Below are 105,973 nucleotides of genomic sequence, written 5' to 3' on the forward strand. Positions count from 1 at the left end.
ACTGCACATGGGGACAAAGGTCGTTCTTTCTGGAGAATTGTCCTCTGGTCTGATGAAACAAAAATATAACTGTTTGGCCATAATGACCATTGTTATGTTTGGAGGAAGAAGGGGGAGGCTTGCAAGCCTAAGAACACCATCCCAACCGTGAAGCACGGGGTGGCAGCATCATGTAGTGGGGGTGTTTTGCTGCAGGAGGGACTGGTGCACTTCAAAAATTACATGGCAGCATGAGGTAGGAAAATTATGTGGATATATTGAAGCAACATCTCAAGACATCAGTCAGGAATTTAAAGCTTGGTTGCAAATGGGTTTTCCAAATGGACAATGACCCCAAGCACACTTCCAAAGTTGTGGTAAAATGGCTTAAGGACAACAAAGTCAATGTATTGAAGTGGCCATCACAACGCCCTGACCTCAATCATATAGAACATTTGTGGGCAGAACTGAAAAAGCGTGTGCGAGCAAGGAGGCCTACAAACCTGATTCAGTTACACCAGCTCTGTCAGGAGGAATGGGCCAAAATTCACCCAACTTATTGTTGGAAGCTTGTGGAAGGCTACTCGAAACGTTTGACCCAAGTAAAAAAATTACAGGCAATACAACCAAATACTAATTGAGTGTATGTAAACTTCTGACCCACTGGGAATGTGATGAAAGAAATAAAAGCTGAAATAAATAATTATCTCTACTATTATTCTGACATTTCACATTCTTAAAATAAAGTGGTGATCCTAACTGACCTAAAACAGGGAATTTTTACTGGGATTAAATGTCAGGAATTGTGAAAAACTGAGTTTAAATGTATTTGGCTAAGGTGTATGTAAACTTCCGACATAAACTGTGTTTCCTGATCAGGACATAGGCCCCCATCCTCTTACTCTGTCCTGATCGAGCATCTTAGGCCCCTATCCTCTTACTAAGATTCTTTGTAAGGTGATGGGAAGGGATGAACAAAGGGGTGATGAACCAGGCCTGGGAGATGATAACGCAAAGGGTGATGAACCAGGCCAAGGAGGCAATGAACAAGGAGGTGATGAACCAGGAGGTGATGAACCAGGCCAGGGAGATGATAAACCAGGAGGTGATGAACCAGGCCAGGGAGATGATAAACCAGGAGGTGATGAACCAGGAAATGATTAACCAGGAGATGATTAACCAGGAGGTGATGAACCAGGCCAGGTAGATGATAAACCAGGAGGTGATGAACCAGGCCAGGGAGATGATAAACCAGGAGGTGATGAACCAGGCCAGGGAGATGATAAACCAGGAGGTGATGAACCAGGAGATGATTAACCAGGAGGTGATGAACCAGGAGATGATTAACCAGGAGATGATTAACCAGGAGGTGATGAACCAGCAAATGATTAACCAGGAGGTGATGAACCAGGAAATGATTAACCAGGCTGGGGAGGTGATGAACCAGGAGGTGATGAACCAGGAGGTGATAAACCAGGAGGTGATGAACCAGGCCAGGGAGATGATAAACCAGGAGGTGATGAACCAGGCCAGGGAGATGATAAACCAGGAGGTGATGAACCAGGAGATGATTAACCAGGAGGTGATGAACCAGGAGATGATTAACCAGGAGATGATTAACCAGGAGGTGATGAACCAGCAAATGATTAACCAGGAGGTGATGAACCAGGAAATGATTAACCAGGCTGGGGAGGTGATGAACCAGGAGGTGATGAACCAGGAGGTGATGAACCAGGAGGTGATGAACCAGGAAATGATTAACCAGGCCGGGGAGGTGATGAACCAGGAGGTGATGAACCAGGAGGTAAGTTAGTAAAGTTAGTCTAGCTAGCTACATTTTCAGATGTTACACATTTCTAATTTTGAAATAAAGTATTTTCATTTCAAGTTAGTGTACTGTTAGCTAACGTTAGCTGGCTGCCTCGCTATCAGCCTCGCTATCAGCCATTTGCTTTGGCTAGTTATAGCCTAATTTTAGCTAGCTACCATTAAACCTGGTTGGGTAGGTACCTGTAGATTCATGCATATTTTTTTATTGTTTTTTATTTAACCTTTATTTAACTCGGCATGTCAGTTAAGAACAAATTCTTATTTACAATGAAGGCCTACCGGGGAACAGTGGGTTAACGTAGGCTAAGGCGATTAGCATGAGGTTGTAAGTAACAAGAACATTTCCCAGGACATAGACATATCTAATATTGGCAGAAAGCTTAACTTCTTGTTAATCTAACTGCACTGTGTAATTTACAGTAGCTATTACAGTGAAATAATACCATTCTATTGTTTGAGAGGAGTGCACAGTTTTGAATTTGAAAAATTATTAATAAATCAATTATGCACATTTGGGCAGTCTTGATACAACATTTTGAACAGAAATGCAATGGTTCATTTGATCAGTCTAAAACGTTGCACATGAACTGTTGCCATCTAGTGGCCAAAATCTAAATTGCACCTGGGCTGGAATAATACATTATGGCCTTTCTCTTGCATTTCAAAGATGATGGTACACAAAAATACAATAAAAACATTTTTTTTTTTTTTTTGTATTATCTTTAACCAAATCGAATGTGTTATATTCTCCTATGTTCCTTTCACATTTCCACAAACTTCAAAGTGTTTCCTTTCAAATGGTACCAGGAATATGCATATCCTTGCTTCAGTTCCTGAGCTACAAGCAGTTAGATTTTAGACAAAAATGGGGAAAAAAAGGGACAAATCCTTAAGAGGTTTTAATTGAAATGCATTCCACCTCATCAATCAAATCATATCAAATTGTATTTGCCACATACACATGGTTAGCAGATGTTAATGGTCACATACACATGGTTAGCAGATGTTAATGCAAGCGTAGCGAAATGCTTGTCCTTCTAGTTCCGAAGAAGCAGTAATATCTAACAAGTAATCTAACCTAACAATTTCACAACAACTACCTTATACACACAAGTGTAAAGCAATTAATGATAATATGAACCTAAAAATATATGAATGAGTGATGGTACAGAACGGCATAGGCAAGATGCAGTAGATGGTATAGAGTACAGTATACACATATGAGATGAGTAATGTAGGGTATGTAAACATTATATAAAGTGGCATTGTTTAAAGCGGCTAGTGACATTTATTATATACATTTTTTCATTATTAAAGTGGCTAGAGATGAGTCAGTATGTTGGCAGCAGCCACTCAATGTTAGTGATGGCTGTTTAACAGTCTGATGGCCTTGAGACAGAAGCTGTTTTTCAGTCTCTCGGTCCCTGCTTTGATGCACCTGTACTGACCTCGCCTTCTGGATGATAGCGGGGTGAACAGGCAGTGGCTTGGGTGGTTGTTGTCCTTGATGTCCTTGATGGGTGAGATAAAAAATATATATATTTAATCAATATTGAGTGCAGGCTGTAACTAAACAAAATATGGAATAAATCAAGGGGTATGAATGCTTTCTGAAGGCACTGTAGCTCTGCACAGATTCTGTCAGACTTGGGTCCTGACTCAAGACAAAAAATAATGGTGTCCTAAAAAGGTCCAGTAGCCAAGACAACAAATATAAACTCCACCTAGACACCGTTGCCCTAGAGCACACAAAAAATTACACCTACCTCGGCCTAAACATCAACACCACAGGTAACTTCCACAAGGATGTGAACAATCTGAGAGACAAGGCAAGAAGCGCCTTCTACACCATCAAAACTCAACAACCCAATTAGGATCTGACTAAAAACACCCATTGCCCTATGTGGTTGTGAGGTCTGGGATCATTAAATGTGTTTATTTACCTCCCCTTTATTTATTTACCTTTATCTACTATTTATGCTACAACTATTTGCACATTACTTACACACTAGACATAGTTGATTATATTTCACCGGAAATGTCTTTATCTTTTTGAGTGCAATATTTACTGTTTAATTCGAATCGGTTTTGTTGATGTGTCTTCTCACTTTTATTTCACTTTGCCAATGTAAACCCGTTTCCCATGACAATGAAGCACTTTGAATTGAATTTGAATTGATCCCATGGAGGCTGGCCAATAGGCGGACGAGTGGGCGATCCTGGGGCAGCAGTGGGCGGACCGGGAGCAGGGAGTGGGACCAGGGATGTGGTTGCAGTGCAGGGCAACAGGCAGCGGTGCAGGACGACAGGCATCCAGATTGACACATTGGTGGAGAGAAAGTAAGTGACTGATTTATTCTATTCTATTGACTGAAGGATCTATCCAACTCACTAATGTTGCGTTTGGTTAGGGTATCTGTTTGAAGGTGTAATCTGAGTTGCCAGCATTCATTCTCTCGATTTGCTTTCAAAGGTAGGCTAAACTAGACACGCAGTCTTCCATTACCCCGAATGTAGGCTAAAGAATACATATTGTTAAGGAAAATCCGAAGTTACACAAAATGAACCTTATTGTCCACTGTCCAGAACATCGCGTTATTACTTTGGTTTTTTAGTTTACAGTTTACCAGTGTAGCATATCAAGGTTAGGTTATTACAAATGAGGCGTGTGTGTGTTAACCTGTTGTGGACACAATTGTACCATCCAGTAGAAAGAATTGTTCCTTCCTGCTTCCCTAATCCTGGGATATTTTCCCATGGAACTAAGTGAATTGTCCTTGCACGGTTCTTATATCCCATCATAACTTTCATAAAACCGTGTGTTGTTTCATAAAACTGTGTGTTGTTTCATAAAACCGTGTGTTGTTTCATAAAACCGTGTGTTGTTTCATAAAACTGTGTGTTGTTTCATAAAACCGGGTGTTTCATAAAAACGTGTGATGTTTCACCAACAAAGGGCTAGATGATACACAACATTACATTAGACATAACAGCCGTAACAGCAGATGTTCAGTTGCTCGGCAGGCAGTGTATCAGTCTGTATTCTAGCCTACAGAGAGAGAAGGATATGATCCGTCTGCAGGACAGACAGACAGGGAGGACAGCGCGTGGTCAATGACAATGTGGGGAATGAATGACGTATTGTCTGTGGATGCTCTGCCATGAGGAGCAGTCATATGCTCCCCTACTCTCTCTGTTTCTCTCTGTCTCTGTCTCTCTCTTTCTCTCTCTCTCTCTCTCCATCTCTCCCTTACTCTCTCTCTCTCCCTTACTCTCTCTCTCTCTCCCTTGCTCTCTCTCTCTCCCTTACTCTGTCTGTCTCTCTCTCTCTCTCTCTCTCTCTTACTCTCTCTCTGTCTGTCTCATTCTGTCTCTCTCTCTCTCTCTCTCTCTCTCTTACTCTCTCTCTGTCTGTCTCATTCTGTCTCTCTCTCTCTCCGTCTCTCCCTTACTCTCTCTCTCTCCCCTACTCTCTCTCTCTCTCTCTCCTTTACTCTCTCTCTCTCCCTTACCCTGTCTGTCTCTCTCTCTCTCTCTTACTCTCTTACTCTCTCTCTCCCTTACTCTCTCTCTCTCTCTCTCTCTCTCTGTTTTATTTGTTATCATTAGTGCCCATTGTCCATTCTTTCCTGGTTAGTGAAATATAGCCTAAAGCCAAAACATTCCCAGTTTGGAAAACAATGATCAATGAGACACAGCCTACAGCTAAATGTATTTCTCTTGGCACCTTTCAGAGCGAGGGCATCTCCCTGGTAATCCATTCATTAGATGCATTACTATTATACATCACTTACACATTACATGAAAAGTAAAACACAATCATATGAAATGAAAACATTCTTCAGTAAAAAAGCCTGAATTTGGTTGTGATGCAACTCAACCCCTCTGGCTGCAACTTTGTTGTGTCTGTGTGTGGGTGTATGTGTGTGGATGTGTGTGAGTGTTCCCTCTAAGGGATCCAGGCTGCTACTACAGCTAGTGCTGCTCCTGAAACAGACAGCCGGTGAGTCAGCAGAACCAAGGACACATTCCTAACTGTAACCCTTCTCCGAGAGAACTTGACGTTCTAGGGGATGTTGGACTGCTGCCAATCTCTACACAGTTTTACACATTTTGCAGTGTTTCAAGGGATACTTCAGGATTTTGGCAATGAGTCCCTTTATCTACTTCCCCAGAGTCAAATGGACTTGTGGATAGAATTTGTATGTCTTTGTGTCCAGTTTGAAGGAATTTAGAGGTAATTTCAAAAGGACTGGAAGTCTATTGGTATCTGGTAGCATGCTAGTTTAAATGATGTCATGCTGCTTGCTTAGCGAGCATCACTTCCCCCTGGTTCAGCCCATACCTGGCGAGGCCTCGGGACCAGTGGTGGAAGAAGTACCCAACTGTCCTACTGTAGTAAAAGTAAAGATACCTTCATAGAAAATGACTCAAGTAAAAGTCACCCAGTGTAATACTACTTGAGTAAAAGTCTAAAAGTATTTGGTTTAAAATATTCTTAAGTATCAAAAGTAAAAGTATAAATAATATAAAAAAATCCCTATATTAAGCAAACCAGACAGCACCATTTTCTTGTTTTTTTACTTTACTGAAATCCAGGGACACTCCAACACTCCGACATCATTTACAAACAAATCATTTGTGTTTAGTGAGTCCTCCAGATCAGAGGCAGTAGGGATGACCAGGGATGTTCTCTGTTTAGTGAGTCCTCCAGATCAGAGGCAGTAGGGACGACCAGGGATGTTCTCTGTTTAGTGAGTCCTCCAGATCAGAGGCAGTAGGGATGACCAGGGATGTTCTCTGTTTAGTGAGTCCTCCAGATCAGAGGCAGTAGGGACGACCAGGGATGTTCTCTGTTTTGTGAGTCCTCCAGATTAGAGGCAGTAGGGATGACCAGGGATGTTCTCTGTTTAGTGAGTCCTCCAGATTAGAGGCAGTAGGGATGACCAGGGATGTTCTCTGTTTAGTGAGTCCTCCAGATCAGAGGCAGTAGGGATGACCAGGGATGTTCTCTGTTTAGTGAGTCCTCCAGATCAGAGGCAGTAGGGACGACCAGGGATGTTCTCTGTTTAGTGAGTCCTCCAGATCAGAGGCAGTAGGGACGACCAGGGATGTTCTCTGTTTAGTGAGTCCTCCAGATCAGAGGCAGTAGGGACGACCAGGGATGTTCTCTGTTTAGTGAGTCCTCCAGATCAGAGGCAGTAGGGATGACCAGGGATGTTCTCTGTTTAGTGAGTCCTCCAGATCAGAGGCAGTAGGGATGACCAGGGATGTTCTCTGTTTAGTGAGTCCTCCAGATCAGAGGCAGTAGGGATGACCAGGGATGTTCTCTGTTTAGTGAGTCCTCCAGATCAGAGGCAGTAGGGACGACCAGGGATCTTCTCTGTTTAGTGAGTCCTCCAGATCAGAGGCAGTAGGGATGACCAGGGATGTTCTCTGTTTAGTGAGTCCTCCAGATCAGATGCAGTAGGGACGACCAGGGATGTTCTCTGTTTTGTGAGTCCTCCAGATTAGAGGCAGTAGGGATGACCAGGGATGTTCTCTGTTTAGTGAGTCCTCCAGATCAGAGGCAGTAGGGATGACCAGGGATGTTCTCTGTTTAGTGAGTCCTCCAGATCAGAGGCAGTAGGGACGACCAGGGATGTTCTCTGTTTAGTGAGTCCTCCAGATCAGAGGCAATAGGGACGACCAGGGATGTTCTCTGTTTAGTGAGTCCTCCAGATCAGAGGCAGTAGGGACGACCAGGGATGTTCTCTGTTTAGTGAGTCCTCCAGATCAGAGGCAGTAGGGATGACCAGGGATGTTCTCTGTTTAGTGAGTCCTCCAGATCAGAGGCAGTAGGGATGACCAGGGATGTTCTCTGTTTAGTGAGTCCTCCAGATCAGAGGCAGTAGGGATGACCAGGGATGTTCTCTGTTTAGTGAGTCCTCCAGATCAGAGGCAGTAGGGATGACCAGGGATGTTCTCTGTTTAGTGAGTCCTCCAGATCAGAGGCAGTAGGGATGACCAGGGATGTTCTCTGTTTAGTGAGTCCTCCAGATCAGAGGCAGTAGGGATGACCAGGGATGTTCTCTGTTTAGTGAGTCCTCCAGATTAGATGCAGTAGGGATGACCAGGGATGTTCTCTGTTTAGTGAGTCCTCCAGATCAGATGCAGTAGGGATGACCAGGGATGTTCTCTGTTTAGTGAGTCCTCCAGATCAGAGACAGTAGGGATGACCAGGGATGTTCTCTGTTTAGTGAGTCCTCCAGATCAGAGGCAGCAGGGATGACCAGGGATGTTCTCTGTTTAGTGAGTCTGCCAGATCAGAGGCAGTAGGGATGACCAGGGATGTTCTCTGTTTAGTGAGTACTCCAGATCAGAGGCAGTAGGGATGACCAGGGATGTTCTCTGTTTATTGAGTCCTCCAGATCAGAGGCAGTAGGGATGACCAGGGATGTTCTCTGTTTAGTGAGTCCTCCAGATCAGAGGCAGTAGGGACGACCAGGGATGTTCTCTGTTTTGTGAGTCCTCCAGATTAGAGGCAGTAGGGATGACCAGGGATGTTCTCTGTTTAGTGAGTCCTCCAGATCAGAGGCAGTAGGGATGACCAGGGATGTTCTCTGTTTAGTGAGTCCTCCAGATCAGAGGCAGTAGGGACGACCAGGGATGTTCTCTGTTTAGTGAGTCCTCCAGATCAGAGGCAGTAGGGACGACCAGGGATGTTCTCTGTTTAGTGAGTCCTCCAGATCAGAGGCAGTAGGGACGACCAGGGATGTTCTCTGTTTAGTGAGTCCTCCAGATCAGAGGCAGTAGGGATGACCAGGGATGTTCTCTGTTTAGTGAGTCCTCCAGATCAGAGGCAGTAGGGATGACCAGGGATGTTCTCTGTTTAGTGAGTCCTCCAGATCAGAGGCAGTAGGGATGACCAGGGATGTTCTCTGTTTAGTGAGTCCTCCAGATCAGAGGCAGTAGGGACGACCAGGGATCTTCTCTGTTTAGTGAGTCCTCCAGATCAGAGGCAGTAGGGATGACCAGGGATGTTCTCTGTTTAGTGAGTCCTCCAGATCAGAGGCAGTAGGGACGACCAGGGATGTTCTCTGTTTTGTGAGTCCTCCAGATTAGAGGCAGTAGGGATGACCAGGGATGTTCTCTGTTTAGTGAGTCCTCCAGATCAGAGGCAGTAGGGATGACCAGGGATGTTCTCTGTTTAGTGAGTCCTCCAGATCAGAGGCAGTAGGGACGACCAGGGATGTTCTCTGTTTAGTGAGTCCTCCAGATCAGAGGCAGTAGGGACGACCAGGGATGTTCTCTGTTTAGTGAGTCCTCCAGATCAGAGGCAGTAGGGACGACCAGGGATGTTCTCTGTTTAGTGAGTCCTCCAGATCAGAGGCAGTAGGGATGACCAGGGATGTTCTCTGTTTAGTGAGTCCTCCAGATCAGAGGCAGTAGGGATGACCAGGGATGTTCTCTGTTTAGTGAGTCCTCCAGATCAGAGGCAGTAGGGATGACCAGGGATGTTCTCTGTTTAGTGAGTCCTCCAGATCAGAGGCAGTAGGGATGACCAGGGATGTTCTCTGTTTAGTGAGTCCTCCAGATCAGAGGCAGTAGGGATGACCAGGGATGTTCTCTGTTTAGTGAGTCCTCCAGATCAGAGGCAGTAGGGATGACCAGGGATGTTCTCTGTTTAGTGAGTCCTCCAGATTAGATGCAGTAGGGATGACCAGGGATGTTCTCTGTTTAGTGAGTCCTCCAGATCAGATGCAGTAGGGATGACCAGGGATGTTCTCTGTTTAGTGAGTCCTCCAGATCAGAGACAGTAGGGATGACCAGGGATGTTCTCTGTTTAGTGAGTCCTCCAGATCAGAGGCAGCAGGGATGACCAGGGATGTTCTCTGTTTAGTGAGTCTGCCAGATCAGAGGCAGTAGGGATGACCAGGGATGTTCTCTGTTTAGTGAGTACTCCAGATCAGAGGCAGTAGGGATGACCAGGGATGTTCTCTGTTTATTGAGTCCTCCAGATCAGAGGCAGTAGGGATGACCAGGGATGTTCTCTGTTTAGTGAGTCCTCCAGATCAGAGGCAGTAGGGACGACCAGGGATGTTCTCTGTTTTGTGAGTCCTCCAGATTAGAGGCAGTAGGGATGACCAGGGATGTTCTCTGTTTAGTGAGTCCTCCAGATCAGAGGCAGTAGGGATGACCAGGGATGTTCTCTGTTTAGTGAGTCCTCCAGATCAGAGGCAGTAGGGACGACCAGGGATGTTCTCTGTTTAGTGAGTCCTCCAGATCAGAGGCAGTAGGGACGACCAGGGATGTTCTCTGTTTAGTGAGTCCTCCAGATCAGAGGCAGTAGGGACGACCAGGGATGTTCTCTGTTTAGTGAGTCCTCCAGATCAGAGGCAGTAGGGATGACCAGGGATGTTCTCTGTTTAGTGAGTCCTCCAGATCAGAGGCAGTAGGGATGACCAGGGATGTTCTCTGTTTAGTGAGTCCTCCAGATCAGAGGCAGTAGGGATGACCAGGGATGTTCTCTGTTTAGTGAGTCCTCCAGATCAGAGGCAGTAGGGACGACCAGGGATCTTCTCTGTTTAGTGAGTCCTCCAGATCAGAGGCAGTAGGGATGACCAGGGATGTTCTCTGTTTAGTGAGTCCTCCAGATCAGAGGCAGTAGGGACGACCAGGGATGTTCTCTGTTTTGTGAGTCCTCCAGATTAGAGGCAGTAGGGATGACCAGGGATGTTCTCTGTTTAGTGAGTCCTCCAGATCAGAGGCAGTAGGGATGACCAGGGATGTTCTCTGTTTAGTGAGTCCTCCAGATCAGAGGCAGTAGGGACGACCAGGGATGTTCTCTGTTTAGTGAGTCCTCCAGATCAGAGGCAGTAGGGACGACCAGGGATGTTCTCTGTTTAGTGAGTCCTCCAGATCAGAGGCAGTAGGGACGACCAGGGATGTTCTCTGTTTAGTGAGTCCTCCAGATCAGAGGCAGTAGGGATGACCAGGGATGTTCTCTGTTTAGTGAGTCCTCCAGATCAGAGGCAGTAGGGATGACCAGGGATGTTCTCTGTTTAGTGAGTCCTCCAGATCAGAGGCAGTAGGGATGACCAGGGATGTTCTCTGTTTAGTGAGTCCTCCAGATCAGAGGCAGTAGGGATGACCAGGGATGTTCTCTGTTTAGTGAGTCCTCCAGATCAGAGGCAGTAGGGATGACCAGGGATGTTCTCTGTTTAGTGAGTCCTCCAGATCAGAGGCAGTAGGGATGACCAGGGATGTTCTCTGTTTAGTGAGTCCTCCAGATTAGATGCAGTAGGGATGACCAGGGATGTTCTCTGTTTAGTGAGTCCTCCAGATCAGATGCAGTAGGGATGACCAGGGATGTTCTCTGTTTAGTGAGTCCTCCAGATCAGAGACAGTAGGGATGACCAGGGATGTTCTCTGTTTAGTGAGTCCTCCAGACCAGAGGCAGCAGGGATGACCAGGGATGTTCTCTGTTTAGTGAGTCTGCCAGATCAGAGGCAGTAGGGATGACCAGGGATGTTCTCTGTTTAGTGAGTACTCCAGATCAGAGGCAGTAGGGATGACCAGGGATGTTCTCTGTTTATTGAGTCCTCCAGATCAGAGGCAGTAGGGATGACCAGGGATGTTCTCTGTTTAGTGAGTCCTCCAGATCAGAGGCAGTAGGGATGACCAGGGATGTTCTCTGTTTATTGAGTCCTCCAGATCAGAGGCAGTAGGGATGACCAGGGATTTTCTCTGTTTAGTGAGTCCTCCAGATCAGAGGCAGTAGGGATGACCAGGGATGTTCTCTGTTTATTGAGTCCTCCAGATCAGAGGCAGTAGGGATGACCAGGGATGTTCTCTGTTTAGTGAGTCCTCCAGATCAGAGGCAGTAGGGATGACCAGGGATGTTCTCTGTTTAGTGAGTCCTCCAGATCAGAGGCAGTAGGGATGACCAGGGATGTTCTCTTGATAAGTGAATTTGACAATTTTCCTGTCCTGCTAAGCATTCAAAATGTAACAGGTACATTTGGGTGTCAGGGACAATTTTCTTCAGGAATGTAGTGAAGGTAAAGTAGAAGTTGTCAAAAATATAAATAGTAAAGGCCAGATACCCAGAAAAATGACGTAGTTCTTTAAAGTATTTTTACTGAAGTACTTAATACTATAATACTTAATACTATAATCCTATAATATTTTAATACTATAATACTATAATACTTAATACTATAATAATTGATACTATAATACTATAATACTTAATACTATAATACATAATACTATAATACTCAATACTTAATACTATAATACTTTGATACTATCATACTATAATACTATAATACTTTAATACTATAATACATTAATACGTTAATACTTAATAATATAATACTTTAATACTATACTATTATAATATGTTAATACTATAATACTCTAATATGTTCATACTATAATACTATAATATTGTAATTCTATAATACTATAATAGTTTAATACTATAATATTATAATACTTAATACTATAATACTATAATATTTTAATACTATAATACTTAATACTATAATACTATAATATTTTAATACTGTAATACTATAATACTTAATACTAAAATATTGTAATACTATAATATTTTAATACCATTATACTTAATACTAGAATACTATAATATTTTAATACTATAATACTTAATACTATAATACGTAATACTATAATATTGTAATACTATAATACGTAATACTATAATATTTTAATACTATAATACTATAATCCTAAAATATTTTAATACTATAATACTATACTATTTTAATACTATAATACTATAATAATTAATACTATAATACTATACTACTTAATACTATAATACTTAATACTATAATACTATAATATTTTAATACTATAATATTTTATTACCATAATACTATAATACTTAATACTATAATACTATAATATTTTAATACTACAATACTATAATACTTAATACTATAATATTTTAATACTGTAATACTATAATACTTAATACTATAATATTTTAATACTTTAATACTTAATACTATAATACTTAATACTATAATCCTATAATATTTTACTACTATAATACTATAATCCTAAAATATTTTGATACTATAATATTTGAATACTATAATACTATAATACCTAATACTATAATAATTGATACTATAATACTAGAATACTTAATACTATAATACTTAATACTATAATATTTTAATACTATAATACTATAATACTTAATACTATAATACTATAATATTTTAATACTATAATACTTAATACTATAATATTTTAATACTATAATACTTAATACTATAATACTTAAAACTATAATACTACACATGGCCACACTCTACAGAGTGTATAAAGTAGTTGATTATATTGTTACATTTTGAGTGTTAAAGTACCACTACATTACACTTGCCTGTAACAGTGTTCTTTCGATCCACACTTTAAAAAAGAACATCTATTTGTTTCAACTAAATATGATTCAGTAACTGGTTCCACAAACTTTTTTGTTGTTTTTCTCAACTTTTTTAGTTGGTCAACATTTAGCTCCAATGTTTGAAGAAATTCAGTCAACTTAAAGGATGTGTTTGCTCAAATTGTCTCATATGTTCATTCAACTAGAAATTATTGTAACTTACTTTTTAAAAAAGGCTCTGGAATTAGTTACAAACACAGTGCTTTTAGCATCTAATATTTTTAACCGACAGTACATATTTAACACACGTTGACATTGTGCATGTTCATTTACACAGCAATTAATATTCAACATGTCCTCACGTGGGACGTGGGATTTGAACTCACAACCTGTTGGTTCACAGCATTCGAATCTTCCTGCTATCCTCTATGTCTGGATCGGTGACTGATTTTTGCACTTCAAAGTAAATCTCTTTTAAAAGTACACTCAAGAAAACCATTTTATTTATCATAGTGATTAAGAAGTAACATGCCTCACCAATATTAGATAACTACAATGAAAAATCTCAAATTGCTAAAATAAGTAAATTAAATCAATGATGAGAGAATAGTCTGATGAACTGGTAATTGACACAGACATGGAATGCAATGAGCCAAGAACTTGTTGAAATCCCATTGGAGGATATGTTCAAATCAGATGTTATTGGTCATATACACATGGTTATCAGATGTTATTGGTCACATGGTTAGCAGATGTTAATGGTCACATACACATGGTTAGCAGATGTTATTGGTCACATGGTTAGCAGATGTTAATGGTCACATTCACATGGTTATCAGATGTTATTGGTCACATGGTTAGCAGATGTTATTGGTCACATACACATGGTTAGCAGATGTTAATGGTCACATACACATGGTTAGCAGATGTTAATGGTCACATACACATGGTTAGCAGATGTTAATGCGAGTGTAGCGAAATCCTTGTGCTTCTAGTTCCGACAGTGCAGTAATATCTAACAAGTAATCTAACAATTCCCCAACAACTACCTAATACACACAAATCTAAGTAAAATAATGGAATAAGAATATATAAATATAAATAAATGGGTGAGCGATGTGGGGTAGCCCAGTGGTTAGAGCATTAGGCCAGTAACTGAAAGGTTGCTGGATCAAATCCCCGAACTGACAAGGTAAATATCTGTTCTTCTGCCCCTGAACAAGGCTGTTAACCCACTGTTCCTCGGTAGGTTGTCATTGTAAAATAAGAATTTGTTCTTTACTGACGTGCTTAACTAAAAATGTCGGAGTGACATAGTTTAAGATGAAATAGATAGTATAGAATACATATGAGATGAGTAATGCAGGATAAATATTATTAAAGTGACTAGTGTTCCATTTATTAAAGTGGCCAATGATTTAAAGTCTGTATGTATGGCAGCAGCCTCTCTGAGTTAGTGATGGTTATTTAACAGTCTGATGGCCTTGAAGATGTTTTTCAGTTTTTACTACTGTGTAGTTGAACATGCTAAATGTAATCGTGTGTGTCAAGTATGTTGAAAACATAAAGGCCGTGGAAGGGGTTAATGCAGTGCAACACTAGTTTTGGTCTAGAGTTAACTCCTATTAGTGTTAAACACATACACTGTACAGGAAGTCATTTGGTGTGTAGTTTTAACACTGTGATGCCATATTTCCATTTCTTTTCAAGTGAATTGTAGAGTCACCATCCATGACTGTATTTGTTAGTGACAGAGACATGGTTGTTGAATTCTTTCATTTTTAAAGGCCTGTGGCGTTTACCAAATTATTATATGGTTGAATGCTATCATTAAAATGTAACTTTATGAAAATAATTTACATATACTGAACAAAAATATAAACTCAACATGTAAAGTGTTGGTCCCATGTTGCATGAGCTGAAATAAAAGATCCCAGAAATGTTCCATACGAACAAAAGTTTTATATCTCTCACATTTGTTTACCTCGGTGTTAGTGAGCATTTCTCCTTTGCCAATATCATCCAGCCACCTGTCAGGTGTGACATATCAAGAGGCTGATTAAACAGCAAGATCATTACACAGGTGCACCTTGTGCTGGGGGCAATAAAAGGCCACTCTAAAATGTGCAGTTTTGTCACAACACAATGCCACAGATGTCTCAAGTTTTGCGCGAACGTACAATTGACATGCTGACTGCAGTAATGTCCACCAGAGCTGTTGAATGTTCATTTCTCTACCAAAAGCCGCCTCCAACGTAGTTTTAGAGAATTTGGCAGTACGTCCAACCAACCTCATAACCACAGTTACTCTGAAAAATGAACACTGGACAATGTGCTGTGTTCCCAGCTGTATGAGGTGAAAGTTAACACATGTGTTTCTCCTTAGGACAGCCCCCTTCTCTCATCTCAGAAAAGTTTCTATGAATCTAAATCGAAGCTGCTTGTTCTCATGTCTGTTCTGCTGTAACCCCTACCCCCCTCTAATGACTGATTCTGCAGGTGATCTGGTGTTTTGGTTTGTAACCCGAGACCCAGGAATCTCTACATCTCACCCAGCACAGCCCTGAGCTCTGAAACAGGCAGTAGAGATATGCTGAGTTCCAAATCAACCCCTAATTCCTACAATATAGGCACTATACCCTATTTCCTGCCACTACACCCTATTTCCTAGCCACTACACCCTATTTCCTAGCCACTACATCCTATTTCCTAGCGACTGCACCCTATTTCCTAGCCACTACACCCTATTTCCTAGCGACTGCACCCTATTTCCTAGCCACTACACCCTATTTCCTAGCGACTGCACCCTATTTCCTAGCCACTACATCCTATTTCCTAGCCACTACATCCTATTTCCTAGCCACTACACCTTAAACCACAGGTCCTCCAAGCAGACTTCGCTCCACCCTAACCTCCTGTCTCAGTAAGATGTCAGAGTGAAGGAACAGTCAGAACGAACGTTCCCCAAAAGTTCTCATTAAGTTTCTAGGTAATGTAATTACACAATCTACAAGTAATGTTTTCCCAGGAAGTTCCCAGAACATGTGTTAGGTAGTGGTAAATGTTCTCCTAACACGTACAGAACATGTGTTAGGTAGTGGTAAATGTTCTCCTAACACGTACAGAACATGTGTTAGGTAGTGGTAAATGTTCTCCTAACACGTACAGAACATGTGTTAGGTAGTGGTAAATGTTCTCCTAACACGTACAGAACATGTGTTAGGTAGTGGTAAATGTTCTCCTAACACGTACAAAACATGTGTTAGGTAGTGGTAAATGTTCTCCTAACACGTACAGAACATGTGTTAGGTAGTGGTAAATGTTCTCCTAACACGTACAGAACATGTGTTAGGTAGTGGTAAATGTTCTCCTAACACGTACAGAACATGTGTTAGGTAGTGGTAAATGTTCTCCTAACACGTACAGAACATGTGTTAGGTAGTGGTAAATGTTGTCCTAACACGTACAGAACATGTGTTAGGTAGTGGTAAATGTTCTCCTAACACGTACAGAACATGTGTTAGGTAGTGGTAAATGTTCTCCTAACACGTACAGAACATGTGTTAGGTAGTGGTAAATGTTCTCCTAACACGTACAGAACATGTGTTAGGTTATCCTAACACGTACAGAACATGTGTTAGGTTCTCCTAACACGTACAGAACATTCGGCGGATGCTGCAAGAACGTTCCTACAACACATTTAATCTGTTCTTTAAAGGTTCCCAGATGTTTCATTAGGTTGTAGGGAGCATTTTGGTGAGAACATTGTGAGGCCATCACAGAAGATATGTTCCCAAAATACAAAAACGGCCCAGTTTTGATTCTACACTGAACAAAAATACTAAAGCAGCATGTGCCGTGTTTTATGAGCTGAAATAAAAGATCCCCGAAATGTTCTATACGCACAAAAATGTCTCTCATATTCTGTACACAAATGTAGTAAACATTACGCTCACAAAAGCTCCAAAAGAATAAAGACATTTCAAATGTAACTATATATGTACACAGTGTTGTAATGATGTGCAAATAGTTACAATTACAAAAGGGAAAATAAATCAACATAAATATAGGTTTACACTTTTCTTGTGGCAACAGGTCACAAATCTTGCTGTAATGATTGCACACTGTGGTATTTCACCAAATAGATATGTGAGTTTATCTTTTAATTGTTTGTGGATCTGGGTAATCTGAGGGAAATATGTCTCTCTAATATGGTCATACATCTGGCAGGAGGTTAGGAAGTGCAGCTCAGTTTCCACCTCATTTTGTGGGCAGTGAGCACATAGCCTGTCTTCTCTTGAGAGCCATGTCTGCCTACGGCGGCTTTTCTCAATAGCAAGGCTATGCTCACTGAGTCTGTATATAGTCAAAGCTTTCCTTAAGTTTGGGTCAGTCACCGTGGTCAGGTATTCTGCCACGGTGTACTCTCTGTTTAGGGCCAAATAGCATTCTAGTTTACTCAGTTTTTTTGTTAATTAAGGTTTGGGAATCGCTTTCCTTTAGGTGGTTTCAGAATTGAACGTCTCTTTTCTGGATGTTGATAATTAGCGGGTATCGGCCTAATTCTGCTCTGCATGCATTATATGGTGCTTTACATTGTTCACTCGCTCTCTTTTCCTTTCATCATCCCCCACGCTCTATAACCCCCCTCTCTCTTCTCTCATTTTCTCTCTCCCTCTCTCCTGCTCTCCAGACTCAGTGTGATCAGAGGAGATAGTGTTTCTCTGGTAGAAACTAAAGATGGCGGGAAAGATACCTAAAGATGAGATGGAGGAGCTCAGAGAGGCCTTCCAGAAAGTTGGTGAGTGCATTCAATACACTACATGACCGAAAGTATGTGGACACCTGTTTGTCGAACATCTCATTCCAATATCATGGCCATTAAAATGGAGTTGGTCCCCCCCCTTTGCTGCTATAGCCGCCTCCACTCTTCTGGAAAGGCTTTCCACTAGATGTTGGAACATTGCTGCTATAACAGCCTCCACTCTTCTGGGAAGGCTTTCCACTAGATGTTGGAACATTGCTGCTATAACAGCCTCCACTCTTCTGGGAAGGCTTTCCACTAGATGTTGGAACATTCCTGCTATAACAGCCTCCACTCTTCTGGGAAGGCTTTCCACTAGATGTTGGAACATTGCTGCTATAACAGCCTCCACTCTTCTGGAAAGGCTTTCCACTAGATGTTGGAACATTGCTGCTATAACAGCCTCCACTCTTCTGGAAAGGCTTTCCACTAGATGTTGGAACATTGCTGCAGTGACTTGATTCCATTCAGCCACAAGAGCATTAGTGAGGTCGGGCACTGATGTTGAGGGTGATTAGGTCTGGCTCGCAGTCGGCGTTCCAATTCATTCCAAAGGTGTTTGATGGTGTTGAGGTCAGGGCTCTGTGCAGGCCAGTCAAGTTCTTCCACACCGATCTTGACAAACCATTTCTGTATGGACCTGGCTTTGTGCACGGCATTGTCATGTTGAAACAGGAAAAGGCCTTCCTCAAACTGTGGCCACAAAGTTGGAAGCACAGAATCGTCTAGAATGTCATTGTATGCTGTCGCGTTAAGATTTCCCTTCACTGGAACAAAGGGGCCCGAAACATGAAAAACAGCCTCAGACCATTATGTCTCCTCCACCAAACTTTACAGTTGGCACTATGCATTGGGGCAGGTAGCGTTCCCCTGGCATCTGCTAAACCCAGATTCGTCTGTCAAACTGCCAGATGGTGAAGTGTGATTCGTCACTCCAGAGAACGCGTTTCCACTGCTCTAGAGTCCAATGGCGGCGAGCTTTACACCACTCCAGCCGACGCTTGACATTGGGCATGGTGATCTTAGGCTTGTGTGCGGCTGCTCAGCCATGGAAACCCATTTCATGAAGCTCCCGACGAACAGTTCCTCTGCTGACTTTGCCTCCAGAGGCAGGTTGGAACCCGGGAGTGAGTGTTGACAGATTATTTTTATGCGCTACTCGCTTCAGCACTCGGTGGTCCCGTTCTGTGAGCTTGTGTGGCCTACCACTTTGCGGCTGAGCCGTTGTTGCTCCTAGACGTTTCTACTTTACAATAACAGCACTTACAGTTGACCGGGGAAGCTGTAGTAGGGAAGAAATTATACGAACTGACTTGTTGCAAAGGTGGCATCCAACAACGGTGCCACGTTGAAAGCCACAGAGCTTTTCAGTAAGGAGATTCTACTGCCAATCTTTGTCTATGGAGATTGCATGGCTGTGTGTTCGATTTTATACACCTGTCAGCAACGGTTGTGGCTGAAATAGCCAAATCCACTAATTTGAAGGGGTGTCATACCTTTGTATAGATAGTGTATAATGTATATGTGCATATACAGTGTATTCAGTGTGAGGTGTTTTCCTCATGGAAACAGACTGCAAGTGATCCAGTCTGTGATTGTAGTAAATCACAAGATTGTCAAATCTTCCCTCTGATCACAATGTTATATAAAGTTGAAGTCAGAAGTTTACATACATTAACCAAATACATTTAAACTCAGTTTTTCACAATTACTGACATTTAATCCCAGTAAAAATTATATGTTTTAGGTCAGTTAGGATCACCACTTTATTTTAAGAATGTGAAATGTCAGAATAATAGTAGAGAGAATGATTAATTTCAGATTTTATTTCATTCATCACATTCCGAGTGGATCAGAAGTTTTCATACACTCAATTAGTATTTGGTAGCATTGCCTTTAACTTGTTTAACTTGGGTCAAACATTTCGGGTAGCCTTCCACAAGCTTCCCACAATAAATTGGGTGAATCTTGGCCCATTCCTCCTGACAGAGCTGGTGTAACTGAGTCAGGTTTGTAGGCCTCCTTGCTCGCACACGCTTTTTCAGTTCTGCCCACAAACTTTCTAGAGGGTTGAGGTCAGGGCTTTGTGATGGCCACTCAATACCTTGACTTTGTTGTCCTTAAGCCATTTTGCCACAACTTTGGAAGTATGCTTGGGGTCATTGTCCATTTGGAAGACCCATTTGCGACCAAGCTTTAACTTCTTGACTGATGTCTTGAGATGTTGCTTCAATATATCCACATAATTTTCCTACCTCATGCTGCCATCTATTTTGTGAAGTGCACCAGTCCATCCTGCAGCTGAGCACCCCACAACATGATGCTGCCACCCCTGTGCTTCACGGTTGGGATGGTGTTCTTCGGCTTGCAAGCCTCCCCATTTTCCTCCAAACATAACGATGGTCATCATGGCCAAACAGTTATATATTTTTTTCATCAGACCAGAGGACATTTCTCCAAAAAGAACGATCTTTGTCCCCATGTGCAGTTGCAAACCGCAGTCTGGCTTTTTTTATAGCGGTTTTGGAACAGTGGCTTCTTCCTTGCTGAGCTGAGCGGCCTTTCAGGTTCTGTCGATATAAGACTCGTTTTACTGTGGATATAGATACTTTTGTACATGTTTCCTCCAGCATCTTCACAGGGTCTTTGGCTGTTCTTCTGGGACTGATTTGCACTTTTCGCACGAAAATACGTTCATCTCTAGGAGACAGAATGCGTCTCCTTCTTGAGCGGTATGATGGCTGCGTGGTCCCATGGTGTTTATACTTGCATACTATTGTTTGTACAGATGAACGTGGTACCTTCAGGCATTTGGAAATTGCTCCCAAGGATGAACCAGACTTGTGGAGGTCTACAATTTTTTTTCTAATGTCTTGGCTGATTTCTTTTGATTTTCCCATGATGTCAAGCAAGGAGGCACTGAGTTTGAAGGTAGGCCTTGACATTTATCCACAGGTACACCTCCAATTGACTAAAATGATGTCAATTAGCCTATCAGAATCTTCTAAAGCCGTAAAGCTGTTTAAATGCACAGTCAACTTAGTGTATGTAATCTTCTGACCCACTGGAATTGTGATACAGTGGATTATAAGTGAAATAATCTGTTACTTGTGTCATGCACAAAGTAGATGTCCTAACAGACATGCCGAAGCTATAGTTTGTTAACAAGACATTTGTGGAGTGGTTGAAAAACAAGTTTTAATGACTCCAACATAAGTGTATGTAAACTTCTGACTTCAACTGTACATAACAACACAACTGCTCATTGCTTTCTCTCTTTCTCCACACATTTCTCCCCTGTCTCCCTTTCTCCCTCTCTCCCTCCCCACTTTCTCCCTTTCTCCCTTTCTCCCTTTCTCCCTTTCTCCCTTTCTCCCTTTCTCCCTCCCTCCCTCCCTCCCTCCCTCCCTCCCTCCCTCCCTCCCTCCCTCCCTCCCTCCCTCCCTCTCCCCCTCTCCCCGCTTTCCCTCTCTCCTTTTCTCCCTCTCTCCCTCTTCTCTCTCTCCTTCTCTGTCTCCCCCCCCTCTCTGTCTCTCCCTCCCTCTCTCCCTCTCTCCCCCTCTCTCTCCCTCCTCCTCTCCCTCTCTCCCCCCTCTCTCCCTCTCTCCCTCTCTCCTATCTTTCTCCCTCCCTCTCTTCTCTTCTCCCTCCCTATCTCCCCTCTCTCTAGATACTAACAGTAATGGTTTTATCTGTGACTTGGAGCTGACTGACCTGTTTAAAGAAGCTAACCTACCGTTGCCGGGATACAAGGTCAGAGAGATCATTAAAAAACTGGACCGCAACAAAGACAACCAGATCAGCTTCGACGAGTTCCTCTCGGTGAGTCCACACACACACACACACACACACACACACACACACACACACACACACACACACACACACACACACACACACACTATCACCTCAGCTTTGAAGAGTTGGAAAAGGCTAGAGGCTTAGGGCTAGGGCAATAGGAAGGGGAAAGGGAGAAGTGCCCCGGGGCTACGGTCTGGGGGTTGTTTATGGATGGGACCCTAAGTCTGCATAGGGCTTAGTAAAAGGTTGTCTCTGAGTCTGCACTCTAAACAGCTTCCATTCTGTTGGTCATGATGAGTCACTAAACAGCTTCCATTCTGTTGGGCATGATGAGTCACTAAACAGCTTCCATTCTGTTGGGCATGATGAGTCACTAAACAGCTTCCATTCTATTGGGCATGATGAGTCACTGAACAGCTTCCATTCTGTTGGGCATGATGAGTCACTAAACAGCTTCCATTCTGTTGGGCATGATGAGTCACTAAACAGCTTCCATTCTGTTGGTCATGATGAGTCACTAAACAGCTTCCATTCTGTTGGGCATGATGAGTCACTAAACAGCTTCCATTCTGTTGGGCATGATGAGTCACTAAACAGCTTCCATTCTGTTGGGCATGATGAGTCACTAAACAGCTTCCATTATGTTGGTCATGATGAGTCACTAAACAGCTTCCATTCTGTTGGTCATGATGAGTCACTAAACAGCTTCCATTCTGTTGGTCATGATGAGTCACTAAACAGCTTCCATTCTGTTGGTCATGATGAGTCACTAAACAGCTTCCATTCTGTTGGTCATGATGAGTCACTAAACAGCTTCCATTCTGTTGGTCATGATGAGTCACTAAACAGCTTCCATTCTGTTGGGCATGATGAGTCACTAAACAGCTTCCATTCTGTTGGTCATGATGAGTCACTAAACAGCTTCCATTCTGTTGGGCATGATGAGTCACTAAACAGCTTCCATTCTGTTGGTCATGATGAGTCACTAAACAGCTTCCATTCTGTTGGGCATGATGAGTCACTAAACAGCTTCCATTATGTTGGTCATGATGAGTCACTAAACAGCTTCCATTCTGTTGGTCATGATGAGTCACTAAACAGCTTCCATTCTGTTGGTCATGATGAGTCACTAAACAGCTTCCATTCTGTTGGTCATGATGAGTCACTAAACAGCTTCCATTCTGTTGGTCATGATGAGTCACTAAACAGCTTCCATTCTGTTGGTCATGATGAGTCACTAAACAGCTTCCATTCTGTTGGGCATGATGAGTCACTAAACAGCTTCCATTCTGTTGGTCATGATGAGTCACTAAACAGCTTCCATTCTGTTGGGCATGATGAGTCACTAAACAGCTTCCATTCTGTTGGTCATGATGAGTCACTAAACAGCTTCCATTCTGTTGGGCATGATGAGTCACTAAACAGCTTCCATTCTGTTGGTCATGATGAGTCACTAAACAGCTTCCATTCTGTTGGTCATGATGAGTCACTAAACAGCTTCCATTCTGTTGGTCATGATGAGTCACTAAACAGCTTCCATTCTGTTGGGCATGATGAGTCACTAAACAGCTTCCATTCTGTTGATCATGATGAGTCACTAAACAGCTTCCATTCTGTTGGGCATGATGAGTCAGGATCTGATGTCTGGCAGGCTGCCATCTTGGACTTACATCGCACCACTTAATATGATTACCTCCAAACACACAGACACACACACACACACACACACACACACACACACACACACACACACACACACACACACACACACACACACACACACACACACACACACACACACACACACACACACACACACACACACACACACGTGTTATAGGCTGTCAGTGTTGCAAGCAGCCAGGGTTCATGGGAAGGACTTATAGTAATTTGTTTTGTATTTGCATTCGTTTTTTGAGAGTGGCTTCCGATCCAACATTTCTGGATCCCTGTTCCGGACAGCTAAGGTCCTGAAGCCTCTTCGGTCTCTGTTCTACTCTGGTGAATGGGGCTGGTTTAATCCAATTAGATCATAGCTGAAATATTTGATGATATTATTGAAAATAACAGAACTGAATATACACAGAATAACTCAAGAAGATCCCCGTCAAACTGATGAAATCAAATGGTTGGTATGCAGATGGAATATTAAACTTTAAAGCTGGAAGAATTATGATTCACGATTGACAGTGAGAAATGTGAAGAGAGTGTGACCACAGAAATGTCAAATCAAATCAAATCAAATTTTATTTGTCACATACACATGGTTAGCAGATGTTAATGCGAGTGTAGCGAAATGCTTGTGCTTCTAGTTCCGACAATGCAGTAATAACCAACAAGTAATCTAACTAACAATTCCAAAACTACTGTCTTGTACACAGTGTAAGGGGATAAAGAATATGTACATAAGGATATATGAATGAGTGATGGTACAGAGCAGCATAGGCAAGATACAGTAGATGGTATCGAGTACAGTATGTACAAATGAGATGAGTATGTAAACAAAGTGGCATAGTTTAAAGTGGCTAGTGATACATGTATTACATAAGGATACAGTCGATGATATAGAGTACAGTATATACGTATGCATATGAGATGAATAATGTAGGGTAAGTAACATTATATAAGGTAGCATTGTTTAAAGTGGCTAGTGATATATTTACATCATTTCCCATCAATTCCCATTATTAAAGTGGCTGGAGTTGAGTCAGTGTCAGTGTGTTGGCAGCAGCCACTCAATGTTAGTGGTGGCTGTTTAACAGTCTGATGGCCTTGAGATAGAAGCTGTTTTTCAGTCTCTCGGTCCCAGCTTTGATGCACCTGTACTGACCTCGCCTTCTGGATGATAGCGGGGTGAACAGGCAGTGGCTCGGGTGGTTGATGTCCTTGATGATCTTTATGGCCTTCCTGTGACATCGGGTGGTGTAGGTGTCCTGGAGGGCAGGTAGTTTGCCCCCGGTGATGCGTTGTGCAGACCTCACCACCCTCTGGAGAGCCTTACGGTTGAGGGCGGAGCAGTTGCCGTACCAGGCGGTGATACAGCCCGCCAGGATGCTCTCGATTGTGCATAGAAGTTTGAAGAGTGCGTAGAAGTTTGTGAGTGCTTTTGGTGACAAGCCGAATTTCTTCAGCCTCCTGAGGTTGAAGAGGCGCTGCTGCGCCTTCTTCACAATGCTGTCTGTGTGAGTGGACCAATTCAGTTTGTCTGTGATGTGTATGCCGAGGAACTTAAAACTTGCTACCCTCTCCACTACTGTTCCATCGATGTGGATAGGGGGGTGTTCCCTCTGCTGTTTCCTGAAGTCCACAATCATCTCCTTAGTTTTGTTGACGTTGAGTGTGAGGTTATTTTCCTGACACCACACTCCGAGGGCCCTCACCTCCTCCCTGTAGGCCGTCTCGTCGTTGTTGGTAATCAAGCCTACCACTGTTGTGTCGTCCGCAAACTTGATGATTGAGTTGGAGGCGTGCGTGGCCACGCAGTCGTGGGTGAACAGGGAGTACAGGAGAGGGCTCAGAACGCACCCTTGTGGGGCCCCAGTGTTGAGGATCAGCGGGGAGGAGATGTTGTTGCCTACCCTCACCACCTGGGGGCGGCCCGTCAGGAAGTCCAGTACCCAGTTGCACAGGGCGGGGTCGAGACCCAGGGTCTCGAGCTTGATGACGAGCTTGGAGGGTACTATGGTGTTGAATGCCGAGCTGTAGTCAATGAACAGCATTCTCACATAGGTATTCCTCTTGTCCAGATGGGTTAGGGCGGTGTGCCTTTGTGGTTGAGATTGCATCGTCTGTGGACCTATTTGGGCGGTAAGCAAATTGGAGTGGGTCTAGGGTGTCAGGTAGGGTGGAGGTGATATGGTCCTTGACTAGTCTCTCAAAGCACTTCATGATGACGGAAGTGAGTGCTACGGGGCGGTAGTCGTTTAGCTCAGTTACCTTAGCTTTCTTGGGAACAGGAACAATGGTGGCCCTCTTGAAGCATGTGGGAACAGCACTGGTATAGGGATTGATTGAATATGTCCGTAAACACACCGGCCAGCTGGTCTGCGCATGCTCTGAGGGCGCGGCTGGGGATGCCGTCTGGGCCTGCAGCCTTGCGAGGGTTAACACGTTTAAATGTCTTACTCACCTCGGCTGCAGTGAAGGAGAGACCGCATGTTTTCGTTGCCGGCTGTGTCAGTGGCACTGTATTGTCCTCAAAGCGGGCAAAAAAGTTGTTTAGTCTGCCTGGGAGCAGGACATCCTGGTCCGTGACTGGGCTGGATTTCTTCCTGTAGTCCGTGATTGACTGTAGACCCTGCCACATGCCTCTTGTGTCTGAGCCGTTGAATTGAGATTCTACTTTGTCTCTGTACTGACGCTTAGCTTGTTTGATAGCCTTGCGGAGGGAATAGCTGCACTGTTTGTATTCGGTCATGTTACCAGACACCTTCCCCTGATTAAAAGCAGTGGTTCGCGTTTTCAGTTTCACGCGAATGCTGCCATCAATCCACGGTTTCTGGTTAGGGAATGTTTTAATCGTTGCTATGGGAACGACATCTTCAACGCACGTTCTAATGAACTCACCCACCGAATCAGCGTATTCGTCAATGTTGTTGTCTGACGCAATACGAAACATGTCCCAGTCCACGTGGTGGAAGCAGTCTTGGAGTGTGGAGTCAGCTTGGTCGGACCAGCGTTGGACAGACCTCAGCGTGGGAGCCTCTTGTTTTAGTTTCTGTCTGTAGGCAGGGATCAACAAAATGGAGTCGTGGTCAGCTTTTCCGAAAGGGGGGCGGGGCAGGGCCTTATATGCGTCGCGGAAGTTAGAGTAACAATGATCCAAGGTCTTTCCACCCCTGGTTGCGCAATCGATATGTTGATAAAATTTAGGGAGTCTTGTTTTCAGATTAGCCTTGTTAAAATCCCCAGCTACAATGAATGCAGCCTCCGGATGAATGGTTTCCAGTTTGCAAAGAGTTAAATAAAGTTCGTTCAGAGCCATCGATGTGTCTGCTTGGGGGGGGATATATACGGCTGTGATTATAATCGAAGAGAATTCTCTTGGTAGATAATGCGGTCTACATTTGATTGTGAGGAATTCTAAATCAGGTGAACAGAAGGATTTGAGTTCCTGTATGTTTCTTTCATCACACCATGTCACGTTAGTCATAAGGCATACGCCGCCGCCCCTCTTCTTACCAGAAAGTTGTTTGTTTCTGTCTGCGCGATGTGTGGAGAAACCCGTTGGCTGCACCGCTTCGGATAGAGTCTCTCCAGTGAGCCACGTTTCCGTGAAGCAAAGAACGTTACAGTCTCTGATGTCCCTCTGGAATGCTACCCTTGCTCGGATTTCATCAACCTTGTTGTCAAGAGACTGGACATTGGCAAGAAGAATGCTAGGGAGTGGTGCACGATGTGCCCGTCTCCGGAGTCTGACCAGAAGACCGCCTCGTTTCCCTCTTTTTCGGAGTTGTTTTTTTTTTGGGTCGCTGCATGGAATCCACTCAGTTGTCCTGTTTGTAAGGCAGAACACAGGATCCGCGTCGCAAAAAACATATTCTTGGTAGTACTGATGGTGAGTTGATGCTGATCTTATATTCAGTAGTTCTTCTCGACTGTATGTAATGAAACCTAAGATGACCTGGGGTACTAATGTAAGAAATAACACGTAAAAAAACAAAAAACTGCATAGTTTCCTAGGAACGCGAAGCGAGGCGGCCATCTCTGTCGGCGCCGGAAGTAAGATGTGAAGAGAGAGTGACCACAGAAATGTGAAGAGGGTGACCACAGAAATGTGAAGAGAGAGTGACCACAGAAATGTGAAGGGAGGGTGACCACAGAAATGTGAAGAGGGTGACCACAGAAATGTGAAGAGGGTGACCACAGAAATGTGAAGAGGGTGACCACAGAAATGTGAAGGGAGGGTGACCACATAAATGTGAAGGGAGGGTGACCACAGAGGTAAAACAGAAGGTGATTCAGCTCTTCCGTTACCTACTGATCCACAGCATGAGGATCTATCAGACATGAGACAGGCTCATGGTCAGGTGATGAGGTCGTCCTATCAGACATGAGACAGGCTCATGGTCAGGTGATGAGGTCGTCCTATCAGACATGAGACAGGCTCATGGTCAGGTGATGAGGTCGTCCTATCAGACATGAGACAGGCTCATGGTCTGGTAATGAGGCCGTCCTATCAGACATGAGACAGGCTCACGGTCAGGTGATGAGGTCGTCCTATCAGACATGAGACAGGCTCATGGTCTGGTAATGAGGCCGTCCTATCAGACATGAGACAGGCTCACGGTCAGGTGATGAGGTCATGTCATGTCCTATCAGACATGATGAGGTCGTCCTATCAGACATGAGACAGGCTCACGGTCTGGTGATGAGGTCGTCCTATCAGACATGAGACAGGCTCACGGTCTGGTGATGAGGTCGTCCTATCAGACATGAGACAGGCTCACGGTCTGGTGATGAGGTCGTCCTATCAGACAGGCTCATGGTCAGGTGATGAGGTCGTCCTATCAGACATGAGACAGGCTCATGGTCTGGTGATGAGGTCGTCCTATCAGACATGAGACAGGCTCATGGTCTAGTGTTGAGGTCGTCCTATCAGACATGTGACATGTATAACATGTGTTTATACAGATCGCCAAGGAGCTGAAGGGTGATGACATAGCTAAGAGCTTCCGGAAGGCCATCAACAGGAAGGAGGGGATTCTGGCTATAGGAGGAACCAGTGAGCTGTCCAGTGAAGGAACACAACACTCATTCTCAGGTAGCACAGCCGTCTTAGTGTGTTATTAACCCCAGTGTGGTTGTGTTATTAACCCCTAGCGTGGTTGTGTTATTAACCCCCAGTGTGGTTGTGTTATTAACCCAGTGTGGTTGTGTTATTAACCCCCAGTGTGGTTGTGTTATTAACCCCCAGTGTGGTTGTGTTATTAACCCCTAGCGTGGTTGTGTTATTAACCCCCAGTGTGGTTGTGTTATTAACCCCCAGTGTGGTTGTGTTATTAACCCCTAGCGTGGTTGTGTTATTAACCCCCAGTGTGGTTGTGTTATTAACCCAGTGTGGTTGTGTTATTAACCCCCAGTGTGGTTGTGTTACTAACCCCCAGTGTGGTTGTGTTATTAACCCCCAGTGTGGTTGTGTTATTAACCCCCAGTGTGGTTGTGTTATTAACCCAGTGTGTGTTATTAACCCCCAGTGTGGTTGTGTTATTTATCCCCAGTGTGGTTGTGTTATTAACCCAGTGATGTTGTGTTATTAACCCAGTGATGTTGTGTTATTAACCCAGTGTATGTTATTGACCCCCAGTGTGGTTGTGTTATTAACCCCCAGTGTGGTTGTGTTATTAACCCCCAGTGTGTGTTATTAACCCCCAGTGTGGTTGTGTTATTAACCCAGTGTGGTTGTGTTATTAACCCAGTGTGGTTGTGTTATTAACCCCCAGTGTGGTTGTGTTATTAACCAAGTGAATGTTATTGACCCCCAGTGTGGTTGTGTTATTAACCCAGTGTGGTTGTGTTATTAACCCAGTGTGGTTGTGTTATTAACCCCCAGTGTGTGTTATTAACCCCCAGTGTGGTTGTGTTATTAACCAAGTGAATGTTATTAACCCCCAGTGTGGTTGTGTTATTAACCCAGTGTGGTTGTGTTATTAACCCAGTGTGGTTGTGTTATTATCCCCCAGTGTGGTTGTGTTATTAACCCAGTGTGGTTGTGTTATTAACCCCCAGTGTGGTTGTGTTATTAACCCCCAGTGTGGTTGTGTTATTAACCCCCAGTGTGTGTTATTAATCCAGTGTGGTTGTGTTATTAACCCAGTGTGGTTGTGTTATTAACCCCCAGTGTGGTCTATTATTAACCCCCAGTATGGTTGTGTTATTAACCCCCAGTGTGGTTGTGTTATTAATCCAGTGTGTGATATTAACCCCCAGTGTGGTTGTGTTATTAACCCAGTGTGGTTGTGTTATTAACCCAGTGTGGTTGTGTTATTAACCCAGTGTGGTTGTGTTATTAACCCAGTGTGGTTGTGTTATTAACCCCCAGTGTGTGTTATTAACCCCCAGTGTGGTTGTGTTATTATCCCCCAGTGTGGTTGTGTTATTAACCCCCAGTGTGGTTGTGTTATTAACCCCCAGTGTGGTTGTGTTATTAACCCCCAGTGTGGTTGTGTTATTAACCCAGTGTGGTTGTGTTATTAACCCCCAGTGTGGTTGTGTTATTATCCCCCAGTGTGGTTGTGTTATTAACCCAGTGTGGTTGTGTTATTAACCCCCAGTGTGGTTGTGTTATTAACCCAGTGGGGTTGTGTTATTAACCCAGTGTGGTTGTGTTATTAACCCAGTGTGGTTGTGTTATTAACCCCCAGTGTGGTTGTGTCATTAACCCCCAGTGTGTTTGTGTTATTAACCCAGTGTGTTTGTGTTATTAACCCAGTGTGGTTGTGTTATTAACCCCCAGTGTGGTTGTGTTATTATCCCCCAGTGTAGTTGTGTTATTAACCCAGTGTGGTTGTGTTATTAACCCAGTGTGGTTGTGTTATTAACCCAGTGTGGTTGTGTTATTAACACCCAGTGTGGTTGTGTTATTAACCCAGTGTGGTTGTGTTATTAACCCAGTGTGGTTGTGTTATTATCCCCCAGTGTGGTTGTGTTATTAACCCAGTGTGGTTGTGTTATTAACCCCCAGTGTGGTTGTGTTATTAACCCCCAGTGTGGTTGTGTTATTAACCCAGTGTGGTTGTGTTATTAACCCCCAGTGTAGTTGTGTTATTAACCCAGTGTGGTTGTGTTATTAACCCAGTGTGGTTGTGTTATTAACCCAGTGTGGTTGTGTTATTATCCCCCAGTGTGGTTGTGTTATTAACCCAGTGTGGTTGTGTTATTAACCCCCAGTGTGGTTGTGTTATTAACCCAGTGTGGTTGTGTTATTATCCCCCAGTGTGGTTGTGTTATTAACCCAGTGTGGTTGTGTTATTAACCCAGTGTGGTTGTGTTTTGTAGAGGAGGAGCGTTATGCGTTTGTTAACTGGATCAATGCAGCGCTGGAGAAGGACCCTGACTGTAAACACGTCCTCCCTATGAACCCCAACACCCCCAACAGTTTGTTCACTGCTGTAGGAGACGGCATCATCCTCTGGTGAGAACACACACACACTGTTTTTCTGTCGTCTTAGCAGACGCTCTGATCCACAGCAACTTACAGGAACAATTAAGTGCCACACATCACCATCCCCACCAGTTGACTGCAATGTCTGTCTCTCCTGTTGTCCTGCAGTAAAATGATCAACCTGTCAGTCCCAGACACCATTGATGAGAGAACAATCAATAAGAAGAAGCTCACTCCCTTCACCATACAGGTGGGTCTAAGAGCTCTAACTCCCTTCACCATACAGGTGGGTCTAAATATAGCACTGTGCCAGGGGATGGTCTGGTTAATATAACACTGTGCCAGGGGATGGTCTGGTTAATATAGCACTGTGCCAGGGGATGGTCTGGTTAATATAGCACTGTGCCAGGGGATGGTCTGGTTAATATAGCACTGTGCCAGGGGATGGTCTGGTTAATATAGCACTGTACCAGGGGATGGTCTGGTTAATATAGCACTGTACCAGGGGATGGTCTGGTTAATATAGCACTGTGCCAGGGGATGGTCTGGTTAATATAGCACTGTGCCAGGGGATGGTCTGGTTAATATAGCACTGTACCAGGGGATGGTCTGGTTAATATAGCACTGTACCAGGGGATGGTCTGGTTAATATAGCACTGTGTCAGGGGATGGTCTGGTTAATATAGCACTGTGCCAGGGGATGGTCTGGTTAATATAGCACTGTACCAGGGGATGGTCTGGTTAATATAGCACTGTACCAGGGGATGGTCTGGTTAATATAGCACTGTACCAGGGGATGGTCTGGTTAATATAGCACTGTACCAGGGGATGGTCTGGTTAATATAGCACTGTACCAGGGGATGGTCTGGTTAATATAGCACTGTACCAGGGGATGGTCTGGTTAATATAGCACTCTGCCAGGGGATGGTCTGGTTAATATAGCACTCTGCCAGGGGATGGTCTGGTTAATATAGCACTGTACCAGGGGATGGTCTGGTTAATATAGCACTGTACCAGGGGATGGTCTGGTTAATATAGCACTGTACCAGGGGATGGTCTGGTTAATATAGCACTGTACCAGGGGATGGTCTGGTTAATATAACACTGTGTCAGGGGATGGTCTGGTTAATATAGCACTGTGCCAGGGGATGGTCTGGTTAATATAGCACTGTGCCAGGGGATGGTCTGGTTAATATAGCACTGTGCCAGGGGATGGTCTGGTTAATATAGCACTGTACCAGGGGATGGTCTGGTTAATATAGCACTGTGCCAGGGGATGGTCTGGTTAATATAGCACTGTGCCAGGGGATGGTCTGGTTAATATAGCACTGTACCAGGGGATGGTCTGGTTAATATAGCACTGTACCAGGGGATGGTCTGGTTAATATAGCACTGTACCAGGGGATGGTCTGGTTAATATAACACTGTACCAGGGGATGGTCTGGTTAATATAGCACCATGCCAGGGGATGGTCTGGTTAATATAGCATTGTACCAGGGGATGGTCTGGTTAATATAGCACTGTGCCATGCCAGGGGATGGTCTGGTTAATATAGCACTGTGCCAGGGGATGGTCTGGTTAATATAGCACTGTGCCAGGGGATGGTCTGGTTAATATAGCACTGTACCAGGGGATGGTCTGGTTAATATAGCACTGTGCCAGGGGATGGTCTGGTTAATATAGCTCCATGCCAGGGGATGGTCTGGTTAATATAGCACTGTGCCAGGGGATGGTCTGGTTAATATAGCACTGTACCAGGGGATGGTCTGGTTAATATAACACTGTGCCAGGGGATGGTCTGGTTAATATAGCACTGTACCAGGGGATGGTCTGGTTAATATAGCACTGTACCAGGGGGATGGTCTGGTTAATATAGCACTGTACCAGGGGGATGGTCTGGTTAATATAGCACTGTACCAGGGGATGGTCTGGTTAATATAGCACTGTGCCAGGGGATGGTCTGGTTAATATAGCACTGTACCAGGGGATGGTCTGGTTAATATAGCACTGTACCAGGGGATGGTCTGGTTAATATAGCACTGTACCAGGGGATGGTCTGGTTAATATAGCACTGTGCCAGGGGATGGTCTGGTTAATATAGCACTGTGTCAGGGGATGGTCTGGTTAATATAACACTGTGCCAGGGGATGGTCTGGTTAATATAGCACTGTGCCTGGGGATGGTCTGGTTAATATAGCACTGTACCAGGGGATGGTCTGGTTAATATAGCACTGTGCCAGGGGATGGTCTGGTTAATATAGCACTGTGCCAGGGGATGGTCTGGTTAATATAGCACTGTACCAGGGGATGGTCTGGTTAATATAGCACTGTACCAGGGGATGGTCTGGTTAATATAGCACTGTACCAGGGGATGGTCTGGTTAATATAGCACTGTACCAGGGGATGGTCTGGTTAATATAGCACTGTACCAGGGGATGGTCTGGTTAATATAGCACTGTGCCAGGGGATGGTCTGGTTAATATAACACTGTGCCAGGGGATGGTCTGGTTAATATAACACTGTGCCAGGGGATGGTCTGGTTAATATAGCACTGTACCAGGGGATGGTCTGGTTAATATAACACTGTAACAGGGGATGGTCTGGTTAATATAGCACTGTGCCAGGGGATGGTCTGGTTAATATAACACTGTGCCAGGGGATGGTCTGGTTAATATAGCACTGTACCAGGGGATGGTCTGGTTAATATAGCACTGTACCAGGGGATGGTCTGGTTAATATAGCACTGTGCCAGGGGAAGGTCTGGTTAATATAGCACTGTACCAGGGGATGGTCTGGTTAATATAGCACTGTACCAGGGGATGGTCTGGTTAATATAACACTGTGCCAGGGGATGGTCTGGTTAATATAACACTGTGCCAGGGGATGGTCTGGTTAATATAACACTGTGCCAGGGGATGGTCTGGTTAATATAGCACTGTGCCAGGGGATGGTCTGGTTAATATAACACTGTGCCAGGGGATGGTCTGGTTAATATAACACTGTGTCATGCCAGGGGATGGTCTGGTTAATATAGTACTGTACCAGGGGATGGTCTGGTTAATATAGCACTGTGTCATGCCAGGGGATGGTCTGGTTAATATAGCACTGTACCAGGGGATGGTCTGGTTAATATAGCACTGTACCAGGGGATGGTCTGGTTAATATAGCACTGTACCAGGGGATGGTCTGGTTAATATAGCACTGTACCAGGGGATGGTCTGGTTAATATAGCACTGTACCAGGGGATGGTCTGGTTAATATAACACTGTACCAGGGGATGGTCTGGTTAATATAGCACTGTGCCAGGGGATGGTCTGGTTAATATAACACTGTACCAGGGGATGGTCTGGTTAATATAGCACTGTACCAGGGGATGGTCTGGTTAATATAGCACTGTGCCAGGGGATGGTCTGGTTAATATAGCACTGTACCAGGGGATGGTCTGGTTAATATAGCACTGTGCCAGGGGATGGTCTGGTTAATATAGCATTGTACCAGGGGATGGTCTGGTTAATATAGCACTGTACCAGGGGATGGTCTGGTTAATATAACACTGTACCAGGGGATGGTCTGGTTAATATAGCTCCATGCCAGGGGATGGTCTGGTTAATATAGCACTGTGCCAGGGGATGGTCTGGTTAATATAGCACTGTACCAGGGGATGGTCTGGTTAATATAGCACTGTACCAGGGGATGGTCTGGTTAATATAGCACTGTACCAGGGGGATGGTCTGGTTAATATAGCACTGTACCAGGGGGATGGTCTAGTTAATATAGTACTGTGTCAGGGGATGGTCTGGTTAATATAACACTGTGCCATGCCAGGGGATGGTCTGGTTAATATAGCACTGTGCCTGGGGATGGTCTGGTTAATATAGCACTGTACCAGGGGATGGTCTGGTTAATATAGCACTGTACCAGGGGATGGTCTGGTTAATATAGCACTGTACCAGGGGATGGTCTGGTTAATATAGCACTCTGCCAGGGGATGGTCTGGTTAATATAGCACTGTACCAGGGGATGGTCTGGTTAATATAGCACTGTACCAGGGGATGGTCTGGTTAATATAGCACTGTGCCAGGGGATGGTCTGGTTAATATAGCACTGTGCCAGGGGATGGTCTGGTTAATATAACACTGTGCCAGGGGATGGTCTGGTTAATATAGCACTGTACCAGGGGATGGTCTGGTTAATATAGCACTGTACCAGGGGATGGTCTGGTTAATATAGCACTGTACCAGGGGATGGTCTGGTTAATATAGCACTGTGCCAGGGGATGGTCTGGTTAATATAGCACTGTACCAGGGGATGGTCTGGTTAATATAGCACTGTACCAGGGGATGGTCTGGTTAATATAACACTGTGCCAGGGGATGGTCTGGTTAATATAACACTGTGCCAGGGGATGGTCTGGTTAATATAGCACTGTGCCAGGGGATGGTCTGGTTAATATAGCACTGTGCCAGGGGATGGTCTGGTTAATATAGCACTGTGCCAGGGGATGGTCTGGTTAATATAACACTGTGCCAGGGGATGGTCTGGTTAATATAGCACTGTACCAGGGGATGGTCTGGTTAATATAGCACTGTACCAGGGGATGGTCTGGTTAATATAACACTGTACCAGGGGATGGTCTGGTTAATATAGCACTGTGCCAGGGGATGGTCTGGTTAATATAACACTGTGCCAGGGGATGGTCTGGTTAATATAGCACTGTACCAGGGGATGGTCTGGTTAATATAGCACTGTACCAGGGGATGGTCTGGTTAATATAGCACTGTGCCAGGGGATGGTCTGGTTAATATAACACTGTGCCAGGGGATGGTCTGGTTAATATAGCACTGTGCCAGGGGATGGTCTGGTTAATATAACACTGTGCCAGGGGATGGTCTGGTTAATATAGCACTGTACCAGGGGATGGTCTGGTTAATATAGCACTGTACCAGGGGATGGTCTGGTTAATATAGCACTGTACCAGGGGATGGTCTGGTTAATATAGCACTGTACCAGGGGATGGTCTGGTTAATATAGCACTGTGTCATGCCAGGGGATGGTCTGGTTAATATAGCACTGTACCAGGGGATGGTCTGGTTAATATAGCACTGTACCAGGGGATGGTCTGGTTAATATAGCACTGTACCAGGGGATGGTCTGGTTAATATAGCACTGTACCAGGGGATGGTCTGGTTAATATAGCACTGTGCCAGGGGATGGTCTGGTTAATATAGCACTGTGCCAGGGGATGGTCTGGTTAATATAGCACTGTACCAGGGGATGGTCTGGTTAATATAGTACTGTACCAGGGGATGGTCTCTTACGTTACCATTTTTGCAGTCGTCAGCAAAACATGTCTCTGGATTGTCTATGAGGAGCTTCTTTTTGTAGTCTTTCCGAGCTTTTTTAATTTTTTACATCCAAGGGGCACCGTATTGAGAGCCATGGAGCAGGGCCGCTGACTGAGGGAGGAAACTCTGCTGCCCTTGTTGGGCTCAAGGGTTTTGACACCTCTCACTTCACACCTCAGTGCTAATTGCAGCCTTATCTTTTATGTCCTAGCAAGCTTGGTAGCCTTAGCTTAACATTCAGTCCTTATAAAGTAGAATTGATTGTTGTGATAGATTTTTTCTCCTTGGGTTTAAAAGTAGTTTCAGGCTAAGCATTACTCACTCAGTTCCAAGTTGGATGGTATTTTCAGGTTTCTGTTGTGCTTCTTTTGCTGGTCGTTGGTTTGCCAGATCATTTGCTGTATGGGAATAAGAGTCTTTGGTAGTAGGAATCCTTCCAGGTCATTTTGTCCAAAATCAGGTTGTCGGTTTGGTGTTTTGATTTGAAGTGAAGGTTATGATGTATCCAATTCTAAATCTATCTTTTTTATTTTTTTGTAAAAACATGCTGAACATTTCAGTGAATCTGCTCATGACCTCTCTCTCTCTCTCTCTCTCTCTCTCTCTCTCTCTCTCTCGCTCTCTTTCTCTCTCTCTCACTCCTTTCTCCTACAGGAGAATCTCAACCTGGCTCTGAATTCTGCCTCTGCTATTGGTTGTCATGTAGTGAACATCGGAGCTCTGGATCTGAGAGAGGGGAAACCACATCTGGTACTGGGCCTGCTGTGGCAAATCATCAAGATAGGGCTGTTCGCTGATATAGAACTCAGTAGGAACGAAGGTACACACACACACACACACACACACACACACACACACACACACACACACACACACACACACACACACACACACACACACACACACACACACACACACACACACACACACACAGGTAGGGTAGTGTTAACGTCTCTTTGTGTGTGTGTGTGTGTGTGTGTGTGTGTGTGTGTGTGTGTGTGTGTGTGTGTGTGTGTGTGTGTATGGTGTGTGTATTGTGTGTGTGTGGGTATGTATGGTGTGTGTGTGTGTGTATGGTGTGTGTATTGTGTGTGTGTGGGTATGTATGGTGTGTGTGTGTGTGTGTATGGTGTGTGTATGTATCGTGTGTGTGTAGCCCTAGCTGCGTTGCTGCGTGAGGGAGAGAGTCTGGAGGATTTGATGAAGCTGTCTCCTGAAGAGCTTCTTCTCCGCTGGGCTAACTTTCACCTAGAGAATGCTGGCTTCAGCAAGATCAACAACCTTTCCTCTGACATCAAGGTAACCCCTGACCTCTTTTCCTAAACACAATCCTAACCCAAGTTCAACATCTTTAAATGATCTGATTCACCAACCTGCTAATTCCTTTATGCTACTAGTCAAAGTGCAGGCTCTCAACAGTATGTTACATGATACCAGAGAATATCTCCCTTACTGCCTGCCCTGACCAGTTTTCTCTCTCTCTCTCTCGTATTAAATATATATAGATATATATAGAGAGAGTTGATGTCGGGAAGTTTACAAACACTTATGTTGGAGTCATTAAAACTCGTTTTTCAACCACTCCACAAATGTCTTGTTAACAAACTATAGCTTTGGCATGTCTGTTAGGACATCTACTTTGTGCATGACACAAGTAACAGATTATTTCACTTATAATCCACTGTATCACAATTCCAGTGGGTCAGAAGATTACATACACTAAGTTGACTGTGCCTTTAAACAGCTTGGAAAATTCCAGAAAATGATGTCATGGGTTTAGAAGATCCTAGGCTAATTTACATAATTTGAGTCAATTGGAGGTGTACCTGTGGATGTATTTCAAGGCCTACCTTCAAACTCAGTTCCTCTTTGCTTGACATCATGGGAAAATCAAGACCTTAGAAAAAAAATTGCAGACCTCCAAAGTCTGGTTCATTCTTGGGAGAAATTTCCAAACGCCTTAAGGTACCACATTCATCTGTACAAACAATAGTACGCAAGTATAAACACCATGGGACCAAGCAGCCGTCATACCGCTCAGGAAGGAGACACAATCTGTCTCCTAGAGATGAACGTACTTTGGTGTGAAAAGTGCAAATCAATCCCAGAACAACAGCAAAATACCTTGTGAAGATGCTGGAGGAAACAGGTACAAAAGTATCTATATCCACAGTAAAACGAGTCCTATATCGACATAACCTGAAAGGCCGCTCAGCATGGAAGAAGCCACTGCTCCAAAACCACCATAAAAAAGCCAGACTACGGTTTGCAACTGCACATGGGAACAAAGATCGTACTTTTTGGAGAAATGTCCTCTGATGGTCTGATGAAACAAAAATGTATCTGTTTGGCCATGATGACCATTGTTATGTTTGGAGGAAAAAGGGGGAGGCTTGCAAGCCGAAGAACACCATCCTAACCGTGAAGCACGGGGGTGGCAGCATCATGTTGTGGGGGTGCTTTGCTGCAGGAGGGACTGGTGCACTTCACAAAATAGATGGCATCATGAGGTAGGAAAATTATGTGGATATATTGAAGCAACTTCTCAAGACATCAGTCAGGAAGTTAAAGTTTAGTCGCAAATGGGTCTTCCAAATGGACAATGACCCCAAGCATACTTCCAAAGTTGTGGCAAAATGGCTTAAGGACAACAAAGTCAAGGTATTGGAGTGGCCATCACAAAGTCCTGACCTCAATCCTATAGAAAATGTGTGGGCATAACTGAAAAAGCGTGTGATTGCAAGGAGGCCTACAAACCTGACTCTGTTACACCAGCTCTGTCAGGAGGAATGGGCCAAAATTCGCCCAACTTATTGTGGGAAGCTTGTGGAAGGCTACCCAAAACGTTTGACCCAAGTTAAACAATTTAAAAGCAATGCTACCAAATACTAATTCAGTGTATTTAAACTTCTGACCCAACTGTATATATATATATCTTATTCTAAAAAAAGCATATTGTTTCATCCCCGTCAATCTACACACAATACCCCATAATGAAAAAGCAAGAACTATTAAAAAAAACAATTGCTCATTATTATTATTTTTTCAATTAAATAACTGAAATATCACATTTACATAAGTATTCAGACACTTTACTCAGTACTTCATTGAAGCACCTTTGGCAGCGATTACAGCCTTGAGTCTTCTTGGGTATGACACTACAAGCTTGACACACCTGCATTTGGGGAGTTTCTCCCATTCTTCTCTGCAGATCCTCTCAAGCTCTGCCAGGTTGGATGGGGAGAGTTGCTGCATAGCTATTTTCAGGTCTCTCCAGAGATGTTTCAATCAGTTTCAAGTCCGGGCTCTGGCCAGGTCACTCAAGGACATTCAGAGACTTGTCTCGAAGCCACTCCTGCGTTGTCTTGGCTGTGTGCTTATTGTCATTGTCCTGTTGGAAGGTGAACCTTCGCCCCCAGTCTGAGGTCCTGAGTGCTCTGGAGCAGGTTTTCATCAAGCATCTCTCTGTACTTTGCTCCGTTCATCTTTTCCTCAATCCTGACTAGTCTCCCAGTCCCTGCTGCTGAAAAACACCCCCACAGCATGATGCTGTCACCACCATGCTTCACTAGTCTCCCAGTCCCTGCCGCTGAAAAACACCCCCACAGCATGATGCTGTCACCACCATTTATTTATTTACCTTTATTTAATCAGGTAGGCCAGTTGAGAACACCTTTATTTAATCAGGTAGACCAGTTGAGAACACCTTTATTTAACCAGGTAGGCCAGTTGAGAACAAGTTCTCATTTTCAATTGCGACCTGGCCAAGATAAAGCAAAGCAGTTCGACACATAACACAGAGTTACACATGGAGTAAAACCAACATACAGTCAATAATACAGTATAAACAAGTCTATATACGATGTGAGCAAATGAGGTGAGATAAGGGAGGTAAAGGCAAAAAAAGGCCATGGTGGCAAAGTAAATACAATATAGCAAGTAAAACACTGCTATGGTAGATTTGCAGTGGAAGAATGTGCAAAGTAGAAATAAAAATAATGGGGTGCAAAGGAGCAAAATAAATAAAATAAATACAGTAGGGAAAGAGGTAGTTGTTTGGGCTAAATTATAGGTGGGCTATGTACAGGTGCAGTAATCTGTGAGCTGCTCTGACAGTTGGTGCTTGTTACGCACGCCTCTATGAAGAGGGAACGCAACACCCTGCTACAACTAAACTCTCTGTGAAGTGAAAAAAGGTATGGACTGTAGGTGTGAGTAAGGATGACAACAGACAGAATGTGGTACCGTTTACAAGGACTTTATTCCTTTACACAGTATTATGGGGAAAAGGGGCTGGACGGAACCAAAGCAAAGAAAGTAAATCTCAAAGCCCCCCCTCTCCTATCTTACCTGCCTACCCACTACTTACCTAATTTAGCACCACCTGGTGCCCTAACCAAAATACAGGGGGTGGTCCGCCCAGGTCTTACCTAGTGTGCCTAGACAGTGAATATACTACGGGTATATGTATGCCCGCGGGCCTCTTGCCTAAACACTCCCAAGGTGCCTTCCCCTTCTCCCCTGGGAACAAATGAAACAGGATATTAAACAATTTCAAACTAACAAAGGACATCAAATAAGCTCTATCTGAGCAACAAACTCATAGAACATACCACTTCCCAGCAAAGAACTCCCAGCACAATCAACCTCCAGCAAAAAAAATATCTCTATCACAAACAATCGCTCTGCCATGACCTCACAGCAAATCTCTCTCAGCAATCCCTACCTCCAAATCTCTCTATGCAATCCCTACCTCCAAAAATCTCTCTTTGCAATCCCTACCTCCAAAAATCTCTCTAGCAAAATCTCTCAGCAATCCCTACCTCCAAAAATCTCTCTAGCAAAATCTCTCTCAGCAATCCCTACCTCAAATCTCTCCCTCCTGAATAGAACACTGGCTTTTATGTAGCTTCAGAATGAATGTGTAATTGGAGACAGCTGTGTCTTGACGAGGGGGCGGGGTCAGCTCTCCAATTAGCCCTGGAGTCGACCAATCAGCTGCTTGAGGGATTTCAGGAAGCCATTTCCTGAAATAAACACATGCAAGTACACAAACTACAACACATAAACTGGGGAACGTAACACGCCCACCACAAAAATTGCAAACCTAGTTTTGCAATAACAAAAGCCATCGCTTCCCCAGTTAGTAAACCCGTGATAGAGCGTCAGCAACCACATTCGCCGAGCCCTTCACATAAGCTATCTGTACATTATATCCTTGTACAATCAGAGCCCACCGCATAAGGCGGCGGTTCTGGTTGTACATTTGCTTCAAGAACACCAATGGATTATGGTCCGTGAAGACCATAACAGGCAAGGCACTGGACTCCACATATACCTCAAAGAACTGTAAGGCAAGCAATAAAGCCAGCGTCTCTTGTTCAATTGTAGAGTATCTTGACTGACACGAGTTGAACTTACGGGAGAAGAAACTGACGGGCCGATCCACTCCGTCTTCATCTTCCTGTAAGAGAACCGCACCCACCCCCACTATACTAGCATCTACCTCCAACTTAAAAGGTTTGTCAAAGTTGGGGGCGGCAAGCACTGGGGCACTGCAAAGTAGCGCTTTAGCGGACTCAAAAGCGTAGTTACAGTCCTTGGACCACTTGAATGGTACCTTGGGACTAAGCAGAGATGAAAGGGGAGCTACTACCGTCGAGAAATTCTTACAAAACGTACGATAGCACCCTACCATCCCCAGGAATCTGCGCAACTGGCGGCGAGTAGTGGGAGCAGGAAAAGCAATAATTGCTTCCACTTTGCCAGTTACTGGGCGCACTTGACCTCGTCCCACTTGTTTACCTAAGTAAGTCACTGTAGCCTTCCCAAACTCACACTTGGCCAAATTGAGGGTTAAAGAAGCATTCTCCAACCGCTGAAACACACTTTTCAAAGTGGAGAGATGATCAGACCAAGTAGACGAATGAATCACCACATCGTCAAGGTAAGCAGTACAATTTGGCAGATCTGCAAACACAATGTTAACTAGCCGCTGAAAAGTAGCAGGTGCATTACACATGCCAAAGGGCATCACAGTGTATTGTACGAAGTTATCTGGCGTAACAAAAGCCGATATGTCAGAAGCTCGAGAGGTCAGAGGCACCTGCCAATAACCTTTTAACAAATCTAACGTAAGCAGCAGAGCCAATTCTATCAATACAGTCATCTAAGCGAGGTAGAGGAAAAGAATCAGACTTTGTAACTGCATTTACGCGACGATAGTCCGTACATAAGCGGGATGTACCGTCAGGCTTAGGAACAAGAATACATGGAGAACTCCAGGAGCTGTTACTGGGTTTTGCCATCTCATTCTGTAATAAATAAGCTACCTCACTTTTCATTACCTCCCTTTTCTTAGCATTAACCCGGTACGGATGCTGACGTATAGGAACAGCGTTCCCCACATCCACGTCATGTTCCAAGATGGATGTGCGACTTGGAATGTCCTGAAACACACTGAGAAAACTGTTTATCAATAGGATAAGATCCTTAGTTTGATCGTTATCCAAATGTTCCATTTGAGAGGGTAACTTCTTCAGCATCTCTGAATTACATAGGCGTTCACCTTGCTGTAATGTATGGCGTAACTCCAACCCGTCCTCCTTATCCTCATCTAGGTCCCAGCCAGGCTTCAGCACCACCGCAGCCACACTGGAGACGGCGGGCTGGACCGGCTTACTTGAGGAGCTGTCGGGAGAATCGCGCACATAATACGTTTTCAGCATGTTAACATGACACACACGGGAAGAACGCCTTCGATCTGGTGTCTTTATCACATAATTGGTGTCATTGATTTTCTTTTCCACCAGATACGGTCCAGAAAAACGTGCTGACAGAGATGAGCCAGGGATTGGCAACAAAACTAAAACTTGATCCCCTGGTGCAAATGAACGGCCAACAGCCTTTTTGTCATAATGCAACTTCATGCGTTTTTGAGACGAGGAAAGAGACTTTTGGGCTAGGGATTGCCATGCTTCAGACAGTATCAGACAGTATCAGACTTCTTTAACTTAGTGAAGGTACCGTAATGAATGTTGAACTCTCTTTGACATCAACGTCCTTCCTTATAATTTAATGTATTTCTCTGACTTCAATTCCGGCATGTTTATTCAATTCCGGCATGTTTATGTGTTCTGTGTTGTCCTGCGGAGTATAACACTGTGTTTCCTAACTGGAGAGTAACTCTCTGACTGTCTCCTGCAGGACTCTAGGGCTTACTATCACCTGCTGAAAATGATCGCTCCTGACGGCAGCAAAGAGAACGAGCAACGCATTGAGATCAACATGTCTGGATACAATGTGAGTCCCTCTTCAAATCAACATGCGTGCAGAATCTATATACTGTATAGGGTCAGTTCCAGGGTCAGATCTAATACCATATTAACAATGTGCAGAATCTATATACTGTATAGGGTCAGTTCCAAGGTCAGTTCTAATGCCATATTAACAATGTGCAGAATCTATATACTGTATAGGGTCAGTTCCAAGGTCAGTTCTAATACCATATTAACAATGTGCAGAATCTATATACTGTATAGGGTCAGTTCCAGGGTCAGATCTAATACCACATAAACAATGTACAGGGATACTGGAGTGATGGAGGTAGATATGTATAGTGATGGAGGTAGATATGTATAGTGATGGAGGTAGATATGTATAGGGGGAAGGAGACAGGGATACTTGAGTGATGGAGGTAGATATGTATAGTGATGGAGGTAGATATGTATAGTGATGGAGGTAGATATGTATAGTGATGGAGGTAGATATGTATAGGGGGAAGGAGACAGGGATACTGGAGTGATGGAGGTAGATATGTATAGAGGGAAGGTGACAGGGATACTGGAGTGATGGAGGTATATATTTATAGAGGGAAGGTGACAGGGATACTGGAGTGATGGAGGTAGATATGTATAGTGATGGAGGTAGATATGTATAGGGGGAAGATGACAGGGATACTGGAGTGATGGAGGTAGATATGTATAGAGGGAAGGTGACAGGGATACTGGAGTGATGGATGTAGATATGTATAGAGGGAAGGTGACAGGGATACTGGAGTGATGGAGGTAGATATGTATAGAGGGAAGGTGACAGGGATACTGGAGTGATGGAGGTATATATTTATAGAGGGAAGGTGACAGGGATACTGGAGTGATGGAGGTAGATATGTATAGTGATGGAGGTAGATATGAATAGGGGGAAGATGACAGGGATACTGGAGTGATGGAGGTAGATATGTATAGTGATGGAGGTAGATATGTATAGGGGGAAGATGACAGGGATACTGGAGTGATGGAGGTAGATATGTATAGTGATGGAGGTAGATATGTATAGTGATGGAGGTAGATATGTATAGTGATGGAGGTAGATATGTATAGGGGGAAGGAGACAGGGATACTGGAGTGATGGAGGTAGATATGTATAGTGATGGAGGTAGATATGAATAGGGGGAAGATGACAGGGATACTGGAGTGATGGAGGTAGATATGTATAGTGATGGAGGTAGATATGTATAGTGATGGAGGTAGATATGTATAGTGATGGAGGTAGATATGTATAGTGATGGAGGTAGATATGTATAGGGGGAAGGAGACAGGGATACTTGAGTGATGGAGGTAGATATGTATAGTGATGGAGGTAGATATGTATAGTGATGGAGGTAGATATGTATAGGGGGAAGATGACAGGGATACTTGAGTGATGGAGGTAGATATGTATAGTGATGGAGGTAGATATGTATAGTGATGGAGGTAGATATGTATAGTGATGGAGGTAGATATGTATAGGGGGAAGGAGACAGGGATACTGGAGTGATGGAGGTAGATATGTATAGAGGGAAGGTGACAGGGATACTGGAGTGATGGAGGTATATATTTATAGAGGGAAGGTGACAGGGATACTGGAGTGATGGAGGTAGATATGTATACTGAAGGAGGTAGATATGAATAGGGGTAAGATGACAGGGATACTGGAGTGATGGAGGTAGATATGTATAGTGATGGAGGTAGATATGTATAGGGGGAAGATGACAGGGATACTGGAGTGATGGAGGTAGATATGTATAGAGGGAAGGTGACAGGGATACTGGAGTGATGGAGGTAGATATGTATAGTGATGGAGGTAGATATGAATAGGGGGAAGATGACAGGGATACTGGAGTGATGGAGGTAGATATGTATAGTGATGGAGGTAGATATGTATAGGGGGAAGATGACAGGGATACTGGAGTGATGGAGGTAGATATGTATAGTGATGGAGGTAGATATGTATAGTGATGGAGGTAGATATGTATAGTGATGGAGGTAGATATGTATAGGGGGAAGGAGACAGGGATACTGGAGTGATGGAGGTAGATATGTATAGTGATGGAGGTAGATATGAATAGGGGGAAGATGACAGGGATACTGGAGTGATGGAGGTAGATATGTATAGTGATGGAGGTAGATATGTATAGTGATGGAGGTAGATATGTATAGTGATGGAGGTAGATATGTATAGTGATGGAGGTAGATATGTATAGGGGGAAGGAGACAGGGATACTTGAGTGATGGAGGTAGATATGTATAGTGATGGAGGTAGATATGTATAGTGATGGAGGTAGATATGTATAGGGGGAAGATGACAGGGATACTTGAGTGATGGAGGTAGATATGTATAGTGATGGAGGTAGATATGTATAGTGATGGAGGTAGATATGTATAGTGATGGAGGTAGATATGTATAGGGGGAAGGAGACAGGGATACTGGAGTGATGGAGGTAGATATGTATAGAGGGAAGGTGACAGGGATACTGGAGTGATGGAGGTATATATTTATAGAGGGAAGGTGACAGGGATACTGGAGTGATGGAGGTAGATATGTATACTGAAGGAGGTAGATATGAATAGGGGTAAGATGACAGGGATACTGGAGTGATGGAGGTAGATATGTATAGTGATGGAGGTAGATATGTATAGGGGGAAGATGACAGGGATACTGGAGTGATGGAGGTAGATATGTATAGAGGGAAGGTGACAGGGATACTGGAGTGATGGAGGTAGATATGTATAGTGATGGAGGTAGATATGAATAGGGGGAAGATGACAGGGATACTGGAGTGATGGAGGTAGATATGTATAGTGATGGAGGTAGATATGTATAGTGATGGAGGTAGATATGTATAGTGATGGAGGTAGATATGTATAGTGATGGAGGTAGATATGTATAGGGGGAAGGAGACAGGGATACTTGAGTGATGGAGGTAGATATGTATAGTGATGGAGGTAGATATGTATAGTGATGGAGGTAGATATGTATAGGGGGAAGATGACAGGGATACTTGAGTGATGGAGGTAGATATGTATAGTGATGGAGGTAGATATGTATAGTGATGGAGGTAGATATGTATAGTGATGGAGGTAGATATGTATAGGGGGAAGGAGACAGGGATACTGGAGTGATGGAGGTAGATATGTATAGAGGGAAGGTGACAGGGATACTGGAGTGATGGAGGTATATATTTATAGAGGGAAGGTGACAGGGATACTGGAGTGATGGAGGTAGATATGTATACTGAAGGAGGTAGATATGAATAGGGGTAAGATGACAGGGATACTGGAGTGATGGAGGTAGATATGTATAGTGATGGAGGTAGATATGTATAGGGGGAAGATGACAGGGATACTGGAGTGATGGAGGTAGATATGTATAGAGGGAAGGTGACAGGGATACTGGAGTGATGGAGGTAGATATGTATAGTGATGGAGGTAGATATGAATAGGGGGAAGATGACAGGGATACTGGAGTGATGGAGGTAGATATGTATAGAGGGAAGGTGACAGGGATACTGGAGTGATGGAGGTAGATATGTATAGAGGGAAGGTGACAGGGATACTGGAGTGATGGAGGTATATATTTATAGAGGGAAGGTGACAGGGATACTGGAGTGATGGAGGTAGATATGTATAGTGATGGAGGTAGATATGAATAGGGGGAAGATGACAGGGATACTGGAGTGATGGAGGTAGATATGTATAGTGATGGAGGTAGATATGTATAGGGGGAAGATGACAGGGATACTGGAGTGATGGAGGTAGATATGTATAGTGATGGAGGTAGATATGTATAGTGATGGAGGTAGATATGTATAGTGATGGAGGTAGATATGTATAGGGGGAAGGAGACAGGGATACTGGAGTGATGGAGGTAGATATGTATAGTGATGGAGGTAGATATGAATAGGGGGAAGATGACAGGGATACTGGAGTGATGGAGGTAGATATGTATAGTGATGGAGGTAGATATGTATAGTGATGGAGGTAGATATGTATAGTGATGGAGGTAGATATGTATAGTGATGGAGGTAGATATGTATAGTGATGGAGGGAGATATGTATAGTGATGGAGGTAGATATGTATAGGGGGAAGGTGACTATATACAGGGTCAGTTCAGTACCATGTTTTTTGAGGACCCATGCTAAACTTTTTCAAGGGTGATGTGTGTTCACGATCAGCTCCCTGGTCTTACTGTTGTTGGTGTCCTGGCACCACACGGCCAGGTCTCTCTCCTCCTCCCTGTAGGCTGTCTCATCGTCGTCAGTGTTCAGGCCTACCACTGTTGTGTCGTCAACTAACTTAATGGTGGTGTTGGAGTCATGCGCTGCCACACAGTCGTGGGTGAACAGGGAGTACAGGAGGGGACTAAGCACGCACCCCTGAGGGGCCCCAGTGTTGAGGATCAGCATGGCAGGCGTGTTTTTACCTACTCTTACCTCCTGGCCCGTCAGGAAGTCCAGGATCCAGTTGCAGAGGGAGGTGTTTAGTCCCAGGGTCTTTAGCTCAGTGATGAGCTTTGTGAGCACTATGGTGTTGAACACTGAGCTGTAGTCAATGAATAGCATTCTCACATAGGTGTTCCTTTAGTTCAGGTGAGAAAGGACAGTGTGGAGTGGGATTGAGACTGCATGATCTGTGGATCTGTTGGGGCGGTATGCAAATTGGAGTGGGTCTAGGGTTTCTGGGATAATGGGGTTGATGTGAGCCATGACCAGCCTTTCAAAGCACTTCCTCCTCTCCACATGACAGCTGCTATAGCATTTATACGAAAGGAGGGTTTCCTGTATGTAGTCCGTGTGTGTGTGTGTGTGTGTGTGTGTGTGTGTGTGTGTGTGTGTGTGTGTGTGTGTGTGTGTGTGTGTGTGTGTGTGTGTGTGTGTGTGTGTGTGTGTGTGTGTTGTATAATGGAAGCATTTTCCTGTTGTTTTCAGAAGAGAATAGTTTTAGACCTGCCTCTTCTCTCCTGCTCTCCTACCCCTCTCTCCTGTTCTCCTACCCCCCTCTCCTGCTCTCCTACCCCTCTCTCCTGCTCTCCTACCCCTCTCTCCAGCTTCTCCTACCCCTCTCTCCTGCTCTCCTACCCCTCTCTCCTGTTCTCCTACCCCTCTCTCCTGCTTCTCCTACCCCTCTCTCCTGCTTCTCCTACCCCTCTCTCCTGTTCTCCTACCCCTCTCTCCTGTTCTCCTACCCCTCTCTCCTGCTCTCATACCCCTCTCTCCTGCTCTCCTACCCATCTCTCCTGTTCTCCTACCCCTCTCTCCTGTTCTCCTACCCCTCTCTCCTGTTCTCCTACCCCTCTCTCATGAAGAACTTCCTGGAACTTACTGTAGAGTTCATGTGAACCCAACTTGAACATAAAATATGCTAAACTGAGAGACTTTGAAAATCAAACCCCTCCTTATTCAAGGACTGAGTCCTCCTGCCTTTCTTCTATTGGATGAAACCCCTCCTTATTCAAGGACTGAGTCCTCCTGCCTTTCTTCTATTGGATGAAATCCCTCCTGCCTTTCTTCTATTGGATGAAACCCCTCCTTATTCAAGGACTGAGTCCTCCTGCCTTTCTTCTATTGGACGAAACCCCTCCTTATTCAAGGACTGAGTCCTCCTGCCTTTCTTCTATTGGATGAAACTCCTCCTTATTCAAGGACTGAGTCCTCCTGCCTTTCTTCTATTGGATGAAACCCCTCCTTATTCAAGGACTGAGTCCTCCTGCCTTTCTTCTATTGGATGAAACCCCTCCTTATTCAAGGACTGAGTCCTCCTGCCTTTCTTCTATTGGATGAAACCCCTCCTTATTCAAGGACTGAGTCCTCCTGCCTTTCTTCTATTGGATGAAACCCCTCCTTATTCAAGGACTGAGTCCTCCTGTCTTTCTTCTATTGGATGAAATCCCTCCTGCCTTTCTTCTATTGGATGAAACCCCTCCTTATTCCAGGACTGAGTCCTCCTGCCTTTCTTCTATTGGATGAAACCCCTCCTTATTCCAGGACTGAGTCATCCTGCCTTTCTTCTATTGGATGAAACCCCTCCTTATTCCAGGACTGAGTCCTCCTGCCTTTCTTCTATTGGATGAAACCCCTCCTTATTCAAGGACTGAGTCCTCCTGCTTTTCTTCTATTGGATGAAACCCCTCCTTATTCAAGGACTGAGTCCTCCTGCCTTTCTTCTATTGGATGAAACCCCTCCTTATTCAAGGACTGAGTCCTCCTGCCTTTCTTCTATTGGATGAAACCCCTCCTTATTCAAGGACTGAGTCCTCCTGCCTTTCTTCTATTGGATGAAACCCCTCCTTATTCAAGGACTGAGTCCTCCTGCCTTTCTTCTATTGGATGAAACTCCTCCTTATTCAAGGACTGAGTCCTCCTGCCTTTCTTCTATTGGATGAAACCCCTCCTTATTCAAGGACTGAGTCCTCCTGCCTTTCTTCTTCTGGGATGGTCAACACGTGAAGTGCCTCATTTCCTGTGTTACACAATCAGACCCATAATGAGCTTCTGCTCATTTGTTGTATCTTATCCAATCAGAGAGCAAGACTCCTGTACATGTAGCCAATCAGAGGTCAAGGCTCAGTACATGATTCAGCAAAGCACGTACGCTGTGAACACTTCCTGGAAAGACCTGGCAGAGAGAGAGTGGGAGGGAGAGAGAGATGGGACTGACGTACGGGGGAGAAGGGAGGGTGATAGAGAGAGAGATGGGACTGAGGGAGGGGGAGATGGGAGGGAGACAGGGACAGAGAGAGACAGATGGGAAGGAGAAAGAGATGGGACTGAGGGAGGGGGAGATGGGAGGGAGACAGGGACAGAGAGAGACAGATGGGAAGGAGAAAGAGATGGGACTGAGGGAGGGGGAGATGGGATGGAGACAGGGACAGAGAGAGACAGATGGGAAGGAGAGAGAGATGGGACTGAGTGAGGGGGTGATGGGAGGGAGACAGGGACAGAGAGAGACAGATGGGAAGGAGAGAGAGATGGGACTGAGGGAGGGGGAGATGGGAGGGAGACAGGGACAGAGAGAGACAGATGGGAAGGAGAGAGAGATGGGACTGAGGGAGGGGGTGATGGGAGGGAGACAGGGACAGAGAGAGACATATGGGAAGGAGAAAGAGATGGGACTGAGGGAGGGGGAGATGTGAGGGAGACAGGGACTGAGGGAGGGGGAGATGGGAGGGAGACAGGGACAGAGAGAGACAGATGGGAAGGAGAGAGAGATGGGACTGAGGGAGGGGGAGATGGGAGGGAGACATGGACAGAGAGAGACAGAGAGAGAGATATGAGGGACGCAGGGACAGGGAGAGAGAGAGATGGAAAGGAGGGAGAGAGAGATATGAGGGAAGAAAGGAGAGAAGGAATGAGACAAGGAGAGTCTAGGAAGAAAGGAGAGAGGGAATGAGGCAGGGACAGACATGAAGAAAGGAGAGAGGGAATGAGGCAGGGACAGACATGAAGAAAGGAGAGAGGGAATGAGGCAGGGACAGACATGAAGAAAGGAGAGAGGGAATGAGGCAGGGACAGACATGAAGAAAGGAAAGAGGGAATGAGGCAGGGACAGACATGAAGAAAGGAGAGAGGGAATGAGGCAGGGACAGACATGAAGAAAGTAGAGAGGGAATGAGGCAGGGACAGACATGAAGAAAGGAGTGAGGGAATGAGGCAGGGACAGACATGAAGAAAGGAGTGAGGGAATGAGGCAGGGACAGACATGAAGAAAGGAGAGAGGGAATGAGGCAGGGACAGACATGAAGAAAGGAGAGAGAGGGAATGAGGCAGGGACAGACATGAAGAAAGGAGAGAGGGAGTGACAGGAAGGAATGAGAGAGGGAGTGACAGGAAGGAATGAGACAGGGAGAGACAGGAAGGAATGAGACAGGGAGAGACAGGAAGGAATGAGACAGGGAGAGACAGGAAGGAATGAGACAGGGAGAGACAGGAAGGAATGAGACAGGGAGAGACAGGAAGGAATGAGACAGGGAGAGACAGGAAGGAATGAGAGAGGGAGAGACATGAGGAAAACAAGGTCTCCTGTATTTTAAAGAGCTCTAGGCACTTGGTAACATTACAGTGTTCCACATCACTGTAATGAGTAATGTGTGTGTGTGTGTGTGTGTGTGTGTGTGTGTGTGTGTGTGTGTGTTCCACATCACTGTGAGTAATTTAGAGAGCTTCTGTAGGACTGTAATATTGTAATGGCCCTTCACAGCTGCTGTAGCTCTGCCTCTGGGGCCTCAGACTCTGGGGGCTCTGTCTCTGGGGCCTCAGCCTCTGGGGGCTCTGTCTCTGGAGGCTCTGTCTCTGGGGCTCAGTCTCTGGGGGCTCAGCCTCTGGGGGCTCTGTCTCTGGGGGCTCAATCTCCCCCTGTATATAGCCTCCACATTGACTCTGTACTGGAACCCCCTGTATATAGCCTCCACATTGACTCTGTACTGGTACCCCCTGTATATAGCCTCCACATTGACTCTGTACTGGTACCCCCTGTATATAGCCTCCACATTGACTCTGTACCGGTACACCCTGTATATAGCCTCCACATTGACTCTGTACCGGTACCTCCTGTATATAGCCTCCACATTGACTCTGTACCGTAACACCCTGTATATAGCCTCCACATTGACTCTGTACCGGTACCCCCTGTATATAGCCTCCACATTGACTCTGTACCGGTACCCCCTGTATATAGCCTCCACATTGACTCTGTACCGGTACCCCCTGTATATAGCCTCCACATTGACTCTGTACCGGTACCCCCTGTATGTAGCCTCCACATTGACTCTGTACCGGTACCCCCTGTATATAGCCTCCACATTGACTCTGTACCGTAACACCCTGTATATAGCCTCCACATTGACTCTGTACTGGTACCCCCTGTATATAGCCTCCACATTGACTCTGTACCGGTACACCCTGTATATAGCCTCCACATTGACTCTGTACCGGTACCTCCTGTATATAGCCTCCACATTGACTCTGTACTGGAACCCCCTGTATATAGCCTCCACATTGACTCTGTACCGGTACCCCCTGTATATAGCCTCCACATTGACTCTGTACTGGTACCCCCTGTATATAGCCTCCACATTGACTCTGTACTGGAACCCCCTGTATATAGCCTCCACATTGACTCTGTACTGGTACCCCCTGTATATAGCCTCCACATTGACTCTGTACTGGTACCCCCTGTATATAGCCTCCACATTGACTCTGTACCGGTACACCCTGTATATAGCCTCCACATTGACTCTGTACCGGTACCTCCTGTATATAGCCTCCACATTGACTCTGTACCGGTACACCCTGTATATAGCCTCCACATTGACTCTGTACCGTAACACCCTGTATATAGCCTCCACATTGACTCTGTACCGGTACCTCCTGTATATAGCCTCCACATTGACTCAGTACCGGTACCCCCTGTATATAGCCTCCACATTGACTCTGTACCGGTACCACCTGTATATAGCCTCCACATTGACTCTGTACCGGTACCTCCTGTATATAGCCTCCACATTGACTCTGTACCGGTACCCTCTGTATATAGCCTCCACATTGACTCTGTACCGGTACCCCCTGTATATAGCCTCCACATTGACTCTGTACTGGTACCCCCTGTATATAGCCTCCACATTGACTCTGTACCGGTACCCCCTGTATATAGCCTCCACATTGACTCTGTACTGGTACCCCCTGTATATAGCCTCCACATTGACTCTGTACCGGTACCCCCTGTATATAGCCTCCACATTGACTCTGTACCGGTACCCCCTGTATATAGCCTCCACATTGACTCTGTACCGGTACCCCCTGTATATAGCCTCCACATTGACTCTGTACTGGTACCACCTGTATATATCCTCCACATTGACTCTGTACTGGTACCCCCTGTATATAGCCTCCACATTGACTCTGTACCATAACACCCTGTATATAGCCTCCACATTGACTCTGTACCGGTACCCCCTGTATATTGCCTCCACATTGACTCTGTACCGGTACCCCCTGTATATAGCCTCCACATTGACTCTGTACTGGTACCCCCTGTATACAGCCTCCACATTGACTCTGTACCGGTACCCCCTGTATATAGCCTCCACATTGACTCTGTACCATAACACCCTGTATATAGCCTCCACATTGACTCTGTACTGGTACCCCCTGTATTTAGCCTCCACATTGACTCTGTACCGTAACACCTTGTATATAGCCTCCACATTGACTCTGTACCGTAACACCCTGTATATAGCCTCCATATTGACTCTGTACCGGTACCCCCTGTATATGTCCTCCACATTGACTCTGTCTGTACCTGTACCCCCTGTATATAGCCTCCACATTGACTCTGTACCGTAACACCCTGTATATAGCCTCCACATTGACTCTGTACCTGTACCCCCTGTATATAGCCTCCACATTGACTCTGTACCTGTACCCCCTGTATATAGCCTCCACATTGACTCTGTACCGGTACCCCCTGTATTTAGCCTCCACATTGACTCTGTACTGGTACCCCCTGTATTTAGCCTCCACATTGACTCAGTACCGTAACACCCTGTATATAGCCTCCACATTGACTCAGTACTGTAACACCCTGTATATAGCCTCCACATTGACTCTGTACTGGTAACCCCTATATATAGCCTACACATTGACTCTGTACTGGTACTCCCTGTATATAGCCTCCACATTGACTCTGTACCTGTACCCCCTGTATATACCCTCCACATTGACTCTGTACCGGTACCCCCTGTATTTAGCCTCCACATTGACTCTGTACTGGTACCCCCTGTATTTAGCCTCCACATTGACTCAGTACCGTAACACCCTGTATATAGCCTCCACATTGACTCAGTACTGTAACACCCTGTATATAGCCTCCACATTGACTCTGTACTGGTAACCCCTATATATAGCCTACACATTGACTCTGTACCGTAACACCCTGTATATAGCCTCCACATTGACTCTGTACTGGTACCCCCTGTATATAGCTTCCACATTGACTCTGTACTGGTACCCCCTGTATATAGCCTCCACATAGACTCTGTACTGGTACCCCCTGTATATAGCCTCCACATTGACTCTGTACCGTAATACCCTGTATATAGCCTCCACATTGACTCTGTACCACTACCCCCTGTATATAGCCTCCACATTGACTCTGTACCACTACCACCTGTATATAGCCTCCACATTGACTCTGTACTGGTACCCCCTGTATATAGCCTCCACATTGACTCTGTACTGGTACCCCCTGTATATAGCCTCCACATTGACTCTGTACCACTGCCCCCTGTATATAGCCTCCACATTGACTCTGTACCGTAACACCCTGTATATAGCCTCCACATTGACTCTGTACCGGTACCTCCTGTATATAGCCTCCACATTGACTCAGTACCGGTACCCCCTGTATATAGCCTCCACATTGACTCTGTACCGGTACCACCTGTATATAGCCTCCACATTGACTCTGTACCGGTACCTCCTGTATATAGCCTCCACATTGACTCTGTACCGGTACCCTCTGTATATAGCCTCCACATTGACTCTGTACCGGTACCCCCTGTATATAGCCTCCACATTGACTCTGTACTGGTACCCCCTGTATATAGCCTCCACATTGACTCTGTACCGGTACCCCCTGTATATAGCCTCCACATTGACTCTGTACTGGTACCCCCTGTATATAGCCTCCACATTGACTCTGTACCGGTACCCCCTGTATATAGCCTCCACATTGACTCTGTACCGGTACCCCCTGTATATAATCTCCACATTGACTCTGTACCGGTACCCCCTGTATATAGCCTCCACATTGACTCTGTACTGGTACCCCCTGTATATAGCCTCCACATTGACTCTGTACTGGTACCCCCTGTATATAGCCTCCACATTGACTCTGTACCGGTACCCCCTGTATATAGCCTCCACATTGACTCTGTACTGGTACCACCTGTATATAGCCTCCACATTGACTCTGTACCGGTACCTCCTGTATATAGCCTCCACATTGACTCTGTACCGGTACCCTCTGTATATAGCCTCCACATTGACTCTGTACCGGTACCCCCTGTATATAGCCTCCACATTGACTCTGTACTGGTACCCCCTGTATATAGCCTCCACATTGACTCTGTACCGGTACCCCCTGTATATGTCCTCCACATTGACTCTGTCTGTACCTGTACCCCCTGTATATAGCCTCCAAATTGACTCTGTACCGTAACACCCTGTATATAGCCTCCACATTGACTCTGTACCTGTACCCCCTGTATATAGCCTCCACATTGACTCTGTACCTGTACCCCCTGTATATACCCTCCACATTGACTCTGTACCGGTACCCCCTGTATTTAGCCTCCACATTGACTCTGTACTGGTACCCCCTGTATTTAGCCTCCACATTGACTCAGTAACGTAACACCCTGTATATAGCCTCCACATTGACTCAGTACTGTAACACCCTGTATATAGCCTCCACATTGACTCTGTACTGGTAACCCCTATATATAGCCTACACATTGACTCTGTACCGTAACACCCTGTATATAGCCTCCACATTGACTCTGTACTGGTACCCCCTGTATATAGCTTCCACATTGACTCTGTACTGGTACCCCCTGTATATAGCCTCCACATAGACTCTGTACTGGTACCCCCTGTATATAGCCTCCACATTGACTCTGTACCACTACCCCCTGTATATAGCCTCCACATTGACTCTGTACCACTACCACCTGTATATAGCCTCCACATTGACTCTGTACCACTACCCCCTGTATATAGCCTCCACATTGACTCTGTACCACTACCACCTGTATATAGCCTCCACATTGACTCTGTACTGGTACCCCCTGTATATAGCCTCCACATTGACTCTGTACTGGTACCCCCTGTATATAGCCTCCACATTGACTCTGTACCACTACCCCCTGTATATAGCCTCCACATTGACTCTGTACCGTAACACCCTGTATATAGCCTCCACATTGACTCTGTACCGGTACCTCCTGTATATAGCCTCCACATTGACTCAGTACCGGTACCCCCTGTATATAGCCTCCACATTGACTCTGTACCGGTACCACCTGTATATAGCCTCCACATTGACTCTGTACCGGTACCTCCTGTATATAGCCTCCACATTGACTCTGTACCGGTACCCTCTGTATATAGCCTCCACATTGACTCTGTACCGGTACCCCCTGTATATAGCCTCCACATTGACTCTGTACTGGTACCCCCTGTATATAGCCTCCACATTGACTCTGTACCGGTACCCCCTGTATATAGCCTCCACATTGACTCTGTACTGGTACCCCCTGTATATAGCCTCCACATTGACTCTGTACCGGTACCCCCTGTATATAGCCTCCACATTGACTCTGTACCGGTACCCCCTGTATATAGCCTCCACATTGACTCTGTACCGGTACCCCCTGTATATAGCCTCCACATTGACTCTGTACTGGTACCCCCTGTATATAGCCTCCACATTGACTCTGTACTGGTACCCCCTGTATATAGCCTCCACATTGACTCTGTACCGGTACCCCCTGTATATAGCCTCCACATTGACTCTGTACTGGTACCACCTGTATATAGCCTCCACATTGACTCTGTACCGGTACCTCCTGTATATAGCCTCCACATTGACTCTGTACCGGTACCCTCTGTATATAGCCTCCACATTGACTCTGTACCGGTACCCCCTGTATATAGCCTCCACATTGACTCTGTACTGGTACCCCCTGTATATAGCCTCCACATAGACTCTGTACTGGTACCCCCTGTATATAGCCTCCACATTGACTCTGTACCACTACCCCCTGTATATAGCCTCCACATTGACTCTGTACCACTACCACCTCTATATAGCCTCCACATTGACTCTGTACCACTACCCCCTGTATATAGCCTCCACATTGACTCTGTACCACTACCACCTGTATATAGCCTCCACATTGACTCTGTACTGGTACCCCCTGTATATAGCCTCCACATTGACTCTGTACTGGTACCCCCTGTATTTAGCCTCCACATTGACTCAGTAACGTAACACCCTGTATATAGCCTCCACATTGACTCAGTACTGTAACACCCTGTATATAGCCTCCACATTGACTCTGTACTGGTACCCCCTGTATATAGCCTCCACATTGACTCTGTACCGTAATACCCTGTATATAGCCTCCACATTGACTCTGTACCACTACCCCCTGTATATAGCCTCCACATTGACTCTGTACCACTACCACCTGTATATAGCCTCCACATTGACTCTGTACTGGTACCCCCTGTATATAGCCTCCACATTGACTCTGTACTGGTACCCCCTGTATATAGCCTCCACATTGACTCTGTACCACTACCCCCTGTATATAGCCTCCACATTGACTCTGTACCGTAACACCCTGTATATAGCCTCCACATTGACTCTGTACCGGTACCTCCTGTATATAGCCTCCACATTGACTCAGTACCGGTACCCCCTGTATATAGCCTCCACATTGACTCTGTACCGGTACCACCTGTATATAGCCTCCACATTGACTCTGTACCGGTACCTCCTGTATATAGCCTCCACATTGACTCTGTACCGGTACCCTCTGTATATAGCCTCCACATTGACTCTGTACCGGTACCCCCTGTATATAGCCTCCACATTGACTCTGTACTGGTACCCCCTGTATATAGCCTCCACATTGACTCTGTACCGGTACCCCCTGTATATAGCCTCCACATTGACTCTGTACTGGTACCCCCTGTATATAGCCTCCACATTGACTCTGTACCGGTACCCCCTGTATATAGCCTCCACATTGACTCTGTACCGGTACCCCCTGTATATAGCCTCCACATTGACTCTGTACCGGTACCCCCTGTATATAGCCTCCACATTGACTCTGTACTGGTACCCCCTGTATATAGCCTCCACATTGACTCTGTACTGGTACCCCCTGTATATAGCCTCCACATTGACTCTGTACCGGTACCCCCTGTATATAGCCTCCACATTGACTCTGTACTGGTACCACCTGTATATAGCCTCCACATTGACTCTGTACCGGTACCTCCTGTATATAGCCTCCACATTGACTCTGTACCGGTACCCTCTGTATATAGCCTCCACATTGACTCTGTACCGGTACCCCCTGTATATAGCCTCCACATTGACTCTGTACTGGTACCCCCTGTATATAGCCTCCACATTGACTCTGTACCGGTACCCCCTGTATATGTCCTCCACATTGACTCTGTCTGTACCTGTACCCCCTGTATATAGCCTCCAAATTGACTCTGTACCGTAACACCCTGTATATAGCCTCCACATTGACTCTGTACCTGTACCCCCTGTATATAGCCTCCACATTGACTCTGTACCTGTACCCCCTGTATATACCCTCCACATTGACTCTGTACCGGTACCCCCTGTATTTAGCCTCCACATTGACTCTGTACTGGTACCCCCTGTATTTAGCCTCCACATTGACTCAGTAACGTAACACCCTGTATATAGCCTCCACATTGACTCAGTACTGTAACACCCTGTATATAGCCTCCACATTGACTCTGTACTGGTAACCCCTATATATAGCCTACACATTGACTCTGTACCGTAACACCCTGTATATAGCCTCCACATTGACTCTGTACTGGTACCCCCTGTATATAGCTTCCACATTGACTCTGTACTGGTACCCCCTGTATATAGCCTCCACATAGACTCTGTACTGGTACCCCCTGTATATAGCCTCCACATTGACTCTGTACCACTACCCCCTGTATATAGCCTCCACATTGACTCTGTACCACTACCACCTGTATATAGCCTCCACATTGACTCTGTACCACTACCCCCTGTATATAGCCTCCACATTGACTCTGTACCACTACCACCTGTATATAGCCTCCACATTGACTCTGTACTGGTACCCCCTGTATATAGCCTCCACATTGACTCTGTACTGGTACCCCCTGTATATAGCCTCCACATTGACTCTGTACCACTACCCCCTGTATATAGCCTCCACATTGACTCTGTACCGTAACACCCTGTATATAGCCTCCACATTGACTCTGTACCGGTACCTCCTGTATATAGCCTCCACATTGACTCAGTACCGGTACCCCCTGTATATAGCCTCCACATTGACTCTGTACCGGTACCACCTGTATATAGCCTCCACATTGACTCTGTACCGGTACCTCCTGTATATAGCCTCCACATTGACTCTGTACCGGTACCCTCTGTATATAGCCTCCACATTGACTCTGTACCGGTACCCCCTGTATATAGCCTCCACATTGACTCTGTACTGGTACCCCCTGTATATAGCCTCCACATTGACTCTGTACCGGTACCCCCTGTATATAGCCTCCACATTGACTCTGTACTGGTACCCCCTGTATATAGCCTCCACATTGACTCTGTACCGGTACCCCCTGTATATAGCCTCCACATTGACTCTGTACCGGTACCCCCTGTATATAGCCTCCACATTGACTCTGTACCGGTACCCCCTGTATATAGCCTCCACATTGACTCTGTACTGGTACCCCCTGTATATAGCCTCCACATTGACTCTGTACTGGTACCCCCTGTATATAGCCTCCACATTGACTCTGTACCGGTACCCCCTGTATATAGCCTCCACATTGACTCTGTACTGGTACCACCTGTATATAGCCTCCACATTGACTCTGTACCGGTACCTCCTGTATATAGCCTCCACATTGACTCTGTACCGGTACCCTCTGTATATAGCCTCCACATTGACTCTGTACCGGTACCCCCTGTATATAGCCTCCACATTGACTCTGTACTGGTACCCCCTGTATATAGCCTCCACATAGACTCTGTACTGGTACCCCCTGTATATAGCCTCCACATTGACTCTGTACCACTACCCCCTGTATATAGCCTCCACATTGACTCTGTACCACTACCACCTGTATATAGCCTCCACATTGACTCTGTACCACTACCCCCTGTATATAGCCTCCACATTGACTCTGTACCACTACCACCTGTATATAGCCTCCACATTGACTCTGTACTGGTACCCCCTGTATATAGCCTCCACATTGACTCTGTACTGGTACCCCCTGTATTTAGCCTCCACATTGACTCAGTAACGTAACACCCTGTATATAGCCTCCACATTGACTCAGTACTGTAACACCCTGTATATAGCCTCCACATTGACTCTGTACTGGTAACCCCTATATATAGCCTACACATTGACTCTGTACCGTAACACCCTGTATATAGCCTCCACATTGACTCTGTACTGGTACCCCCTGTATATAGCTTCCACATTGACTCTGTACTGGTACCCCCTGTATATAGCCTCCACATAGACTCTGTACTGGTACCCCCTGTATATAGCCTCCACATTGACTCTGTACCACTACCCCCTGTATATAGCCTCCACATTGACTCTGTACCACTACCACCTGTATATAGCCTCCACATTGACTCTGTACCACTACCCCCTGTATATAGCCTCCACATTGACTCTGTACCACTACCACCTGTATATAGCCTCCACATTGACTCTGTACTGGTACCCCCTGTATATAGCCTCCACATTGACTCTGTACTGGTACCCCCTGTATATAGCCTCCACATTGACTCTGTACCACTACCCCCTGTATATAGCCTCCACATTGACTCTGTACCGTAACACCCTGTATATAGCCTCCACATTGACTCTGTACCGGTACCTCCTGTATATAGCCTCCACATTGACTCAGTACCGGTACCCCCTGTATATAGCCTCCACATTGACTCTGTACCGGTACCACCTGTATATAGCCTCCACATTGACTCTGTACCGGTACCTCCTGTATATAGCCTCCACATTGACTCTGTACCGGTACCCTCTGTATATAGCCTCCACATTGACTCTGTACCGGTACCCCCTGTATATAGCCTCCACATTGACTCTGTACTGGTACCCCCTGTATATAGCCTCCACATTGACTCTGTACCGGTACCCCCTGTATATAGCCTCCACATTGACTCTGTACTGGTACCCCCTGTATATAGCCTCCACATTGACTCTGTACCGGTACCCCCTGTATATAGCCTCCACATTGACTCTGTACCGGTACCCCCTGTATATAGCCTCCACATTGACTCTGTACCGGTACCCCCTGTATATAGCCTCCACATTGACTCTGTACTGGTACCCCCTGTATATAGCCTCCACATTGACTCTGTACTGGTACCCCCTGTATATAGCCTCCACATTGACTCTGTACCGGTACCCCCTGTATATAGCCTCCACATTGACTCTGTACTGGTACCACCTGTATATAGCCTCCACATTGACTCTGTACCGGTACCTCCTGTATATAGCCTCCACATTGACTCTGTACCGGTACCCTCTGTATATAGCCTCCACATTGACTCTGTACCGGTACCCCCTGTATATAGCCTCCACATTGACTCTGTACTGGTACCCCCTGTATATAGCCTCCACATAGACTCTGTACTGGTACCCCCTGTATATAGCCTCCACATTGACTCTGTACCACTACCCCCTGTATATAGCCTCCACATTGACTCTGTACCACTACCACCTGTATATAGCCTCCACATTGACTCTGTACCACTACCCCCTGTATATAGCCTCCACATTGACTCTGTACCACTACCACCTGTATATAGCCTCCACATTGACTCTGTACTGGTACCCCCTGTATATAGCCTCCACATTGACTCTGTACTGGTACCCCCTGTATTTAGCCTCCACATTGACTCAGTAACGTAACACCCTGTATATAGCCTCCACATTGACTCAGTACTGTAACACCCTGTATATAGCCTCCACATTGACTCTGTACTGGTAACCCCTATATATAGCCTACACATTGACTCTGTACCGTAACACCCTGTATATAGCCTCCACATTGACTCTGTACTGGTACCCCCTGTATATAGCTTCCACATTGACTCTGTACTGGTACCCCCTGTATATAGCCTCCACATAGACTCTGTACTGGTACCCCCTGTATATAGCCTCCACATTGACTCTGTACCACTACCCCCTGTATATAGCCTCCACATTGACTCTGTACCACTACCACCTGTATATAGCCTCCACATTGACTCTGTACCACTACCCCCTGTATATAGCCTCCACATTGACTCTGTACCACTACCACCTGTATATAGCCTCCACATTGACTCTGTACTGGTACCCCCTGTATATAGCCTCCACATTGACTCTGTACTGGTACCCCCTGTATATAGCCTCCACATTGACTCTGTACCACTACCCCCTGTATATAGCCTCCACATTGACTCTGTACCGTAACACCCTGTATATAGCCTCCACATTGACTCTGTACCGGTACCTCCTGTATATAGCCTCCACATTGACTCAGTACCGGTACCCCCTGTATATAGCCTCCACATTGACTCTGTACCGGTACCACCTGTATATAGCCTCCACATTGACTCTGTACCGGTACCTCCTGTATATAGCCTCCACATTGACTCTGTACCGGTACCCTCTGTATATAGCCTCCACATTGACTCTGTACCGGTACCCCCTGTATATAGCCTCCACATTGACTCTGTACTGGTACCCCCTGTATATAGCCTCCACATTGACTCTGTACCGGTACCCCCTGTATATAGCCTCCACATTGACTCTGTACTGGTACCCCCTGTATATAGCCGCCACATTGACTCTGTACCGGTACCCCCTGTATATAGCCTCCACATTGACTCTGTACCGGTACCCCCTGTATATAGCCTCCACATTGACTCTGTACCGGTACCCCCTGTATATAGCCTCCACATTGACTCTGTACTGGTACCCCCTGTATATAGCCTCCACATTGACTCTGTACTGGTACCCCCTGTATATAGCCTCCACATTGACTCTGTACCGGTACCCCCTGTATATAGCCTCCACATTGACTCTGTACTGGTACCACCTGTATATAGCCTCCACATTGACTCTGTACCGGTACCTCCTGTATATAGCCTCCACATTGACTCTGTACCGGTACCCTCTGTATATAGCCTCCACATTGACTCTGTACCGGTACCCCCTGTATATAGCCTCCACATTGACTCTGTACTGGTACCCCCTGTATATAGCCTCCACATAGACTCTGTACTGGTACCCCCTGTATATAGCCTCCACATTGACTCTGTACCACTACCCCCTGTATATAGCCTCCACATTGACTCTGTACCACTACCACCTGTATATAGCCTCCACATTGACTCTGTACCACTACCCCCTGTATATAGCCTCCACATTGACTCTGTACCACTACCACCTGTATATAGCCTCCACATTGACTCTGTACTGGTACCCCCTGTATATAGCCTCCACATTGACTCTGTACTGGTACCCCCTGTATATAGCCTCCACATTGACTCTGTACCACTACCCCCTGTATATAGCCTCCACATTGACTCTGTACCGTAACACCCTGTATATAGCCTCCACATTGACTCTGTACCGGTACCTCCTGTATATAGCCTCCACATTGACTCAGTACCGGTACCCCCTGTATATAGCCTCCACATTGACTCTGTACCGGTACCACCTGTATATAGCCTCCACATTGACTCTGTACCGGTACCTCCTGTATATAGCCTCCACATTGACTCTGTACCGGTACCCTCTGTATATAGCCTCCACATTGACTCTGTACCGGTACCCCCTGTATATAGCCTCCACATTGACTCTGTACTGGTACCCCCTGTATATAGCCTCCACATTGACTCTGTACCGGTACCCCCTGTATATAGCCTCCACATTGACTCTGTACTGGTACCCCCTGTATATAGCCTCCACATTGACTCTGTACCGGTACCCCCTGTATATAGCCTCCACATTGACTCTGTACCGGTACCCCCTGTATATAGCCTCCACATTGACTCTGTACCGGTACCCCCTGTATATAGCCTCCACATTGACTCTGTACTGGTACCCCCTGTATATAGCCTCCACATTGACTCTGTACTGGTACCCCCTGTATATAGCCTCCACATTGACTCTGTACCGGTACCCCCTGTATATAGCCTCCACATTGACTCTGTACCACTACCCCCTGTATATAGCCTCCACATTGACTCTGTACCACTACCACCTGTATATAGCCTCCACATTGACTCTGTACTGGTACCCCCTGTATATAGCCTCCACATTGACTCTGTACCGGTACCCTCTGTATATAGCCTCCACATTGACTCTGTACCGGTACCCCCTGTATATAGCCTCCACATTGACTCTGTACTGGTACCCCCTGTATATAGCCTCCACATTGACTCTGTACCTGTACCCCCTGTATATGTCCTCCACATTGACTCTGTCTGTACCTGTACCCCCTGTATATAGCCTCCAAATTGACTCTGTACCTGTACCCCCTGTATATACCCTCCACATTGACTCTGTACCGGTACCCCCTGTATTTAGCCTCCACATTGACTCTGTACTGGTACCCCCTGTATTTAGCCTCCACATTGACTCAGTAACGTAACACCCTGTATATAGCCTCCACATTGACTCAGTACTGTAACACCCTGTATATAGCCTCCACATTGACTCTGTACTGGTAACCCCTATATATAGCCTACACATTGACTCTGTACCGTAACACCCTGTATATAGCCTCCACATGGACTCTGTACTGGTACCCCTGTATATAGCTTCCACATTGACTCTGTACTGGTACCCCCTGTATATAGCCTCCACATAGACTCTGTACTGGTACCCCCTGTATATAGCCTCCACATTGACTCTGTACCACTACCCCCTGTATATAGCCTCCACATTGACTCTGTACCACTACCACCTGTATATAGCCTCCACATTGACTCTGTACTGGTACCCCCTGTATATAGCCTCCACATTGACTCTGTACTGGTACCCCCTGTATATAGCCTCCACATTGACTCTGTACCACTACCCCCTGTATATAGCCTCCACATTGACTCTGTACCGTAACACCCTGTATATAGCCTCCACATTGACTCTGTACCGGTACCTCCTGTATATAGCCTCCACATTGACTCAGTACCGGTACCCCCTGTATATAGCCTCCACATTGACTCTGTACCGGTACCTCCTGTATATAGCCTCCACATTGACTCTGTACCGGTACCCTCTGTATATAGCCTCCACATTGACTCTGTACTGGTACCCCCTGTATATAGCCTCCACATTGACTCTGTACCGGTACCCCCTGTATATAGCCTCCACATTGACTCTGTACCGGTACCCCCTGTATATAGCCTCCACATTGACTCTGTACCGGTACCACCTGTATATAGCCTCCACATTGACTCTGTACCGGTACCTCCTGTATATAGCCTCCACATTGACTCTGTACCGGTACCCTCTGTATATAGCCTCCACATTGACTCTGTACCGGTACCCCCTGTATATAGCCTCCACATTGACTCTGTACTGGTACCCCCTGTATATAGCCTCCACATAGACTCTGTACTGGTACCCCCTGTATATAGCCTCCACATTGACTCTGTACCGTAATACCCTGTATATAGCCTCCACATTGACTCTGTACCACTACCCCCTGTATATAGCCTCCACATTGACTCTGTACCACTACCACCTGTATATAGCCTCCACATTGACTCTGTACTGGTACCCCCTGTATATAGCCTCCACATTGACTCTGTACTGGTACCCCCTGTATATAGCCTCCACATTGACTCTGTACTGGTACCCCCTGTATATAGCCTCCACATTGACTCTGTACCGTAACACCCTGTATATAGCCTCCACATTGACTCTGTACCACTACCCCCTGTATATAGCCTCCACATTGACTCTGTACCGTAACACCCTGTATATAGCCTCCACATTGACTCTGTACCGGTACCTCCTGTATATAGCCTCCACATTGACTCTGTACCGGTACCCCCTGTATATAGCCTCCACATTGACTCTGTACTGGTACCCCCTGTATATAGCCTCCACATTGACTCTGTACCGGTACCCCCTGTATATAGCCTCCACATTGACTCTGTACTGGTACCCCCTGTAAATAGCCTCCACATTGACTCTGTACCGGTACCCCCTGTATATAGCCTCCACATTGACTCTGTACCGGTACCCCCTGTATATTGCCTCCACATTGACTCTGTACCGGTACCCCCTGTATATAGCCTCCACATTGACTCTGTACTGGTACCCCCTGTATATAGCCTCCACATTGACTCTGTACTGGTACCCCCTGTATATAGCCTCCACATTGACTCAGTAACGTAACACCCTGTATATAGCCTCCACATTGACTCAGTACTGTAACACCCTGTATATAGCCTCCACATTGACTCTGTACTGGTAACCCCTATATATAGCCTACACATTGACTCTGTACCGTAACACCCTGTATATAGCCTCCACATTGACTCTGTACTGGTACCCCCTGTATATAGCTTCCACATTGACTCTGTACCACTACCACCTGTATATAGCCTCCACATTGACTCTGTACTGGTACCCCCTGTATATAGCCTCCACATTGACTCTGTACTGGTACCCCCTGTATATAGCCTCCACATTGACTCTGTACCACTACCCCCTGTATATAGCCTCCACATTGACTCTGTACCGTAACACCCTGTATATAGCCTCCACATTGACTCTGTACCGGTACCTCCTGTATATAGCCTCCACATTGACTCAGTACCGGTACCCCCTGTATATAGCCTCCACATTGACTCTGTACCGGTACCACCTGTATATAGCCTCCACATTGACTCTGTACCGGTACCTCCTGTATATAGCCTCCACATTGACTCTGTACCGGTACCCCCTGTATATAGCCTCCACATTGACTCTGTACTGGTACCCCCTGTATATAGCCTCCACATTGACTCTGTACCGGTACCCCCTGTATATAGCCTCCACATTGACTCTGTACTGGTACCCCCTGTATATAGCCTCCACATTGACTCTGTACCGGTACCCCCTGTATATAGCCTCCACATTGACTCTGTACCGGTACCCCCTGTATATAGCCTCCACATTGACTCTGTACCGGTACCCCCTGTATATAGCCTCCACATTGACTCTGTACCGGTACCCCCTGTATATAGCCTCCACATTGACTCTGTACTGGTACCCCCTGTATATAGCCTCCACATTGACTCTGTACTGGTACCCCCTGTATATAGCCTCCACATTGACTCTGTACCGGTACCCCCTGTATATAGCCTCCACATTGACTCTGTACCGGTACCACCTGTTTATAGCCTCCACATTGACTCTGTACCGGTACCTCCTGTATATAGCCTCCACATTGACTCTGTACCGGTACCCTCTGTATATAGCCTCCACATTGACTCTGTACCGGTACCCCCTGTATATAGCCTCCACATTGACTCTGTACTGGTACCCCCTGTATATAGCCTCCACATTGACTCTGTACCGGTACCCCCTGTATATAGCCTCCACATTGACTCTGTACTGGTACCCCCTGTATATAGCCTCCACATTGACTCTGTACCGGTACCCCCTGTATATAGCCTCCACATTGACTCTGTACCGGTACCCCCTGTATATAGCCTCCACATTGACTCTGTACTGGTACCTCCTGTATATAGCCTCCACATTGACTCTGTACTGGTACCCCCTGTATATAGCCTCCACATTGACTCTGTACCGGTACCCCCTGTATATAGCCTCCACATTGACTCTGTACTACTACCCCCTGTATATAGCCTCCACATTGACTCTGTACCACTACCACCTGTATATAGCCTCCACATTGACTCTGTACTGGTACCCCCTGTATATAGCCTCCACATTGACTCTGTACTGGTACACCCTGTATATAGCCTCCACATTGACTCTGTACCACTACCACCTGTATATAGCCTCCACATTGACTCTGTACTGGTACCCCCTGTATATAGCCTCCACATTGACTCTGTACTGGTACCCCCTGTATATAGCCTCCACATTGACTCTGTACCACTACCCCCTGTATATAGCCTCCACATTGACTCTGTACCGTAACACCCTGTATATAGCCTCCACATTGACTCTGTACCGGTACCTCCTGTATATAGCCTCCACATTGACTCAGTACCGGTACCCCCTGTATATAGCCTCCACATTGACTCTGTACCGGTACCACCTGTATATAGCCTCCACATTGACTCTGTACCGGTACCTCCTGTATATAGCCTCCACATTGACTCTGTACCGGTACCCCCTGTATATAGCCTCCACATTGACTCTGTACTGGTACCCCCTGTATATAGCCTCCACATTGACTCTGTACCGGTACCCCCTGTATATAGCCTCCACATTGACTCTGTACTGGTACCCCCTGTATATAGCCTCCACATTGACTCTGTACCGGTACCCCCTGTATATAGCCTCCACATTGACTCTGTACCGGTACCCCCTGTATATAGCCTCCACATTGACTCTGTACCGGTACCCCCTGTATATAGCCTCCACATTGACTCTGTACCGGTACCCCCTGTATATAGCCTCCACATTGACTCTGTACTGGTACCCCCTGTATATAGCCTCCACATTGACTCAGTACCGGTACCCCCTGTATATAGCCTCCACATTGACTCTGTACCGGTACCACCTGTATATAGCCTCCACATTGACTCTGTACCGGTACCTCCTGTATATAGCCTCCACATTGACTCTGTACCGGTACCCCCTGTATATAGCCTCCACATTGACTCTGTACTGGTACCCCCTGTATATAGCCTCCACATTGACTCTGTACCGGTACCCCCTGTATATAGCCTCCACATTGACTCTGTACTGGTACCCCCTGTATATAGCCTCCACATTGACTCTGTACCGGTACCCCCTGTATATAGCCTCCACATTGACTCTGTACCGGTACCCCCTGTATATAGCCTCCACATTGACTCTGTACCGGTACCCCCTGTATATAGCCTCCACATTGACTCTGTACCGGTACCCCCTGTATATAGCATCCACATTGACTCTGTACTGGTACCCCCTGTATATAGCCTCCACATTGACTCTGTACTGGTACCCCCTGTATATAGCCTCCACATTGACTCTGTACCGGTACCCCCTGTATATAGCCTCCACATTGACTCTGTACCGGTACCACCTGTATATAGCCTCCACATTGACTCTGTACCGGTACCTCCTGTATATAGCCTCCACATTGACTCTGTACCGGTACCCTCTGTATATAGCCTCCACATTGACTCTGTACCGGTACCCCCTGTATATAGCCTCCACATTGACTCTGTACTGGTACCCCCTGTATATAGCCTCCACATTGACTCTGTACCGGTACCCCCTGTATATAGCCTCCACATTGACTCTGTACTGGTACCCCCTGTATATAGCCTCCACATTGACTCTGTACCGGTACCCCCTGTATATAGCCTCCACATTGACTCTGTACCGGTACCCCCTGTATATAGCCTCCACATTGACTCTGTACTGGTACCCCCTGTATATAGCCTCCACATTGACTCTGTACTGGTACCCCCTGTATATAGCCTCCACATTGACTCTGTACCGGTACCCCCTGTATATAGCCTCCACATTGACTCTGTACTACTACCCCCTGTATATAGCCTCCACATTGACTCTGTACCACTACCACCTGTATATAGCCTCCACATTGACTCTGTACTGGTACCCCCTGTATATAGCCTCCACATTGACTCTGTACTGGTACCCCCTGTATATAGCCTCCACATTGACTCTGTACCACTACCCCCTGTATATAGCCTCCACATTGACTCTGTACCGTAACACCCTGTATATAGCCTCCACATTGACTCTGTACCGGTACCTCCTGTATATAGCCTCCACATTGACTCAGTACCGGTACCCCCTGTATATAGCCTCCACATTGACTCTGTACCGGTACCACCTGTATATAGCCTCCACATTGACTCTGTACCGGTACCTCCTGTATATAGCCTCCACATTGACTCTGTACCGGTACCCCCTGTATATAGCCTCCACATTGACTCTGTACTGGTACCCCCTGTATATAGCCTCCACATTGACTCTGTACCGGTACCCCCTGTATATAGCCTCCACATTGACTCTGTACTGGTACCCCCTGTATATAGCCTCCACATTGACTCTGTACCGGTACCCCCTGTATATAGCCTCCACATTGACTCTGTACTGGTACCCCCTGTATATAGCCTCCACATTGACTCTGTACCGGTACCCCCTGTATATAGCCTCCACATTGACTCTGTACCGGTACCCCCTGTATATAGCCTCCACATTGACTCTGTACCGGTACCCCCTGTATATAGCCTCCACATTGACTCTGTACTGGTACCCCCTGTATATAGCCTCCACATTGACTCTGTACTGGTACCCCCTGTATATAGCCTCCACATTGACTCTGTACCGGTACCCCCTGTATATAGCCTCCACATTGACTCTGTACCGGTACCACCTGTATATAGCCTCCACATTGACTCTGTACCGGTACCTCCTGTATATAGCCTCCTCATTGACTCTGTACCGGTACCCTCTGTATATAGCCTCCACATTGACTCTGTACCGGTACCCCCTGTATATAGCCTCCACATTGACTCTGTACTGGTACCCCCTGTATATAGCCTCCACATTGACTCTGTACCGGTACCCCCTGTATATAGCCTCCACATTGACTCTGTACTGGTACCCCCTGTATATAGCCTCCACATTGACTCTGTACCGGTACCCCCTGTATATAGCCTCCACATTGACTCTGTACTGGTACCCCCTGTATATAGCCTCCACATTGACTCTGTACTGGTACCCCCTGTATATAGCCTCCACATTGACTCTGTACTGGTACCCTCTGTATATAGCCTCCACATTGACTCTGTACCGGTACCCCCTGTATATAGCCTCCACATTGACTCTGTACTGGTACCCCCTGTATATAGCCTCCACATTGACTCTGTACCGGTACCCCCTGTATATAGCCTCCACATTGACTCTGTACTGGTACCCCCTGTATATAGCCTCCACATTGACTCTGTACCGGTACCCCCTGTATATAGCCTCCACATTGACTCTGTACTGGTACCCCCTGTATATAGCCTCCACATTGACTCTGTACTGGTACCCCCTGTATATAGCCTCCACATTGACTCTGTACCGGTACCCCCTGTATATAGCCTCCACATTGACTCTGTACTGGTACCCCCTGTATATAGCCTCCACATTGACTCTGTACTGGTACCCCCTGTATATAGCCTCCACATTGACTCTGTACTGGTACCCCCTGTATATAGCCTCCACATTGACTCTGTACTGGTACCACCTGTATATAGCCTCCACATTGACTCTGTACTGGTACCCCCTGTATATAGCCTCCACATTGACTCTGTACTGGTACCCCCTGTATATAGCCTCCACATTGACTCTGTACCGGTACCTCCTGTATATAGCCTCCACATTGACTCTGTACCGGTACCCCCTGTATATAGCCTCCACATTGACTCTGTACTGGTACCCCCTGTATATAGCCTCTTATTGTTATTTTACTGCTGCTCTTTAATTACTTGTTACTTTTATCTCTTATTCTTATCTGTATTTTTTTGAAACTGCATTGTTGGTTAGGAGCTCGTAAGTAAGTGTTTCACTGTAAGGTTGTATTCAGCATTTCACTGTGAGGTCTACTACACCTGTTCTATTCAGCATTTCACTGTAAGGTCTACTACACCTGTTGTATTCAGCATTTCACTGTGAGGTCTACTACACCTGTTGTATTCAGCATTTCACTGTGAGGTCTACTACACCTGTTGTATTCAGCATTTCACTGTAAGGTCTACTACACCTGTTGTATTCAGCATTTCACTGTGAGGTCTACTACACCTGTTGTATTCAGCATTTCACTGTAAGGTCTACTACACCTGTTGTATTCAGCATTTCACTGTGAGGTCTTCTACACCTGTTGTATTCAGCATTTCACTGTGAGGTCTACTACACCTGTTGTATTCAGCATTTCACTGTAAGGTCTACTACACCTGTTGTATTCAGCATTTCACTGTAACATTGACTCTGTACCGGTACCCCCTGTATATAGCCTCCACATTGACTCTGTACTGGTACCCCCTGTATATAGCCTCCACATTGACTCTGTACCGGTACCCCCTGTATATAGCCTCCACATTGACTCTGTACCGGTACCCCCTGTATATAGCCTCCACATTGACTCTGTACTGGTACCCCCTGTATATAGCCTCCACATTGACTCTGTACTGGTACCCCCTGTATATAGCCTCCACATTGACTCTGTACCGGTACCCCCTGTATATAGCCTCCACATTGACTCTGTACTACTACCCCCTGTATATAGCCTCCACATTGACTCTGTACCACTACCACCTGTATATAGCCTCCACATTGACTCTGTACTGGTACCCCCTGTATATAGCCTCCACATTGACTCTGTACTGGTACCCCCTGTATATAGCCTCCACATTGACTCTGTACCACTACCACCTGTATATAGCCTCCACATTGACTCTGTACTGGTACCCCCTGTATATAGCCTCCACATTGACTCTGTACTGGTACCCCCTGTATATAGCCTCCACATTGACTCTGTACCACTACCCCCTGTATATAGCCTCCACATTGACTCTGTACCGTAACACCCTGTATATAGCCTCCACATTGACTCTGTACCGGTACCTCCTGTATATAGCCTCCACATTGACTCAGTACCGGTACCCCCTGTATATAGCCTCCACATTGACTCTGTACCGGTACCACCTGTATATAGCCTCCACATTGACTCTGTACCGGTACCTCCTGTATATAGCCTCCACATTGACTCTGTACCGGTACCCCCTGTATATAGCCTCCACATTGACTCTGTACTGGTACCCCCTGTATATAGCCTCCACATTGACTCTGTACCGGTACCCCCTGTATATAGCCTCCACATTGACTCTGTACTGGTACCCCCTGTATATAGCCTCCACATTGACTCTGTACCGGTACCCCCTGTATATAGCCTCCACATTGACTCTGTACCGGTACCCCCTGTATATAGCCTCCACATTGACTCTGTACCGGTACCCCCTGTATATAGCCTCCACATTGACTCTGTACCGGTACCCCCTGTATATAGCCTCCACATTGACTCTGTACCGGTACCCCCTGTATATAGCCTCCACATTGACTCTGTACCGGTACCCCCTGTATATAGCCTCCACATTGACTCTGTACTGGTACCCCCTGTATATAGCCTCCACATTGACTCTGTACTGGTACCCCCTGTATATAGCCTCCACATTGACTCTGTACCGGTACCCCCTGTATATAGCCTCCACATTGACTCTGTACCGGTACCACCTGTATATAGCCTCCACATTGACTCTGTACCGGTACCTCCTGTATATAGCCTCCACATTGACTCTGTACCGGTACCCTCTGTATATAGCCTCCACATTGACTCTGTACCGGTACCCCCTGTATATAGCCTCCACATTGACTCTGTACTGGTACCCCCTGTATATAGCCTCCACATTGACTCTGTACCGGTACCCCCTGTATATAGCCTCCACATTGACTCTGTACTGGTACCCCCTGTATATAGCCTCCACATTGACTCTGTACCGGTACCCCCTGTATATAGCCTCCACATTGACTCTGTACCGGTACCCCCTGTATATAGCCTCCACATTGACTCTTTACTGGTACCCCCTGTATATAGCCTCCACATTGACTCTGTACTGGTACCCCCTGTATATAGCCTCCACATTGACTCTGTACCGGTACCCCCTGTATATAGCCTCCACATTGACTCTGTACTGGTACCCCCTGTATATAGCCTCCACATTGACTCTGTACTGGTACCCCCTGTATATAGCCTCCACATTGACTCTGTACTGGTACCCCCTGTATATAGCCTCCACATTGACTCTGTACTGGTACCACCTGTATATAGCCTCCACATTGACTCTGTACTGGTACCCCCTGTATATAGCCTCCACATTGACTCTGTACTGGTACCCCCTGTATATAGCCTCCACATTGACTCTGTACCGGTACCTCCTGTATATAGCCTCCACATTGACTCTGTACCGGTACCCCCTGTATATAGCCTCCACATTGACTCTGTACTGGTACCCCCTGTATATAGCCTCCACATTGACTCTGTACTGGTACCCCCTGTATATAGCCTCCACATTGACTCTGTACTGGTACCCCCTGTATATAGCCTCTTATTGTTATTTTACTGCTGCTCTTTAATTACTTGTTACTTTTATCTCTTATTCTTATCTGTATTTTTTTGAAACTGCATTGTTGGTTAGGAGCTCGTAAGTAAGTGTTTCACTGTAAGGTTGTATTCAGCATTTCACTGTGAGGTCTACTACACCTGTTCTATTCAGCATTTCACTGTAAGGTCTACTACACCTGTTGTATTCAGCATTTCACTGTGAGGTCTACTACACCTGTTGTATTCAGCATTTCACTGTAAGGTCTACTACACCTGTTGTATTCAGCATTTCACTGTGAGGTCTTCTACACCTGTTGTATTCAGCATTTCACTGTGAGGTCTACTACACCTGTTGTATTCAGCATTTCACTGTAAGGTCTACTACACCTGTTGTATTCAGCATTTCACTGTAACATTGACTCTGTACCGGTACCCCCTGTATATAGCCTCCACATTGACTCTGTACTGGTACCCCCTGTATATAGCCTCCACATTGACTCTGTACCGGTACCCCCTGTATATAGCCTCCACATTGACTCTGTACCGGTACCCCCTGTATATAGCCTCCACATTGACTCTGTACTGGTACCCCCTGTATATAGCCTCCACATTGACTCTGTACTGGTACCCCCTGTATATAGCCTCCACATTGACTCTGTACCGGTACCCCCTGTATATAGCCTCCACATTGACTCTGTACTACTACCCCCTGTATATAGCCTCCACATTGACTCTGTACCACTACCACCTGTATATAGCCTCCACATTGACTCTGTACTGGTACCCCCTGTATATAGCCTCCACATTGACTCTGTACTGGTACCCCCTGTATATAGCCTCCACATTGACTCTGTACCACTACCACCTGTATATAGCCTCCACATTGACTCTGTACTGGTACCCCCTGTATATAGCCTCCACATTGACTCTGTACTGGTACCCCCTGTATATAGCCTCCACATTGACTCTGTACCACTACCCCCTGTATATAGCCTCCACATTGACTCTGTACCGTAACACCCTGTATATAGCCTCCACATTGACTCTGTACCGGTACCTCCTGTATATAGCCTCCACATTGACTCAGTACCGGTACCCCCTGTATATAGCCTCCACATTGACTCTGTACCGGTACCACCTGTATATAGCCTCCACATTGACTCTGTACCGGTACCTCCTGTATATAGCCTCCACATTGACTCTGTACCGGTACCCCCTGTATATAGCCTCCACATTGACTCTGTACTGGTACCCCCTGTATATAGCCTCCACATTGACTCTGTACCGGTACCCCCTGTATATAGCCTCCACATTGACTCTGTACTGGTACCCCCTGTATATAGCCTCCACATTGACTCTGTACCGGTACCCCCTGTATATAGCCTCCACATTGACTCTGTACCGGTACCCCCTGTATATAGCCTCCACATTGACTCTGTACCGGTACCCCCTGTATATAGCCTCCACATTGACTCTGTACTGGTACCCCCTGTATATAGCCTCCACATTGACTCTGTACCGGTACCCCCTGTATATAGCCTCCACATTGACTCTGTACTGGTACCCCCTGTATATAGCCTCCACATTGACTCTGTACCGGTACCCCCTGTATATAGCCTCCACATTGACTCTGTACCGGTACCCCCTGTATATAGCCTCCACATTGACTCTGTACTGGTACCCCCTGTATATAGCCTCCACATTGACTCTGTACCGGTACCCCCTGTATATAGCCTCCACATTGACTCTGTACTACTACCCCCTGTATATAGCCTCCACATTGACTCTGTACCACTACCACCTGTATATAGCCTCCACATTGACTCTGTACCACTACCCCCTGTATATAGCCTCCACATTGACTCTGTACCGTAACACCCTGTATATAGCCTCCACATTGACTCTGTACCGGTACCTCCTGTATATAGCCTCCACATTGACTCAGTACCGGTACCCCCTGTATATAGCCTCCACATTGACTCTGTACCGGTACCACCTGTATATAGCCTCCACATTGACTCTGTACCGGTACCTCCTGTATATAGCCTCCACATTGACTCTGTACCGGTACCCCCTGTATATAGCCTCCACATTGACTCTGTACTGGTACCCCCTGTATATAGCCTCCACATTGACTCTGTACCGGTACCCCCTGTATATAGCCTCCACATTGACTCTGTACTGGTACCCCCTGTATATAGCCTCCACATTGACTCTGTACCGGTACCCCCTGTATATAGCCTCCACATTGACTCTGTACCGGTACCCCCTGTATATAGCCTCCACATTGACTCTGTACCGGTACCCCCTGTATATAGCCTCCACATTGACTCTGTACCGGTACCCCCTGTATATAGCCTCCACATTGACTCTGTACTGGTACCCCCTGTATATAGCCTCCACATTGACTCTGTACTGGTACCCCCTGTATATAGCCTCTTATTGTTATTTTACTGCTGCTCTTTAATTACTTGTTACTTTTATCTCTTATTCTTATCTGTATTTTTTTGAAACTGCATTGTTGGTTAGGAGCTCGTAAGTAAGTGTTTCACTGTAAGGTTGTATTCAGCATTTCACTGTGAGGTCTACTACACCTGTTGTATTCAGCATTTCACTGTAAGGTCTACTACACCTGTTGTATTCAGCATTTCACTGTGAGGTCTACTACACCTGTTGTATTCAGCATTTCACTGTGAGGTCTTCTACACCTGTTGTATTCAGCATTTCACTGTGAGGTCTACTACACCTGTTGTATTCAGCATTTCACTGTAAGGTCTACTACACCTGTTGTATTCAGCATTTCACTGTGAGGTCTTCTACACCTGTTGTATTCAGCATTTCACTGTAAGGTCTACTACACCTGTTGTATTCAGCATTTCACTGTAAGGTCTACTACACCTGTTGTATTCAGCATTTCACTGTGAGGTCTACTACACCTGTTGTATTCAGCATTTCACTGTGAGGTCTACTACACCTGTTGTATTCAGCATTTCACTGTGAGGTCTACTACACCTGTTGTATTCGGCACATGTGACTAATACAATTTGATTTAATTTGACACCAAGGAATTTGAAGCTCTCGCCTCCACTACAGCCCCATCGATGTGGATTCATACTCTGCATGTTGACATAATTATCACACTGTGGCCTTGCTTCTCACTGACACCATATAGCAGGTTGTTGGTTATCGTTCATTCAACCCCCAGATGGACTCGTACTAGGAAGTGGTTTTCGATGGATTCATTCATTCAACCTCAGGCTGGCAGACTGGCTCAGGTTTCTCACCATAGTGACACAATGGAATAAACAACGGTATTTATAGTGTTCAAAATGCATGTGAATTATAAAACACTGAGTGGACAAAACATTAGGAACACCTGTTCTTTCTATAACAGACTGACCAGGTGAGTCCAGGTGAAAACTTAAACTATGATCTTTTATTGATGTCACTTGTTAAATCCACTTCAATCAGGGAGGAGACTGATTGGACCAGGTCATACAGTCTAGAGGTGAACCCTGATTGGACCAGGTCATATAGTCTAGAGGTGAACCCTGATTGGACCAGGTCATACAGTCTAGAGGTGAACCCTGTTTAGACCAGGTCATATAGTCTTGAGGTGAACCTTGATTGGACCAGGTCATATAGTCTAGAGGTGAACCCTGATTGGACCAGGTCATATAGTCTAGAGGTGAACCCTGATTGGACCAGGTCATACAGTCTAGAGCTGAACCCTGATTGGACCAGGTCATATAGTCTAGAGGTGAACCCTGATTGGACCAGGTCATATAGTCTAGAGGTGAACCCTGATTGGACCAGGTCATATAGTCTAGAGGTGAACCCTGATTGGACCAGGTCATATAGTCTAGAGGTGAACCCTGATTGGACCAGGTCATACAGTCTAGAGGTGAACCCTGATTGGACCAGGTCATATAGTCTAGAGGTGAACCCTGATTGGACCAGGTCATACAGTCTAGAGGTGAACCCTGATTGGACCAGGTCATATAGTCTAGAGGTGAACCCTGATTGGACCAGGTCATACAGTCTAGAGGTGAACCCTGATTGGACCAGGTCATATAGTCTAGAGGTGAACCCTGATTGGACCAGGTCATACAGTCTAGAGGTGAACCCTGATTGGACCAGGTCATATAGTCTAGAGGTGAACCCTGATTGGACCAGGTCATATAGTCTAGAGGTGAACCCTGATTGGACCAGGTCATACAGTCTAGAGCTGAACCCTGATTGGACCAGGTCATATAGTCTAGAGGTGAACCCTGATTGGACCAGGTCATATAGTCTAGAGGTGAACCCTGATTGGACCAGGTCATACAGTCTAGAGGTGAACCCTGTTTGGACCAGGTCATATAGTCTAGAGGTGAACCCTGATTGGACCAGGTCATATAGTCTAGAGGTGAACCCTGATTGGACCAGGTCATATAGTCTAGAGGTGAACCCTGATTGGACCAGGTCATATAGTCTAGAGGTGAACCCTGATTGGACCAGGTCATATAGTCTAGAGGTGAACCCTGATTGGACCAGGTCATACAGTCTAGAGGTGAACCCTGATTGGACCAGGTCATACAGTCTAGAGGTGAACCCTGTTTGGACCAGGTCATACAGTCTAGAGCTGAACCCTGATTGGACCAGGTCATATAGTCTAGAGGTGAACCCTGATTGGACCAGGTCATATAGTCTAGCGGTGAACCCTGTTTGGATCAGGTCATATAGTCTAGAGGTGAACTCTGATTGGACCAGGTCATATAGTCTAGAGGTGAACCCTGTTTAGACCAGGTCATATAGTCTAGAGGTGAACCTTGATTGGACCAGGTCATATAGTCTAGAGGTGAACCCTGATTGGACCAGGTCATATAGTCTAGAGGTGAACCCTGATTGGACCAGGTCAGACAGCCCATTCAGATCTGGTGATAGAAATAGAACACGTAGAGCTGTCATGATTCGATGTTCTACATGACATCCTGTCATTTCCATTCCACATAACCTATGTCTCCGTCCCAATATGGCACCCTATTCCATACATAGTGCACTACTATAGGGACCCGGTCAAAAGTAGTGCACTATATAGGGAACAGAGTCCCATTTGGGAAGCGGGCTGTTTGTCTGAAGTAGTAGTAGGCTCCAGGGTTAATAGAGCTGTGGAATGCAGGAGGAGGATATGGGACTATCAGAAGGTAGGAATTTCCCTCCGGATGAAACCATTTCCTCCTGTTCTGTTCAGCCTGCACATTGTGTGTCATCAACTCCTCCAGATTCTCTCCCTCAGGGACACACACACACACACACATACACACAGTGCACACATACACACACACACACACATACACACAGTACACACACACACACACACATACACACAGTGCACACACACACACACACACACACACACACACACATACACACAGTGCACACATACACACACACATACACACAGTACACACACACACATGCACATACACACACACACACACACACACACACACACACACAGTACACACACACACACACACACACACACATACACACAGTGCACACACACACACATACACACAGTGCACACACACACACACACACACATTAGTAATTGTACTACAGAGCAAAAGCTTCTAAATATGAATTACCTGCTGATGGATAAATATAGACTGACCTGCTGATGGATAAATATTGACTGACCAGCTGATAGATGAATATAGACTGACCTGCTGATAGATAAATATAGACTGACCTGCTGATAGATAAATATAGACTGACCTGCCGATAGATAAATATAGACTGACCTGCTGATAGATAAATATAGACTGACCTGCTGATGGATAAATATAGACTGACCTGCTGATGGATAAATATTGACTGACCAGCTGATAGATAAATATAGACTGACCTGCCGATAGATAAATATAGACTGACCTGCTGATAGATAAATATAGACTGACCTGCTGATGGATAAATATAGACTGACCTGCTGATGGATAAATATTGACTGACCAGCTGATAGATAAATATAGACTGACCTGCTGATAGATAAATATAGACTGACCTGCCGATAGATAAATATAGACTGACCTGCTGATAGATAAATATAGACTGACCTGCTGATGGATAAATATAGACTGACCTGCTGATGGATAAATATTGACTGACCAGCTGATAGATAAATATAGACTGACCTGCTGATAGGTAAATATAGACTGACCTGCTGATAGGTAAATATAGACTGACCTGCTGATAGGTAAATATAGTCTGACCTACTGATAGATAAATATAGACTGACCTGCTGATGGATAAATATAGACTGACCAGCTGATAGATAAATATAGACTGACCTGCTGATAGGTAAATATAGACTGACCTGCTGATAGGTAAATATAGGCTGACCTGCTGATAGGTAAATATAGTCTGACCTACTGATAGATAAATATAGACTGACCTGCTGATAGATAAATATAGACTGACCTGCTGATAGGTAAATATAGACTGACCTGCTGATAGGTAAATATAGTCTGACCTGCTGATAGGTAAATATAGTCTGACCTACTGATAGATAAATATAGACTGACCTGCTGATAGATAAATATAGACTGACCTGCTGATAGGTAAATATAGACTGACCTGCTGATAGGTAAATATAGTCTGACCTGCTGATAGGTAAATATAGTCTGACCTACTGATAGGTACAACAATGTTGTAATGATGTGCAAATAGTTAAAGTACACAATGGAAAATAAATAAGCATAAATATGGGTTGTATTTACAATGGTGTTTGTTCTTCACTGGTTGCCCTTTTCTTGTGGCAACAGGTCACACATCTTGCTGCTGTGATGGCACACTGTGGAATTTCCCCCAGTAGATATGGGAGTTTATCAAAATTGGATTTGTTTAAGAATTCTTTGTGGATCTGGGTAATCTGTGTCTCTAATATGGTCATACATTGGGCAGGAGGTTAGGAAGTGCAACTCAGTTAATTTTGTGGGCAGTGTCTTCTTTTGAGAGCCATGTCTGCCTACGGCGGCCTTTCTCAGTAGCAAGGCTATGCTCACTGAATCTGTACATAGTCAAAGCTTTCCTTAAGTTTGGGTCAGTCACAGTGGTCAGGTACTCTCTGTTTAGGGCCAAAAAGCATTCTAGTTTGCTCTGTTTTTTTGTTAAATCTGTGTATATAACTGTCAGCTCTCTCTCTCTCTTCCCCCTCTCCAGGAGAAAGATGACCTGCGTAGGGCAGAGAGTATGCTGGTTCAGGCTGACAGGTTGGGCTGTAGACAGTTTGTGACCCCTACTGATGTGGTCTGTGGGAACCCCAAACTCAACCTGGCCTTCGTTGCCAACCTGTTTAATAAATACCCATCACTCACCAAGCCTGAGGGGCAGGACCTGGACTGGGCCAAACTGGAGGGTGGGTACACTTATTATATACTCTACATGTTTTTATTTAACTAGGCAAGTCAGTTAAGAACAAATTCTTAGTTTCAATGACAGCCTAGGAACAGTGGGTTAACTGCCTGTTCAGGGGAACAGTGGGTTAACTGCCTGTTCAGGGGCAGAACGACAGATTTTTACCTTGTCAGCTCGGGGGTTTGAACTTGCAACCTTCCAGTTACTAGTCCAACGCTCTAACCAGTAGGCTACCCTGCCGCCCCATGTACTACCAAGTCAATTCTGTTCTGCCCAGAGTACCTCGGAAGTACACACTCATGCGTATTTTACTAGTAAGCCTATGGTCTCATGACTCTTCTCAAGTACCCCTGTAGATATACCTAGTACCAATGTAGATATACCTAGTACCCCTGTAGATATACCCCCTGTAGATATACCTAGTACCCCTGTAGATATACCCCCTGTAGATATACCTAGTACCCCTGTAAATATACCTAGTACCCCTGTAGATATACCCCCTGTAGATATACCCCCTGTAGATATACCTAGTACCAATGTAGATATACCTAGTACCCCTGTAGATATACCCCCTGTAGATATACCTAGTACCATTGTAGATATACCTAGTACCCCTGTAGATATACCCCCTGTAGATATACCTAGTGCCCCTGTAGATATACCCCCTGTAGATATACCCCCTGTAGATATACCTAGTACCCCTGTAGATATACCTAGTACCCCTATAGATATACCTAGTACCCCTGTAGATATACCCCCTGTAGATATACCTAGTACCCCTGTAGATATACCCCCTGTAGATATACCTAGTACCCCTGTAGATATACCCCCTGTAAATATACCCCCTGTAAATATACCCCCTGTAGATATACCCCCTGTAGATATACCTAGTATCCGTGGTGATGAACTGACATCTGATATGCTGTATAGAGTATATCAGTAAATACTCATAAACACACCTCTGATTCTGCTCTCTGTAGATCTGTGTATAGAACTCCCCCTGCTGACTCTCAACTGAATTACACTCATTTTAAAAGGGGGCTGAACTTGCTTATTTAGCCTTGGTTTCATTCTCCTCATTATGAAATGCGTCTGGGAAGCGTCTTTCTTTTTCCCAACGCAGTTAAGCCAAAACCACGCCCCGTTATTCAGAGAGACGTTCTACAACGCTTTGAGCGCTATCCAAGTCAGGAAGTGAATATCACGTTGGGTGAAATTTCAGTCACTGATTAATAACATTTGCCCTTGTATTTCAAGGCTGAAAAATATAATAACATAATGACGTGGACCGAGTTAGCCATTAACGTCCCTTAACGCTCAGACAGATTCAATGGCTGTAGCAGAGCGTATTCGACTGAATGATTAGCTAATAAATATTTGAGAAATTATGAATAATTAGAATATGCATTAACCTGATAATAGACTACTAATGATAATATAACAACTACAAATACCGACCTGGTAACGTTAAGTAGTCTGGGTTAATTTAGCTGACCTTCAATAGAGGGAATTCAGCAGAGTTCTCAGACACATTTTTACAACTCATTGAAACACTGAATATAAATACATGGGCAAATGTTACCAAACATGATGATAATAGGTCTGCATTACTGTAGGCAGCTGTTAAATTACACTTTCCATCCTTACCTTGGAAGGTCACCGTCTCTGCACTGATCGCCTGTGACTGAGACAACGCTAGCTAGCCAATGGGAGCGTAGTAGAACACCGCTCTGAATAACGGGGTGTGGTTTTGACTGAACTGAGACAACGTTAGCTAGCCAATGGGAGCGTAGTAGAACGTCTCTCTGAATAACGGGGCGTGGTTTTGGCTTAACTGAGACAACGTTAGCTAGCCAATGGGAGCGTTGTAGAACGTCTCTCTGAATAACGGGGCGTGGTTTTGGCTTAACTGAGACAACGTTAGCTAGCCAATGGGAGCGTAGTAGAACACCGCTCTGAATAACGGGGTGTGGTTTTGACTGAACTGAGACAACGTTAGCTAGCCAATGGGAGCGTAGTAGAACACCACTCTGAATAACGGGGTGTGGTTTTGACTGAACTGAGACAACGTTAGCTAGCCAATGGGAGCGTAGTAGAACACCACTCTGAATAACGGGGTGTGGTTTTGACTGAACTGAGACAACGTTAGCTAGCCAATGGGAGCGTAGTAGAACACCGCTCTGAATAACGGGGTGTGGTTTTGACTGAACTGAGACAACGTTAGCTAGACAATGGGAGCGTAGTAGAACACCGCTCTGAATAACGGGGTGTGGTTTTGACTGAACTTAGACAACGTTAGCTAGCCAATGGGAGCGTAGTAGAACATCGCTCTGAATAACGGGGTGTGGATTTGACTGAACTGAGACAACGTTAGCTAGCCAATGGGAGCGTAGTAGAACACCGCTCTGAATAACGGGGTGTGGTTTTGACTGAACTGAGACAACTTTAATTAGCCAATGGGAGCGTAGTAGAACACCGCTCTGAATAACGGGGTGTGGTTTTGACTGAACTGAGACAACGCTAGATAGCCAATGGGAGCGTAGTAGAACACCGCTCTGAATAACGGGGTGTGGTTTTGACTGAACTTAGACAACGTTAGCTAGCCAATGGGAGCGTAGTAGAACACCGCTCTGAATAACGGGGTGTGGTTTTGACTGAACTGAGACAACGCTAGCTAGCCAATGGGAGCGTAGTAGAACACCGGTCTGAATAACGGGGTGTGGTTTTGACTGAACTGAGACAACGTTAGCTAGCCAATGGGAGCGTAGTAGAACACCGCTCTGAATAACGGGGTGTGGTTTTGACTGAACTGAGACAACGTTAGCTAGCCAATGGGAGCGTAGTAGAACATCGCTCTGAATAACGGGGTGTGGTTCTGACTGTGTTGGGAAAAAGAAAGACCCATCTGAGAACCAGATGTGGGTCTGGGAGGTGTGTTTTGATGTGGCAGTCTCTTGTTTGTGTTTGAAGGTGGGAAGAGTTTGGACATTCACCCTGTCAAAACAGTTACAGTCACTCACCTTTCTACAGATTACTAGCAGTCTAACCAGGTCTTGTGTCTGGAAGTAGCCTAGGATATCTAGCAAACTAGCGAGCTTCTTTCCCCAATTATCTTCAGCTGGCTGGTGTCAAGGTGGAGGTTTTGACATCTTTAACATATTGCCCCATGTACAGTACACACACACACACACACACGTCTCCCCTACTAAATACACCCAGTGGTAACACACACACACACACACACAAACACACACACACACACACACACACATACACGTCTCCCCTACTAAATACACCCAGTGGTAACACACACACACACACTTCTCCCCTACTAAACACACCCTGTGGTAACTCCTCCTGTTTTCTCAGGTGAGACGAGAGAGGAGAGAACCTTCAGGAACTGGATGAATTCTCTGGGAGTCAACCCTCATGTTAACCATATATACGGGTAACTACCTTAACTATAATATCAACCCTCAGGTCAACCATATATACACCTGTACATTCTAATTCCCCCCTCTCTTCCCCCTCTCTCCCCTCCCTCTACTTCCCCCCTCTCCCCCCTCTCTCCCCTCCCTCTACTTCCCCCCTCTCCCCCCTCTCTCCCCTCCCTCTCCTCCCTCTTCCCCCTCCTCCCCCCCCCCCCCCCCCTACCCCTCTCTTCCTCCCTCCAGTGATCTGTTAGATGCGCTGGTCATCCTCCAGCTGTATGAGAGGATTAAGGTTCCAGTGGACTGGGACCACAAAGTCAACCGCCCTCCCTACCCCAAGCTAGGGGCCAACATGAAGAAGCTGGAGAACTGTAACTACGCAGTGGACCTCGGGAAGGCCAAGGCAGGGTTCTCTCTGGTCGGCATCGGAGGACAGGACCTTAACGACGGAAACCCCACCCTCACCCTGGCTCTGGTCTGGCAACTGATGAGGAGGTAGGAGAGAGAGAGGGAGGGAGGGGGGAGATAGAGAGAGGGGGTGGGACCTGACTAATTGATCACCTCCTCCTGCTCCTCTATCAGACCTGACTAATAGATAACATGTTCCTCTCTCAGACCTGACTAATAGATAACATGGTCCTCTATCAGACCTGACTAATAGATCACCTCCTCCTGCTCCTCTATCAGACCTGACTAATAGATAACATGTTCCTCTATCAGACCTGACTAATAGATCACCTCCTCCTGTTCCTCTATCAGAACTGACTAATAGATAACCTCCTGATCCATCTATGAGTCTTTGCTAGGTTAAGGTGAGCCTTATCTCAGCTCACTTGTCACCATAACAACACCCACCCGTAGCACGCGCTCCAGCAGGTATATTTCACTGGTCATCCTTAAAGCCAATTCCTCTTTTGGCCGCCTTTCCTTCCAGTTCCCTGCTGCCAATGACTGGAACGAATTGCAAAAATCACTGAAGTTGGAGGCTTATATCTCCCTCTCTAACTTTAAGCGTCAGCTGTCAGAGCAGCTTACCGATCGCTGCAGCTGTACAGAGCCCATCTGTAAAAAGTCCATCCAACCAACCACCTACCTCATCCCCATATTTGTTTTTTTGCTCTTTTGCACAGCAGTATTTCTACTTGCACATTCATCTTCTGCACATCTATCACTCCAGTGTTTAATTGCTAAATTGTAATTACTTCGCCACTACTCTCACTGCTTTGCTTTATCTTGGCCAAGTCGAAGTTGTAAATGAGAATTTGTTCTCAACTGGCCTACCTGGTTAAATAAAGGTGAAATAAAAATAAATAAAAATCCTCTATCAGACCTGACTAGTAGATAACCTTTGCCTCATCCTCTATCATACCTGACTAATAGATAACCTCCTGATCCTCTATCAGACCTGACTAATAGATAACCTCCTCAGATACACTCTGAATGTTCTGGAGGACCTTGGACATGGAGAGGCTGCTAACGATGACCTCATCATCAACTGGGTCAACAGAACCCTGACTGGAGCCGGGAAGAACTCTAAGATCTCCAGCTTCAAGGTGACAAGACATATGGAACAGGGTGGCTTTATAATGTCTGTTATACTGTGTGATCTGTGAATCACTAGGAACTCTCAGTTACTAAACCGTAGACCCAGGGTTTCTCTATAGCTCTAAACCCAGGGTTTCTCTATAGCTCTAAACCCAGTGTTCTCTATAGCTCTAAACCCAGTGTTCTCTATAGCTCTAAACCCAGTGGTTCTCTATAGCTCTAAACCCAGTGGTTCTAAAAAGCCCTAAAACCAGTGGTTCTCTATAGCCCTAAAACCAGTGAATCTCTATAGCCCTAAACCCAGTGGTTCTCTATAGCTCTAAACCCAGTGGTTCTCTATAGCTCTAAACCCAGTGGTTCTCTATAGCTCTAAACCCAGTGTTTCTCTATAGCTCTAAACCCAGTGGTTCTCTATAGCTCTAAACCCAGTGTTTCTCTATAGCTCTAAACCCAGTGTTCTCTATAGCTCTAAACCCAGTGGTTCTCTATAGCTCTAAACCCAGTGGTTCTCTTTAGCTCTAAACCCAGTGTTTCTCTATAGCTCTAAACCCAGTGTTTCTCTATAGCTCTAAACCCAGTGTTTCTATATAGCTCTAAACCCAGTGCTTCTATATAGCTCTAAACCCAGTGGTTCTCTTTAGCTCTAAACCCAGTGTTTCTCTATAGCTCTAAACCCAGTGCTTCTATATAGCTCTAAACCCAGTGGTTCTCTATAGCTCTAAACCCAGTGGTTCTCTATAGCTCTAAACCCAGTGTTTCTATATAGCTCTAAACCCAGTGCTTCTATATAGCTCTAAACCCAGTGGTTCTCTTTAGCTCTAAACCCAGTGTTTCTCTATAGCTCTAAACCCAGTGCTTCTATATAGCTCTAAACCCAGTGCTTCTATATAGCTCTAAACCCAGTGGTTCTCTTTAGCTCTAAACCCAGTGTTTCTCTATAGCTCTAAACCCAGTGCTTCTATATAGCTCTAAACCCAGTGCTTCTATATAGCTCTAAACCCAGTGCTTCTATATAGCTCTAAACCCAGTGGTTCTCTTTAGCGCTAAACCCAGTGTTTCTATATAGCTCTAAACCCAGTGCTTCTATATAGCTCTAAACCCAGTGCTTCTATATAGCTCTAAACCCAGTGGTTCTCTTTAGCTCTAAACCCAGTGTTTCTCTATAGCTCTAAACCCAGTGTTTCTCTATAGCTCTAAACCCAGTGGTTCTCTATAGCTCTAAACCCAGTGTTTCTATATAGCTCTAAACCCAGTGGTTCTAAAAAGCCCTAAAACCAGTGGTTCTCTATAGCCCTAAAACCAGTGAATCTCTATAGCCCTAAACTCAGTGGTTCTCTATAGCTCTAACCCCAGTGGTTCTCTATAGCTATAAACCCAGTGGTTCTCTATAGCTCTAAACCCAGTGTTCTCTATAGCTCTAAACCCAGTGTTCTATATAGCTCTAAACCCAGTGTTCTCTATAGCTCTAAACCCAGTGGTTCTCTTTAGCTCTAAACCCAGTGTTTCTATATAGCTCTAAACCCAGTGTTTCTATATAGCTCTAAACCCAGTGCTTCTATATAGCTATAAACTCTGAAAGTAGTGTTTACAGCTGTGTGTGTGTGTGTGTGTGTGTGTGTGTGTGTGTGTGTGTCTCTCACTCTCTCTCTCCAGGATCGTGGTATCAGCAATAGTCTTCCTGTCCTGGACCTGATTGACTCCATCCAGCCACGCAGCGTGAACTATGACCTTGTCAAGACTGGAACGCTCTCCGACGTCGACAGATTGGACAATGCCAAGTCAGTCTGACATACACATGCAGACACACGTACCACATACACACACACACACCTCATACACACACACGCACCACATACACACACACGCACGCAGACACACGCATGTACCACACACACGCAGACACACGCACCACATACACACACACTCACGCAGACACACGCATGTACCACACACACGCAGACACACACACTGCAATGTGTCGTTTGGGACACTACGGTATAGGTTTTGGGCTGGAAAAGTCTGGTACAATACTGTAATAACTAGTGTTATATGGTTTACTGACCCCTGACTTCTAACCTCTGCCTCCAGGTACGCTGTGTCCATGGCAAGGAAGATCGGAGCCCGTGTGTACGCCCTACCAGAGGACCTGGTGGAGGTGAAACCTAAGATGGTGATGACTGTGTTCGCCTGCCTCATGGGACGGGGTATGAAGAGGGAATAGCACTTCAGCCACACCATCAGCCTGTGCCTCAGCCTCTAGCCTGTTTGCTAAAAGGCTTCTGGTTTAAACAATGAAAACAGCCATATTATATTAGATACATATTGAATGAATGACAGTGGCCATATTGCTCCACAGCTGATTTGATGACTGTATATCTGCCTTTAACCTAAGACACTGTGTCACACTGTATGTGATGCTGTAGCTTTTCGTTGCCCTCTGTGGTGAATATTAGACTGGACTATGGCTGTTAAAGGACATGTCATGTGGGGGATGACTGGAATCGCTCTCACAACAGTTCTTAGTTGAGAGATTGGACTTGAAGGTTCTGTAGGATTAGAGAGAGAGAGAGACAGAGAGAGATAGAGATTGAGAGAGACAGATATATATATATATATATATATATATATATATATATAGAGAGAGAGAGAGAGAGAGAGAGAGAGAGAGAGAGAGAGAGCGAGAAAGACAGAGAGAGAGAGAGAAAGACAGACAGACAGATAGAGAGAGTGTGTTGCTTTGATTCAAAGATTTTTCATCGAATGGTTCAGTCGTAAACGGGTCCCTATGTCCCTAGTTTAGATTATTGACCAAATTACACAAAACATACCTACACAATAGAGTATTCCATGTTATTAGTATGTTTTACTGGTATATATGGCATTCCATGTTATTAGTATGTTTTACTGGTATATATGGCATTCCATGTTATTAGTATGTTTTACTGGTATATATGGCATTCCATGTTATTAGTATGTTTTACAGGTATATATGGGATTCCATGTTATTAGTATGTTTTACTGGTATATATGGCATTCCATGTTATTAGTATGTTTTACTGGTATATTTGGCATCCCATGTTATTAGTATGTTATTAGTATTTTTTACTGGTATATATGACATCCCATGTTATTAGTATGTTATTAGTATGTTTTACTGGTATATATGGCATTCCATGTTATTAGTATGTTTGACTGGTATATTTGGCATCCCATGTTATTAGTATGTTATTAGTATGTTTTACTGGTATATATGGCATTCCATGTTATTAGTATGTTTGACTGGTATATTTGGCATCCCATGTTATTAGTATGTTATTAGTATGTTTTACTGGTATATATGGCATCCCATGTTATTAGTATGTTATTAGTATGTTTTACTGGTATATATGGCATCCCATGTTATTAGTATGTTTTACTGGTATATTTGGCATCCCATGTTATTAGTATGTTATTAGTATGTTTGACTGGTATATTTGGCATCCCATGTTATTAGTATGTTATTAGTATGTTTTACTGGTATATATGGCATTCCATGTTATTAGTATGTTTGACTGGTATATTTGGCCATGCCTTTAACAGAAAGGTAGCCAATCAACTATTAGTATGTTTGACTGGTATATTTGGCCATGCCTTTAACAGAAAGGTAGCCAATCAACTATTAGTATGTTTGACTGGTATATTTGGCCATGCCTTTAACAGAAAGGTAGCCAATCAACTATTAGTATGTTTGACTGGTATATTTGGCCATGCCTTTAACAGAAAGGTAGCCAATCAACTATTAGTATGTTTGACTGGTATATTTGGCCATGCCTTTAACAGAAAGGTAGCCAATCAACTATTAGTATGTTTGACTGGTATATTTGGCCATGCCTTTAACAGAAAGGTAGCCAATCAACTATTAGTATGTTTGACTGGTATATTTGGCATCCCATGTTATTAGTATGTTATTAGTATGTTTTACTGGTATATATGGCATTCCATGTTATTAGTATGTTTGACTGGTATATTTGGCCATGCCTTTAACAGAAAGGTAGCCAATCAACTATTAGTATGTTTGACTGGTATATTTGGCCATGCCTTTAACAGAAAGGTAGCCAATCAACTATTAGTATGTTTGACTGGTATATTTGGCCATGCCTTTAACAGAAAGGTAGCCAATCAACTATTAGTATGTTTGACTGGTATATTTGGCCATGCCTTTAACAGAAAGGTAGCCAATCAACTATTAGTATGTTTGACTGGTATATTTGGCCATGCCTTTAACAGAAAGGTAGCCAATCAACTATTAGTATGTTTGACTGGTATATTTGGCCATGCCTTTAACAGAAAGGTAGCCAATCAACTATTAGTATGTTTGACTGGTATATTTGGCCATGCCTTTAACAGAAAGGTAGCCAATCAACTATTAGTATGTTTGACTGGTATATTTGGCCATGCCTTTAACAGAAAGGTAGCCAATCAACTATTAGTATGTTTGACTGGTATATTTGGCATCCCATGTTATTAGTATGTTATTAGTATGTTTTACTGGTATATATGGCATTCCATGTTATTAGTATGTTTGACTGGTATATTTGGCCATGCCTTTAACAGAAAGGTAGCCAATCAACTATTCATAAACAATCTTTTTTGTTGCTGAAATAATGTAGTCGTTGAAAATCAAAGCTTTAAATGTCCCTGACCAGTTAGTGTTGTGTAATGGAACATACTATCGTTGCTGTGGTGAGGAAGGATTTGGGGAGAGAAACTGGAAGCCTGTCTGTGTTACAGAGTCCTGTCTATACAGACACCATGCTGATCCTGAACGGATTAAACTCTTCATGATATTACATGCTTCTGTTCTTTCATGTTTGTTTCAGATGGAGTATGCCAGGCATAGTGTGTGTGGATGTTTGAGTGTTGAGTTGAGCGTGGTACGCGTTTTCTTTGTTGTGAACTCTGATTGCTCAGCTAGAGGGCATAGTGGAGACAGAGTTACTGGAAGAGGAGTGTGTATGTGTGCTTATCAGCTAGATGTGAAGGTAACTATCGAAATAAAGGAAACACCTGAAGGATACAAAGTATATTGAAAGCAGGTGCTTCCTCACAGGTGTTGTTCCTGACTTAATTAAGAAATGAACATCCCATCATGCTTATGGTCATGTATAAAAATGCCCAGTTGCCCATCATTATTTTGGCAGGAATTATTATGAACAACCAATGAAAATGGAGAGGAGGCGGGAGGACTGAGAGCAGACAGGGGAGGAGATGTCTGACAGGATTAGAAAACATGTGAGGGGGAAAAAGTGATGGAAGAAGAGGAAGAAGAAGAAGAGGACAAAGAGGAAGAACAAAATTCTGCAGGAACGAGCAGCAAAAAAAGCTAAACAAGGTAAATTGAAAATAGCAAGTTCTTCATTCTGCACATTAATGTCCTGTTTCCAGCTAGCCTAAATAATGAATTCAATACTCAATGTGTTGCAAGCGAAAGCTAAAATGTGCTTTTCTAGCTAATGTTAGCTAGCCAACAGTTTATCCTTTGTTACTAAGTTAGCTTGCTAGTAACAATGTAATCCTGCAGGCTAACTAGCCAGCTAAATAAACAGCAAAAAAAGAAATGTCCTCACACTGTCAACTGTGTTTATTTTCAGCAAACTTAATGTTCATATTTGTATGAACATAACCAAATTCAACAACGGAGACATAAACTGAACAAGTTCCACAGACGTGACCAACTGAAATGGAATAATGTGTCCCTGAACAAAGGAGGAGTAACAGTCAAAAGTAACAGTCAGTATCTGGTGTGGCCACCAGCTGCATTAAGTACGGCAGTCCTTATGGACTGCACCAGATTTGCCCGTTCTTGCTGTGAGATGTTACCCCACTCTTCCACCAAGGCACCTGCAAGTTCCCGGACATTTCTGGGGGGAATGACCTTAGCCCTCACCCTCTGATCCAACAGGTCCCAGACGTGCTCAATGGGATTGAGATCCGGGATCTTCTCTGGCCATGGCAGAACACTGACATTCCTGTCTTGCAGGAAATCACAGAACGAGCAGTATGGCTGGTGGCATTGTCATGCTGGAGGGTCATGTCAGGATGAGCCTGCAGGAAGGGTACCACATGAGGGAGGAGGATGTCTTCCCTGTAACGAACAGCGCCGAGATTGCCTGCAATGACAACAAGCTCAGCTTGTATAACAGCTTCGATGATGCTGTGATACACCGCCCCAGACCATGACGGACCCTTCACCTCCAAATCGATCCCGCTCCAGAGTACAGGCCTCGGTGTAACGCTCATTCCTTTGACGATAAACGTGAATCCGACCATCACCCCTTGTGAGACAAAACCATGACACGTCAGTGAAGAGCACTTTTTGCCAGTCCTGTCTGATCCATCAACAGTGGGTTTGTGCCCATAGGCGACGTTGTTGCCGGTGATGTCTGGTGAGGACCTGCCTTAGAACAGTCCTACAAGCCCTCATTTCAGCCTCTCTCAACCAATTGTAGACAGTCTGAGCACTGATGGAGGGATTGTGCGTTCCTGGTGTAACTCGGGCAGTTGTTGTTGCCATCCTGTACCTGTCCCGCAGGTGTGATGTTCGGATGTACCGATCCTGTGCAGGTGTTGATACACGTGTCCTGCCACTGCGAGGATGTTCAGCTGTCCATCCTGTCTCCCTGTAGCACTGTCTTTGGTGTCTCACGGTACGGACATTGCCATATATTGCCCTGGCCACATCTGCAGTCCTCATGCCTCCTTGCAGCATGCCTAAGGCATGTTCACGCAGATGAGCAGGGACCCTGGGCATCTTTGTTTTGGTGTTTTTCAGAGTCAGTAGAAATTCCTCTTTAGTGTCCTAAATTTTCATAACTGTGACCTTAATTGCCTACCGTCTGTAAGCTGTTAGTGTCTTACCGACCGTTCCACAGGTGCATGTTCATTAATTGTTCATGGTTCATTTAACAAGCATGGGAAACAGTGTTTAAACCCTTTACAATGAAGATCTGTGAAGTTATTTGGATTTTTACTAATTATCTTTGAAAGACGGGGTCCTGAAAAAGGGACGTTTCATTTTTTGCTGAGTTTACATTAGCTGCAGTGAAATGTCTCCACACATCAGATAGTGCCCGTGACATTTTCCTGTAAAGATTAGAAAAAATGAGTAAAAAAAAACATACAATTCCATGTGCAGATAAATAGTTAAGCAGTTAAATTAAACAACTTCTTTGTAAGATAAATGTTTTAAAATTAAACGCATGGAAATGGGTGAATTAACACTCCTCAGTTACCAGGCTCAAGGAAGCTAAAAACCCACATTGTTAAGAAGTTAGAAATGATTTAAACACACTTTGCTGTAGGCTACTATTTACTTGTTAACAAATATAATGTATGTAATTTAAAATGTATTCACCCTACCCAGTATTGTAATCAAAACTTACCAGAAAGCATGTAGTCCTGGGCTCAGACAGTGTAGTAGTGTGGGCTCAATAGCATCTCATTAGTGTGCAAGATCTTGAGAATCAGCCGTACGTGTGATGGAAGCACTGTGCATGTAAAGGGTTGCAATTCCATTGAACTGGGGATAGTTTAACCAAATGTCCCAAGACCTTTATCCAATGTCACAAGACCTAGAATTGCCTTGTTTATTCCACAAAAAGGTTCACTGTTATAAGCTAACTTTTTTGATGAATTTAAACAAAATTCCCCAAATTCCAGGGCTTAACTTCACGTAGAAAGATTCTGGAAATTTACTGAAAAGTTTCCAACCCTTTGCAACCCTACCTAGGCCCCCCTCTCTGAGATGCCTACTGCAGCCCTCATCCTCCGCATACCACCCCAGTTCTGCCAGTCACATTCTGTTAAAGGTCCCCAAAGCGAACACATCCCTGGGTCGCTCCTCTTTTCAGTTCGCTGCAGCTAGCTACTGGAATGAGCTGCAACCAACACTCAAACTGGACAGTTTTATCTCAATCTCTTCATTCAAAGACTCAATCATGGACACTCGTACTGACAGTTGTGGCTGCTTTGCGTGATTTATTGTTGTCTCTACCTTCTTGTCCTTTGTGCTGTTGTCTGTGCCCATTAATGTTTGTACCCTGTTTTGTGCTGCTACCATGTTGTGTTGCTACCATGTTGTTGTCATGTTGTGTTGTCTTAGGTCTCTTTATATAGTGGTGTCTCTCTAGTCATGATGTGTGTTTTGTCCTATATTTTTATTTTTAATCCTAGACACCGTTCCCGCAGGAGGCCTTTTCGTATGCCGTAATTGTAAATAAGAATTTGTTTTTAACTGACTTGCTGTAACGGTTTTCCGTATGAGAAGGAGAGTCGGACCAAAATGCAGCGTGTAGATTGCGATCCATGTTTTAATGAACAAACGTAAAACACGAATCAATGCAAACACTACAAAATAAAGAACGTGATGAACGTAACGAAAACCTAAAACAGCCTATCTGGTGAAAAACACATAGACAGGAACAATCACCCACAAACACACAGTGAACCCCAGGCTACCTAAATATGGTTCCCAATCAGAGACAATGACGAACACCTGCCTCTGACTGAGAACCATATCAGGCTGAACATAGAAATAGACAAACTAGACATGTAACATAGAATGCCCACTCAGATCACACCCTGACCAACCACAACATAGAAATATACAAAGTAAACTATGGTCAGGGTGTGACAGTACCCCCCCCCCAAGGTGCGGACTCCGGCCGCAAAACCTGAACCTATAGGGGAGGGTCTGGGTGGGCATCTGTCCGCGGTGGCGGCTCTGGCGCTGGACGTGGACCCCACTCCATGACAGTTTTAATCCCCCTCCTAAACGTCCCTAAATAGGTTACCCACCACAATGATAACATGGGACAGAGGGACAGCTCGGGACAGAGGTAACTCGGGACAGATGGGTAGCTCAGCACTGAGAGGAAGCTCAGCACTGAGAAGAAGCTCAGCACTGAGAAGAAGCCCAGGCAGGTAGTAGAAACTACCAGAACCTGGCTGGCTGGCGGTTTCAGCAGATCCTGGTCGACTAGCAGATCTGGAATAATCTGGTCGACTGTCGGATCTGGGAGAATCTGGTCGACTGGCGGATCTGGGAGAATCTGGTCGACTGGCGGATCTGGGAGAATCTGGTCGACTGGCGGATCTGGGAGAATCTGGTCGACTGGCGGATCTGGGAGAATCTGGTCGACTGGCGGATCTGGGAGAATCTGGTCGACTGGCGGATCTGGGAGAATCTGGACGACTGGCGGATCTGGGAGAATCTGGACGACTGGCAGATCTGAGAGAGTCTGGACGACTGGCAGATCTGGAAGAGTCTGGACGACTGGCAGATCTGGAAGAGTCTGGTCGACTGGCAGATCTGGAAGAGTCTGGTCGACTGGCAGATCTGGAAGAGTCTGGTCGACTGGCAGATCTGGAAGAGTCTGGTCGACTGGCAGATCTGGAAGAGTCTGGTCGACTGGCAGATCTGGAAGAGTCTGGACGACTGGCAGATCTGGAAGAGTCTGGACGACTGGCAGATCTGGAAGAGTCTGGACGACTGGCAGATCTGGAAGAGTCTGGACGACTGGCAGATCTGGAAGAGTCTGGACGACTGGCAGATCTGGAAGAGTCTGGTCAACTGGCAGATCTGGAAGAGTCTGGTCGACTGGCAGATCTGGGAGAGTCTGGTCGACTGGCAGCTCTGGCTGCTCCATGCTGACTGGCTGCTCCATGATGACTGGCAGCTCTGGCTGCTCCATGCTGACTGGCTGCTCCATGCTGACTGGCAGCTCTGGCTGCTCCATGCTGACTGGCTGCTCCATGCTGACTGGCAGCTCTGGCTGCTCCATGCTGACTGGCTGCTCTGGCTGCTCCATGCTGACTGGCTGCTCCATGCTGACTGGCTGCTCCATGCTGACTGGCTGCTCCATGCTGACTGGCGGCCCTGGCTGCTCCATGCTGACTGGCGGCCCTGGCTGCTCCATGCTGACTGGCGGCCCTGGCTGCTCCATGCTGACTGGCTGCTCCATGCTGACTGGCAGCTCTGGCTGCTCCATGCTGACTGGCTGCTCCATGCTGACTGGCTGCTCCATGCTGACTGGCGGCCCTGGCTGCTCCATGCTGACTGGCGGCCCTGGCTGCTCCATACTGACTGGCGGCTCTGGCGGCTCCTTGCAGACTGGCAGCTCTGGCGGCTCCTTGCAGACTGGCAGCTCTGGCGGCTCCTTGCAGACTGGCAGCTTTGGCGGCATCCTGCAGACAGGCAGCTCTGGCGGCTCCTTGCAGACTGGCAGCTCCTTGCAGACTGGCAGCTCTATGCAGACTGGCAGCTCCTTGCAGACTGGCAGCTCCTTGCAGACTGGCAGCTCCTTGCAGACTGGCAGCTCCTTGCAGACTGGCAGCTCCTTGCAGACTGGCAGCTCTATGCTAACTGGCAGCTCTATGCTAACTGGCAGCTCTATGCTAACTGGCAGCTCTATGCTAACTGGCAGCTCTATGCTAACTGGCAGCTCTTTGCAAACTGGCAGTTCTGAACAGGCGGGAGACTCCGGCAGCGCTGTAGAGAAGGAAGGCTCTAACAGCGCTAAACAGGCGGGAGACTCCGACAACGCTGGAGAGGAGGAGGGCTCCGACAGCGCTGGACAGGTGAGGCGCACTGTAGGCCTGATGCGTGGTGCTGGCACTGGTGGTACTGGGCCGAGGACACGCACAGGAAGCCTGGTGCGGGGAGCTGCTACCGGAGGGCTGGGGTGTGGAGGTGGTACTGGAAAAACCGGACCGTGCAGGTGCACTGGAGCTCTTGAGCACCGAGCCTGCCCAACCTTACCTGGTTGAATGCTCACGGTCGCCCTGCCAGTGCGGCGAGGTGGAATAGCCCGCACTGGGCTATGCAGGCGAACCGGAGACACCGAGCGCAAGGCTGGTGCCATGTAAGCCGGCCCAAGGAGACGCACTGGGGACCAGCTGCGTAGAGCCGGCTTCATGGCATTAGGCTCGACGCTCAATCTAGCCCGGCCGACACGCGGAGCTGGAATATACCGCACCGGGCTATGCACCCGCACTGGAGACACCGTGCGCACCACTGCATAACACGGTGTCTGTCCGGTCTCTCTAGCCCCCCGGTAAGCACAGGGAGTCTGCCCAGGTCTCCTACCTGGCGTAGCCATACTCCCTGTTAGCCCCCCCCAATAAATTTTTGGGGCTGCCTCTCGGGCTTCCTTGCCAGCCGTGTTCCCTCATATCGCCGGCTCCTCTCTCCGGCTGCCTCTGCTCTCCTAAGTGCCTCCACCTGTTCCCATGGGAGGCGATCTCTTCCAGCCAGTATCTCCTCCCAAGTGTAACAGCCCTTGCCATCTAAAACGTCCTCCCATGTCCATTCCTCTTTACGCTGCTGTTGCTGCCTGTTGACACGCTGCTTGGTCCGTTGGTGGTGGGTGATTCTGTAACGGTTTTCCGTATGAGAAGGAGAGTCGGACCAAAATGCAGCGTGTAGATTGCGATCCATGTTTTAATGAACAAACGTAAAACACGAATCAATGCAAACACTACAAAATAAAGAACGTGATGAACGTAACGAAAACCTAAAACAGCCTATCTGGTGAAAAACACATAGACAGGAACAATCACCCACAAACACACAGTGAACCCCAGGCTACCTAAATATGGTTCCCAATCAGAGACAATGACGAACACCTGCCTCTGACTGAGAACCATATCAGGCTGAACATAGAAATAGAATAGACTAAACTAGACATGTAACATAGAATGCCCACTCAGATCACACCCTGACCAACCACAACATAGAAATATACAAAGTAAACTATGGTCAGGGTGTGACACTTGCCTAGTTAAATAAAGGTTAAATAAAAAAGTATATATATATAAACATTTGAGAGGCACACAGGGATGCGGCAGGGAGCTTGACTTGGCCTCTGGAGGCTTTGCAATTGCGTCAGACCCTCTATACGAAAACTCTGACCACATTTGATAAATGGAGATGCTCTCAGTACAGTGATCCAGGTCTTTAGAGGTTGTACATATGGAATTGTGTCATTCCAAACGTGATCCACAATATTATATTCCATTTGGTGAGACTCAAACGGTTTCCGTGTCCAGCTGTTCCATTCTCCGGGTAGCCTTCTGCTGGAATGGAAGGAGAGCTGTCGTTAGTCGCAACAAAATGGAATATAACGTTGCAGATCAAGTTCCGAATGACACGACATGTGTACAACCTCTAAAGACCTGCATCACTCTACTGAGAGCTCTGCCATTTCTAGAAGGAAATATTTGTGTGTTTTTGGAGCATTTGTTCCCGTTTTTCCCCCATACTGCAGAACAACGAGGGAGGGAATCACTGGTTGCTGTAAGTTTTAAAAAGACAGGTGTTTGGACCCTTCTATAACATGACATTTACATTAAAAATGAATTTACTGCAGAAATAGTAAACCACTACTTTAACATTTATTTTACACTAACAGAACTGACCCAACAAACCCAGGGATCACCACAGTGTTCCAGCCCATGATGAATCAAACCCATTGAACACCACAGTGTTCCAGCCCATGATGAATCAAACCCAGGGAACACCACAGTGTTCCAGCCCATGATGAATCAAACCCAGGGAACACCACAGTGTTCCAGCCCATGATGAATCAAACCCAGGGAACACCACAGTGTTCCAGCCCATGATGAATCAAACCCAGGGAACACCACAGTGTTCCAGCCCATGATGAATCAAACCCAGGGAACACCACAGTGTTCCGGTCCATGATGAAACAAACAGAAAACAGACAAATAGTATATGGAATAAATGCTTTGGTCAAGTCCTCGTCTAAAGCGAGTATGTATGTTGAAGGCCATGTTTCACTTTTTTATATATCTTTATTTAACTAGACGAGTCAATAAAAAAAAAATCTTATTTACAATAACGGCCTACCACGACCAAACCCTAACCCGGACTACAATTGTGATACAGCCTGGAATCAAACCAGGGTCTGTAGAGACGCCTCTAGTACTGGAGATGCAGTCCCAACTTGAGAGCCCACTTTAACCCACCCAACAATGATGAGTGTTGCATATCTGTATGAATCTGATGTCACTTTTTTTTTCCATTGTAAATCGGAGAGGTAATCAATTTTGGGCTGCATGCACACCATAAAAATATGAAGTCTAACATTGTCCAGGCTTGACGTAGATTCAGGTGAATACTTTAAGAACGCTGAGCCATTGCACCTGACTGCACCAGATGGCAGTGTGGGTTTCTTTGACAGTGAAGCTGAATCGTTTTGAACCTAGAAGAAGACCTATAGACTGGAGCAGGCAACAAGGAGTCGGGCCGAGAATGACTGAAGTAATGTCTAGTTGGTCAGAGAAGTATGGTAAGTTACCAAGTGAGTCCAAGGACCTCCAGAGCACAGAGAAGCTCCATCCATAAAAGTGTACTTGATGCACTATGTAAACCTCCTTCACTATGTAAACCTCCTTCACTGTGTAAACCTCCTTCACTATGTCAACCTCCTTCACTATGTAAACCTCCTTCACTATGTAAACCTCCTTCACTATGTAAACCTCCTTCACTATGTAAACCTCCTTCACTGTGTAAACCTCCTTCACTATGTAAACCTCCTTCACTATGTAAACCTCCTTCACTGTGTAAACCTTCTTCACTGTGTAAACCTCCTTCACTATGTAAACCTCCTTCACTATGTAAACCTCCTTCACTATGTAAACCTCCTTCACTGTGTAAACCTTCTTCACTGTGTAAACCTCCTTCACTATGTAAACCTCCTTCACTATGTAAACCTCCTTCACTGTGTAAACCTCCTTCACTATGTAAACCTCCTTCACTGTGTAAACCTCCTTCACTGTGTAAACCTCCTTCACTGTGTAAACCTCCTTCACTATGTAAACCTCCTTCACTATGTAAACCTCCTTCACTATGTAAACCTCCTTCACTGTGTAAACCTCCTTCACTGTGTAAACCTCCTTCACTATGTAAATCTCCTTCACTATGTAAACCTCCTTCACTGTGTAAACCTCCTTCACTGTGTAAACCTCCTTCACTGTGTAAACCTCCTTCACTATGTAAACCTCCTTCACTATGTAAACCTCCTTCACTATGTAAACCTCCTTCACTGTGGTAGTCTGCTTCGTGTGATGCTAGCATATTATCCAGGGCCAATGGTTGGATTGGCTTTACTGTCCTGACTCGTGCTCTCTCCTCCCTGTGTATATCCCCCATCCCCAGGTGAGCTGGGCTCTCTGGAACTCTACATCTTATGATTTAAAAGGTTGAAAATAAAGTCTCATGAATACATTTTTATTAATGTACAGTGCCAGCCAAAACTCATTCCAGGGTTTTTCTTTATTTTTACTATTTTCTACATTGTGGAATAATAGTGAAGACATCAAAACTATGAAATAACACATATGGAATCATGTAGTAACCAAAATATATTTTATATTTCAGATTCTTCAAAGTAGCCACCCTTTGCCTTGATGACAGCTTTGCATTATCTTGACAGGTGTCTCATCTAAAATATGCACAGAACAAAAAATATAATTGCAACATGGTCCTGTGTGGCTCAGTTGGTAGAGCATGGCACTTGCAACGCCATGGTTGTGGGATTGATTCAAAAAGTATGAAAAAAAAAAGTATGAAAATGTCTCACTCTGTCACAACTTCCACCTTCCTGTTCGGGCAACGCTCGGCAGTCATCGTCACCGGTCTTCTAGCTGCCACCTTTTCCCTTTTCTGTTGGTTATGTCTTATTGGTTTCACCTGTTCCTCGTTTGGGGTTTGGTTTAAGCCTTGTATGCCCGCCTGCTGTGGAGGGTATAGTTTGTATTTTTTTCCGTGCTGTTTGGGTCCTGTTTTGGGACGGTCATTTATTCGCCTGTTGTTTTGGCATGACTATTTATCACTGGAATAAATCAGTGTAATGTTCGTCGTCCTCGTCTGAGGAATCGGAGGACCAATGTGAGAATGCTGTTCATCGACTACAGCTCGGCATTTAACACCATAGTGCCCTCCAAGCTCGTCATCAAGCTCGAGACCCTGGGTCTCGACCCCGCCCTGTGCAACTGGGTACTGGACTTCCTGACGGGCCGCCCCCAGGTGGTGAGGGTAGGCAACAACATTTCCACCCCGCTGATCCTCAACACTGGGGCCCCACAAGGGTGCGTTCTGAGCCCTCTCCTGTACTCCCTGTTCACCCACGACTGCGTGGCCACGCACGCCTCCAACTCAATCATCAAGTTTGCGGACGACACAACAGTGGTAGGCTTGATTACCAACAACGACGAGACGGCCTACAGGGAGGAGGTGAGGGCCCTCAGAGTGTGGTGTCAGGAAAATAACCTCACACTCAACGTCAACAAAACTAAGGAGATGATTGTGGACTTCAGGAAACAGCAGAGGGAACACCCCCCTATCCACATCAATGGAACAGTAGTGGAGAGGGTAGTAAGTTTTAAGTTCCTCGGCGTACACATCACAGACAAACTGAATTGGTCCACCCACACAGACAGCATCGTGAAGAAGGCGCAGCAGCGCCTCTTCAACCTCAGGAGGCTGAAGAAATTCGGCTTGTCACCAAAAGCACTCACAAACTTCTACAGATGCACAATCGAGAGCATCCTGCACCACCCCTACACCACCCGATGTCACAGGAAGGCCATAAAGATCATCAAGGACAACAACCACCCGAGCCACTGCCTGTTCACCCCGCTATCATCCAGAAGGCGAGGTCAGTACAGGTGCATCAAAGCTGGGACCGAGAGACTTAAAAACAGCTTCTATCTCAAGGCCATCAGACTGTTAAACAGCCACCACTAACATTGAGTGGCTGCTGCCAACACACTGACTCAACTCCAGCCACTTTAATAATGGGAATTGATGGGAAATGATGTAAAATATATCACTAGCCACTTTAAACAATGCTACCTAATATAATGTTTACATACCCTACATTATTCATCTCATATGTATATGTATATACTGTACTCTATATCATCTACTGCATCTTTATGTAATACATGTATCACTAGCAACTTTAACTATGCCACTTTGTTTACATACTCATCTCATATGTATATACTGCACTCAATACCATCTACTGCATCTTGCCTATGCCGCTCTGTACCATCACTCATTCATATATCTTTATGTACATATTCTTTATCCCCTTACACTTGTGTGTATAAGGTAGTCGTTTTGGAATTGTTAGCTAGATTACTTGTTGATTATTACTGCATTGTCGGAACTAGAAGCACAAGCATTTCGCTACACTCGCATTAACATCTGCTGACCATGTGTATGTGACAAATACAATTTGATTTGATTTGAATAGACTGGGAGTCAGTATCAGACCCCAGAATTGACTGGGAGGCAATATCACACCCCAGAATAGACTGGGGGGCAGTATCAGACCCCATAATAGCCTGGGAGTCGGTATCAGACCCCAGAATAGACTGGGGGGCAGTATCAGACCACAGAATAGACTGGGAGTCAGTATCAGACCCCAATATAGATTTGGAGGCAGTATCAGACCCCAGAATAGATGTGGAGGCAGTATCAGACCCCAGAATAGATTTGGAGGCAGTATCAGACCCCAGAATAGATTTGGAGGCAGTATCAGACCCCAGAATAGACTGGGAGGCAGAATCAGACCCCAGAATAGACTGGGAGTCAGTATCAGACCCCAGAATAGACTGGGAGGCAATATCACACCCCAGAATAGACTGGGGGGCAATATCACACCCCAGAATAGACTGGGGGGCAGTATCAGACCACAGAATAGACTAGGAGTCAGTATCAGACCCCAGAATAGACTTGGAGGCAGTATCAGACCCCAGAATAGACTGGGAGTCAGTATCAGACCCCAGACTAGATTTGGAGGCAGTATCAGACCCCAGAATAGATTTGGAGGCAGTATCACACCGCAGAATAGACTGGGGGGCAGTATCAGACCCCAGAATAGATTTGGAGGCAGTATCAGACCCCAGAATAGACTGGGAGTCAGTATCAGACCCCAGAATAGATTTGGAGGCAGTATCAGACCCCAGAATAGATTTGGAGGAAGTATCAGACCCCAGAATAGATTTGGAGGCAGTATCACACCCCAGAATAGACTTGGAGGCAGTATCAGACCCCAGAATAGGCTGGGAGTCAGTATCAGACCCCAGAATAGACTGGGAGGCAATATCACACCGCAGAATAGACTGGGAGTCAGTATCAGACCCCAGAATAGACTTGGAGGCAGTATCAGACCCCAGAATAGACTGGGAGTCAGTATCAGACCCCAGAATAGACTGGGAGTCAGTATCAGACCCCAGAATAGATTTGGAGGCAGTATCAGACCCCAGAATAGACTTGGAGGCAGTATCAGACCCCAGAATAGACTGGGAGTCAGTATCAGACCCCAGAATAGATTTGGAGGCAGTATCAGACCCCAGAATAGATTTGGAGGAAGTATCAGACCCCAGATTAGATTTGGAGGCAGTATCACACCCCAGAATAGACTTGGAGGCAGTATCAGACCCCAGAATAGGCTGGGAGTCAGTATCAGACCCCAGAATAGACTGGGAGGCAATATCACACCGCAGAATAGACTGGGGGGCAGTATCAGACCCCAGAATAGACTGGGAGTCAGTATCAGACCCCATAATAGACTGGGAGGCAGTATCAGACCCCAGAATAGACTGGGAGTCAGTATCAGACCCCAGAATAGACTTGGAGGCAGTATCAGACCCCAGAATAGACTGGGAGTCAGTATCAGACCCCAGAATAGACTGGGAGTCAGTATCAGACCCCAGAATAGACTGGGAGGCAGAATCAGACCCCAGAATAGACTGGGAGGCAGAATCAGACCCCAGAATAGATTTGGAGGCAGTATCAGACCCCAGAATAGATTTGGAGGCAGTATCAGACCCCAGAATAGACTGGGAGTCAGTATCAGACCCCAGAATAGATTTGGAGGCAGTATCAGACCCCAGAATAGATTTGGAGGAAGTATCAGACCCCAGAATAGATTTGGAGGCAGTATCACACCCCAGAATAGACTTGGAGGCAGTATCAGACCCCAGAATAGGCTGGGAGTCAGTATCAGACCCCAGAATAGACTGGGAGGCAATATCACACCGCAGAATAGACTGGGAGTCAGTATCAGACCCCAGAATAGACTTGGAGGCAGTATCAGACCCCAGAATAGACTGGGAGTCAGTATCAGACCCCAGAATAGACTGGGAGTCAGTATCAGACCCCAGAATAGACTGGGAGTCAGTATCAGACCCCAGAATAGATTTGGAGGCAGTATCAGACCCCAGAATAGACTTGGAGGCATTATCAGACCCCAGAATAGACTGGGAGTCAGTATCAGACCCCAGAATAGATTTGGAGGCAGTATCAGACCCCAGAATAGATTTGGAGTCAGTATCAGACCCCAGATTAGATTTGGAGGCAGTATCACACCCCAGAATAGACTTGGAGGCAGTATCAGACCCCAGAATAGGCTGGGAGTCAGTATCAGACCCCAGAATAGACTGGGAGGCAATATCACACCGCAGAATAGACTGGGGGGCAGTATCAGACCCCAGAATAGACTGGGAGTCAGTATCAGACCCCATAATAGACTGGGAGGCAGTATCAGACCCCAGAATAGACTGGGAGTCAGTATCAGACCCCAGAATAGACTTGGAGGCAGTATCAGACCCCAGAATAGACTGGGAGTCAGTATCAGACCCCAGAATAGACTGGGAGTCAGTATCAGACCCCAGAATAGACTGGGAGGCAGAATCAGACCCCAGAATAGACTGGGAGGCAGAATCAGACCCCAGAA

At 45.6% G+C, this 105,973-nt stretch overlaps 1 protein-coding gene and 1 long non-coding RNA gene across 3 annotated transcripts; both read left to right on the forward strand.

Annotated features, from left to right (window-relative positions):
• Positions 1-2,110: 2,110 nt before the first annotated feature.
• On the forward strand, positions 2,111-89,789 carry LOC110510432 (plastin-3). 2 transcript variants are annotated; one of them, XM_036943589.2, is made up of 15 exons: positions 2,111-4,149; positions 17,907-18,014; positions 21,688-21,839; positions 28,452-28,581; positions 30,816-30,951; positions 31,090-31,171; positions 36,920-37,085; positions 37,422-37,564; positions 43,472-43,567; positions 81,994-82,189; positions 85,558-85,636; positions 85,863-86,114; positions 87,049-87,172; positions 88,818-88,942; positions 89,253-89,789. In XM_036943589.2, exons 2-15 carry the CDS (start codon positions 17,954-17,956, stop codon positions 89,383-89,385), a joined length of 1,875 nt encoding a protein of 624 aa, XP_036799484.1. In that variant the 5' UTR covers positions 2,111-4,149; positions 17,907-17,953; the 3' UTR covers positions 89,386-89,789. The 2 variants fall into 2 exon arrangements, with proteins under 2 accessions (XP_036799484.1, XP_090055077.1); XM_090198951.1 differs by having other exon boundaries at positions 2,115-4,149; positions 31,090-31,207.
• A 1,701-nt stretch (positions 89,790-91,490) lies between these two features.
• Positions 91,491-91,868, forward strand: LOC118938744 (uncharacterized). Its single transcript, XR_016486402.1, has 2 exons — positions 91,491-91,614; positions 91,762-91,868. It is a non-coding gene; the product is annotated as an uncharacterized LOC118938744 (long non-coding RNA).
• The last annotated feature ends 14,105 nt before the right edge of the window (positions 91,869-105,973 follow it).

The sequence above is a fragment of the Oncorhynchus mykiss genome, chromosome 14, assembly GCF_057628025.1.
Source record: "Oncorhynchus mykiss isolate SJ-2025 chromosome 14, ASM5762802v1, whole genome shotgun sequence".
NCBI lineage: Eukaryota > Metazoa > Chordata > Actinopteri > Salmoniformes > Salmonidae > Oncorhynchus > Oncorhynchus mykiss.

Bases quoted from the DNA above. Each gene is read 5' to 3' on its own strand.
- LOC110510432 (XM_090198951.1), top strand. From the start codon at position 17,954: ATGGCGGGAAAGATACCTAAAGATGAGATGGAGGAGCTCAGAGAGGCC. The intron at 30,952-31,089 runs GTGAGAACACAC...GTTGTCCTGCAG, and splicing joins GGAGACGGCATCATCCTCTG to TAAAATGATCAACCTGTCAG. The intron at 43,568-81,993 runs GTGAGTCCCTCT...CCCCCTCTCCAG, and splicing joins TCAACATGTCTGGATACAAT to GAGAAAGATGACCTGCGTAG.